The 144,179-nt window shown below is 43.8% G+C and overlaps 1 protein-coding gene and 1 pseudogene across 1 annotated transcript; one reads left to right on the top strand and one right to left on the bottom strand.

The window, feature by feature from the left end:
• The first annotated feature begins 52,147 nt into the window (after nucleotides 1-52,147).
• Nucleotides 52,148-52,265, top strand: LOC124727019 (annotated as a pseudogene).
• Nucleotides 52,266-52,601: 336 nt separating this feature from the next.
• Nucleotides 52,602-110,169, bottom strand: LOC124800254 (prostaglandin reductase 1-like). The gene is made up of 2 exons (XM_047262981.1): nucleotides 109,966-110,169; nucleotides 52,602-53,458 (listed from the first exon to the last, which is right to left on the bottom strand). The coding sequence occupies exons 1-2, from the start codon at nucleotides 110,167-110,169 to the stop codon at nucleotides 53,006-53,008; spliced, it is 657 nt and encodes a 218-aa protein (XP_047118937.1). The 3' UTR covers nucleotides 52,602-53,005.
• Nucleotides 110,170-144,179: the final 34,010 nt, after the last annotated feature.

Genomic DNA, 144,179 nt, shown 5'->3' with positions numbered 1-144,179 from the left:
TAGACTCATAGAGAACACACACGACACAGATCTGTAAGCCCACGGTATTGGTGATAAATTGAGAAAACCGTCCCGAAACACATGTGCTACAAAACGCCACTGTTTCCTGCGCATGTACCCCGACATCAATATGGGATATGATCATCATGTACACATACACAGGCCTCACAACGGGTTGGATCAGGTGGTCGAGCAGGTGCTGGGGTATAGCCTCCCATTCTTGCACCAGTGCCTTTCGGAGCTCCTGAAGTGTCCTAGGGCTATGAAGGAGTGCAGCTATACATCTACCGAGAGCATCCCAGACGTGCTCGATGGGGTTTAGGTCTGGAGAACAGGCAGGCCACTCCATTCGCCTGATATGTTCTGTCTCAAGGTACTCCTCCACGATGGCAGCTCGGTGGGGCCGTGCGTTATCATCCATCAGAAGGAAGGAGGAACCAACTGCACCCCTGAAAAGGTGGACATACTGGTACAAAACGATGCCCCGATACGTCTGACCTGTTACAGTTCCTCTGTCAAAGACATCCAGGGGTGTACGTGCACCAATCATAATCCCACCCCACTCCATCAAATCATGACCTCCATACAGGTCCCTTTCTAGGACATTAAGGAGTTGGTATCTGGTACCTGGTTCACGCCAGATGAAATCCCGGTGAGATTCACTGTTCAGACTATACCTGGACTCATCGGTGAACATAACCTGGGACCACTGTTCCAATGACAATGTGCTGTGTTCTTGACACCAGGCTTTACGGGCCCTCCTGTGACCAGGCGTCAGTGGAATGCACCTTCCAGGTCTCCGAGCGAATAAACCATGTCTGTTCAGTCGTCTGCAGACTGTGTGTCTGGAGACAACTGTGTCAGTTGCTGCGGTAAGGTGCCGAGCAAGGCCACCTGCAGTACTCCGTGGCCGTCTGCGGGCGCTGATGGTGAGATATCGGCCTTCTTGTGGTGTTGTACACTGTGGACGTCCCGTGCTCTAGCGCCTGGACACGTTTCCTGTCTGCTGGAATCGTTGCCATAATCTTGAGATCACACTTCGTGGCACACGGAGGGCCCATGCTACGACCTGCTGTGTTTGAGCAAACTCCAGTCGCCCTAGTTTTCTACCCCTCATAGCGTCGTCAATATGTGTTCTTTGAGCCATTTTCAACACAGAGTGACCATTAGCATGTCTGAAAACGTCTGGACGCTTACTCGCAGCACCGTACTCTGACATGCACCAACACACTTCTGCGTATGTGGACTGCTGCCAGCGCCACCGTGCGACGATCGCAGGTCAAATGCACCGCATGGTCATACCACGAGGTGATTTAAACCCGCAAACCGCCCATCAGAGCGTTGTTTCACCATGTTTCACCATTATCCTTAATTTATGGGCATGAGTGTATATACCGAGAACCTAATCATTAGTTTCTTGCAAGCACGGGAAAACTTTAGGCTACAGTTTTCCAGATGCTATGAATATTGGGACGTCCACGAATGCCTTGTTTTATGTACGCTACCAACTGCGAGAAGTGTCAGTTTTTCTCCCTTATGCGATAACGTGCACCGAATGCTTCGCCTTGCTGAAATCTTACTCGGAAATGCTTTCGTCCAACAAGGCTTAAAATCTTAATTAATTACTAATCCAGGTCGTTTGAGAAATTTATTTGCCAATTTTGTTATTACTATTCCTTGATGATTTACTCACCTCGTTAAACCTCCTATTCCCGCCAGTTACGAAGCAGAAAAAATAAAAATAAAAGCTGCAGAATGCAACTGGGAATCGAATACAGGTCCCCTGCTTCCAAGCCAGATGTCTTGGTTGGTACTCCGGCGGCACTTCCATTTAACAACGCAACCTCATAGGTACGTTGTTTCTAGTTTATTTTTAGTATTGAAGGAAAGTGATGTGAGCTTTATATTTTCATTACATGTGTCGTATTTCATATTTCTAAGCTAAACTTTTTGAAACAGAGGTCTTAGATGGTCGATATGTCAACGCCACAGAGGCTCAAAGTGCAAGCATTGTGAACTTTGGCTGATAGTAGTATTGTCGTTGCAGTAAACATTCTAAGAGCAGCTAGTGAGGGAGGCGTATGTTGACTATGCTACTGAGCGGCTGGGTATAGCTTCCGGAGCACGGAGATAAAGACACAGAGAAGGATGAACTGTAAATTGTAATTTGGTAAAGATTAATTCGACAAATCAAGATTACGAGGTAAAATTGTTGCTGCACTGCTTGCTTACGCGTAATTATGATGTGTTTGAATAACGGGAGGCTTTAGTGGATTTTTCTTTATTGGTACGAGTTAGTTTTATTGTTCAGACGTAAGGAAGTGAAGTTATGAGTTCACATGACTTGCACTCAGAGGTATACATTTTATCACTCCTTTACCTTTGGGTAATTAATAACTTGGTAGAGTAGTATTTGTTATAAAACACAATTTTAGTGAAGATAATTGTGATAGTCAGACAATGAATTTATTTTTTGCAGCACAACTTTTTAAAGGTCATTTAACAAGTTCAAATTGCAGCACCGTTTCCTCACGAAAGAATCATGTTTTCTGATTATGCGTGCGTCGCTGCACTGCACAGAGTGGAACACATTTTCTTAAAACGTGAAGCATGACCTATTTAGAACAAATGCATGTCCTTGCATGGCACTCAAGACTTTTGTTTGCTATGTAGCTAGCTTGCTGCTGCGGTGCATATTTTGTGTTTATGACTTCGAGCATTACAGAGTTTTTGTTGCCACAGGTAAGCCACATAAAAATTTGTTAGGCCAGTTACCTTACAGTCAAGACAGGAAGACCATTTACAGTTAGCTGTGCTTTTTAAAATTCATTATCAGAGTCAGTTCAGGTAAAGTTTATTTGAGATTCCATTTCACATCTAGACAGATATTCACACAGTACAGGGTTACATTTACGTGTGTATTATTCAGGGTTGCAGTTTTATTCAATCAGATTGTGTACGTACGTTGTCACTCACATTTATAGAAACATTTTGGTCATTTATTCCTTCAAAATTCGATTGGTAATTCTATGTAAGTTTTTCATTCTGCTAGCCTTGGATGTTAAAATTGCAAGTCATATTGTGACGTCACGCATTGTAGCACTGCTCACTCTTGCACAATATGTAATTTTACAGGATAGTTTACTTAGTTTACAGTTTTGAATATCTAATTACTTTAGCAAAGTTAAAAATACAGTTTTTATTTTCGCGAATCATTTTTTTATCATTATCTTTTCTGTTATTATACCACTTGTACTGTTCAGCATTACAACAAATATACACGAGTACAAAGAACAGCAGTTTAGATTACTGCTGTTCCTTCAGTTCACAAAATAATTTGAAAAGTTACAACATAAGTGGCAGTCAAAAAAATTTCTGTTCTCTATTTATAGGAAAATATGCTTTTGTGGACCCGATATGTTTCAATAAAAAACGCTCAGTTTTCAATTATATTTCGATTGCATCCATTCTGAGTCGACTGCACATCATGAAATTTGGGGAGTGTTGTGCCACAATATCTGTCTTCCGTTTTAGGTTGTACGGAAGCGACACTACAATTATGAGCCGAATCGGTTGGCCTTGTCTGAGGCCAATCCCTTGTATGATGATCTCCATCACTTTCATGGAATGGACTAACCGTCATATTGACATGACGGGGCCACGTCGTGGCTGACACTAGACACATTCTAGGGGGAAAGCGCACAGCTAGCAGTGCTGTGACCATCGCGTCTTGCTTCCCCATGGAACTCATATACGTCTACCTAAAAGGTTTACCTCGACTTTGGCTGCCAAGGATATTTTCACGAACATATGCTGCACTGGACTGAGATTTTCACTCTTGCAGCGGAGTATGCGCTGATGTGAAACTTCCTGGCAGATTAAAACTGCCCGCGGAAGGCAAAGATCCCGAGTTCGAGCCTCGGTCCGGCACACAGTATTAATCTGGCAGGAAGTTTCATACGCAGCACTGCTTCCGACATGGATTGCCCATCAAAGTGCTGTTGGGTGGTTCGCAGACGACTTTATGTGCAATCGCACCGGCCACTCGTCCTGGTTAAGCCGTCTTCACATGGACAGTGAGCACGGATACGGACTCATAACGTGACGAGTTAGTGACGTCATAACGTGGAATATAGACGCTGCGAAACGTTTCGGAGTGTGAACAGCAGCACCAACTAGGTGAAATCTTCTGAACGTGCAGTGAAACTGTAACAAGTGAGATGTCAGATCGCTTTGTGTCACACCCAGGACCGAGAAGACGCCAGTATGTTTTAGTTCGTTCTACAACGAAAGTGTAGAATTTGTCGAGTTTTGACGTATAAGTTATAAAAAGGTTTCAGAACGTCCTTGCATGAAAGATTTAACAAGAACGAATCTTTTTTTCCTACGACTTGTAGTAAGAAAATTTCGGAAAGGGGCATTTCAGTGGATAAAAGTGCTACCATATGGGCATCAGAAATCTTATCCATCCAGTGATGATAATCATGTAAAAGTCAACGTCACGTTTGCAAATAAACATTCGTGGCCGATTGTAACCCTGCCCCTTATTAATCGGTTAATGCGATAATATGACAGTGGTCGGACATGCCTAATGAACTTGATTTTGGTCAATATTATCATTTCCGAAGAAATTTTGACCTGTTAGCGGCGAGTCGTTTTAAAGAACAACCTTTTCTGGTCCAGCATTTTCTACGTACATGGATTTTGTTTAGTACATTAAACTGTGCCGTCACTCACATAAAATACGAAAGGAAAAAGGGGTACCACAGGATTCAGAGTCCACAATAGAGCTAATTGAAATCATACAGAAATTAATACGGTCGCCACCCCAGTTGGGCACTGTCTGCCCACCATCTGACCAATAACGCGCACAGCAGTGAATACGTAACCGTTTAGCTGTACGTGGGGCAACACAAGGCTGACACATGTTCCTGACAACACAATACGTTACGAAATAATAATGAATAAAGAAAGGTATTGTCCTCCCTCGTCAGTACTCAGGTATGCTGATTTGGAAAAAAATATTTAATTTCGTTATTGGAAAGTAAATGCTTACTGTAGGCAACTCTTTCGTTACACCAATAATTAACGTAACGTCAGATTAACGTTTGTTACATCCACTGTTTCTTGAATATGACAAGCTACGTACTTTGAATTGTAATTACTATGAAAATTTACTGGATCAAATAAGCAACCGCTGGCTTTCAACAGACTAACAACGCCAAAATAGCATTATTACAATAGACACACATATGAAATATGTGAAATTAATTTATTCTTTTATTTTATTTGAGATTGCCAGAATTACTTTAATTTTACTTCCTTTGCCTTCACTCAATTAGCAGGAATGACACTGCCTCTGAATATTACTGAACAACGCTGTTAAATTATTGAGGCTTCATCATTAATTACTTTCAGGTATATCTTAGCAAACAAACAAACAAAACTAGTAACGATAGTTTATTACTTTTCATTTAGCTATTTAAACAATGACATTCCGGTATTCAATAACTGGAAAGGGATGGAACCCTAACTAGGTGACAATGACTCAGGATAATGACAAGCTCAGGCACCTACAGTTTTATGTACAACACTTATTATTGAAATAAAATTCACTGAGAATGGAACCTGGTAACGCCACACAAAGTTTAAGACGTGAACGAGAATAAAACAACCTTAAAGATTGTTGCAGGTGTTAAGCTGTCGTCTTCGTTGTCATCTACGATGCTCCTATTACTTCATGTAGTATTGCGGACACACCTTGATTCGCATTGACCAATTATGGAGCAGTATAGTGATATTATGGGAGCCTCTTACATCTGCCTACACTCGTCAAGCTCTTGGTGCCTCGCTAGTAACACTTGCACTTTACATACACCCTACAGTAGGTGTACGCCACTTACGTCTCACAACCAAGTACGTCTCCTGTTCATTCTGCTCTGAAGTCACACTCGGGTACTGAGACAGCGCTCCTACACAAGTTTTTGCTCTCTGCCAACGATACTGCTTTTCCTATCTCACCCTATCGGCAATAACCTAGAATAAACACATCACAATGAAAAACAATTTATACACGTTACAGTGTACAGAAATTTATAATTAACGCGCAGTATCAAATGATTTACAGAATATAAGTAGTGCATCATATTTACAATAAAAATAATGGGCAAAAATTTTAGGTAGCACACCTGTATTGCAGTTTCACACACTGACATTTTTTGTTTCAAGGAGAAATGGGAATAGTGAAGGGTACTTGAAAAATTGATCCAATTTCACAAGACAATATCTTCTACGTGAATGAAGATAAAGAATAGGGCTAAATTCTAACTTAACGCATAGGACTACAAAGATATTTTAAAGAGAACCGTCCTATTTTACAAGAGTATGTCTTCCACAAGTATATAAGTAAAATTTTGGAACACATTTTACAGTTACGTTTATGATCAAAGTTTGTAAGATGTGTGTGTTTGTTAAAATGGTCTGGGCCGACCTGAAAAAGCACAATTGAATCATGCTCTGATAATAATACCCTGTTTTCTCCAAGTATGTTGTCCCATGAATAATTTTAGTGCTCAGTCTCACTTAAGGAACAATGGTAGAGCACTTGCCTGCGAAAGGCATAGGTCCCGAGTACGAGTCTCGGTCCGGCACACAGTTTTAACCTTCCAGGAAGTTTCATATCAGCGCACACTCCGCTGCAGAGTGAAAATCTCATTCTGGAAACATCCCCCAGGCTGTGGCTAAGCCATGTCTCCGCAATATCCTTTCTTTCAGGAGTGCTAGTTCTGCAAGGTTCGCAGGAGAATTTCTGTAAAGTTTGGAAGGTAGGAGACGAGGTACTGGCAGAAGTAAAGCTGTGAGGACGGGGCGTGCGTCGTGCTTGGGTAGCTCAGATGGTAGAGCACTTGCCTGCGGAAGGCAAAGGTCCCGAGTTAGAGTCTCGGTCCGGCACACAGTTTTAATCTGCCATGAAGTTTCACAGGCAGACTTCTTTAGCACAACAGTTAACAGCACATTAGAAATCATTTACAATTTAATACTTCACAAATTCTGTATCACATGAACTAATGCGTAATCCAGTGAATGTTTCTTACATTCCACCTCACGGGGGAAGCAAGTGCATGGAGCATGCCTGCCTCTTGCTTTTTGCAGTGACGTTCAGAAAACTAGCTTTCTACGCAAATTACATGGAACACGGCACCGACACTTCGGATCCGAAGTTTTCGCTATAAATTTGCCTTCTGGAACGTGTAATAAATATACAGGGTATTTCAAAATTAATATACGGGTTTTAAAGTCTTTGTGGTATTCATTACATTCAACTGACAATTGTAAATAATACATCAGATGAAAGAGAAATTGAAACAGTTTTATTTGTATACCTATGCACACAAGGAAGAGCATAAAACGAACAAAAGAGTGACTGAAGAACGTGCTGATCGAGTGAGAATTTCTCACGCGTAGCCCCCACAAAACACTTCGGAAGAGTAGGCGCGATTAACAGTTAGAGTAATTTCTGTGTGGAAACTTTTATGGAGATGCTTACAACGATGTCCTTATTGTTTTCAGTTGCCACAAGTTCTAAAGTGTACAGACTACGATTTACGTTCCAGGTTTGTAAACGAAATGTTGCTGCATGCCGATGAAGATTTTCTGGGTCGTGTTATCTTCAGAGATTAATCGAACTTTCACCTAAGTGGAAATTTGAACGCACATAATGTGCGCATCTGTGGATGGACAAACCCACAAGATATGATATAATTGCAATCAGACTCCCCTAAACTGATTACTTTTTGGGCCACACGCCGGCAGAACGTTGATGGGCCTTTCTTTTCCGGCAAAGCAGCTGTTACTGGTATTTCCTATCTTGATGCGACAGAACTATGGCTCTTTCCTCAACTGGAAGAAACTGAACCATAGAACTTCGTCAGCAAAATGGTGCACCGACTCACTGGCAAAACTCAGTATCCGATTGGTTAAACGACTTTGTTCTCGACCATTGGATTGGCCACAAGGGGCCAGATGACAGAGCCTGTTTTGCATGACCTCCATATTCACACATGATCTGAAGCCAAACGACTTTTATCTTTGCGGGTTTATAAAGGATCATGTTTATGCGCCTCCTCTGCCAGCTGATCTACCAGGCGTCAGAAACAGCATTGTTGCAACATTTACTCCAAACACACTGATTAACGTTTGGGAAGAAATCGCTTATCGACTCGAATGGTCAAATTGCACACTTGCAAGAACAGCTATTTCAGTTCTTTCATTTGCTGTATTATTTATAATTGTAAGCTGAATGAAATAAATGCTGCAAAGACTTAAAGCTCGTATATGCATTTTGAAACACTGTTGAAACACTAGAATATTGCAAGGAGTCTTTCGCTTTTGAGAAGTCTATGTAGTTTGAGCAACATTCTTGTGGAAAGGTTCGAGTCCTCCCGGAGGTTCGAGTCCTCCCTAGGGCACGGGTGTGTGCGTTGTTCTTAGCATAAGTTAGTTTAAGTAGTGTGTAAGTCTAGGGACCGATGACGTCAGCAGTTTGGTCCCTTAGGAACTCACACTCATTTTTCAGTTATCGTTACTGTAAGGTACAATCACTCCGATCATCATGTCGTTTAAAGACAAAGTTTAGAAAAATATACTTTCATACGTAATTTGTTCAGGGAATGACTTGTAAATAAATGGAAGAGATTTTGTAATAATGAGTATAGCCGTAAGGTACAAGCACGTCTACAGTCAACATCGTGGTTAATAACTCAAAAGCTAAACGGTATTCGTAGTCATGGTCAGAAAAGACTTCAGCCACAGAGTAGTTATGAAACCAACAAAATGCAAGAACCGTCTGATGAACGAAAAACTTGTTTGCTTAGCTCGATTACGATTTAAATACACCCCCCGCCCCCAACCCGTGTAAGTAGGACAGAAATTGCCCTATATTTGTCGTAAGCGTTTGACACTCTGCTATTCGTACTTCAGAAATCAAAAAGGATTCCTTTTCCAATACTCCCCGGGAAGTTCGTAATTATAAAAAAATATTACCTTGTCTTACAGAGCAGATGCATGGAGAAATAATGTGGGTAATTGTCAGCATAACCTCACGTATACAGACCCAAACTGCTTTCATACGTCAGTGTCCTTCCTTCTCAGTGCAATGTAAAGCAGCGACGCTTTTCACCACATGTGTCGCAAACAAGACAAATCACCATGGTTCGTCACAACAGAGTCGAACAGAATAGAACGAAGGAAGCCTCATTTCCTTTGAAAGTGCCAGCTGTGCGAATGGTAACTGCCCGTTCAGTTCTCACTGGCTGTGTCATCGCTCGCCTCAAAGGCCTTAGACAACCTAACCCAGCGCAGCAGTTGCAGAAACGGCTACACGGGTGTTTGAACAATGAGCGCAGATGGCTCACGAGAAGAAGATGCATAATGCACGGAACATGGATGTTGGCAAATCATAACAGACATGGCTTTGAAGTTCCATTTGCCTTTCAGAAATATTCATCGGAAGAACCGCATCCAAAGCTGTTGCAATGCAACGTCGCACTTCAGACAAAGTTATTGCAAGGGAAGGCACACCGGAGTCTGACACATACTGTGAGATCAGGCGACCTAATACATCAAAGATGCATTGCGAAATCTGTGCGGCCTTAAGGGTTGGTCCAACGTTGAGGGAGATCATTGCTAAGAAATGCTTTTACAAGCAGGTGCTAGTGCAGTGGTGCTCCCTCCTTCTGAAAAATGAATTCCCAGCATGTTCTCGAAAGCTGGATGCCTATCATATTCAGATATGATTCCTGTAACCCTTTTATGACAAAGTAGAATGGGTAGTGAATATCTGAAGGGGTGATTATGTGCCTGCCGTGTTACCCGTACCCTTATGTCACTTTTCCACTTGAAAGTAACACAGCTATATAACTGAACTCTAAGTTGAAAGGAGACTGTTATCACCCATCTCCACGCTCATATATAAATCAAAAAACTCTACATGTTGTTAAACGTCATGAAGCCCTTGAACAAACTGAATCCTGCATGGTTTGAAACACAAACGTCGCTCCGTTGCAAAACACACCAGACACAAGCATGGGGAATGATTAACTCTCATCTGGCATGACAAATAGTCTTCTGTTGGCTACATGAGAATTATGTTGAATGCACTGTGTGTCTTGAATGAGCACGCGGGGAAGACACCTGACTGCGTCCCGGAAGTGTTCCTTCGGGATCAGATCAGGCGAATTTGGTGACCAAGACATCAGTGTGAGTTCAATATCGTGCTCCTCAAATCACTGTAGTACGATTCTAGCCATGTGACGTGGACAGTTATTGTGCTAGAAAATTCCATCTCTGTCACGAAAGACATGAAGCGTGCAGGTATGCAAGTGAACCGCAGTAATGTTGACGTAATCCACAGCTATCATGGTGCCTTCAGTTACGACCACAGGTCCCATGGAAGTCCAGGCGAATGTCTGCCATAGCGTAATGCTGGCCCCATCAGCCAGCACCTATGCTTGTTGATGGCGTATCCAGACGCTAATGACATGGTGTACCAAGAAGCCTGAGTCACTCGACCAGGTGACACGTTCCCATTGATCCACAGCCCAATATCAATGATCCCTTGCCCACTGCAGTCGTAATTGATGTTGCTGTTGGGTCCACATGAGAATGTGTAGAGGTTGTCTACTGCAGAGCCCCATGTTCAACAATGTGCTCTGAAACACTTGTTCTTGACTCAGCATTGCATTTTGTCGTCAGTTTAGCCACAGATTGCCACCTATCCTGCTTTATAGAGCATGCCAAACCCCGACTTCCACGTTCTCTGATGAGCTGTGGTTGTCCTTCAACGCCGGCCGGGGTGGCCGAGCGGTTCTAGGCGCTTCAGTCCGGAACCACGGGGCTGCTACGGTCGTAGGTTCGAATCCTGCCTCGGGCATGGATGTGTGTGATGTCCTTAGGTTAGTTAGGTTTAAGTAGTTCTAAGTTCTAGGGGACTGATGAGCTCAGAAGTTAAGTTCCATAGTGTTCAGAGCCATTTGAACCATTTTTTGTCCCTCAACCAGTTTCCATAGAAGCTCACAACAGTTGCACGTGCACTGTCAACCATCTTCGCCGATCCCGAGACGCTCAGTCCCAGGCGCTGGGCCTTTGTAAAAGTCGCTTACGTTAGAGTATGTCCCCATTTGCAACCCGTATCATCGCAAGGGTGATTCATTATTCGTTTCTCCTACACTTGAAGAATGGCAAGCAATTTTGCATGGCTTTCGCATTGAGTTTGAGATTGGTTGTGTAATTTAGAGGACGATAACGGTGGGGGTAGAATTGAGTATGTCTTTTGTTTGAAGATCTTGGACCACAGTGACTGGTAGTACGGTGCTGTATATAGCTTCATTTCCCTTTTCTAATATGGTGATGGACTCGGTGCTTTCTGAATGCATTTTGCGTGCATGAGAATACAGTGCGTTGGAGTGAGACTGGGCGAACAGAGAATGCTACAGAAAACGACACTTAACTGGGAGCGGAATAGCATAGACTCAGGTGGACTTTGTGGAGCTGGGGCTGCCGAGGCGTCCTACGGGGTTGAAAGCCTTTGTCTAACTTTACATCCACGCCCAGCCTAGTGTCCGCTGGGGGTGGAGAGGCACCATGAACAGGAGCTGCTTCCTCAAATTTCGCGGACCGCCTTTGTAGATAGCCATCGGCCAACCTAGAAAACAAGGGTTGGAGAAAATAAAATTACGAGCTGGGAGGCTGCTCGGCGTGAGACGACGAACCCACCACAATCTAGCACGTCAAGGCGCCCAATGACCGACACCGAACATCCGGCGCGCGCCGAAAGACAAGGGCGGCGTGCACGGCGAGGCCCGTGCACCACGGTTAGGGACGCGTGTTTGTTTTCAACATAAGTTGGCTCGTTGAACGCCAACCGGAGACTCACTCGTCACTCGTTCACCCGGAAAACCGCCGGGGGAGCAGTCAAAGATAGCAGGACAGCCGAATATCGATATCAGCGATGCAAGTGGAGCACCCTAGCGCCAGCCGCCACAGCTCATCGCCTTCCCTACCAATCTATGACCTTTCCCTCACCGATTCTGTCTCTTTCATGGACTACCTGTGGAGCCAGCATCGCCTGGCGGAATCTGACCGGAAATATACCACTACTTTTGCAAGATTTCTGAAAGTTGCAATGGTTCATGGTTATCAAAAGGTGTTCCGGGTTGACTAAGACACCTCGTCCAGGAATTGCCTGAGTTTACCCCTGGATCTTTGTCACTCGGACTTTCAAACTTCCCTTGACTTGACTATACCCAAGATTTGACATTGGCCTTCCGGGCATCAGTAGAGTAGACTGTTCTCTGATACTGATAATATGGCAATTGGTAACATGGGAATTGTGTGAACCTTGTATGGAAAATTACTGAAAAAAAATATTGGAAAATTAGAAAACACGTAATCTATCTTAGAGGATTATTACTTCGTTAATTCTATGGGCGATGGGATTATCTCGCCAGTTTCGTTTTCATTTGTGTGTGCTGCCGTCCCTGTTTTTAATTTGCCTTCATTTCTGTCTTTATTTATTCCTTCCTTTTTAGTTCTAAACTCATCACTTGCTTTACACCTGCAGAGAGAGGTGTATTTCTGAGTAGTGTGTCGTCGCCCCCTGAGGCATAGCAGAGTATGCCTCCGCTTTTATTTTCGGTTTATGGGAATGAGGCTTGCTGCTAACAGCACCCTGCTTTACGTGCTGCGTCGACACTAGAGGATGGCGGCATTTTTGGAGAGGAAAAGGTAGGGCTATAGGGGAGGAAGGAGGCCCAAAAAAGAAAAGTTTGTCACCTGCTCGTTCCATCTCATATCGCTTTGCCACATTACGCCCAAATATTCAAACGTCTTGACAAATGTCAAGCAGGATACTATTATTACTACATCCGAACATCACAGATTTGATCTTCCTACTCATCCGCATTAACTTTCATTTTTCCATATTTAGACTACCTGCCATTCATCACACCAACTAGAAATTTTGTCTAAGTCGTCTTGTATCTCCTACAGTCACTCAGTTTCGACACCTTACCTTACACTGCGGCATCATCAGCAAATTGCTGCCCATCCTGTCCGCCAAATCATTTATGTAAACAGAGAACAAAAGCGGTCCTACCACACTTCTCTGAGGCACACTCCTGACGATACCCTTGTCTCTGATGAAAACTCGCCGTCGAGGACAACATACTTATGATCTTACCTTCAAACCTGTAGGAGCTAAGTGTTCAGTAAGGTCCGTAAAATATCGGATGTATCAAATAATACTTATCATACCAGCAGTTAATAGTGCGTGTATTCATTATAGAAACACATTAATTTTATTTGATGACTTCTTGGTTATCATACGAATGTATCAGGAATTTCGGACACATCGTTTGAAAGCAAAACGACAGATTTCTTATCGCTTCGTGGCGTTTAAATATTGTAATATTAACAAGTTGAAACTACAGATCTATTTCTGCAAAGTCCGAACTTACACTCATTACCACTTTCTACGAGGAAGTCATACAAGCTTTCAAAGAACGATGGTGTACAAAAGTCGCCAGGGCCTCATGCGTACATCAAAAGATCATAACACGCGAGGGCCTAAAGGTATAAGAAGGTGATACAGTGTAACAAAAATAGGACTGCTTTTTGATGTGTGTTATTGTATTAATCACATCATGCTATCGCATTTGTGACGTGTCTTCTCCGAGGCAGACATACTATTTGCATACTATTCGCAAGATTTAAATGTTTCTTTCACTTTTTATCTGCCAGGCAGAAAAGATAAGTTATAACACGTATGTAGAGACACTTGACTTGTTTGTTGTCTACAGAAATTTAGAAGTGTGCCAACAGGACAATCCTGAAGTTCGTAAATATATTGCGTATATCTACGGCCGGAGCTGTGGAACACAGAAAACACTATATTCAAAGACGGAAATCTGAAAAACGAGATTTCGCTGCTACAAGAGTAGTAGTAGAAGCTCTGCTGTAGTGAACCATAACTCTATTCTACACAGGTTCTTAAGACTTATAAGTTTCTTTGAAACTGCATCATAGGTACCGGTATAATCGTTTTGTTAATAAAAAACGCCTTTTTCTTGCTGCAATGTATTTTATTTGTTCCAAACGTGTTTCGTCTTTTACTTTAAGGCATCTTCAGTGAAATCTAGAATGATACAGTTTTGTTTAGATATTTGTAGATTTAAAACAGTTGACCGTCTTACTTTTCAAGTAAATAGCAATCACTTACAGTTGTTCGAGTTTTGGGCTGGCATATGCGTTATTCTCTCATCGGGTCACATGTTGGAGGTCGCACTATCACGACACTCACGAAGCATAACCACGTTTTCACGTTACTAGCTTTTTTCTTCACAATTTTCATATTCTTTGTGCTAATTTATGTGGACCACTATTGTTCTTCTGCCACTAACTGTAATTTTACCGAAGTCTGTGATTTAAAGTCGTAACTATTGTGTGTTCACTTTATTGTCTCTTCCTGTTTGGTTTGTTTATGTACATGTTGCCAACCTAACGAAGTATATGCTGAAAACTAACGTCTGTTCATTTTCGTTCTCTTTATATTTGTATGTGTGTCTGTGTGTTGGATCAGCGCGAGTTGTAGAAAGTCGAATGTGAAAGTAATAGCTGTCAGAGAACCGTTGCAAGTTTTGGTGTTCAGCCGATTTGAGTTTTCATAAATGTTTAGTTGAGAGGTTCATGAAAGAGTGAAGGGAAAGGGGATGGATGGTGTTATCATGATAAAAATCGTGTGTTGGAGTGGTATTCAACTATTTTATATATCAATGTAAACAGTGACTTGTTTGTCATATATAATTGATAAATCAACACAATTTTCACTTTTTCTTTGATTTCTTCTGTGTGGTAATTTTCTTCCTCGGCTTTATTGTTTACTCTGATTATTTTCACGTCTTCGTCTCCAGAGGTTGGCTTGTTGTTGCGTTCTGTAAGGTGTTCTGCAAATGTGGAATGATTTGTGCCATATTTCCAGGCTCTCATGTTTTCTTTGTACCTGACATCAAATGCTCTGCCAACTTCTCCTACGTATCTGCCATCACAAGTGTTACACTGTAATTTATATCTGCTCGCTCTCTGTATATATCCATGTCTTTTGCCAATTTTGGGGTCTATTTTTGAACACAATTGTCTCGTATGTATACTATGTTTATACCCTGTCTTTTGAAAATGTTGCTGCTTTTATGTGTGAGCTCGTGTTTGTATATCATTGTTACCATCTGCTGTTCAGACAAACATATTGCATCACGAGCGTTTCCACGTTCGCGGACAACAACTTTACAACTGTCATTCCTTTATTAGGATCTTTGTAAACATTACTTTTCACATCCAGTAACTCAGATAAAAGATTTATCGTATTTATGAAATTCGCAGTTCCCTCACTCTGCTACTGAAACACAATAAAATATTAACGGATAAATTTGATTGTCATTTGAAGCAACTTCAATGAATTTCTTGAGTTCTTCCACCAAAACGTTGCAAACACCTGAAACCAAGAAGCATGCTGATATGAAGTACACTTTAAATATGCACACAAACTTCTGTGCGTGGTGTCACCAGTAGCAAAAGAATGAAAGTGAGTGTTAATCTTACATACTGGTTTTCCTCTCACCAGTTCTCGGGCGAATTCTTTTTAAAGGATATATCCAATATCGTGTGGTTGCATACATTCCCTTTCTAGAATGCTCGACTACGATATTGAATACATCACGAGTTAAAGTTGAAAATTTTAAGCTTCAACATGTTAACTGAAATCTACGAGTGACTAAAGCTCTCACTAGTAATGTGAAAGCAAGTAATTTTTAATATTCCGATTACTGATTCTGATGTATGATAGCCTGACTACCCTCCTTGTAAATACGACCATAGCTATGCAGATTACTTTTGATGTGTGTGACATCAATTAAACTAAATTGTATCTGAAATGAATATGAAGAATGGTTATCAGTAGTACTGAGAATGGCTTTTTCATGAAACAATCACACACAATGGCTAACTGTTACGTATTAAAAATGTTCCCTGTTAGAAAAACTCATCTACAGACTGTATATAAAATTTTTGGCAATAAATACTGTTTCTAATTTTCTCTCAAACGGTTCGTTAGAACCCTACAATTGTTTTTTACCTGAGCGATGGGTAACTCGGCTCTGCCTTGCCTGCACAGTGCAACAATGTGCGTTCTGGACTGCATGTACCTGAAATAAATGACAGTGCGGCAAACTGCCTTATTTTATTTTCCTTTAGTGAATTAAACTTTTGTTCTCTTTACGGAAGTATGGTTCACAGCTCATGCAGTAGTGCTAGGCACGACAATGCAGGTTTTATCACATTCTCTTTCCATCGAACAGTGAGGATAACATTCATGAAATATTTTTAAATGACAAAAGGTAGTATTTTGAAATTACATTGAATCCTTTTAACGACACACAAATGACTTGTACTAACATAAACTATAATCCTTCCTTAGCACTGTCACACACCATAAAATTTACCTTTGTACACACTTTTACTTTCCCAGTGAAATATTTTAATTAATGGTGGAGTGAGGAAGCTAATTAGAATGCTGACAACATGACTGATATTTCACCTTGGATACCAACACGTAGATATTGTTAGGCACAAAGAAGTATTTACACTGCAGTAATTACTCGGCTAACGCTTGCAGCTAAATGAACTTAGTGCACATTACCTTTTTCCCAAATAAGCCGTCTCTGTATAAAAGGCTCTTAAATCACCCTCTATCTTCAACTGCACAGCAGGGAGCATCTCAGTCCTCTGTGAAGTGCGTCCACTATACCAGCTCCTCAGTGTACCATGACACGGCACCCCCTCTCTGCCTCTCTGGCCGACAACAACCAATCATTTCCATTGTTACGCATATCTTTAATAATCGTTTCTCCTAATATGTACACCTTTCAAAGTTTCGGAAGCAGTTGGCTTATTTAACAAGGGACGCATCCACAAAGCCCGATCCTCATTTCCTTGTTAACTTTTTTCTTAGTCGAACGCAAAAGCATGAGAGCCGCACTCACATTCGCTTTCGTCCATTTCGCGGCCATTGTGCGACCCGTGTAAACATTTCTGGCTCGCAAATGTGCTGCCGGAGACATTACTGGACAACAATGGGCACCAATGTTGCTAAACATGTGGCAGCAATTCGTGGGACCGCCGGCCGGAGTGGCCGAGCGGTTCTAAGCGCTACAGTCTGGAACCGTGCGACCGCTACGGTCGCAGGTTCGAATCCTGCCGTGGGCATGGATGTATGTGATGTCCTTAGATTAGTTAGGTTTAAGTAGTTCTAAGTTCTAGGGGACTGATGACCTCAGAAGTTAAGTCCCATAGTGCTCAGAGCCATTTGAACCATTTTTTTCTCCAGACTTGGCTCCCTCAGGCTACTATTTGTTCCCCAATTTGAAGAAATGGCTGGTGCGACAAAGATTTTATTCAAACGAGGAGGTGATTGCGGCTGTTTTGCAGACTTGGACAATTTCTATTATTCGGAAGGGATCAACAAATTAGAACAGCGTTGGACGAAGTGTATAAGTCTAAAAGGCTACTACGTCGAAAAATAAAAAAGTTGTACCCCAAACTCGAAAGTAGTTTTTGTTTTTGCACGGACTTTTCAAACGCCCCTTGTACCTGTTACAAATCGGTTACTTCAAGGACATCTCGGAGCTAGACGCCCCGTAACACCGAGAATGCAGATAAAATATCTTCCGCACCATCCAAAAATTTTCGCCGTTTAACATCCGTTGATAACTTGTAATGTACTACTAGTTCTGAACCTGAAAGATTTATTGCAGAAACTACATTTAATACGTAATGGATGTAATATTGTATTTATTTGTGAGTGTATATAACTGATTTTAATTATAATGTAAATATCGTAACTTGCTGGGTAATCGCCAAAGGAACTTTGTTTAAATGAATCGATAGTAACGACGAAGTGGCAGTAGCTGTGCCGTTGTTTATCTTTGCATGTGGAGAGTGTCTGTAGCGCTGCGAGCAGAGAGAAGGCAGAGCAGCTTGAGTCATGAAAGCGTGCGGAAGTGTTCGTTGGGCGCTCTCGCAGACGCGGTGTGCAGTTATGATCGCTCCAGTGTAGGCGCACTTACTTTATTAACCAGCGAGTACTGAGCGCGCGGTCGAAGTGGACAGGCGGAGGAAGCTGCAATTCCAACTGTCACCTGTCCCATAACTATCTATGGCTCTGGAGACGACTGGTGGTTCTCAACTAGCAGTGGCAGTTTAGCATTGTCGTCGACTACATTCTTCTCCGTCCGCACAGCTGCAACATTGTAAGACTGTTAACTGAGTATAACTAACATTCTATTGGCATTATCCAGTAGCATTTCTTTAACGAACTTTAATGACTAATTTTCCTGAATAATTACCTGCAATAGTTAAAACTTGCAGGAGACCTGTGTTGTCATTGTCCTCAGACATTATTACTAAGTACAGTCCCTTTCCTTTCCATACAATAACAGAATGTCGTAAAAATATGAAAACTGATTAACTATTTACTGCCAGTTTTGTTTGTTTGCTAATGACCAATTTCGGTCTAAATTTTGCTGCCTCAGTAACTGTTCATTCTTGCGCTGCATAACAGAGGCTTAACTAATTAGCATTTTGAGTATTAACTTCACTCACCTGAAGTAACGTAAAATTTCACTGGCAAAATGAATAACTAAAGATACAGCACAGATCAGGGTGCGCAATTTCATTTACTCTGTATTTAGTTTAACGTGTGACTTCTGTTGGCTTGGTACAGATTTTATTGTTCCTACGTTAAAAGTAAATCAGATGCTCATTTGCTAAACTAAATTGAATTAATTATTTCAATAATTAAAAGTGAATTGCAAAAACAGACATAATGTCTGATGGGATACAGCAATCACTGTTTATACAATGTTACTTATAATCCATCTTGATTGCAGAAATGTTTATTCACATGACCGGTTTCGGTTCCCCTAGAACCATCTTCAGATCTGCATTTTCGGTTACAGGATTAACCCGTCGACACATAGCAACTTTCACATGTAGCATGTGTGTGGACGGGTTATTCCTGTAACCGAAAATGCAGATCTGAAAATGGTTCTAGAGGAAACGAAATCGGTCATGTGAATAAACATTTCTGCAATCAAGACGGATTATAAGTAACATTGTAAAAGTGAATTGTCGCCTTTTTCCAAATTTTGCGTTATGTTACACTGAGGCTACTGAAAGTCATTTTCTATGTAGTAAAGTTTCAGTTAGTCAGTCCGTCATTTTATTTAACCACCAAATTCATTTAACTTTGCTTTCAAATTTTAGTATTTCATAATAAGTAACTGCAGACTCAGTGATTTCTGATTCATTTATTTCCTCGTGAACTGCTCGGTTGCGGAAAAGCGTGACAGCCTTCTGTTGCCATTCCAGTGATTATTTGCTTAATTTTTTTTTTGCCATTATCTTTCTTAGGATTTTGGATATTCATTGCCCTAGTGGGCTGGCGACAGTTTAATTATATCTTGTTTTTGCTAATCAGTATTCTTCTAGCAAATGTTACTCTGTACCCTCACCCCCCCCCCCCCCCCCCCTCCAGACCTCTGAGTGGTTCGTGAGTGACTGCACTATATTCCACCCAATCCAAAACTATTATCTGTCTTTAGATTAGGTGTAGAACAGATTCTTCCTTCAGAAATATCAGTCGTACACTTTCCTCCTACTGACCCGTATTATATTCCTTCGGTACCGATAGCCTTACTCGTTGTAAAATTTCACTAGGCACACGCCATCACGGTCATATGTATCGCATAGACTTGGCCACTGTTTCTATGTTTCGATACAGTGTATCGATACGTGGAACTGTTTCAGTGTTTCGGAACGGCTGTGGGTCACTGTTTCGAAACAGTGGTGTTTCATTCCGCCCCTGTCTCGGACAACCGAACCAGATTCGATCTCGAGCCAGACACAAACTGTATCGTTGTTTCAAAATAAGGCTGTTTCAGTCCACCTGTGCTTGGAACGGACTAATTGTATCGAAACAGTGATGTTTCATTCCGCTCTGTCGGACGAGATTCGGGCCGGCACAGGTACTGAAACACAACATACCACTTCATGAAACACTTTCAAGAGTGTCGAAATCTTTTTGACAGGCAACAGCATGAAGCTTAAGATATCCGAAAATAAAGCTTCGTTTCTAGCTGACTGTCCTATTCCGAAATGGCGTAACATCTGCTTTATAAATACTAACCAAACAATAAAACAACGCATACTATTCACATTCAAAATAATAAATATGTGAAAATCATTCAGTTAAATTACACTTTTTTTATAACATACGCTTCTCTGTTCATGTACAGTAATCATATTAAGAAACACAAGTAAGCCTACAACATTTTCAATAAAGAAGGCGTAGAGTGACAGTTATTAGACACATACATAAATTTGATGTGGGTATAATTGCAAGCAATCTGTTTGACATATCACTTAAAGTGTAATGGTGAACGGGAAGGGCTGGGGAGCATGGTGAATTTATAGTAACGGTTCGAAACACTTTGAAAGACAAAATTTTTTTCTGTTATATTTTGTTATTTATTCGAATTATCTGTGAGTCTATAGTCAATGTGCCTATTATCCACAATGATTCCCTTTGTGTGCATGGAAATTAGCAGGATGGGTATATTACCCGTACTAGCGGAGTGTGGGAATCCCAGTAGCACGTCCGTAGTTTCTGCAGTTTGCTCCCACCTCCAGTTCCGTTCGTGGTGGTTCTTCTGTCTAGCTATTTCTGTCCTCAGCCAATTGAAAAGTATGAAAGTCACACGACACGAAAGCAGTGCATTTGCTGCAGGAAATACGAAATGCCTATACGCCTAAGTGATAGTTTCATACTTTCTGCAATATGATTAGCGCTCTCGCTCCTCATTTGTGTTTATATGGACGTACTTATACACTACATTCAAGATGATAAAATGTGTAGGTTTATTAGATTACTAAACACAAACTGTTTCACTGTTTCGAAACAGCGTATCGAAACATTACATTGTACTGTTTCATTTGTTTCGGGGCCGGCCGAAGTGGCCGTGCGGTTAAAAGACGCTGCAGTCTGGAACCACAAGACCGCTACGGTCGCAGGTTCGAATCCTGCCTCGGGCATGGATGTGTGTGATGTCCTTAGGTTAGTTAGGTTTAACTAGTTCTAAGTTCTAGGGGGACTAATGACCTCAGCAGTTGAGTCCCATAGTGCTCAGAGCCATTTGAACCATTTGTTTCGAAACAGTTAAGTGTTTCAGTTTGCCCATCTCTAGTATCGCAGTCCAATAGGTCGATAAGGAAGGGGGAGGTTACACACTGACCCCAACCACCGCCATTTGCGACTTTAGTGGTATCATTGGAGGCAGGGTGGACGTCTGCTGTTATTTCTGCTGAAGGCTGGTTCTGCCTCGGTGCCAATGGTGGTCAAGTGTTAATTATGAGGGGCCAGTTGAGAGCCTGAAGTCAATCTGTGTGCATGCTAGACACACTGGACCTATATCTAGAGCTAATGGTCTGGGCTGCGATTTCATATGCCAGCAGGAGCACTCCCATGGTTACCCTGGGCATCCTGACTGCAAATTCGTACGTCAGTCGGGTGATTCAACTTCTTGTGCCGTCATTCATAAAAGAGAATTTTAAGGAGTGTTTTCCAAACTCCAGCGTCATCTACAACCTGCATTAGCCGTTCCTATATTGTCTGACCAAGTGTAACAGGCATGGAATTCCATCCTACAAACTGAAATCCGGCCTCTGTACAACACAATGGGTGCATGTTTGCATCCTTGCATTCAATAGTCTGGCGGTAACACCGGTTAACGTTCCAGCATTTCACCTTTGCACTGGCGTGTCCTGCGGTTGCTTTAACCTGGGATCTTGCAGTGTTAATCAATTAAATACTTTACCTAAACAAACGTATTTCTGAAATTTCATTACTCTACATTAATTATTTTTTAGTGTTACGATTTTTATCTGTCACTGTATAAATAACAGAACCTCTTTTCAGTATATTCTAATATAACATTAGGCCGCCGCAGTGGCCGAACAGTTCTGGCGCTTCAGTCTGGAACCGCGCTACCGTTACGGTTGCAGGTTCGAATCCTGCCTCGGGCATGGATGTGTGTGCTGTCCTTAGGTTAGTTAGGTTTAAGTAGTTCTTACTTCTAGGGGACTGATGACCTCAGATGTTAAGTCCCATAGTGCTCAGAGACATTTGAACCATTTTAATATAACATTAGCTTTTTCTATGTCCCTGTCATTATGGTTTATGTTCGGTAAAATAAACCATAAACAAAAAGAAAACATTCGATGTCGCTTGTAGACAGGGAAAATGACGGAACATTTTGATGGTTTCCAAATTGTTGTTTGCTATCCCTCACTTTACTCGGAAATTATCGTGGTAATGATTATGTCGTTATCCTCCAAAGATATGTGTTGCAGAAGTCCACATTTAGAATATAATAAATCTTCACAATTAGGTTTGTGTGTTCTGAAGTTGAAAGTGTGTCTTGAAGTAAAACTTACGAATTAAAAAAAAAATAGTTCAAATGGCTCTGAGCACTATGGGACTTAACATCTTAGGTCATCAGTTCCCTAGAACTTAGAACTACTTAAACCTAACTAACCGAAGGACATCACACACATCCATGCCCGAGGCAGGATTCGAACCTGCGACCGTAGCAGTCCCGCGGTTCCTGACTGCAGCGCCTAGAACCGCACGGCCACCACGGCCGGCTTACGAATTTCGATATAGTAAACGAATGGTCTTAAATTGTCTCTGATTACCAACAAAACAGTTAACACTGGTAAAGGTAGATCCTATTTCGTTAATTATTTTGCTAGTTTACTCGTTGGCAGTTAGAGAGGCAAACATAGAAACGAAATTATATCAGTAGACTTTGAAGTTGGAAGATCCTGTAATTTGTTTACTGATTTACATTACACAATCGTATGTTTGTGTGCTTATTATTTCTTGAGTTCATACTGTGTTATTCTGAGAGTTCTTAGGCAGCACAAACCCTGTAGCTACTAAGATTTTGATGACTTGGCTCTCTTGATAACTGAGAATAGGGGGAAAGCTGCTAGTCACGGTGACACGCTATCAGCGAGGACACTACGGGTCCTTGAAGCCGTTTGAGTATTTATGTAAACACTGGCCTCTGCAGACTGGTACCCGATGCTGTCTGCTCCTTGATGTCCAAAGCTGTTAGACCCATACTATTCGTAACGGCAGGGGACCAGGTGTCCAGTTGCAAGGAAGACATAATCGATTACTAGCTGCCATGTGGACTGTTGTATCTTAAGTCACATTTATGATACTGAAGATGAGTGTATTGTTCTGTGTATGACCGAGCAGTTCTCAACATGAGAGATCCTGCGATATAACTGTAGGATAAACTTAAGGACTGTTTCACACTCTACAGATTCTGCCAAATTGCAAATCGTCTTTTCCGTAGGCTACATAATGTATGTACAGGGTTTTCAACTGCTACACACACATTTCCACTGACACTACAGCTTTTGGACCTGTTTCTCCTGCGGCAGCTTACAGTACTTTTGGCTACAGATTTGGCAAGTGGTAGTTGTTTGCAAATTTACGAGGGTGAGTCAAATGAAAACCTTAAATTCGAAATAACAAATCGAAATTTCGTGCCGTTATCCTGTAAGTTGGTAAGCGTGCTACAAATAGCTTGCAGAATGGCCTGTAGGTGGCAGCATAGTGCAGATGCACACATACCATCGCAGTATCAGTATAAAGATGGCCGCCCCACTTGCGGCTTGCACCAGGGAAGAACAGCGTTCTGTTATTCGGTTTTTGCGTAGTGAAGGTGTGACACCTATTGAAATTCATTGACGAATGAAGGTTCAGTACGGTGATGCATGTTTGTCACAGTAGCAAGTCTACGAATGGAGTAGGAAGTTCGCAAATGGTGTGACTTCAGTGGAGGATGCTCCTCGTCCAGGTCAGGCACAACGAGATGTGACTACACAGAACATTGCATCAGTTGAAGCCGTAGTGAAGGAAAACCGCCGAGTGACACTGAATGACATTGCATCATGTTTACAGATTAGTCGTGGGTCAGCATACCACATTGTGCATGATGTGCTCCAGTTTCACAAAGTGTCTGCAAGATGGGTGCCACTGTAGCTGACTCCTGAAATGAGAGAAGGACATGTTAATGCTTGCGAAGAACTTCTTCGGTGCTTTGAACGAGAAGGTGATGGCTTCCTTGCAAGAATCGTTACTGGGGACGAAACCTGGGTCACTTCCACCAACCAGAAACGAAGAGAGCGAGCAAGGAATGGCGCCATTCCTCATCACCAAAACGAAAGAAGTTTCGAACAGAACCATCAGCAGGGAAGGTTATGCTGACTCTCTTTTGGGAGGAAAAACGCGTCATTTTGGAGCATTACATGCCTAGAGGGACCACTGTCACCAATGCATCATACACAAATCTCCTAAAAAATCATCTGCGGCCTGCAATCAAATCAAAGCGACTTGGATTGCTGTCAGCAGGTGTGCTTTTGCAACATGACAATGCAAGGCCCCAAGCTGCCCGGACAACAGTTGCAACAATCACAGACCTGCATTTTGAGTGTCTTCCTCATCCACAATACCCACCAGACCTTGCCCCAAGAGATTTCCATATGTTTGGACCACTCAAAGACGCAATGGGAGGAAAGAAGTTCCATTCTGATGAAGAGGTACGCCACGCAGTGCATGAGTGGCTGCACAGACTACCAAAAGAATTTTTTTCTCAAGGAATTTATGCACTCTGTAAGCGCTAGAGGACTTGCATTGAGCGTGTGGGAGATTATGTTGAAAAGTGATACAGCTTTGTACCACTTCTGCAGAATAAATAATATTTTAAAAAATATTTAAGGTTTTCATTTGACTCGTCCTCGTATAACTTCTAATTGAAAGTTAATATTCTCTCAATACTGCAACAACTTTATTCATATTATTACTCACCTTATTCTGATTCCGGCATTTCAGTAGGCTGAATGCATCTCGTTATCTTAGAATATTGTACTTGTAAATTCTTCCTCATTGGACGAGTCTATTTTTTCATTAAATGGATGAATTCAATGGTTTGTCGTCGATAATGCTGAAAACAATGCACAAAGCAAGTAGACACTTGTCATCTGTCTTCGCTGAACGGTCAGCCAGGACAGTCGCATCCACCGGAAAAATAGTACGCTGGTAGCGATCGCGAGTTTTGTGCGCAGTGACAATCTGCGTCGCTGACGTCACAGCCAACCGTGCGAGGCCTACGAGAAAGACAGGCGACGGCGCGTACGTCAGAGCACGTCACACTGCAGGTCTCGAGAGTGCCAGCAGCAGTCTCTGGCAGGGAGCGCGCAACTGTTTCAGCAGAGTTTAACACTTTGGAGACCAAGCCCGAACACAGCTCGGGCCGCGACTGTGTTGCAAAGACTGCGTCCGAGTACAGGTCGGGCCGCGATTTTATTGACGCGCGGGCCACCAGTCGCTTTAAAACTGGACTCATTTCATATAACAACAATTGGTCCCACCTTCTGCAGAGAACTATACACGGTTTGTGGGTGTCCTTACTGCAGCAGCAAAACGTAATACCCCTCGTGGCTATAGGAAAGAATACATCCCTTGTTGGAATCGAGAAGCTGAAATGCTTTATAACGAATTCCAAAGAACTAGATAACCTGACATGGGAAACCAAATACTAAACGCCATAAATGAAGGCAGAAGGGAAAGATGGGAACATACAACAAAAAACCTGGACTTCACCCGATCTAGCAGGAAGGCATGGTCTCTCTTACGCCAGTTGGGAACAGCAACAGCCCTAATCAATAACAACCCTAAAATATCTCCTACACAAGTAGCACTACAGATAAAACGACGGGCGGAAAATGTCCCAGTAGATGATATCGTCGAGAAAGAGATTAAAGCAGAGATTAAAACTATCGACAGCCAACTCGAAGAAAATACGGATTTCTCTATTCCGCTCACAGATTTGGAAATGAATAACGCGATAAAATATCTTAAACTGAGGAAAGCCGCCGGTCCAGACGGAATATTCCCTGAATTCATCAGACACCTGGGCCCCACAGAAGGCAACAAGCAGTTATCCGAGAATGGCAGAAAATTAATGATCCCTCTGTCTCTGAAGATATACCTATCCGAAAAATATTGGACCATCTACCAACTACGTGCCTAAAATCCAGGAAACCTATATGGGAAGACGAAGTCTTCAAATTCCCAGCAAGGTACGACATAGCAAGGGAATGGAGGCAATACTGATCGCTGAATAATCAGCATCCTCTCATCATTGATTTTGATCCTTCGATACCGGTGGAAGGAATGCAAATGCCCAGAAAAACTTGGCGCCGACTTAATCGTGTGAGGACTAACCACAGCAGGTGTAAGGCCATTCTCCACAAATAGAAACTCGCTGATGACCCACGATGCGACTGTGGTGCAGAAGAACAAACAATCCCTCACCTGATCTTCGAATGTCCTGCCAGGAGATTTGAAGGAAAATCGAGGGATACCATGAATGCTACTCCACGTGCTGTTCAGTGGGTGACCTCCTTAGATGTGGACTTGTAATAGCTGCAGTGGCTGCAGCATATTGTTGTTTGCAATCAATCATTTAATACCATTGTTGTAATACGTTTATTATATTATATTAATTAATAGTATGTGTGCAATTTTACTCTGTAGATGCCATACGCTGAATAAATAAATAAATAAATGTACAAAAGTCTCGCAACCGGCCTGTTGACTGGTGCTGCCTCGTTTTGTTCATTTCTAGAATTATTTAGAAAGAAACAGTGAACGTAATAGCTACTGTCGTTAATGTCTGAGCCAATATGATCACTGATGTGATGTTTTGTGTGTGCTCGATAGGTTCCGCAGTACTCTGTAGTTCTGCTACAAGTACGTCACGTTTGTTGAGTGAGCAAGTAATTTTAGAATCTCAAGAGGGAGAAATTTGCTCAGTAGCTCGCCTTGCATATTCTTTTTTTGTGTGTGTGTGGGGGGGGGGGGGGAGAATAATTATACTTTCTGTCATTATTTTAAAATTTGTCATCTATCGAAGAACTAAAGTAAATATGAAAAATAAATCTACTTTTTAGTATGTATTACTCTTTAAGACCCATCAATTACATGTGTGCCAGCAACGCTTTAAGTAGCGGCAGAAATGGTCGGTTTCCTAGGCCCAATTTTTCTCCAAGTGCATAGTCTCTGAAGAGTTAATAATTCTTGACTACTCGTTTAAATGCATGCAAATTCACGATACCACACGACAAAATTAAGACCTTGAGTGTGTATCTATTCAATTAAATATTGATTTCCACTGGGACCAGCACGGAGCTGAGCGTTCTGGAAGTGTCGCAGTCAGGCCTACTAGTGTGACGTCACAAGATCGTTGCAGGACCCGTATATCTCGTGGGCCCCGTAACCCTGCCACTGCTCAGCAGCCCACCTGTTGTGCTGTCATTGCGTTTTTGATTGAATACAATACTGCCGGCCGCGGTGGTCTAGCGGTTCCAGGCGCTCAGTCCGGAACCGCGCGACTGCTGTGGTCGCAGGTTCGAATCCTGCCTCGGGCATGGATGTGTGTAATGTCCTTAGGTTAGTTAGGTTTAATTAGTTATAAGTTATAGGGGACTAATGACCACAGATGTTTAGTCCCATAGTGCTCAGAGCCATTTGAACCATTTGAATACAATACTGTTCTGCAAATGTGTAACCACACAGTAATTAGTTTTCCTGCTCGTTTATGTGCAACTACTTACTTATGTTTATGTTGAGGGCAGTGGCAGCTTGCTCATATGTACTGTGGAACTGCATTTCCACTTGATATTATGGACAACATTTAATATAATGAGTCCTTTTTTTAAATTCTGTCTTTATACTTGCACAATACATAATCCTTAGCTTAATGTCAGTAGATTGGTTCAAATGGCTCTGAGCACTATGGGACTTAACATCTGTGGTCATCAGTCCCCTAGAACTTAGAACTACTTAAACCTAACTAACCTAAGGACATCACACATATCCATGCCCGAGGCGGGATTCGAACCTGCGACCGTAGCAGTCGCGCGGTTCCGGACTGAGCGCCTAGAAAATGTCAGTAGACATCCCTGCAAATATTTTTCGTGTAACTGTGAGCTTCACAGTTCCAGCGGCGTGTTTGGCTGTTGAGCACATGCGCACATAAAAAGCTATAGGCGAGGCTGTAAGGGGGAGAGAGCACTGTGACATGACCTTAGAGCCAGCGCGGCTCCAGAGACCCGGAAGTGACGTCAAAATGACGTATACGTGTCTAACGGTGCGTTTCGAGTAAGCTGAGCATGACACTGTCTCCAGCATGTTCCGTGAGTTAGTGGTCCCTCAAACATCGCAGAAACAACAGCCAAATATTTCACTCGCAGAAATTTGGTCTAACTGGGGACGTAAGCACAAAAAGTTTCCGTGATAGTAGGCTAGTGCGAACAAGTGTCTCTTATACTGATTAAAATTAAATACATACGAAACGCCTTAGCATTCTCGTAGCGTACGTTCATTCTGTCTGTAATTACATGGATGATGTACCACTGTTACGTTAAAAATATTTTATGATAAATAAAAATGGTTTACCTAGGCTCATACTATATGGTTTGTAACAAACCCACGCGTCAAAGTGTTGCATCACTCCGATTCCCAGAACTCCTGAAGATATATGTTGATTGTGGATATTGTATCACAGACACAGTCCCATAGACTGTTCAGACATGTCGCTAAACCCGCCCAAAGATGTAAACAACCAAGCATGAGCAGCGCCTGACCGGAGGGGATCCGACAGCTGATCAGTTACAATCATTCCACGAGGAAGGAGGTACACGGCTCGTGTTGTCTATAGTTCAGCCACGCCTAGAAGGTCAATACCGCGGTTCGATCGCGTCCGCATTGTTACTTTGTGCCAGGAAGGGCTCTCAACAAGTGTCTAGGCGTCTCGGAGTGAACCAAAGCGATGTTGTTTGGACATGGAGCAGATACAGAGACACAGTAACTGTCGATGACATGCCTCGCTCAGGCCGCCCAAGGGCTACTACTGCAGTGGATGACCGCTACCTACGGATTATGGCTCGGAGGAACCCTGACAGCAACGCCGCCATTTGAATAATGCTTTTCGTGCAGGCACAGGACGTCGTGTCTCAAACTGTTGGTAACTTCATTCCCGACGTCCATGGCGAGGTCCATCTTTGCAACCATGACACCATGACAGAGGGGCCCAACAACATGCCGAATGGACCGCTCCGGATTAGCATCACGTTCTCTTCACTGGTGGGTGTCGCATATGCATTCAACCAGACAATGGCCGGAGACCTGTTTAGAGGCAACCCGGTTCGGCTGAACGCCTTAGGCACACTGTCCAGCGAGTGTAGCAAGGTGGAGGTTCGGTGCTGTTTTAGGGTGGCATTATGTGGGGCCGACAACGTCGCTGGTAGTCATACAAGGCGCCGTAACGGCTGTACGATACGTGATTGCCATCCTCCGACCGAGAGTGCATCCATATCGGCAGCATGGACGACAATTCGCGCCCCCATCGTTCACATCGTGCACGTCGTGAATGACTGCCTTCAGGATAACGACATCGCTCGACTAGAGTTGGCAGCATGTTCTCCAGACGTGAACCCTATCGAACATGCCTGGGATAGACTGAAAAGGGCTGTTTATGGACGACGTTACCTACCAACCACTCTGAGGGATCTACGCCGAATCGCCGTTAAGAAGTGGGACAATCTGGACCGGCTGTGCCTTGGTGAACTTGTGGATAGTACGCCACGACGAATACAGGCATGCATCATTGCAAGAGGACGTGCTACTGGGTATTAGAGGTACCGGTGTGTAAAGCAATCTGGGCCACCACCTATGAAGGTCTCGCTGTATGGTACTACAATACACAATGTGTGGTTTTGATGAGCAATAAAAAGGGCGAAAATGATGTTTATGTTGATATCTACTCCAATTTCCTGTACAGGTTCCGGAACTCTTTGAACCAAGGTTATTCAAAACGTTTTTTGCTGTGCGTGTGCATATGAGATTTTATGAAGCTACCCGTGAAACAGATCGTATGTCTCTTTCACATTTCATTGATCATATTTTGGTGACATTATCTTCCTGACATATGTTACTTTATTAAAACCCTTGACTTACTTCGTATATGCCACCGCAGACATCAGAAAATACTTCATGTATAGCAGCTACCGAAATGCGAAAAAATCACTATCGTAGTTGTCTGCGGGTACTAATAAACTGTGTTAAGGCTAGTCTTTTTTCAAGTTACGTTGGTCGTCAGTAATTAATGTTCTACTTGTAAATTTTCTCCTCCGTTGTAATGAGAAGCCAGCAAAAGTGTCAACCTACACTGAAGTGCCAAAAAAACTGGTATAGGCATGCGTATTCAAATACAGAGGTATGTAAACAGGCAGAATACGGCGCTGCGGCCAGCAACGCCTATAGAAGACAACAAGTGTCTGGAGCAGTTGTTAGATAGGTTTTCGGCGCACGAGCGATGGGACACAGCATCTCCGAGGTAGCGATGAACTGTGAATATCAGAAATCAGGTAAAACAAAAGCCAGTAATCGCTGCTGCCATAAATGATCCTGCTAGAACGAGACCCACGATGACTGAAGAGAATCATTCAACGTGACAGAAGTGCAACCCTTCCGCAAATTGCTGCATATTTCAATGCTGGGCCATCAACAAGTGTCAGCGTGCGAACCAATCAACGAAACATCATCGATATGGCTTTTCGGAGTCGAAGGCCCATTCGTGTACCCTGCACGACACAAAACTTAAGCCTCGTCTGTGCCCTTCAACACCGACATTGGTTGTTAATGGCTGGAAACATGTTGCCTGGTTGGACGAGTCTCGTTGCAAATTGTTCCGTAGGTAGACCGGTCGCCTGGTGCAAGACGTTTTAGAGTAGAGAAATTCTCCGACCCGGCCGGGAGTCGAACCCGGTAACCCGGTCCCTTCACACGGCATTCTGCAGCGGTGACCTCTCAGCTATGGATGCGGAAATTTATTTAAATAATCAGTAAGTTAATAATAATAATAAGTATTATTATTATACATCATAACACGAAAAAACTTGATTGTATTAACAATTGTGTAAGAGTTCAAATTGTGTGCGACGTACCTTTTTATATTACTAACAAGTGACGATCTCCAAACCTGAACCCAATACCAGTTGCACGTTGCCCATCTAATGGCTTCCAGGGGCAATAAAAATTTTCTTTTCAATATTTCACATAATGATTGACCGAATTTAAAAATTTAAAAAGCTGCCACAATCTACTGATTAGGAGGTTAGATCTTACGTTAAAAGTTTAACACAATAAGACAAAGATAAAAGTCAGAAACTGTGTCAAGGCAATTGACGGCGCACAAGTATCCGGAGTTTTTTCATCCAGTATTTGAGAATAAGAGCACTTGGCGACTTCCAACAAACTTTACAGATGATTTCAAAATTTTACGAAGCAGACACCCCCCCACAAAACAATGAAAAAAAAAGTTCACTGCTTACTACATTTTTGCCGTTCATGCAGTAAAAGGGCCACTAAGACATGACATTTTATTGCTTTACTACCGACTCTGTTCGCAACTCAGTTTGCAGACAGTATCCGCTTATATCACTGAATGTAGCTGGAAAATTATATCATTGTCCGATGCACATTTCAGGAGATATGCCGTCATAGACATTGAGATGCGTGAAAAACTAGCATTTGCTTCAAATGGAGCGCAAATCATGCGGACTATATTCTCATGCAGAGAGCACTTAGCGACTTCCAACAAACTGTCATCCGAAACCTTTTTTGAAGTACTTCTCGCTTATATGCTTAATGTCAAATATTTAACACATTCTCTCTTGTGTGGTCAGCCGTTTCATGCATGGTAATTTGGTTCGTTAAAGAGATGGGGGTTTACTGGTAAGCTTCTATATGGTACGGTGGGGCGAGCAGGTCATCTCTTTTGCCAGCGCCCACAGTTGCGACTGCGCGAGGCGCCTGCCGCGTTATTACGGCAACTGTGGTCGTAACAAACATCCAACAGGTGTTCTCCAGCTGCCGCTACAGCGATCGGCCTGCGAAAGCGCGCATTGCTGATGTCTTTAGTTCACATCGGATTACTCACGGAGGCAGATAACGGCAGGCATCTAATACTGAAAGTTGTCTAAGATTTGCCAACTTCCAAAAATCATGCTTTATGTGTCGGCTACCTGCTGCTTCACTCGCGTTTGCGTAGTACGTACAACAGAAATAATTTTACAAACATATGAGGTTTATCGAAAATTTAGTGTAGTAAAAATCAGTTACTTTTTATATGCAATTCTGAGAAAGCCGATTTGTCATAAATACTGGTAGCTTTAATAATAACAGCAGCTGTTAACATCTGTTATTATAGGTTATGTCTTGATCTGACTATAATGTAAATAAAAAGAATTACACCAGACGAGTTTAGCTTTTATTTACCAAGCATCTTTTGTGGTATTGGTGTTTCCCCTCTTGTTAGCAGTGGTTGGTGTCGACAGGCTTCATTTCACATCTGCAGTTTTTGGCATTTTGCGTTATTTCCTGCACTGCACTATTTATAACTGACTTTTCTTAACTGTTTTTCATTCATCACTGGCCTCACGCAGTGATGAATGAAAAACAGTTAAGAAAGTCAATGCCAAAAACTGCAGATGTGAAATGAAGCCTGTCGACACCAACCACTGCTAGCAAAAGAGGAAACACCAATACCACAAAGATGCTTTGTAAATAAAAACGAAACGCGTCTGGTGTAATTCTTTTTAATTACATTGCAGTCAGCTCGAGACAGATAACCTACAATAACACACACTGCTAGCTTTCTTTGATGTAGTTCGCCAATTGTAACATCTTCTAAATTTTTCACGTCGATTAAGGCCATAGAAGATTGTACTCCTGACCAAAAGCGATTCTGGTGGCTGGAGCCCGAGGTTTTTGTCAATCCCGCCTTTTGAGTACTTGTGATACTTGCATGGAGACTTTCATCGTCTGACACACATTTCTTTATTTGTAATAGAGAAGTCAAATACCAATTCTTATAAATTTAGTTTTAAAAACATTGTAATGTAACAAAATATTGTCACCCCTATTTCCCTCCCACTGGGGTTTGAATTTCCAAGAACACTGAAACACGTATTTTTTTTTTTTTTGGTTGTAACAGAGAAGTCAAATACCAATTTACATAGAAGCATCTTTAAAAACGTTTTAGTAGTTCTTTAATATTGATTTATTTTAAAAAAATCGCAGACTGTATCACCACCTTATGGGTTGAATTTCCAGAAGTGCTGAAGCACGTGTTTTTTTCATTTCTGATCAGTAACTGAAATACCAATTTTCATAGACGTTAACTTCAAAAATAGTTTAGTAGTTCTGTAATAATTTATTTTCAAAAAAACTTTGAACCACTACTTCCCCCCTTAGGGCTGCATATCCTCATTTCCGCACTTGTAACTTTAAAATTGCTTTAATCACCAATTCCACCCCCTCAGAGATTGAATTTCCTAAAATACTGAAACACGAATTTATTTCAAAATACAAATTGTCATAAACATTACTTTAAAAATGCTTTTATAACGAATTTTTTTCATAATTCTTTTCAGCGGCTGTTTCACCTCCTAGGGGGTTGAACATTGAAAACCATTGAAACACGTATTTTTTTGTTTTCATAGACGTAGCCTTAAAAATACTTTAGCAGTTCTTTATTAATGGTTTATTTTTAAAGAAGCATGAACTGTCTATTTCTGCCCCTTATGAGTTGAATTTTTGAAAAAAATGCTGACACACGTATTTTTTTAATTTCTGGCTGGTAAACGAAATATCAGTTTTCGTAGTTCTAGCTCTAAAATTGCGTTAATAACTACAGATTTGAAGGAAAAAAACCTTTCATCCCCTATTTCAACCCCCACCGACAGTACGTCTACAGTATAAGATCAACACCCTCTTCAGACTTCAAGTTTCTGCCCTTAGCGGTTTGGGCTCGGCGGTCAATCAATCAGTCAATCAATCAGCCAGTCAATAAATATATATATAAGAGAGAAAGAGATTTCTTCTGCTAGTCTCGTTTGTCTTGGCTAAGATCCTTGAGGCAAGAGCGGGGTCAACAAATAAGGATTGATGGCGCTGCTAGGGGCAGCGAACCTTACCAGTTTGAAGTGGAACAAACCCCCCTTCTTCGGTGCTATTCTGTTCAGGAGTGAAGGTGTGCCTTTGCTCGTGTGCTGCATGGTGTGCTGATAACCGTGGATGCATCGAATTACCCTGGGTAAAATACGCAGCAATGTGTGAAAGCAGCCCGGGGTTTGTGTTCACGAAGCTACAGCCCGGGGTTTGTATTCACGAAGTTATACAGAGAACAGTGCACAAAATTTGGCTATTCAGTTACTCTGTAAGACAAGGTAATGTTTGTATATTTACGAATTCGGAAAGCCAATCAGAAAAGTAACATTCCATGGACACGAAAGCAAAACGAATAGCTTAGCGATACTCGTGGTTACGACTAATGTGGGGGCAGTGTCCAGTCTTGTTTCATGCTGTATTTGATTCGTATTAGAGCTTAGCTAGTCGGTATTTCATTCACAAAAGATTTCTTGCACTTGCTGTATTTCACGGCTACCCTGAAGAGCAGGGCATGTATATAGTTGATTTATGTAAGACTAATATAATTTTACTTTGTTACACAACTGTATTATTTGGGATTCAGTGATCACAACTCAAAAGAGAACCACATATCTTTCTTTACATTTCATTCCTGCATCATTTTTATTAAACAGAACATGCTTTTCATGATGGTGGCAGTGAATAACCATGAGGCATGGCACTATTGGTTGCCACAGGAATAACAAGAGAAATTATGCTGTGAATCAGTTCGATGAAAGTCACGTCTCCCGTCATAGGAGTTGTAGAGACAGAAAAAAGTTCTGTTAAGTTTTTCAATAGTTTTGAGGTTCCAGAAGCTTAATTTGATTCAAGAATATTTACCAGCAGCTGTTTCGCTATGTTGATACGTTGTTTTGTGGGAACGTTGTATTATTGGACACTAATAGTACATGGTTGTAACCCATAACTGAATCCACAATTCTGGAACTTGTCTTTCCTACTAGGCGTAACCTAGAGGATGTGTACGAAATCCAAGGATAGATTCAGTGGAAAAATTTGTTCAGTTACAAATAGTACATAATTTGAGAAGTCAAACAAGATCTGTTGTGTGTCTGTATCGAATCATACGTGAAGGGCTGTCAGATCGGGTAATGATAACTTTTACGGCTCGGTTCACTTACTGAAGAGAGCACCTTGCATCGGAGCAACTTTATGCGGGACTTAATCACCACTTGTATAAGTGGAAAATCATTTTGCAGGTGTCATACAATTACGAATTACAATTTACGAATCTTCAGTTACATTTTGTACGCTGTTATGTATAGACTAAAAAGCACTGAGCGCTAAGCCACACGCTGTCACACTTTTTGAATATATTTGTGAATCAAGCGCACGCTCTCAACTAATCGAGAGATTTTAAAGGCTTTCATTATGAATCTGCAATGTTTCCAAATGGCATTAAAAAAACACATATTTTTGGGAAATAATAATTTCACAATCGAGTGAGAAATTTGGCTTGAACAATCGTATGAAATAAAAGAATCTTTTTTTCCATCTGAAAAGTAATTGATTTTATTGAAAAGGAAGCTCTGCTAACAGATTTTATATACTCTAATATATGGAAATGAAGTCCCATGCTTCTTGACAGAGCGTAGGGGAACGATGCGGGAGACCCGCGCCTCCGTACTAGGGAAGATCCTAATGGAGGTGGTTTGCCGTTGCCTTCGTCTGATTGTGGTGGGGATGGATGATGATCATGAAGACGACACAACACCCAGCAGTCACCTCGGGGCAGGGGAAAATCGCTGACCCCGCCGGGAATCGAACCCGGGAAGCGCGAACGCTACCGCGAGACCACGAGCAGCGGACACTCTAATTTATCTGTGAATGATTTATGGCAACAAAATCGGATAAACCAGTTTCTAACTGCTAGATAAGGTACACATCCAGCATACGTGAAAAGTCAGCTGTGGACATGGTACAGCGTAATCCCCACACGACGAAATTCGTTGCGTTTGAAACAGGCCTAAGATGTTTCGAGGAGTAAAATATACTGAGGTGACAAAAGTCGTGGGATAGCTTCACGCACATATACAGATGGCGCTAGTACCGCGTACACAAGCTATAAAAGGGAAGTCCGTTGGCGGATATGTCATTTGTACAAAGGTGATACGTGTAGAAAGGTTTCCCACATGATTTTGGCAGCATGAAGGGAATTAACGGACATGCAACGCGGAGTAGTAGTTGGAGCTAGACACATCGGACATTCCATTTCCGAAATCGATAGGCAATTCAATATTCCGAGTCTGCAGTATCAAGAGAGTGCTGGGAATAGCAGGTTTCTGGTATTACCTTGTAAGAGGTCCATGACTAAGGAATTTATTGCTAGAGCACTCGAGCAGTCGTAGTTTCGATGGATTGCTCACGCGCTGCCTGCGATATGTATGCTACAATAGAATCGCAGACCAGACAGCAGTGTCGGCAGCAGTAGTAGTAGCAGGTCGCAGTCGGACGATTGGGTCAGATCGCTCTTAAAGAGCAGTTGTCTAGTTGTATAGCTCACAGAGAGCACTTGTGTCCTGTATGGAATTATCAAGGCCGGTTGTGGAGAACGATGGCGGTGCCTGAGCGATGTAGTATACGGTAAAAGCAAAAATTATTATTATTTATTGCCACGCGCGCATGTAATTTGCAACAACTCATTTTGTACTATTGTTATATCAAAGTCACATGTAAATAATTTTTCAATAATAATCTTTCTTATAAAGATAACTTTTGATAGTGATTCACCTGAATTTGAAGCTTTTTTACTAATTTCTCCTATTTATAGTCATGCCAATTATCGTAAATAAAATCAGTTGTTTTTCATATACAGGGTGTTCAAATGGTTCAAATGGCTCTGAGCACTATGGGACTCAACTTCTGAGGTCATTAGTCCCCTAGAACTTAGAACTAGTTAAACCTAACTAACCTAAGGACATCACACACATCCATGCCCGAGGCAGGATTCGAACCTGCGACCGTAGCGGTTCGCGGTTCCAAACTGCAGCGCCCAGAACCGCACGGCCACTTCGGCCGGCTATACAGGGTGTCCCAGCTATCTTGTCCACCCGAAATATCTCTGGAACAATAACAGCTATTGGGAAACGACTTTCACCGGTATCAATGTAGGGCTGGGGCCCATTAATGTACATATTTGGAAACATTCTAAAACGAAAGCGGTACACAGATATGTTACAGAACCGCATCACCTCTAGCCTATGGGATAAATACCTGCTGGAATGTACGACGTTAATGCAGGATGGCAGCAGACCGTATAATTCGTTTCGGACCTCTTGATAAGTATGGAAGTGTGATTACGCATGTCAATCACATCGCGATGACGGGCAGCATGGGGTTCACGTCTGAGCCTCAGGACGTGCGCTAGCAGCGCATGTCGGGTGTTTCAATCGTCAACTTCGCGTCTCAATATCTCGGGATGTAATGGGAATATTGCGATGCAATCAACGTCATTGTGTATGTGCTTTGTCATGCTATGGATTGCTGAAGAAAAAATATAGGAGGTCCATTTAAAAAAATAAGTTTGTGTTAAAAAACACATATGCTTTCGTTTTAGAATGTTTCCAAATATGTACATTAATGGGCCCCAGCCCTACATTGATATCGGTGAAAGTCGTTTTCCAATAGCTGTTATTGTTCCAGAGATATTTCGGGTGGACAAGATAGCTGGGACACCCTGTATAACAAGATCTAGTGGCCAGCGTTGCACTGGGCTGTGCCAGAAAAATTTATTATAGGAGCAGATATATACGTGTTATCCGGCGACTTCACTGAGGTAAGAATTTTCAATTTATTCAGAATGATCTTTCAGGGCCATGACGCAGCACTGCTGACGTCCAAAATTTACCAGTTTAAATTCACAGTCAGATAATTATTGAAAGGTTATATGTGAGCCACAATTTTATTGAGGTTAGTCACATTTTTATAGCGAGGTTACGGAAATAAACTGTTGGGAGGTTACAACCTCTCGGCACGGACAACGCAGTGGCCGATGGCTTTCACTTAACGACCGAGAGCATCGGCCTTTTCGTAGAGCTGTCATGCTAACAGACAAGCAACATTGCGTGAAACAACCGCAGAAACCAATGCGGGACGTACGTCAAACGTTTCCGTTTGGATCGTGCGGCGATATTGGGCTTTAATGGGCTACGGCAGCAGGCAACAGACGCGAGTGCAGTTGCAAACAGCACGACATCGCCTGCAGCGCCTCTCCTGCGCCCGTGACCGTACTGGTTGGACAACAGACGACTGGAAAATCGTGAGCTGGTCATATGAATCCAGATTTCAGTTAGACCTATATCTCTAACGTCGATCAGCTGTAGAATTTTGGAACACGTATTGCGTTCGAGTATAATGACTTTTCTGGAGACTAGAAATCTACTCTGTAGGAATCAGCATAGGTTTCGAAAAAGACGGTCATGTGAAACCCAGCTCGCGCTATTCGTCCACGAGACTCAGAGGGCCATAGACACGGGTTCACAGGTAGATGCCGTGTTTCTTGACTTCCGCATGGCGTTCGATACAGTTCCCCACAGTCGTTTAATGAACAAAGAGCATATGGACTATCAGACCAATTGTGTGATTGGATTGAGGAGTTCCTAGATAACAGGACGCAGCATGTCATTCTCAATGGAGAGAAGTCTTCCGAAGTAAGAGTGATTTCAGGTGTGCCGCAGGGGAGTGTCATAGGACCGTTGCTATTCACAATATACATAAATGACCTTGTGGATGACACCGGAAGTTCACTGAGGCTTTTTGCGGATGATGCTGTGGTGTATCGAGAGGTTGTAACAATGGAAAATTGTACTGAAATGCAGGAGGATCTGCAGCGAATTGACGCATGGTGCAGGGAATGGCAATTGAATCTCAATGTAGACAAGTGTAATGTGCTGCAAATACACAGAAAGATAGATCCTTTATCGTTTAGCTACAGAATAGCAGGTCAGCAACTGGAAGCAGTTAATACCATAAATTATCTGGGAGTACGCATTAGGAGTGATTTAAAATGGAATGATCATATAATGTTGATCGTCGGTAAAGCAGATGCCAGACTGAGATTCATTGGAAGAATCCTAAGGAAATGCAATCCGAAAACAAAGGAAGTAGGTTACAGTACGCTTGTTCGCCCACTGCTTGAATACTGCTCAGCAGTGTGGGATCCGTACCAGATAGGGTTGATAGAAGATATAGAGAAGATCCAACGGAGAGCAGCGCGCTTCGTTACAGGATCATTTAGTAATCGCGAAAGCGTTACGGAGATGATAGATAAACTCCAGTGGAAGACTCTGCAGGAGAGACGCTCAGTAGCTCGGTACGGGCTTGTGTCAAAGTTTCGAGAACATACCTTCACGGAAGAGTCAAGCAGTATATTGCTCCCTCCTACGTATATCTCGCGAAGAGACCATGAGGATAAAATCAGAGAGATTAGAGCCCACACAGAGGCATACCGACAATCCTTCTTTCCACGAACAATACGAGACTGGAATAGAAGGGAGAACCGATAGAGGTACTCAAGGTACCCTCCGCCACACACCGTCAGGTGGCTTGCGGAGTATGGATGTAGATGTAGATGTAGTAAGAGCTGATAGTAGGTTTAGAGAGTGGCGCAGAACGCGCGAAGCCATAGACGCAAGTTGTCAACAAGGCACTGAGCAAGTTGCTGGTGGCTCCATAATGGTGTGGGCTGTGTTTACGTAGAACGGACAGGATCCTCTGGTCCAACCGATCACTCGCTGGAAATGGTTACGTTCGGCTACTTGGAGACCGTTTGCCGCCATTCATGAATTACATTTTGTATGTGTTACCAGGCCACAATTGTTCGCGATAGGTTTGAAGACAGTTCTGGACAATTCGAGTGAACGATTTGGTCACCCAGATCGCCCGGCATTAATCCCATCGAAAATTTACGGGTCTTAATTGAGAGGTCAGTTCGTGCACAAAATCTTGCACCGGCAACTCTTTGACAGTTATTTACGGCTGTATAGGCAGCATGGCTGAGTGTTTCTGCAGGGGACTCGCAACGACTTGAGTCCATTCCACGTCGAGTTGCTATACTATGCACTGCAAAAGCAGATCCGACACGATATTAGCTGTCCCATGACTTTTGCCATCTCCCTGCAATTACACTGCCTGGAAAAAAAGTGAAGCACCCAGAAGACATGGTGTGATGTCAGTGTAACTTCGTATCGTACACACCATCGACGAGTGTGTAAATGATTAGAGATACTCTTCTCAATGCCAGGTACAACTGCACTAGTGTTCATGTTTAGTGTTGTTACCAGGTTTAGTAGGATATATCAGGGGCCTAAGCAGAGTCAGATATTGAGTGATCACTGTGAACGATTTGTAGATGCCGCATACTAATGTCTATATCTATATCTGCGTGATTACTCTGATATTAGCAATAAAGTGCCTGGCAGAGGGTTCAATGGACCACCTTCCGGCTGTCTCTCTACCGTTCCACTCTCGAACGGCACGCAGGAAAAAACAAGCACTTACATTTTTCTGTGCGAGCCCTGATTTCTCTCATTTTATCGTAATGATCATTTCTCCATATGTAGGTGGGTGCCAACAGAATGTTCTCGCAATCGGAGGAGAAAACTGGTGATTGAAAGTTCATGAGAAGATCCCGTCGCAACGAGAAACGCCTTTGTTTTAATGATTGCCACTCCAATTCACGTATGATGTCGTGCACTATCTCCCCTGTTTCTCGATAATACAAAACGAGCCACCCTTCTTTGAACTTTTTCGATGTCATTCGTCAGTCCCACCTGATGCGATCCCATACCGCACAGCAATACTCCAGAATAGGGTGGAAAAGTGTGGTGTAAGCAGTCTCTTCCGTAGATCTGTTGCACCTAAGTGTTCTGCCAATGAATCGGTCTTTTATTTTCTCTTCTCACAACGTTATCTATGTGATCGTTCCAATTTAGGTTGTTTGCAATTGTAATCCCTAAGTACTGATATTTAGTTGAATTTACAGCCTTCATATTTGTGTGAATTATCGCAGATGTGGAATCTGACCACAATCTATTAGTTATGAACTGTAGATTAAAACGGAAGAAACTGCAAAAAGGTGAGAATTTAAGGAGAAGGGACCTGGATAAACTGAAAGAACCAGAAGTTGTACAGAATTTCAGGGAGAGCATAAGGGAACAATTGACAGGAATGGGGGAAAGAAATACAGTAGAAGAAGAATGGGTAGCTTTGAGGGATGAAGTAGTGAAGGCAGCAGAAGATCAAGTACGTAAAAAGACGAGGGCTAGTAGAAATCCTTGGGCAACAGAAGAGATAATGAATTTAATTGATGAAAGGAGAAAATACAAAAATGCAGTAAATGAAGCAGGCAAAAAAGAATACAAACGTCTCAAAAATGAGATCGACAGGAAGTGCAAAATGGCTAAGCAGGGATGGCTAGAGGCTTATCTCACTAGGGGTAAAATAGATACTGCCTACAGGAAAATTAAAGAGACCTTTGGAGAAAAGAGAGCCACTTGTATGAATATCAAGAGCTCAGATGGAAACCCAGCTCTAAGCAAAGGAGGGAAAGCAAAAAGGTGGAAGGAGTATATAGAGGGTCTATATAAGGGCGATGTGCTTGAGGACAATATTATGGAAATGGAAGACGATGAAGATGAAATGGGAGATATGATACTGCGTGTAGAGTTTGACACAGCACTGAAAGACCTGAGTCGAAACAAGGCCCCATAAGTAGACAACATTCCATTAGAACTACTGACAGCCTTGGCAGAGCCAGTCCTGACGAAACTCTACCATCTGGTGAGCAAGATGTATGAGACAGGCGAAATACCCTCAGACTTCAAGAAGACTATAATAATTCCAATCCCAAAGAAAGCGGGTGTTAACAGATGTGAAAATTACCGAACTATCAGTTTAATAAGTCACAGCTGCAAAATACTAACTCGAATCCTTTACAGACGAATCGAAAAAAAACTGGTAGAAGCCGACCTCGGGGAAGATCAGTTTGGATTCCGTAGAAATGATGGAACACGTGAGGCAATGCTGACGCTACACCTTATCTTAGAAAATAGATTAAGGAAAGGCAAACCTACGTTTCTAGCATTTGTAGACTTTGAGAAAGCTTTTGACGATGTTGACTGGAATGCTCTTTCAAATTCTGAAGGTGGCAGGAGTAAAATAAAGGGAGCGAAAGGCTATTTATAATTTGTACAGAAACCAGATGGCAGCTGTAAGAGTCGAGTGGCACGAAAGGGAAGTACTAGTTGAGAAGGGAGTGAGACAGGGTTGTAGCCTCTCCCCGATGTTATTCAATCTGTATATTGAGCAAGCAGTAATGGAAACAAAAGAAAAGTTCGGAATAGGTATTAAAATCCATGGAGAAAAAATAAAAACTTTGAGGTTCGCCGATGAAATTGTAATTGTGTCAGAGACAGAAAAGGACATGTAAGAACAGTTGAACGGAATGGACATTGTTTGAATGGAGGGTATAAGATGAACATCAACAAAAGCAAAACGAGGGTAATGGAATGTAGTCGAATTAAGTCGGGTGATGCTGAGGGAATTAGATTAGGAAATGAGACACTTAAAGTAGTAAATGAGTTTTGCTATTTGGGGAGCAAAATAACTGATGATGGTCGAAGTAGAGAGGATATAAAATGTAGACTGGCAATGGCAAGGAAAGCGTTTCTGAAGAACAATTTAACATCGAGTATAAATTTAAATGTCAGGAAGTCGTTTCTGAAAGCGTTTGTATGGAATGTAGCCATGTATGGAAGTGAAACATGGACGATAAATAGTTTGGACAAGAACAGAATAGAAGCTTTCGAAATGTGGTGCTACAGAAGAATGCTGAAGATTAGATGGGTAGATCACATAACTAATGAGGAGGTATTGAATAGAATTGGGGAGAAGAGGAGTTTGTGGCACAACTTGACCAGAAGAAGGGATCGCTTGGTAGGACATGTTCTGAGGCATCGAGGGATCACCAATTTAGTAGGTTGGTTGGTTGGTTTGGGGAAGGAGACCAGACAGCGCGGTCATCGGTCTCATCGGATTAGGGAAGGATGGGGAAGGAAGTCGGCCGTGCCCTTTCAGAGGAACCATCCCGGCATTTGCCTGGACTGATTTAGGGAAATCACGGAAAACCTAAATCAGGATGGGCGGACGCGGGATTGAACCGTCGTCCTCCCGAATGCGAGTCCTGTGTCTAACCACTGCGCCACCTCGCTCGGTCACCAATTTAGTACTGGAAGGCAGAGTAGAGAGTAAAAATCGTAGAGGGAGACCAAGAGGTGAATACACTAAGCAGATTCAGAAGAATGTAGGCTGCAGTAGGTACTGGGAGATGAAGAAGCTTGCACAGGGTAGAGTAGCATGGAGAGCTGCATCAAACCAGTCTCAGGACTGAAGACCACAACAACATCGCGTAATCGAAATTTAGCGGATTTCTTTTAGTACTCATGTGAATAACTTCACGATTTTCGTTATTCATGGTCAACTGCCACTTTTCGCACCACACAGATATCTTATGTAAGTCATTTTGCAATTCCTTTTAAGCATCTGATGACTTTACAAGACGGTAAATGACAGCATCATCTGCAAACAATCTAAGACGGCTACTGAGATTGTCTCAAATGTCGTTAATATAGATCAGGAACAATAGAAGGCCTATAACACTTCCCTGGGAACGCCGGATATTATTTCTATTTTACTCGATGACTTTTCGTCTATTACTACGAACTGTGACCTTTCTGATAGGAAATCACGAATCCAGTCGCACAACTAAGGTGGTATTCCACAGGCAAGTAGTTTTTGTTAGAAGACGCTTGTGAGGAACGGTGTCGAGAGACTTCTGGAAATCTAAAAATATGGAATCAATTTGCCATCCTCTGTCGATAACAGTCATCATATCATGGGTATAAAGAGCTAGTTGTGTTTAACAAGAATGATGTTTTCGGAATCCGTGCTGACTACGTGTCAATAAATCGTTTTCTTCGAGGTACTTCATAATGTTCGAATACAGTATATGTTCCAAAACCCTACTGCAAATCGACGTTAGTGATATGGGCGTGCTATACAATGGATTACTCCTACTTCCCTTTTTGGGTATTGGTGTGACTTGAGCAGTTTTGCAGTCTTTAGGTACGGAGCTTTCTGCGAGCGAGCGGTTCTATATAGTTGCTAAATATGGAGCTATTTTAACAGCATACTTCGAGAGGGACTGATATACAATCTGGACCGGAAGCCTTGATTTTACACTACTGGCCATTAAAATTGCTACACCACGAAGATGACGTGCTACAGACGCGAAATTTAACCGATATGAAGAAGATGCTGTGATATGTAAATTATTAAATGATTAGCTTTTCAGAGCATTCACACAAGGTTGGCGCCGGTCGCGACACCTACAACGTGCTGACATGAGGAAAGTTTCCAACCGATTTCTCATACACAAACAGCAGTTGACCGGCGTTGCCTGGTGAAACGTTGTTGTGATGCCTCGTGTAAGGAGGAGAAATGCGTACCATCACGTTTCCGACTTGTCGGATTGTAGCCAATCGCGATTGCGGTTTATCGTATCGCGACATTGCTGCTCGCGTTGGTCGAGATCCGATGACTGTTAGCACAATATGGTATCGGTGGGTTCAGGAGGGTAATACGGAACGCCGTGCTGGAACCCAACGGCCTCGTATCACTAGCAGTCGAGATGACAGGCATCTTATTCGTATGGCTGTAACAGATCGTGGAGCCACGTCTCGATCCGTGAGTCAACAGATGGCGACGTTTGCAAGACAACAACCATCTGCACGAGCAGTTCGACAACGCTTGCAGCAGCATGGACTATCAGCTCGGAGACCATGGCTGCGGTTACCCTTGACGCTGAACCGCAGACAGGAGCACATGCGATAGTGTACTCAACGACGAACCTGGATGCACGAATGGCAAAACGTCATTTTTTTGATGAATCCAGGTTCTGTTTACAGCATCATGATGGTCTCATCCGTGTTTGGCGAGATCGCGGTGAACGCACATTGGCAGCGTGTATTCGTCATCGCCATACTGGCGTATCACCCGGCGTGATGATATGGGGCGCCATCGGTTACACGTCTCGGTCACCTCTTGTACGCACTGACGGCACTTTGAACAGTGGACGTTGCATTTCAGATGTGTTACGACCCGTGGCTCTACCCTTCATTCGATCCCTGCGAAACACTTCATTTCAGCAGGATAATGCACGACCGCATGTTGCAGGTCCTGTACGGGCCTTTCTGGATACAGAAAATGTTCGACTGCTGCCCTGGCCAGCACATTCTCCAGATCTCTTACCAATTGGAATCGTCTGGTCAATGGTGGCCGAGCAACTATCTCGTTACAATACGACAGTGACTACTCTCGATGAACTGTGGTATCGTGTTGAAGCTGCATGTGCAGCTGTACCTGTACACGCCATCCAAGCTTTGTTTGACTCAATGCCCAGTCGTATCAAGGCCGTTATTACGGCCAGAGGTGATTGTTCTGGGTACTGAGTTCTCAGGATCTATGCACCCAAATTGAGTGAAAAGGTAATCACATGTCAGTTTTAGTATAATATATATGTCCAATGAATACCCGTTTATCTTCTGCATTTCTTCTTGGTGTAGCAAATTTAATGGCCAGTAGTGTATTTTAGTAATGTCAGACAGCGTTGTCAACCTCTGACAGAGTTTGAGACGGGTGTCACCATGAGTTGTTGCAGTAATTTCCGGGGATTTGTTTTGAGTGATGTAGGGAAACGGTGATGGCTGGAGAGAGGTCTTGTATCCAGTCACTCAGAATGTAAGCTAGGCGTCTTAATCAGTGCTTCATCTCGCTCCGTCAGTAGAACCTAGTAGAAGACAACACGCTACCACAGTCGGACGGCCTCGTGGTACACATAGGCACATGCAACTACATGGATGCGCCGAAAAGTAATGCCTTCAATTTTTGTGTGTGTAAATTCTGAAAGCTTTTTAAATAAAACAGGCTTTATTCCATTATACATCCTTTTTTTCAGGTCTGCTTATTTGTTTCTCGAAGTTGTAACCTGTTACGAACACATTTGTTCCAACGAGAGAGGCGACTTTGCTGATACCGACACTGTGGAATGTACGACTTTGTTCGCGGAGCCGCAACCCCACTCTGGGTGCACCGCTTCACCACTATAAAGTGAAGTCGCCAAAGGTGTTGTTTATGTTTCGGAAACATATGAGAATCGCGTGGGGCCAAGTCGGGATAGTACGAAGGATGATCGATGACGCAGAATCCAAGGCGTCAGAGTGTTGTGGATGTCGCAGCACTCTTCTCTGGTGTGGCACTGTGATGCTGAAGGGAGGGTGCTCCGTGAGTGGACAAACTCTTCCAATTCGACACTCGATTACAACACGCTGAATCTCTCACACTGACACAGTCAACTGATGTTGAGAACAGAATAACGAGACCGGAGGCATTACTTTTCAGCACACTTTCGTATTTTTGTTGTTGGTTTTAAGGGTACTTAAAAATAAAAGTATTCATCATATTCTAAAACGAAAATAACTGCTATTTACTGTGCAGAAGTATACAGATTTCTGTGATGTTCTACACTATTACATAAACTATGACAAACTGTGTGATAAATACAACAAAGTACAATGAAAAGAAAATTCTTATTTCAGCTGGAAAATTATGGTGCAAACTGAAATGTTTTTAAATCTCAGTTTACCATATGTAAAGGCAAATATTAACTGCGACAGCGAGAAGTGATGATAGTCTCATTAACAAATGGAACAGTGCGAAGAAGCTTCAGAGACTGCAGTGGTAATAGTCTTTTAAATACAACTAAAGTTATCATAAATAAAGCAGTTCGACCCCTCATCCTATCGCAGTCATCCAGTTCCGTGACGCCCATGGGGCAAGGAGGAAGAAGAACACGCTGACGGAAATGCGAAATATTTCACCATGAAAACAGTAACAGGACAGTAAAGGACTGATACTTCAGTATTTCAATTTCAGTGGGATAAGTCGATTAAACTTTCATTCTTATGCGAAATTATTTTTCAGTACGGAAAAAAGCCATTCCTACAGATGAAGTATGGTGTGAGCTCATGATGGCTACTGAAAGTGTCCGGCGTTGCTGGGAGTTTGCAGGCAGGGATCGCCACGCAGCAAGTGCAGAGAACGTGCATGTGCAGCTCACCGACATCTTTCGGATTTTGAAAACGGTCGAATCATCAATTGGTGACGAACTACCGTTGGGAGAGCAGAATGGTTAGAAGATAAGGCATTATCCATTATAGAAGAACTACACCACAAGAAGATCGTATGTTTGTTCGGCTCGCTATGGCGAACAGGCAGAGGACAATAGCTGAAACATGTAAAGAGCGCCGTGCGGGATTAGCCGAACGGTCTAAGGCGCTGCAGTCATGGACAGTGCGGCTGGTACCGGCGGAGGTTCGAGTCCTCCCTCGGGACAGGTTTGTCCTTAGGATAATTTAGGTTAAGTAGTGTTTAAGCTTACGGACTGATGACCTTAGCAGTTAAGTCCCATAAGATTTCACACACATTTGAACATGGAAAGAGGTTATGAGGGACCTAGATTGACATGTTAGGTTCTCATGTGACGTTTAGTATTTGACACCGTAACACAGATAATAGAGCATTATAGAGCCAGAGTCAAACTGAGTGGCATTCTACGCTGTACAGCTATGAGCCTCGCTGCTGCCTGTGCCAATCAGATTGATGCTAACAATTATGTGGGTGACGTGGTGAAAGATCATAGGAGGCGGCGATTCTCGAGACCCAGATCTTTCCAACTACTGAAATAACGGTGTGGGGAGCCACTGGATATGACAAGACTTCCGATAATTTCTGAAGTGAGGCTGAATGCTCGCCAGTATGTGGCAAGGAAGGTAAATGCTGTTGTCATCCCATTCGTGCCCAGGTACCAAATGGCATATTCCACCAGATAATGCAACAGCCTGCACTGCAGTTTACACCAAAAATGTCTTGAATGTGTGGGACTTTGGCTGGCCTTGCGAATCCGCTGATTTGGCACTGCTGAGGATTTCTGGGGTGTGGTGGGCAGACGTATATACGAACCTCTAAACAGCACTCTTCATGAACAATGACAGCATTTGACCCATTCCAGGAACATCTCTGCCTGTCGTTGTCAGAGAGCTTTGCTCTGAGTGCAGTGTGACTGGTGTTCTCTGTGGCTATGGAGGAAGCCTGAGCGCTTTCGGCAGCTATGGAGTCTCGCCGAGCCCGCATCTCGTGGTCGTGCGTTCTCGCTTCCCACGCCCGGGTTCCCGGGTTCGATTCCCGGCGGCGTCAGGGATTTTCTCTGCCTCGTGATGGCTGGGTGTTGTGTGATGTTCTTAGGTTAGTTAGGTGTAAGTAGTTCTAAGTTCTAGGGGACTGATGACCATAGATGTTAAGTCCCATAGTGCTCAGAGCCATTTGAACCAATTTGAGTCTCGCCGAGTCTGCTTGAGGACGAGGAAATGGACGCACTGTCGGCCGTAGTGCGTTGGGGAGCAACCAGTCTGTAATGAAATGAAATGAAATGATATGGCATTGTTGGCCGGGAGGCCCCATGCGGGGAAGTTCGGCCGCCGTATTGCAAGTCCTTTTTAGTTGACGCCACTTCGGCGACTTGCGAGTCAATGATGATGAATGACACACAACACCCAGTCATCACGAGGCAGAGAAAATCCCTGACCCCGCCGGGAATCGAACCCGGGAACCCGTTCTCGGGAAGCGAGAACGCTACCGCAAGACCACGAGCTGCGGACAACCAGTCTCTGTATTGATGTCATGGAGGTGCGATCGCTGGGCGACAACGGTTGTAGCGAGTTGCAGGCAAAGCGTGCAGAATCTGTGTTTCACATTTTGCTGTCGTGTATGGAATACATCACCTGAGTCGAAGCCGTGCAGTTACAGGCGACGAGTGGAGGCTGTTTGACTGCCATCTTCTTGCTGCCATGTATGGAGTACGACGCCCGGAGAGATGATATGCCTGTCGCATTCCGGTGAATGTGGACATGAAAGTGACAGGGCCATGTCAGCATGCTGTTCACCTATGATTGCTAGGGGATAGATAGCCACCAAGCCATAATCGCTGGAGTGTCGTTGTTGTCTGCTTGTTGTGGATCATCGTGCATTCTGTTGGGTTGGGGTTGTTTGGGGGAAGAGACCAAACAGCGAGGTCATCGGTCTCATCGAATTAGGGAAGGACGGGGAAGGTAGTCGGCCGTGCCCTTTCAAAGGAACCATCCCGGCATTTGCCTGGAGCGATTTAGGGGAATCACGGAAAACCTAAATCTGGATGGCCGGACGCGGGATTGAACCGTCGTGCTCCCGAATGCGAGTCCAGTGTGCTAACCACTGCGCCACCTCGCTCGGTGGCATTCTGTTCTGATAAGTTCTATTTAGTCTGTTTTCCTCTTTATTGCTGTGTGCTACTACAGCAGTGTGACGTGGACATAGTGTTGATCGTTAGTGTTTGCTTTGCAGTGACTGTTGTTGATTAGTTTCTGAGTGACACTGTTTGGCAGACAGTACGGCTGATCGGCGTATGAGCGACATGGATTTGTTGTTGTGATTTATTATGGCGACTTCCTTTTTGTTGCGGCTTTTGCGCCATGTTAGTATCATGCGTTGCGTCACTTTAGTGTTGCCTGCTAGCATGAGCCTGTGTCTTATTAAACTGCATATGTTAGTTTATTTGTCGCTAGCACAAATGAGGGCTTTGTTTTGGTTGCCAAGATTGTTCCTCATTCTTCCCTTTGTAAGATTAGTATTAAGTTTGGCTTGTAGTTGTTACATATATTGTACCTGTGTGTCTGTTAAGTAATTGAAAGCACTCTCATGTTCCATTGAAAGTTTAGTTTATGAAGGGTGCCACCATTTGGTTGCTCTTAAATATTTACTGCGCTGTTAGCTCCGGGACTGAGCGACAGGTGATCAAATGTATGAGAGCTATCAATGCGAGGTTGTCACCATTTAACTGTGTTAAACTTTAGTGCGCTAGTGACGCTAAGGTTGCATGAGGGTTTTAATACATGTGAAGTCAATTGATATGTTTGTTACGTATGTTTATAAAGTTGTGTGTCGAAGAGTGGGTTTAAAATAAATCAAGGTCTAACTTGTAAATTTTTTTACTGTCTTGCAAGACGAAAGATTTTTTTCTTTTATAACAAATATTATGAAGTCCAAGCTGACATTAACCATCGTTATAATCAACAGTTGTGTAACTGTTCTTATCGTGATGTATAATATGCTGACTGCCTGTTCATCAATAAACAATGACTTGAATTGCTCGTTTTTGCTTCCACATCATAACAATTACGTCTCAGGACTGAAGACCACAACAACAACAACGAGGGAGTATTCGTCACCATGGGGACGAAACCTCGTACTGACACTGGTGCTGGCTGTCTGTTCCAGGCTGAATGAAAATTTAATCATTTAACACCTGTTGTTTCAAGACCATATTCTCAATGTTTAATAGATAACGGACTAGTGTTTCACGAGGTAACACTTTCCACTTCAGTCACGTTATGAGGGGCGTTCAATTAGTAATGCAGCACTTTTTTGTCCGCCAATTTTGGATGAATAAATGCGGAATTTGTTGTGGGACATCATGGAATATTTCTGCCGCAGCCCCTGCAGTCTCGTAAAGTTCCAGCATGTGGCAGCGTTATGGTTCAAATGGCTCTGAGCACTATGGGACTTAACATCTGAGGTCATCAGTCCACTAGAACTTAGAACTACTTAAACCTAATTAACCTAAGGACATCACAATCGTTCATGCCCGAGGCAAGATTCGAACCTGCGACCGTAGAGGTCGCGCGATTCCAGACTGAAACGCCTAGAACCGCTCGTCCACAGCGGCCGGCTCAGCGTTATGGTTCAAAAATGGTTCAAATGGCTCTGAGCACTATGGGACTCAACTGCTGTGGTCATAAGTCCCCTAGAACTTAGAACTACTTAAACCTAACTAACCTAAGGACAGCACACAACACCCAGCCATCACGAGGCAGAGAAAATCCCTGACCCCGCCGGGAATCGAACCCGGGAACCCGGGCGTGGGAAGCGAGAACGCTACCGCACGACCTCAGCGTTATGTGTAGCCCTCAAAACGGCGTCTGTAACGGAGGTGCATTGCAAGCAGACAGCTGTCACTGAGTTTCTCTTGGTGGAAAGCCAGATCATCGCAGATATTCACAGGTGTTTGCGCAATGTCTACGGACACCTGGCAGTTACCAAAAGCACAGCGAGTCATTCGGCGAGGCAACTGTCATCGTCGACACAAGATCGCAGAAACTCGTCTGATCTTCCACGTGTCAGCTGGCCGCGCACGCAGCTGCGACTCCTGCAATGTTGAAACGTGCGGACACTCTCATTAGAGGTGATCTACGGATCCCAATGAAACACCTCGCTGCTCAGCTGTACATCTCTGTTGGTAGTGCTGACGTACTCGTGCACCAGTTGGGGTACTTCTGTGTGCCTACTGGATTCTTCGCCATCTTGCAGAGGACCATAAAGGGCAATGAAAGGCCAATTGTGCGTAACTGGTTGCCCGTTACGAGACTGATGGTGACAATTTTCTGTGGATCACGGTCACAGGTGATGAACATAGGCTCATCACTGCGAAACGGATCTCGCACCTTCTGACTTCCATCTGTTTGGGCCAGTGAAGGATGCACTCCACGGGAAACAGTACATGGTTGAGAGGAGGATACTGATGGTGAAGGGTATTGGTTGCGACGTAGAGTGGTACCGTGCCCTCCGAGTGATGTGGCGTAGGCCGTCGCATTGAACTGAGATTGTGTTGAAAAACAGATTTCTGTAGCCAAAAGAGTGGGGAATGGCAACGGCCTTGCCGCAGTGGATACACCGGTTCCCGTGAGATCACCGAAGTTGAGCGCTGTCGGGCGTGGTCGGCACTTGGATGGGTGACCATCCGGGCCGCCATGCGCTGTTGCCATTTTTCGGGGTCGACTCAGCCTCGTGATGCCAATTGAGGAGCTACTCGACCGAACAGTAGCGACTTCGGTCAAGAATACCATCTTAGGACCGAGAGAGCGGTGTGCTGACACAACGGCCCACCTATCCGCATCCTCCGCCGACGATGACACGGCGGTTGGATGGTCCCGGAAGGCCACTCGTGGCCTGAAGACGGAGTGCTTTTTAAAAGAGTGGGGAATAATATCGTGTACTGGTTCAGATGGCTCTGAGCACTGTGGGACTTAACTTCTGAGGTCATCAGTTCGCTAGAACTTAGAACTACTTAAACCTAACGAACCTAAGGACATCACACACATCCATGCCCGAGGCAGGATTCCAAACTGTGACCATAGCAGCCGCGCGGTTCCGGAATGTGGCGCCTAGAACCGCTCGGCCACCCCGGCCGGCCTCGTGTACTGGAACCTGAATGAAGCCAACTATCAGAAAAAAATGTGTTGCGTTAGTTAGCGAACGCCCCTCATATACACCGGTGTACTGCCATTAGATCATCACTTTGCAGTTAATCCTTGAAGGCCACCTGCAGTACCCCCATGTTCGAGTACATTCCTTATGCACGACGCCACTCTCTCAGATCGAGATGCCTATGGCTGCGATAGTCTACGCTCAAGTCACTTTCACATTCGGGAATCTGTTCGGTGGGAAAAGTGAGAGGTCCACAGTCAGTCAGCCGCGTGTACATTCGAGCACTGGAGTTTGTGGTCAGACTTTGACGAGAGCCTTGCCGATGGCGTCGCCCCTGAGCATGGCGGCGAACGCGCGCGGCGTGTTGAGGAAGCCGTCGGTGATGGTCTCCCGCCACTTGAGCCGGCCCTGCCTGATCCAGAGCGCCATCCGCTCGTCGGCCTCCGGCCAGCGGTCGCGCCACTGGGTGAACATGAAGCCGTCCATGCGCAGCCTCTTGCGGACGACGGCGGGCGGGATGAGCAGCATCTTGGGCGGGCGCGGGTCGCGGTACGTGGACACGCAGCCGCACACGGCGATGCGGCCCCTCTCGCGCATGCAGTCGGCCACCGCGGAGCTCAGGTCGCCGCCCACCGTGTCGTAGTAGACGTCGACCCCGCCGGGCGCCACCCGCCGCAGCGCCGCGCCCACGTCGCTCGTCTGGTAGTTGAAGGCGTGCTCGAAGCCCAGCTCTTCCGTCAGCCACCTCACCTGCACAGGCGCGGGAGCACAAATGGCGTATATTGAGGCAAGCTATCTACATCTACATTCATACTCCGCAAGCCACCCGACGGTGTGTGGCGGAGGGCACTTTACGTGCCACAGTCATTACCTCCTTTTCCTGTCCCAGTCGCGTATGGTTCGCGGGAAGAACAACTGCCGGAAAGCCTCCGTGCGCGCTCGAATCTCTCTAATTTTACATTCGTAATCTCCTCGGGAGATATAAGTAGGGGGAAGCAATATATTCGATACCTCATCCAGGAACGCACCCTCTAGAAACCTGGACAGCAAGCTACACCGCGATGCAGAGCGTCTCTCTTGCAGAGTCTGCCACTTGAGTTTGCTTAACATGTCCGTAACGCTATCACGCTTACCAAATAACCCTGTGACGCAACGGGCCGCTCTTCTTTGGATCTTCTCTATCTCCTCTGTCAACCCGACCTGGTACGGATCCCTCAAGGATAGGTCGAACAAGTGTTTTGTAAGCCACCTCCTTTGATGGACTACATTTTCTAAGGACTCTCCCAATGAATGTCATCCTGGCACCCGCCTTACCAACAATTAATTTTATATGCTCATTCCACTTCAACTCGTTCCGTACGCATACTCCCAAATATTCTACAGAAGTAAGGGCTACCAGTGTTTGTTCCGCTATCATATAATCATACAATAAAGGATCCTTCTTTCTATGTATTCGCAATACATTACATTTGTCTCTGTTAAGTATCAGAAGTGTTAGAAGAAAGATTAAGGAAAGGCAAACCTACGTTTCTAGCATTTCTAGACTTAGAGAAAGCTTTTGACAATGTTGACTGGAATATTCTCTTTCAAATTCTAAAGGTGGCAGGGGTGAAATACAGGAAGCGAAAGGCTATTTACAATTTGTACAGAAACCAGATGGCAGTTATAAGAGTCGAGGGGTATGAAAGGGAAGCAGTTGTTGGGAAGGGAGTAAGACAGGGTTGTAGCCTCTCCCCGATGTTATTAAATCTGTATATTGAGCAAGCAATAAAGGAAACAAAAGAAAAGTTCGGAGTAGGTATTAAAATCCATGGAGAAGAAATAAAAACTTTGAGATTCACCAATGACATTGTAATTCTGTCAGAGACAGCAAAGGACTTGGAAGAGCAGTTGAAGGGAATGTACATTGTCTTGAAAGGAGGATATAAGATGAACATCAACAGAAACAAAACGAGGATAATGGAATGTAGTCGAATTAAATCGGGTGATGCTGAGGGAATTAGATTAGGAAATGAGGCACTTAAAGTAGTAAAGGAGTTTTGCTATTTGGAGAGCAAAATAAATGATGATGGTCGAAGTAGAGAAGATATAAAATGTAGACTGGCAATGGCAAGGAAAGCGTTTCTGAAGAAGAAAAATTTGTTAACATCGAATATAGATTTAAGTGTCATGAAGTCTTTCATGAAAGTATTTGTATCGTGTGTAGCCATTTATGGAAGTGAAACATGGACGATAAATAGTTTGGACAAGAAGAGAATAGAAGCTTTCGAAATGTGGTGCTACAGAAGAATGCTGAAGATAAGGTGGGTAGATCACGTAACTAATGAGGTGTTGAATAGGATTGGGGAGAAGAGGAGTTTGTGGCACAACTTGACACAAAGAAGGGACCGGTTAGTAGGACATGTTCTGGGGCATCAAGGGATCACAAATTTAGCATTGGAGGGCAGCGTGGAGGGTAAAAATCGTAGAGGGAGACCAAGAGATGAATACACTAAGCAGATTCAGAAGGATGTAGGTTGCAGGAAGTACTGGGAGATGAAGAAGCTTGCACAGGATAGGGTAGCATGGAGAGCTCAGGACTGAAGACCACAACAACAACAAGTGCCTATCCGCTGCATGTCTTCCAGCATTTCGCTACAGTTTTCTAATGCTGCAACTTCTCTGTATACTACTGCATCATCCGCGAAAAGCCGCATGGAACTTTCGACACTATCTACTAGGTCATTTATATATATTGTGGACTTTGGAGATTTGGCGGTTCTCATACATACAGAGGTGACAAGTCGTGGATAGCGATATGCACATGTATAGATGGCGGTAGCATCGCGTACACGAGGTTTACAAGGGCACTGCATAGCTGGAGCTGTCATTTGAACTCAGGATTCCGACATCATTATGGCCGCACGACGGGAATTAACAGACGTTGAACGCGGAATGGTAGATGATGCTAAACGCATTGGATATTCGATTTCGGAAATTGTTAGTGAATTATACAGGGTGGTCCATTGATCGTGACCGGACCAAATATCTCACGGAATGAGCATCAAACGAAAAAACTACAAAGAACGAAACTCGTCTACCTTAAAGGGGCAAACCAGCCATGGTTGGCCCGCTAGATGGCGCTGCCATAGATCAAACGGATTTGAACTGCGTTCTTTGAAATATGAACCCCCATTTTTTATTACATATTCGTGTAGTGCGCAAAGAAATATGAATGTTTTAGTTGGACCACTTTTTTCGCTTTGTGTTAGATGGCGCTGTAATAGTCACAAACATATGGCTCACATTTTAGACGAACAGTTGGTAACAGGTAGGTTTTTTAAATTAAAATACAGAACGTAGGTACGTTTGAACACTTTATTTCGGTTCTTCCAATCTGATACACGTACCTTTGTAAACTTGTCATTTTCGCATGCTGTTACAGGATGGATTACCTGTAAATACCACAGTAATGGAATAAATGCTCAAAATGATGTCCGTCAACCTCAATGCATTTGGCAATACGTGTAACGACATTCCTCTCAACAGCGAGTAATTCGCCTTCCGTAATGTTCACACATCCATTGACAATGCGCTGACGCATGTTGTTAGGCGTTGTCGGTGGATCACGATAGCAAATATCCTTCATCTTTCCCCACAGAAAGAAATCCGGAGACGTCACATCCGGTGAACGTGCGGGCCATGGTATGGTGCTTCGAAGACCAATCCACCTGTCATGAAATATGCTATTCACTACCGCTCCAACTGCACCCGAACTATGTGCCGGACATCCATCATGTTGGAAGTACATCGCCATTCTGTCATGTAGTGAAACATCTTTTAGTAACATCAGTATAACATTACGAAATAAATCAGCATACGTTGCACCATTTAGACTGCCATCGATAAAATGGGGGCCAACTATCCTTCCTCCCATACTGCCGCACCATACATTAACCTAGCAAGGTCGCTAATGTCCCAGTTGTCGCAGCCATCGTGGATTTTCCATTGCCCAATAGTCCATATTATGCCGCTTTACGTTACCGTTCTTGGTGAATGACGCTTCGTCGCTAAACAGAACGCGTGCAAAAAATCTGTCATCGTCCCGTAATTTCTCTTGTGCCCAGTGGCAGAACTGTACACCACGTTCAAAGTCGGCGCCATGCAATTCTTGGTGCATAGAAATATGGTACGGCTGCAATCGATTTTTATGTAGCATTCTCAACACCGACGTTTTTGAGATTCCCGATTCTCGACCAGTTTCTCTGCTACTGATGTGCGGATTAGCCGCGACAGCAGCTAAAACACCTACTTGGGCATCATTTGTTGTAGGTCGTGGTTGACGTTTCACATGTGGCTGAACGCTTCCTGTTTCCTTAAATAACGTAACTATCCGGCGAACTCTCCGGACACTTGGATGATGTCGTCCAGCAGCATACATAACACACGCCCGTGGGGCATTTTGATCACAATAGCCATACATCAACACGATATCGAACTTTCCCGCAATTGGTAAACGGTCCATTTTAACACGGGTAATGTATCACGAAGCAAATACCGTCCGTACTGGCGGAATGTTACGCGCTACCTACGTTCTGTAGTTTAATTTAAAAAACCTACCTGTTACCAACTGTTCCTCTAAAATTGTGAGCCATATGTTTATGCTTTAACAGCACCATCCATCACAAAGCGAAAAAAGTGATCAAACTAAAACATTCATATTTATTTACGTACTACACGAATATGTAATAAAAACGGGGATCCTCAACTACCCAGTTGATATCCGTTTGACCCATGGAAGCGCCATCCAGCGGGCCAACCATAGCGCCGTCTGGTTTCCCCCTTCGAGCTAGACGAGTTTCGTTCTCTGTAGTTTTTTCGTTTGCTGCTTATTTCGTGAGATATTTGGCCCGGTCACTATCAATGGACCACCCTGTATAATCCGAGATACAGTGTCAAGAGTGTGCTCAGAATACCAAATGTCAGGCATTACCTCTTACCATGTACAAAGCAGTGGCTAACAGCCTTCACTTAACGACCGAGAGCAGCGTTGTTTGCGTAGAGTTGTCAGTGCAAACAGACAAACAGCACTGCAATGTGAGACGTACAACGAACGTATCAGTTAGGACAGTGAACCAAAAAATGGCGTTAATGGGCTATGGCAGAAGACGACTGACGCGTGTCCCTTTCCTAACGGTACGGTATCCTCTGGAGCGGCTATCCAGGGATCGTGACCATCTCGGCTGGACCCTACACGATTGGAAAAGTGTGACCTGGTGGGTTAAGTCCAGATTCCATTTGTTAAGATCTGACGAAAGAACTCGACTCTGGCGCAGACCCCACAATATCATGGGCCCAAGTTGTCCACAAGGCACTGTGGAAGCTGGTGGTGGCTCCATAATAGTGTGGGCTGTGTTTACTTGTGACGGACTGTGGCCTCTGTTCCAACTGAACCGGTCACTGACAGCAAATGGTTATGTTCGGCTACTTGGAGACCATTTGTAGTCATTCATGGACGTGTATAGGAACAACGATGGAACTTTTACGGGTGGCAATGCACTATGACCGGGCCACAATTGTTTTTGCGGTTGGCTTGAAGAATATTCTATACAAGATTTGGCCACCCAGATCGCCCGACACGAATCCCATCGAACATTTTCTTCTTTTTCCCATTTTTTTGGGTCATCAGTCTTCAGACTGGTTTCATGCGGCCCGCCACAAATTCCACTCATGTGCCAACTTCTTTATCTCAGAATAGCACTTGCAACCTATGTTCTCAGTTATTTGCTGGATGTACTCGGATCTCTGTCTTCCTCTATAGATTTTGTCCTCTACAACTCTCTCTAGTACCACGGAAGTCATCCCCTGATGTCTTAACATATGTCCTATCATCCTATCCCATCTCCTTCTCAGTGTTTTCCACATATTCCTTTCCTCTCAGATTCTGTGCAGCACCTCCTCATTCCTTGCGCTATGAGTCCACGTAATTTTCAACATTCACCTGTAGCACCAAATCTCAAATGCTTCTATTCTCTCCTTTTCCGGTTTCCCACAGTCTATGTTTCACTATCATACAATGCTGTGCTCCAGACGTACATTCTCAGAAATTTCTTCCTCAAATTAAGGCCTATGTTTGATACTAGTAGACTTCTCTGGGCTAGGAATGCCCTTCCTGTCAGTGCTAGTTTTCTTTTGATGTACTCCTTTCTCCGTCCATCATTGGTTATTTTACTGCTTATGTAGCACAATTCCTTAACTTCATCTACTTCGTGACCATCAATCCTGATGTTAATTTCCTCGCTGTTCTCATTTCTGCCACTTACTCATTAGATAGTTCATTGCATTCAGCATATCATGTAGTTCTTCTTCACTTTCACTCAGAATCGCGATGTCATCAGCGAATCGTACTACTTATATCCTTTCACCTTGAATTTTGATTCCACTCCTGAACCTTTCTTTTATTTCCATCATTGCTTCTTCGATGTGCAGATTGAACAATAGGGGGGAAAGACGACGTCCCTATCTTACATCCTTTTTAATCTGAGCATTTCGTCCTTGGCCGTCCACTCTTATTATCCCGTCTTGGCTCTTGTAGATATTGTATTACTACCCGTCTCTCCCTATAGCTTCCAAGGCGGGTGTAAAAATGAATTTGCGCAACGGATAATAATAAACGCTAAAATAATGATTTGGCCTGTCTGACTAACCCCTGAACCAGATCTTAGGATCTCTTAATGCTCTTTTTCTGCATATAAACTACAATCTAAACATAAATGAATGATGATGGCAACTAATACTACTAAGTGATAAACGTTGATGTTCAATATGGATTATAGATTAAAATCAACGCTTCAAGTAAAAATGTCTATATTTCCTAACTAAAATTATTAATCAATTGGCCAACTCTACCCCTTAATATGACTGCGCGGTCTAATATCAATACCGCGAAATGACTGACATCTGCGTACCAAACACTAGAAGACACTACTTTCAAAGATGATCTACAGTGATGTGCAACGTCAGTGGAAACAAAAGTTACGTGATCACAGCTGTTTAGCTTTATAGTCATAATAAGCCGAAGCAATTTGCGATATCACCGTCTGTACTGCGTCCGGTGTGTCGAAGTGATGGTTCTCGTACTCGTCTGCGACGATGGAAGAACTCCAGCCACAAATAAACTGTTTCAAACACTAGGACGGCAGAAGGCGGTCCTCTGACGGAGTTCAGATAACGTCTCAACGTAAGTATAGGCAGAAGAAGTGCTCTCAATTACTGAACGCTGCGGACTCAACGACGACTTCCAACCCAGAGGTGAAGTCCAGAAACGTATAGGTTCGCAACAGTACAGTGCCTAACTGGTCTAACTATAAACTCTCCTGAGAGCAAAGATAGCAAGTCCCATCTATACCAACAAAGCTGATACCGAACGACCGTCACCACGGAAGACCTCGTCTCCCCACTTTTGTCTTGCCAGCAAGGCTCGGCCCCCCACCCTCGTAATTCCGAAAACGAATCATACTCTCGAAACCACGGACTATTCTCCCTCTCTACAGATTGTTCCGAACGCCGACCAACCATATTTTAGTCTTTTGTCGTCCAGCGCGGAAAGTTTGCGAGGAAAAGCCTATACTCGTACAATCCTTGGAAATAACCCGGCCTGCGTGGTTTCCGAGGTGCCGCTTCTTCGTTCTTCTCACCTGCATCCAAGATTTGCAGAGTTCCCGCTTATCCTTCCAGTCCTGCTACAATAGCGGCCGGCCGTCACCTTATTGTGCTCCAGAGCTCAGGTGCCACGACGTCCGTCTACCTACTTCCTGTTTTTAAGCAGGAGCAACACATGTGTGTGGACCTTCTACCCAGAGCATTACTTCTGCCTGCCGTTTCACCTCCACTGGCGTTCCAACCTCAACTAGTATAGGCAATAATTCATTACGCCGTTCTGTTAATAAAGACACTCCGTCTCCTTTCATGTGATAAGCTTTAACAATTATTTACAAGGCGTACGTGACAATGTCAGTCTTCTTTAAATATTCATATATACGATGTACAACCTATGAAATGATACCTAATTGTGGTTGTAGGTCACGGCAAAGTATGTGGATGAGTTCTTATAAGGTGCGAAATTATAGCCACCTTACAAGCTTACCCCTGTTTTTCTCAGAATTTTGAACATCTTGCACCGTTTCACATTGCCGAACGCTTTATTTATGAGACATGATCTAGAGGTCAGCAACGGAAACAATTTCGCAATTATGGATGGCTATAGAGGTATCACGGATCAATATTTCTGCAGGAGACTTCCAATGATATTTCGAGTCCATTCTACGTCGGGTTGCCGCATTACACCACTGTTAGTGCACTAATGCTCATAATAACCTGACTAAACCTGAAGGGATATGACTGCTCCGTGTCAGTGACCAGTAACTTGAGTGCTTCGTGCCTTACAGGTAACGCTATCTGGTCAAAAGTACCCAGAAACCGGTTAGTGAACGTTAATATGGGACATTTCCACCCTTGACCTTTGTAAAGGCTTTAACACTCCTGATGAAATTGACAGTGAGGTGACAATGTCTGTGGACAAATGGCAGCCCATTCTTGCTCAAGAGCCTAAAGGAGGGGAGGTACTGATGCTGGACGCTGAGGTCTGGAACGAAGTCGCGATTCCCCAAAATTGCTCCTTTTAAAGGGCACGACCGACTTCCTTCCACATCTTTGAAACAATGTGAGATTGTGCTACTCAATTAACGATATCGACGTCGATGGGTTCTTAAACCCTAATCTTCATTCCATTTTTGGAGCGAAGTTTTGATTCTTCCCAAAACTGTTACATCGGGTTTAGCTTCGGAGCTATAACGGATCTTTTACGTTGGGATAAATTTATTTTATTTTTTGTTAGATGTTTTCGTTAAATAGCTGAATAAATTGTAATTAGGAATAATTTAATTAAGCAGAGTAGAAAAGATAAAGTCAAAGATGTTCATTGGGCGAACATTGTCGTAATGTAACGTCATTGCATTGTTCGGTTGTTAAAACAAGTCGTTTGTGTTCCGTTATGCTGTTCAGTCGTGCGCGTATCTGACAGGAATTAATTCGAGGACTATAAAAAACTTTCACATAATAGTTACGATTCGATGTTCCGACAAAAGGGGTTAACGTCAGTGTTAATTTGAATTGTGACCGACAGGATTAGTTTTGACAGATACGTGAAAACGGGCGTAACGTAAGTTGTTCGCATATCATCCTTGAACGTGACTTTTTATTTAATTAACGATTGCGGGCTCATTAAAAGCTATTATCTCATGATTAGGATGAATCCCTCTTTCCTCCTAGATAGTGATCATTCATTAACATTTACGTCATAATAAAAAGGATTATTAATAAAAATGATATTCAGTGACAATTACGTGTTATTCCGTTAGTGTGGAACCGACGTAATATCTCTGAAATGACATTAATATATAATTTGTGGCCGGCCGCGGTGGTCTCGCGGTTCTAGGCGCGCAGTCCGGAACCGTGCGACTGCTACGGTCGCAGGTTCGAATCCTGCCTCGGGCATGGATGTGTGTGATGTCCTTAGGTTAGTTAGGTTTAAGTAGTTCTAAGTTCTAGGGGACTAATGACCACAGCAGTTGAGTCCCATAGTGCTCAGAGCCATTTGAACCATTTTTATAATTTGTGTTAAATACTGAACTGAGATAGGAAGTAAATTGAAATTAGTGAACATTTGATACTGAGACTATAGAAGCAGAAGCGCTTAAGGTTTCTCTTCTCTAAAATAGCAAAATAGGTACGAACTTTAACTCAATAGTCGACATTATATATTGCAAAGACATTAGCATATCATACTTATTTTGACGACGCGCTGTTAAGGGAACGTTGAGTCTCTGTACGAGTAATAAAATTAAATCTAAAAACATAATTAATAACGGCAAACTCCGCTTTAACAAACTGTATTGCGTGTCGTCATCGGGCAATAACTGCCCAGTCCTGGAGACTTGTGTGGTGAAATCAGAAGTTGGGCATATAAAACAAACTTAAAAATCCATACAAGCTACAGTGGAGTTGGCACAACACGACGTGGGCAGTTATAGAGCGGAACACTAGGCAGGCCAGTCCATTTCGAGAAATATATCCAAAAATCATTGCCTCACAGTTATTGCTTTATGCTGATGCAAACAATCATTTAGCGTTTTCTTAAGAGAAATAAGGGAATAGCCGTGAAAAAGCACCCCTATGCTGTAACACCACCTTCTTCATGCCGCTCTGCTGGCAGAACAGATGATGGCAGGTAACGTTCTCCAGGTATTCCTTCCATTGAATTACAATTACGAACAATTTAAATTGGAAGGAACACACAGAAAATGTTGTGGGGAAGGCTAACCATAGACTGCGCTTCATTGGCGGGACACTTAGAAAATGGAACAGACCTACTAAGAAGACTGCCTACACTACGCTTGTCCGTCCTCTTTTAGAATACTGTTGAGCGGTGTGGGACCTTACCAGATAGGACTGATTGAGTACATCGAAAAAGTTCAAAGAAATGCAGCACGTTTTGTATTATCGCGACATATGGGAGAGAGTGTCACAGAAATGATACAGGATTTGGGATGGACATCATTAAAAGAAAGGCGTTTTCGTTGCGACAGAATCTTCTCACTAAATTCCAATCACCAACTTTCTCGTCCGCATGCGAAAATATTTTGTTGACTCCGACCTACATAGGGAGGAACGATCACCACGATAAAACAAGGGAAATCAGAGCTCGTACGGAAAGATATAGGTGTTCATTCTTCCCGCGCGCTATACGAGATTGGAATAATAGAGAATTTTGAAGGTGGTTCGATGAACCCTCTACCAGGCACTTAAATGTGATTTGCAGAGTATCCATGTAGATGTAGATGTCCGCAGTGCTGTGGCGTCGCTTTTCCACCACCTAAACCGCTGCTTAGCATTGATTACAGAAATGTGTGACTAAGCCGACAGAGTCGATGATTCAAGGGAGGGTGAGTGTTTTGAAGGGTCGTGATCTTCCTCACCAAAAAAAAAAAACATTTTCAGTAAAAGCGTTCGTATTTTTAAGTACATCAGTTTCCAGATTTCTCAGTTAACTTTCAGAGACTGAAGTAGCATGGAACCTGAGTCTCGGAAATGGGAAGGAATTCTAAAAATTACAAGCTGCAGTTAAGACATGTATGAGCTTGCAGCCTGACGGGTGACATTCCAGCCAAATAAAGATGTCCATTCACAGTCTGACGGTAGCTGCTGCCAACAATACGGTTGCTGAGTCCACATCCTGGACCGGAAAACCACGGGAAGCAGAAAGGGAGAAGGCATCTCTACTAATACAAAATATCAGATAAACAATTCCTCGAATGTAGGCGGAAACAACCGTATTCGCCTCATTTGGACGCTGTTCAGAATCTTTGTACTAAGTGAAATAGTAATAATAGTGGGTACACATTCGATTTTGTGTCGTGTAAATTACGGCATAGACAAAGTTAAGATACCATAATGAAATTTTCACTCTGCAGCGGGGTGTGCGCTGATATGAAACTTCCTGGCAGATTAAAACTGTGTGCCGGGCCGAGACTGTGAGAAAGGCCGTGAGTCGTGCTTCGGTAGCTCAGGTGGTAGAGAATTTGTCCGCGAAAGGCAAAGGTCCCGAGTTCGAGTCTCGGCCCGGCACACAGTTTTAATCTGCCAGGAAGTTTCAAAGTTATAATATTTTGTTGGAATTACCCTTTTTAAATCAGTTGCATGTCACACGTACTTCTCAAATTTTCGGACAAATGTTTTTCAAACGTTGTCTCTCTGAAAGTCAATTTTTTAAAACTTAAGCTAAAGCTGTGTACTAAGCACCGATGTGAACGTATAATAATTATCATATTAGAACTAGTGTAATTACATATTTTTATTACTATTATTGAAATCGTAGACACCTGTGGCACATTAGAAGTGGTGTACGCCAAGTTATATTTAGGAATGTTGGGGATGGGGGTGCAGGGACGGAGAGCAAGTAACAAACTGAGAACCCTCTTTACCCTCCCCTACCCCACCGAACCAAATACTGGATTTGTGCTTAATAAGAAAACAGTCCCGAAAGCTAACCGTGGGTACATTATAGGGGAGGCCGGGGCGAAATGGCCTGTTAACGTTTGGTGAAAATTCTGGAGGTCTCTGTGATGAAAAAAATGTAGAAAAATTAGGAACCGTTTATTCAGACATTTCTAATTTAGTTTGTTATATCAATCAACTAAACTATTTAAGTCCGTTCCGCCTCGTGCACGGAGCAGCATGGACTCCGTTTTTTAAAAATTCTTCTTCTTTCTTTCTTCGATGTCACATCTTGCAAGTAAGCTTGGCTTCATCACACGAGTTGTGAGCCCACTGCTTCCTGAAACTTAAGTCGGGATGGCGAGCCAGAAATCCGAGGTCCCAATTTCCCCAGTCTTTTAGTTTAGTTGAAGAATGCATGCGGGCATCCGTTTCGTTCCGCGAATTGATACACCAGTTCCGCAGTTGTTCCATAGTCATACAATAACATCGGTTTTGCGGATCCTTAAAATATTAGACTGGTTCTAATTCTTGCTCCTCATTGAAAACACGCTGATCTTTTCCGGAGATTTCGTCAGTTGTTGAACGAGGACTGTCCTTATTCATTTTTACGTATTGTTTTGAAGTAGTCAAGGCACGATGGACAGTTTAGATGCTTTTTCGTGGGTCATCATTTTATCAATTACCGATCCAACGGCTTGTTCCATATTTCACGTAGACCAATTGTGTCTCTCAGTTTTCCGTACATAATGACGTACAAACTGCAAATGAGAAAGGGAAACAATGCACTACAATTCGTCAAATGAAAAATAAAAGGCGGCTCGGGAGAAACAGAGTATACCAGTTGACCATTCCGCCCTAAATGCAAAATGGCTCTCAGCACTTTGGGACTTAACATCTGAGGTCATCAGTCCCCTAGAACTTATAACTACTTAAACCTAACTAACCTAAGGACATCACACACATCCATGCTCGAGGCAGGATTCGAACCTGCGACCGTAGCGGTCGCGCGGTTCCAGACTGTAGAGCCTAGAACCGCTCGGTCAAACCGGCCGGCCCCTAAATGCATATCGGTGTCTGTTGAAAAAGTATTCAGTCATTACCGTAAACAATTTTTTTTTCATCTGCATTATATGCAAAGACAGCAGACGACTGGCATATTTTGGTAGACTATACGTCGATTGTGAAGAAAAACCACCTGAGAATAAAAAGTAACAGCACTCTGAGGACATTTGCTGACCCCCTAATAGCCCAGAACCACAACCCAACTACAATAGCAAAAAATTTAAAAATACAAAAATCCAACCACAGCCCACACCACAAACTGTGAAGAAGAGAACTTTCACATACAGAAGGCAACAGAAGAAGGCAAACAAATTTTAAATGAAAACACTACACTCCTACACTCTGTAAAGGCATTTTATTTAACCTATTGAAGGAAGTTTACAAAAAGGGCGACACAAACAGCTAAAGGAACGAGAGAGAGAGAGAGAGAGAGAGAGAGAGAGAGAGAGAGAGAGAGAGAGAGAGAGAGGGAGAGAGAAGGGTAAAAGCATATGGGGCCTGATGACGGCAAAATTTATTGCCGAAACTGGTTGCTTTCAGAATAAAATAAAATATCTTAAAGTATACGGCTATTGTGAAGTTTATTTACGTTGAAAAATTCATTTTTTGTCGATTTTGAGGTGGGCACACGGTCGTATAGATTTTTTCAGCGCCTACATGATAGAATATGTCTCATATTGGAAAACCGGCTATAAACCGTCGAAAATAGCTGTCGAAAATCGTGTTCGGTTTCAAAAGCAGCTAACTGCATGCTAAGCCCGCTAGATGCCCAATAGGCATGGCTGTAGCCCTGCCATGTCCGGACGGAAAGCACGTGCGTAGACATCAGATTTACCAATCTGGACATTCAAAGCTACATTTCAATCTGTTACGAGTAGAATAGATATTTTTTTTTACTGAGCTTTAGGTTGGCTGCGCTGTAACAAATTCGTACGCAACAATAACATTCTCGCTGCAATTGCATTGTCGTTTGTATGGGACGAGTGTTTCGTGATTATCTCAGTGTCACTTACCATGCAGTTAGTGGGCTTTGCATCTATGCTACTCAACTTTCAATATACCGCATAACATAAAACGTCTAACATTACCTCCATCATTATCCTCTTGTTCAAAATTATCGCCAGGATATGATATTCATAAAAGTGTAAATTGTTGATTGTTAAAAATCGTTAATCTGCGAAAGTTCTTGGCCAACTGCTTTGAAATTTTGATGCAACGTTGCATTCTGATAACGGCGTGATTTTACGTTGCTATTCCTTTAATGTGTGATACACAACATACAGGGCGAACATTAACAAAACTGCAGCGACGGATTCCTGGCTGGAAATGGAGCAAAAAAAGTCCTATGAACATGTGACCGGAAATGGACAGCGTGCTTGCAACAACAACAAATCGTCGTGGAACTCAGTACAGAGCTGCATCGCATCGACGTGACAGCAGGTCTTAAGGTGGCCTCCAAGAGATGCAGTGATCGCGTTCACTCGTCGCATCGTTGATTGTCGCTCGTTTTTACACGTTCCGGTCTCTCTTCGAATAGACGTCACAGGCGTCGTCAACACGCTGTTGACGTCAGGAACTGGTTCAGCATACACAACGCTTTTCAGATGCCTCCAGAGGTAAAAATCCAGGACATTTAAGTCTCGTGATCCAGCAGGTCATGCTACAGGGCCTCCGCGTCATGTCCAGTGTCCGTGAAGTTCTTGAGGCGTCGGCGAACTGTAGTGTGGAAGTGGGGTGGTGCTCACTCATGCAGAAATTACGTACCCTGTCGTACTGCTAACGGCAAGCAGCTCCGGAAGAGCATTCCGCGTAAGTCCAGGAAAGTTCCTTTGATGAGGCGTTGTGGAATAATAACCGGTGCAAGTATGTGGTCGTTAAGAATCACTGACCACACACTGACTTTGAACCGATGCTGATGAAACGCCTCAACCATTCCCCGAGGATTGTCTGTATCCCACAGATGACGATCATCCAGACTGATGATGCCAGTTCTGGTGAAGGGTTCTTCGGCAGTAAAGAGGACTGATCGCAGAAATCTCATAATTATGATGGTCTGGTGCAAAAATCGACAAAATCCTACCGTAGAGAGAATCCTTCCACTCGTTGCAGGTGATCGGAATGGTAACGTTGCCATTCAGGATACACATCGTAAGCGTATTGTCATATCGCTGGCTTAGTTGTGGAGTATCTTTGCGGGCAGCCGCGTCTGTAGTGAGTCGAGCGCGGGACACGGAACTGTTACGTTGTGTAGTGTGTAGCTCTGCATGTAAGAAGCATTGTTAGTATTCATGTTGAAGTGTTGCTACAAGTGCTATTATAGTAAAATGATGACATATGGAAATGGTTCAGAGGAAAGTGGTCAAGAAGTAATTGAAAATGAGCAGTGGCGTTAATAACGTATTTATGTATCCTCTCGTTGTGTGTCGCATAGCATCGATCATCCGCGCTGTGTTCGGTCTCCAAGAATGAACAAATGTGAATCAGTAATACTATTTACCACAAAAGAGTGCAATCAAGTGCCAGTGATTTGTAGCGAGCGTGAGAACGTGCGTTCCATCATCGCGTTCCGCATTATCAACAATCAGCCGCGCCGCGACGGTTACCCGCACGCTCGTACAAGTGAGAACTGAGAACTGAAAAATTAACTTTACGAACAGTGTTATATCATTACTAGTGACAAGGAGGACTCTTACCAGATATCTGTATGTATGACGGACGTAAGAACTTTCGTTCGCTTCCGCATCATCAATAGTCACCCGCGTCGTGTCGGTTACGCGTACGCTCGTCTGAATTATATTTTGGACTGTTAATCATCAAGATTGTTAATTGGGATAAACATTTACGATTTAGAGTGTAAACAGTGCAACCTGTGGTTTCCACATCGTCTCAGAATAAAGAGGGGTTGGGTTGTTTCGGGGAGGAGACCAGACAGCGAGGTCATCGGTCTCATCGGATTAGGGAAGGACAGGGAAGGAAGTCGGCCGTGCCCTTTCAAAGGAACCATCCCGGCATTTGCCTGGAGCGATTTAGGGAAATCACGGAAAACCTAAATCAGGATGGTCGGACGCGGGACAGAATATACACTCCTGGAAATGGAAAAAAGAACACATTGACACCGGTGTGTCAGACCCACCATACTTGCTCCGGACACTGCGAGAGGGCTGTACAAGCAATGATCACACGCACGGCACAGCGGACACACCAGGAACCGCGGTGTTGGCCGTCGAATGGCGCTAGCTGCGCAGCATTTGTGCACCGCCGCCGTCAGTGTCAGCCAGCTTGCCGTGGCATACGGAGCTCCATCGCAGTCTTTAACACTGGTAGCATGCCGCGACAGCGTGGACGTGAACCGTATGTGCAGTTGACGGACTTTGAGCGAGGGCGTATAGTGGGCATGCGGGAGGCCGGGTGGACGTACCGCCGAATTGCTCAACACGTGGGGCGTGAGGTCTCCACAGTACATCGATGTTGTCGCCAGTGGTCGGCGGAAGGTGCACGTGCCCGTCGACCTGGGACCGGACCGCAGCGACGCACGGATGCACGCCAAGACCGTAGGATCCTACGCAGTGCCGTAGGGGACCGCACCGCCACTTACCAGCAAATTAGGGACACTGTTGCTCCTGGGGTATCGGCGAGGACCATTCGCAACCGTCTCCATGAAGCTGGGCTACGGTCCCGCACACCGTTAGGCCGTCTTCCGCTCACGCCCCAACATCGTGCAGCCCGCCTCCAGTGGTGTCGCGACAGGCGTGAATGGAGGGACGAATGGAGACGTGTCGTCTTCAGCGATGAGAGTCGCTTCTGCCTTGGTGCCAATGATGGTCGTATGCGTGTTTGGCGCCGTGCAGGTGAGCGCCACAATCAGGACTGCATACGACCGAGGCACACAGGGCCAACACCCGGCATCATGGTGTGGGGAGCGATCTCCTACACTGGCCGTACACCACTGGTGATCGTCGAGGGGACACTGAATAGTGCACGGTACATCCAAACCGTCATCGAACCCATCGTTCTACCATTCCTAGACCGGCAAGGGAACTTGCTGTTCCAACAGGACAATGCACGTCCGCATGTATCCCGTGCCACCCAACGTGCTCTAGAAGGTGTAAGTCAACTACCCTGGCCAGCAAGATCTCCGGATCTGTCCCCCATTGAGCATGTTTGGGACTGGATGAAGCGTCGTCTCACGCGGTCTGCACGTCCAGCACGAACGCTGGTCCAACTGAGGCGCCAGGTGGAAATGGCATGGCAAGCCGTTCCACAGGACTACATCCAGCATCTCTACGATCGTCTCCATGGGAGAATAGCAGCCTGCATTGCTGCGAAAGGTGGATATACACTGTACTAGTGCCGACATTGTACATGCTCTGTTGCCTGTGTCTATGTGCCTGTGGTTCTGTCAGTGTGATCATGTGATGTATCTGACCCCAGGAATGTGTCAATAAAGTTTCCCCTTCCTGGGACAATGAATTCACGGTGTTCTTATTTCAATTTCCAGGAGTGTAGATGTTCATACCAGACGTAGGACAGTGTTGTGTTTAAACGTTGAGTGGCTCCCCTAAACCCGCTTGCGTTTTTTCGATAGATAATTTCAGGCAAGCCAACAGCCAGCTGTGGAGCAGAACAATACGACCGCCGCGGGATTACCAGGTACGTGGTGTGGACAGGGCGCACGGTCACGAAACGAGAAGTCAGTATAAGGTACCCCCCCCCCCCCCCATTCGTACTCCCGGGCGTGTTACAACATGACCGTACTTTGACGTACACCATGTCGGCGGGCCACTTGCCTGGAGCTTGTACTACTATTCGTCTCAATATCGTATAGAGTCTGGTCCTCCAGTCCGCCACCTCCCTGCACAGTACTCGTAGACTGTCTGGAATATGCCCCAGAATACATTGTTGCACGTAACTTAGCTGAAGAGACGTCATAAACACTAATATACGTGAGAAAATGTCGCATCATCCATGAAGTTTTAATACGTTTATTCTTTACTATTAAGACACTCCTCCAAGCGAGTGAAGTTAAGGAAACCCTGACACTTGGCAGAACTTTCGACAGCTTTCAGCTGCGATGCGAAAACGTCTGTAGGCGAAAACAATAGTCTTTTATAGAGCTATGAAAAGGCGTTACCATAGAGACGTTTACAAAATAGCCGTGTAGATGCGGGAAACACCTGCGCCCAGCCTACAAAAAGTGTGCGGGATCTTGTGTCTTAATCTGGATACCATACTTATACATTTGCACTTTATGCATGTTTCTCTGTACGACTGTTCCATAATTTCAAAGCTGTTTTCAGGAATACATGGAAATGAAATTTTTTCCACACTTCGCTACAAACAAAATATATTTTTTCACCAGCTGCGACATAGTCGCGTATATGAACAGTGATCCAATACTGTCAAATGTTTTCTATTCCAGTCTTTGATCACAATATCAATTCTTTTGACGATGACCGGTTTCAGTCAGATCATTGCTCTGTCTTTTCTTGAGCTGTCATATAGACATTTTATCTTTCATAGGTAATTTATAGGTTGCTACAGGCAGTTTATTGCGTATATTATCTTTTGACCGTAAATTCACCATAAGTGTCAGACCTATTATCTTTATTTATTTCCTTTTAACAATTTTATATGGGTAACTGTACTCGTCTTTTACTATATCACAATTGGTTTCTATAATAGATATCAATATTTAAAAGTCTGCTGCATGTCTTTGACCTAATGTGTTTTTATCAGATTATGTTTCTTACGTAATTGATGACTACATCCAAGCCCACAGTAGCGACATCTATGTAGGATGTAGGCAAACATATTCCTGGTAGCTACCGTTCTTCAATAGCCAGTTGCAAAAATGGCTGTGTGGACGATGTGGCCTATTCTATGTGACGATGCTGTGCTCAGTATATTTATACGTTTTAACGATGTCATTATGGCCTTATCACTTCAGGACATGGTGTAGAAAAGGTACGTCTTACCGTAATTTATCTGTACATTTCCGTGGTTGTATGATAGTATATTGTGATACATAATGCTGTATTGTGTTGAAAGACACACTGCTCACTAGGTGTATATATTTTTATATTGTAGATCTGAGGATGGTCATTACTGATTGAAACTGGTCATCGTCAAAAGAATTGATATTGTGATCAAAGACTGGAATAAAAACATTTGTATATTTTTTCGTTTTTGTCTTTAATAGAACAGTGGCGAAATGAATACGAGCAATGCTCGGCATATCAGCTTGTTGTTTTATATTTTGATACTACGATTGTACGTCTCCTTAATTTTTGGAAGCTAGTATAATGTTTCAGAATTAAAAGCGAGTATCTGAGTGCTTCTGCTTGGTAGTAGATAAGAGTAATCAAGAAAAAACAAACGGTATCTAACGAAGATGAGTGCCTACAGCTGTTGCGTCGCTTGATAAGGCTAACCGCTAGCAAAAACAACCTTCACCTGCTCTGGTGCGAGCCTACGGTTGTGAATTGCTGACAACGGCCACCAGATAAGGCTGACGTCTAGACGGAGCAGCGACGCATGCTGTCGTGAGCCACTGTTCAGAATGTTCGCTGATTGGTATCAGATTGTGGTGTCGCTTCCTGGCGTAGAAAGTACATTTCACACTCTGCGGAGAATCAATACTTTTTTCCAATTCAAGAAAATGCTTTTTTCCAGGCACTCCTTCATACTTCCTTTAACAACACGTTGCATCAAAAAGTAGGTACATTAACAAATTTCATAATTTTGGTTCTATTGCCTCGTTTGGATTGTCCTTTTCCGATGACGCCAGATATCAGCAGTTTGCTCCCATAGGAACTATGCACAAATTTCCAATTTTTCTCAACCTATCGACACACTAGAGATGTAGTGTTCCTTTGACCACTATTGCCATTATTCGCGGCATTTCCCTGGTTTCTGTAAGAGTTCGAGCGTGGCGTACATCGGTACTGAAGTGATCTATTGGTCGTTCTCGCCTTAATTATACCTGTTTTATGCTTTTGTGCTAGTTTATTCATTTTCATTTTTCTCAGACTCCGTCGGAACCAGAGAGCTGAAGCTACTCATACATGGACTGGGTGTGTATAATTATTAGAATCCTGAAAAATTTCTGTAATTCTATTTTTATTAAGCTACGTGTTTCACTAACAAGTATTATAACCTGACCCTAACTCGAAGCCACTTCGCGCTGGTGTGGGGGGGGGGGGGGGGGGGGGCGGGGGGCAACCAGCCTACCACCTGTGTTCTGCACTTCAGCGATAGTAGATGTGAAGCATGTTGGTAGTAATTGCCGAATCCAATGAAAACATATCTTACTACTTAGTGCGTAACAGTTGTCAGAAAAAATATGGAATTGTAGATAAACAGAATGTTTGATGGAAGATCAATGTAATTAAATGTGCACAACGTTTACATACTGGATGGAGAAGGTTGACAATTTATATTAGTCACTTCGGCCGTGTTACGTTAAGATTCGTTATCAGCTGTGTCCGTGCGAGATGAGTCGTCACTAGAGACATTAGCACGTATTATAATATCGTTGGTTGCTATTTCCATGGCGCCACCGCGCCTCCAATGACCATGTTCCACTTGTTGCTGAGGTTTTTGCAGTACTCTTCCCTGTCGCCTCGAGTGACAGAATTGAAGACACTGTCTGTCAGTTTCTTGGGATTTGCTGCAGACATGTCGCCTGGGACGTTGTGCTTCCTTGCATAACGTTTCCTTTTCGCCCATGCAAGTTCAGTTGCGTTCAGGTCGCAATTCTAAGGGTGCAGGCGAGCCACGGTGTGTCCTACACTCATAGCGAGTTGTTCTACTACATACGTCTTTTCATTTGGCTTATTTTCCAGAAGTAGAAAATACAGCTCTGCATTGGTCATGCTGTTATTGCATTTAACGTTCGTCTTTCGCAACCGTTCTATCATCCCCGCCTTTGGGTAGTATACTGCTGGTGTTTTGTCCACCTGCCTACAGTGATGAGCGGAAGATTTGAGAGTACCACCTCAGAAAACCAAATTTCAAAATTTTCAGAGTTCATTTGGCCATGACAAACTGCTTGCGTCGATTTCGCGCAGAACTTTAGTTCTACCTGCTTCGTTTTTCGAGCCAACACGTACCACTGTCATTCTTCTGGAGGCACATCTTGTGGTCTCTGCCGGAATTTTCCGCGTCTTAGGTTCTGTCATTGCACGAATCGTCAAGATAATTGTTTTGTTCAGCTTCCGTAATGGTCCTCGTGTGCTGCAAGGATACGTGGCCACCAAGAAACAATGACACCACGTTCTAACGAGAATGTCTTTCGTTCAGTACGGATTTCCACATGAATCCCATGTGCTTGGGTAAAGTTTTTAATGAGATAATGCCCCACCTCCAGTTTATCTTCTCACGCAGAACTGGAAGCAGTTTTGCCACGCTAGGAACTACTTTCTGTTGTGTGTAGAACTCTCAGCCGGCCGCGGTGGCCGAGCGGTTTAGGCGCTTCAGTCGGGAACTGCGCGACTGCTACGGTCGCAGGTTCTAATCCCGCCTCGGGCATGGATGCGTGTAATGTTCTTATGTTAGTTAGATTTAAGTTGTTCTAAGTTCTGGGGGACTGGTGACCTCAGATATTAAGTCCCATAGTGCTCAGAGCCATTTGAGCCTTAACTCTCAAATGTAATTAATTTTCCGAAGTCGTCGACTTCTTAAATATCACTGCGTCTCTTCAGAAGTGAAACAAATTAAAAATAAAGTAATTCCAACCTAACAGCAGCGTAGTTGGAAGCATTGTCGAATATGAACCTTACACGTGTACAGTACAAATTACAACTAAAATTGATCTTTCCTTTCTGAGAGTGCCAGGCGATTTGCCTGGATGAGAGGTTGCAAACTTTCTAATCCTGTCAAGAGTTCGCACACTTTTGCTGGTGTAAGTGGCGCCCCTCTTATAGGTCAGGGTAACGGGATGTAGCGGGTTTTTGTGTCCCTTTGACACCTCGATGCCCTCCAGCACATTATGCACCATTTTACTTGCGAAAATCCCTTTTCTTTTAAGGGTCACAGGTGTTTAATTTGAACCCCTTGATGGAACTGGAATTCCGTCTTGTCATTTCAAAATTCAGTATGAGACTCGAGCACCAAGTTCTGCGCAACACAACACGGAGCAAAATAAAGCGGAGAATACACTGGACATTCGGTGATGGTTGGCAGTACTGCAAAAGTGGTGGCACAGGCGCGATCTGCATCGTTAACTTCAATATCCGTCGATCAGACCTCTCCCCGCCCCCCTTAAACTGCCACCTTATTGTACCCAAGAAAGTTTGGAAAAGTAGAGTATCTAAGATATCCCTTATTTGCAGATAGGAGCGCATGTTACATTATTTCCAGTTTTACTATTTCACATACGTGATGTGAATGTATTAGTGTTGCAGTACGTGTGGATTAAGGAGCAGGCTGTAGGCTCCCAGGCTGGCTAACAGAGACGGTTGGCCATCTGGTGCTTTCAGAGCCAGTGGGATGAGGCGCCGATCCAGAAATCGCTCTTACGTCAGCAAAGATATACGAAGCGCAAGTATATTCATTCTGGCGCGAATCAAGGAATTGTTATTAGTAAATAGTTGCCAACAAAAGTTGCCTTTTGCCACTCAAACGTTAGGAGGAGTCTGCGAGGTCGTAAATACTATCTATATGTCTGTTGGACCTACTTGGGATGATAGTAGAGAAATTACTGGCTGACAGACTGGCTGCACACCAACTGTTGTGCGGGATGAGCAACAGGCAGTTCGGCTTTAGGCCTGGGCGATGGGCATCTGATACAATCCCCCTGGCGGCTGATGTCTGTGGCTCTACCCCGCACAAGTACGTAGTTGGCATCATGGTGGATATCAGTGGCGCCTTCGACAAACTGTGGTGGCCTTCGCTCTTCTCCTGCTTGCGGGAGAAAGAGTGTCCATGGCCGCTATATGGTTGCCTGAGGAGCTATTGCGAGGATCGGGAGGTCTGGCTATCATCCCCTAGCGGGAGAGTGGGAAAATCGATAACAAAGGGATGCCCCCATGGTTCCGTCTTAGGTGCCCTGTTCTGGAATATACACATGGAGCTGTTACTTGATAACTTACAACAAAGTGAAGAAATGCTAGAGGTGATAGCCTACGCAGATGACCTCCTCCTGTTGGCTGGCGGCCATAGCCGTGAGGACATAGTCCAAAATAGAAAGGGCTAAACTGAAACTATGGTGGAAAAACACAAAGATGAAAATATCACCAAGTAAATCAACACACCTTATGCTAAAACAACAGCTGGTGAGAAATCCAAATGTGAGAATTGTGGGCTCACCAGTTCTTCGGCGACGTGAGACGCGGTACCTGGGAATCATCATTGACGAAAGGTGGAACTTTAGGAAACGCATTGACATCGTAACCCAGAGAGCCCTCCAAGCACTAAACAATCTCATCTCCATTGGACATAAGATTTCATCTTCTCCCTCACCTCATAAAATTATATCCTAATAGTATCCAGACATCAATAGTGGGTTACGGCTCGGGAGTCTTGGCGTACAGGCTCACGAGGGTAGTGCCTGCCATGACAGTGAGAAGAGTTCAGAGAAATATGATATTGAGATCTGTGGGGTCCTACAGGAGATCTCCAGGGGGAGCCCTATTAGTCATAATGGGGCTCTGCCCCCTGGACATCAAAATCAGAGAATAGGCTACGTGGTTCCGGGCCAAAAAAGGGAATACCGCGAAAATAGAGGAGATATTGGGCATTAGGGTTGAGGATAAGGGTGAGATAAGGCGACGGGGCGAGCAGATGTGGCAGGAATCGTGGGAAGCAAAAGAAACAGGTCGTAGAACATTTGAATTTCTACCGATTGTTAGGGAACGACTGGGTATGAAGTACTTTGAACCAACTCGGGGATTGTTCCACTTTCTCACTGGTCATGCGCCCTACCCGACATATCTATGTCGGTTTGGGAAGAGGGCTACGCCCGTGTGTGAAAGTGGCGTATCAGAGGGTACTCCCGACCGTGTGGTTTACGAGTGACCCCTTTTCAATGATGTAGCACCTACATTACGTGACCAACTACCCGACCATGACACCAACCACTTATTTAGACGAGAAGACACTTTCCAAACTCTGAATAAATTGGCTAACGAGGTGTCACGAAAAGTGTTGAAAGAATACCTGAGGGACATTGATTAATTAACAACCTCACACAAATCTAATACCAGCTGATTCCAGTGCCCGATTCCCACACCGCCTGTGTGTGGACAGGCCGACTTTCTTCACAGTCTGGAATCCGCCACGCAGAGGACTAGGGGGGAGTGGGGTACATCACCACCGATATAGGACAAGCACCGGATATGACATAAAATAGAATTAGTTAGTAGGACTTTGAATTAGGAAATTTAGTTAGGAAACTGCAGCGATTAACATCCTTGGCCTGCCCAGTATCAGGGGCACACTCATCGGGATTAGCTCGATGAGCAAGGCTCCATAAGTAGGTTTGTATACTGCTGACACACCTGTGACGCTGCAGGCAGTAGAGATTAGTTATGCGTAGGTGTTACAAAGAAAATATTAATAATAAAGTCAGTTGCCCATTGTTAATTTAGTTCTGGCTGTAGCTCAGTTAATAAAATTGTAATTAGCTACAATCAATGTTTTGTATAAAATTTAGGACCCTCTACTGACATAAGGAAGTGGGTTAAGATTGTATAATTATAAAGTTGTGAATAAAGATTTTTTTAAAAGATTACTATCTTTCAGTAATTTTACAATTCCAGGAAACGTTGATACTAATGAATAAATAAATAAGAACTTTACCGATTGTACGGCAGTCGTCGATAGGATGCCTTTCGATCTAGTGATGTGATAGACCATTTTCTTGTACAGCTAATAGTTGGCTTGTAATCAGCATGAACGAGTTCATTTTGCGGTGTTTCTTAAATAAACATCTACATCTTCATCCACGTCTACATAGATACTCTGCAAACTACCGAACGGTGCATGGCGGAGGGTACCCTGTACCACTACTTGTCATTTATTTTCCTGTTCCAATCGCAAATGGAGCGAGAGACAAACGACTGTATGTATGTCTCCGTATGAGCCCTAATTTCTCGTGTCTTATCTTAGAGGTCCTTAAGTGCATTGTGTGTTGGCGGCAGTAGAATCGTTCGGCAGTCAGCTTCAAATATATTCTCTAAATTTTCGCGACAGTCTTTCTCGAAAAGAACGTCACGTTCCCTCCACGGATTCCCATTTGAGTTACTAAAGTATCTCTGTAACACGTATTATTCAAATGTACCGGTAACAAATCTAGCAAACCGGCCTACGAAGTCTTCCTTCAGGCCGAAGTGGTGCGAATCCGCAAGGTAGTGTCATAGGCCCTCTGTTGTTCCCGGTTTACATAAATGATCTAGGTGATAATCTGAGCAGCCCCCTTAGATTGTTTGCAGATGACGCTATAATTTTCCGTCTAGTAAAATCATCAGGCGATCAGTTCCAATTACAAAATTATCTAGAGAGAATTTCTGTATGGTGCGAAAAGTGGCAATTGGCACTAAACAAAGAAAAGTGCGAGGACATCCACATGGGTACTAAAAGAAATACGATAAATTTTGGGTCTACGATAAATCGCACAAATCTAAGGGTTGTCAATTCGACTAAATACCTAGGAATTACAATTACTAGCAACTTAAATTGGAAAGGCCACATAGATAATATTGTGGGTACGGCGAAACAAAGGCTGCGCTTTGTTGGCAGAACACTTAGAAGACGCAACAAACCCACTAAAGAGATAGCCTACATTACACTTGTCCGTCCTCTGCTGGAATTTTGCTGCGCGGTGTGGGATCCTTACCAGGTAGGATTGACGGAGGACAACACAAAAGTTGCAAAGAAGGGCAGCTCGTTTCCCGTTATCGCGCACTAGGGGTGAGAGTGTCACTGATATGATACGTGAGTTGGGGTGGCAGTCACTGAAACAAAGGCGGTTTTTTTGCGGCGACATCTATTTACGAAATTTCAGTCACCAACTTTCTCTTCCGAATGCGAAAATATTTTGTTGACACACCACCTACTTAGGGAGAAATGATCATCATAATAAAATAAGAGAAACCAGAGCTCGAAGGGAAAGATTTAGGTGTTCCTTTTTTCCCATGCGCCATTCGAGAGGGGAATGGTAGAATAGTAGTATGAAAAGGGTTCGATGAACCCTCTGCCAGGCACTTAAGTGTGAATTGCAGAGCAACCATGTGGATGTACATGTCGAGCAGTACTGAGTAGGTGGCAGCAGCGTCCTACATGCGGTTTCCTTTACAAGTGAACCACTCTTTCGTAAAATTCTTCCAATAAACCGAAGTCGGCTATTCGTCTTCCCTACCACAGAACTCACATACTCGTTCTACCTCATATCGCTTTGCAAAGTTACGCCCAAGTATTTAAATGACTTGACTGTGTCAACCAGCACATAACTAACGCTTATCCGAACATTATAGATTCGTTTTTCCTAGTCTTCCGCGTTAAGTTACATTTTTCCACATTTAGGACTAGCTTCCATTCATCACACCAACAAAAATTTTTTTCTAAGTCGTCTTGTATCTTCCTACAGCCACTCAACTTCTACACCTCATTGTAAAGCACGGCATCATCAGCAAGCAACCGTAGGTTGCTGCCCACCCTGTCCGCCAAATCAGTTATGTATATAGAGAACAATGGTGGTCCCGTCACACTTCCCTGGGGCACTCCTGATGATACCCTAGTCCCTGATGAACACTCGCCGTCGAGGGCAACATACTAGGTTCCACTACTTAAGAAGTCTTCGAGTGGCTCACTTACCTGTGACCTTATTCCATATGCTCGTACCTTCGTTAACAGTCTGCAATTGGGCACCAATGTCAATTGCTTTCCGCAAATCTAAAAATGCACCGTAATGGCATCTCGTGTAAAAATTATTTGCACAAAAATACTTCTTCCCACTTCATTACGTAAAACATAATAGAATAGCACTTTCAGAATACGGCGGCACTGTTACTGCTCTGGAAGTGGTCATAATACTAGAACGCATCGCCACATAACAGGAAGGAAGAATTCCTACTCGTCGGCACACTGTCAGTTCAAGGACGGAATGACCTAACTATCGCAAAACTGGGGTGGGAAAGCGCGGCCAGTTTTACTGTGCGCCCCTTATACGGCCATCTACATCTACATTTATACTCCGCAAGCCACCCAACGCTGTGTGGCGGAGGGCACTTTACGTGCCACTGTCATTACCTCAGTTTCCTCTTCCAGTCGCGTATGGCTCGCGGGAAGAACGACTGCCGGAAAGCCTCCGTGCGCGCTCGAATCTCTCTAATTTTACATTCGTGATCTCCTCGGGAGGTATAAGTAGGGGGAAGCAATATATTCGATACTTCATCCAGAAACGCACCCTCTCGAAACCTGGACAGCAAGCTACACCGCGATGCAGAGCCCTCTCTTGCAGAGTCTGCCACTTGAGTTTGCTAAACATCTCCGTAACGCTATCACGCTTACCAAATAACCCTGTGACGAAACGCGACGCTCTTCTTTGGATCTTCTCTATCTCCTCCGTCAAGCCGACCTGGTACGGATCCCACACTGATGAGCAATACTCAAGTATAGGTCGAAAGAGCGTTTTGTAAGCCACTTCCTTTGCTGATGGACTACATTTTCTAAGGACTCTCCCAATGAATCTCAACCTGGCACCCGCCTTACCAACAATTAATTTTATATGATCATTCCACTTCAAATCGTTCCGCACGCATACTCCCAGATATTTTACGGAAGAAACTGCTACCAGTGTTTGTTCCACTATCATATAATCATACAATAAAGGATCCTTCTTTATATGTATTCGCAATACATTGTCGCGTCCCAAGCGTGGGTATTGCGAGGGATTGAGCGACACGGTTCGTGAAAGGGATTTAGCCGGTTGACCTAATTGAGAGGGAGACTTTTTGATCTGGCTAAGATGTAGAAATCCCCGGTGTGAAGGTACAAGGCTAGGAAGCGGGTAGAATTAAAGTCTTGCTAACTTTAATAATTGCAGTTTATTTAGAATAATTACAGCTCACCCTAACTGCGTGGTGATTGCATTCACAGGAAGGCCAAGTCTAACACGGAGACGGTGACTTACTCCATCGTTCCGATTGCCTACTAGAAGCTCTGCAATATTTCCTAGCACCCTACGTTAGTCCTGCGGCTACGCCCTAACGCTCTGCAGCGACCATCTCCGGCTGCCTGCCTACAGCCCGTTCCTCAGCCCAAGTCGGCTGCTGTTATCACGCTAACTACTCGACAACCTCCCGACAAGACCCAGAGCAGCGTGCCCTCGAGTTTTGTTAGCGTTCCCCCTTCGACCCCGCCAGCGCTTGGCATGACGTAGCGTCGAGGGCAACTTGTCCTTATTTGGTATCGTTAAGGCATTGTTGTTGCTATTGTTCTTCAGAGGCTGAGTGGAGGGGCAGAGGCGCCTCTCCCTATATGGTCACGCACTGCGTCCTGAGCCCTTCATTGGCTCCTCATGACGTAGCGCTGTCCCCACCAAGGACCCTCTTTCTTTCTCTCTCCACTCCCAGACCTCTCTCTAGCCAGTAATGCTTTCTGTTGATACTCTTAATTGATTGCTTATCATGAGTCCCTACACAGAGCTTCGTTTGTATCTGCTGGCTGTTTGCTTTCTTATCAAGCGCCGATGCCCAACCGTTTGACTTCCCCCTCGGCTGACCCTTCGGCCACGCCAGGCGTCCAGCACTACAATTTTAACTTCTTCCTACGTACTGTTCTCGGCGTACTGCCTGGAACGATTGTAATTAGACTTGGCTTGTTCCTGCGGTTACAACAACATTACATTTGTCTATGTTAAGGGTCAGTTGCCACTCCCTGCACCAAGTGCCTATCCGCTGCAGATCTTCCTGCATTTCGCTGCAATTTTCTAATGCTGCAACTTCTCTGTATACTACAGCATCATCCGCGAAAAGCCGCATGGAACTTCCGACACTATCTACTAAGTCATTTATATGTATTGTGAAAAGCAATGGTCCCATAACACTCCCCTGTGGCACGCCAGAGGTTACTTTAACGTCTGTATACGTATCTCCATTGAGAACAACATGCTGCGTTATGTTTGCTAAAAACTCTTCAATCCAGCCTCAGAGCTGGTCTGATATTCCGTAGGCTCTTACTTTGTTTATCAGGCGACGGTGCGGAACTGTACCGAACGCCTTCCGGAAGTCAAGGAAAATGGCATCTTCCTGGGAGGCTGTATCTAATATTTTCTGGGTCTCATGAACAAATTATTCAAATGGCTCTGAGCACTATGGGACTTAACATCTTAGGTCATCAGTACCCTAGAACTTAGAAGTACTTAAACCTAACTAACCTAAGGACATCACAGACATCCATGCCGAGGCAGGATTCGAACCGGCGACCGTAGCAGTCCTGTGGTTCCGGACTGCAGCGCCTAGAACCGCACGGCCACCGCGGTCGGCTCATGAACAAATAAAGCGAGTTGGGCCTCACACGATCGCTGTTTGCGGAATCCATGTTGATTCGTACAGAGTAGATTCTGGGTTTCCAGAAATGACACGATACGCGAGCAAAAGACATGTTCTAAAATTCTACAAGAGATAGCGATATAGGCATATAGTTTTGCACATCTGCTCGACGACCCTTCTTGAAAACTGGGACTACCTGTCCTCTTTTGCAATGATTTGGAACCTTCCGTTCCTCTAGAGACTTGGTACAGGGCTGTTAGAAGGGGGGCAAGTTCTTTCGCGTACTCTGTGTAGAATCGAATTGGTATCCTGTCAGGTCGAGTGGACCATGTTGAGTGATTTCACTTGCTTTTCTATTCCTTGGACACTTATTTCGATGTCCACCTGCTTACCGGCAAAACCGAGACATTTCTGGAGGTTTAGTACCAGTGGGGGAGTTGTTGCAAGTAGCAGTAATCTCAGACACGACACGGGGCCAGGAGCCGTCGCTCACTCAGTGGCTCGCCACACGAGTCGCGCACGGCCCCCGCCGGCGCCTCACCTTCTCGTCGGAGCGGACGAGCCCGACGGCGGTGCAGCCGTGGATGCGGGCGATCTGTCCGGCGAGCGACCCCACGGCCCCGCCGGCGCCGCTGACGACGACCACGTCGCCCGGCTGGGGGTCGCACACGTCGAGCAGCCCGAAGTAGGCGGCGTAGCCGGGCATGCCGAGCGCGCCCAGCGCCAGCGACGGCGGCAGCCCGCCCAGGTCGCGCGGCAGCAGCGCGGGCGGCCACAGCGGGTGGTGCGCCCGCGGGCCCACGTCCGCCACGGTGCGGTCGCGCCAGCCGAAGCAGCCCACCACCAGCCGGCCCGCCGGGAAGGCCGCCGACCGGCTCTCCACGATGCGCGCCAGCTGCGGGAAGGCCAGAGCCGTTCCAGCTGCACTGCCTTCGTTTTTTATCCTTTATTGTTATTTAAACACCATACATAAGGTGGGATGGCAGCAGCGTACTACGCTGCTCTTCAGCCACAATTTGACAAAGAAAATACAATGGAGACACAGAAGATACAGAACGAAGTGGGGGTCAAAAAACAGTAGACACAGAAACAAATAACACGAAGCCGTTCACACTCGACGAAAAAACACTAAAAACTGTCCGCACTGCGCACAAACACTGACGACTGAGACGGTACTGGTGAACAAAGGAGCGTGACGGCGAGAAACACTAAACCACAAACACGATGGCACACACACGAAAAACTGATGGGGATGATCTCCGGCGCGCGAATGTCCACTTAACGTGTGTGAGTCCGGGGACCTGCCGAGAGAGGAAGAAGGGGGTGGGGGAGGGAGAGGGGAGTGCAAAGATGCCAATGGCAGAGGAGATGGTAGGAGGAATGAAAGTATGGGGGAAGGGGAAGACCGGGGGAGGAGTGGGAAGAAAGGGAGGAGGGAGGGAAGGGGGAGAGAAGGGAGAGAGGGTGCCCTTAGGAACAAACACAGGAAAGGGGAGGGAGGATCAAAGTTGGTAGGAGGGGTAGATGGAGGGGAGGAAGGCATCATCAGGGAGGGGGAGCTGGCGGAAGCCACCTTGCGAGAGGGTATGGAGAGTGGAGAGATGGAGAGCAGGTGGGATGTGGAAGTACAGGTGCGGCAGTGGACAGGGGCAGATGATGGGAGAGACGAGCGGGTGAGGTGGATCGAGTTTACAGGAGGTGTAGAGGATTCGTATCCGTTCGAGGAAAAGGAGGAGGTGGGCGAACGGAATAAGGTCGTACAGGATCCGCGTGGGGGAGGGGAGACAGATGCGATAGGCGCGGCGAAGAGCATGGCGTTCTAGGTTCTGAAGGCATTTGTAAAAGGTAGGGGGAGCGGAGATCCAGGCAGGGTGGACGTAGCAAAGGATAGGGCGAATAAGGGATTTATAGGTATGGAGGATGGTGAAGGGGTCCAGACCCCATGTACGGCCAGAAAGGAGCTTGAGGAGACAGGTATTTAGGGGTTGGGGTGAGGGCGGTAGGACGGCCATAGACAGTGACATAGAAATCGAGGAGGCGGAAGGAAGGGGTGGTTTTGCCTACTATGATCGCCTGGGTTTTGGAAGGATTGACCTTAAGCAACCACTGGTTGCACCAAGTGGTGAATCAGTCACGATGGGACTGGAGAAGGTGTTGGGAGCACTGCAGGGTGGGGGCGAGGGCAAGGAAGGTGGGGACATCGGCGTACTGGAGAAGGTGGATTGGGGGGGGGGGGTGAAGGCGGCCGCATGTCCGCCGTATACAAAAGATACATAAGAGGGGAAAGGACGGAACCTTGGGGCACACCGGCGGAGGGGAAGAAGGTGTAGGAATCCGTGTTATGGATGGTGACATAGGAAGGACGTTGGGAAAGGAAGGACCCGATCAGACGGATGTAGTTAATAGGAAGGGCGAAGGTTTGGAGCGTGAAGAGGAGACCGGAATGCCACACATACTTCCTTCGTCATAGAATACGTATTTTACGCTTTTGGAAGTAGGTCCAACTTAGCTATTAGGTATCTTATTACTACATTGTATTCAAATACAGAAATATGTAAACAGGCAGAATACGGCGCTGCAGTTGGGAACGCCTATACAGGGTGGTCCATTGATCGTGACTGGGACAAATATCTCACGAAATAAGCGTCAAACGAAAAAACTACAAAGAACGAAGCTTGAATGGGGAAACCAGATGGCGCTGTGGTTAGCCCGCTAGGTGGCGCTGCCATAGGTCAACTCGCCAAGGCGTGGTATGTCGCCCAGCTGTTGACTGCCCCGAAACTTCTGGGTGATTCGATTATGAAAGCAGTGTACTGGATGCTGTGGACACTCCATCTTCAAAGTGTGAAACACCACCTGCGTCCTTGATAGATCACTTGGAGGACTGAGATTGATCGACTTCCGACGGAAGTGCACAGCACTCCTCATCCACCGAACAGCAAAGGTACAAACCGACGATCCGAATGGGACAACAGCAGCCATATTGGATCGATACCAGCCTCAGTCACAGCGCACTCCAATTTCAATAGCGGGCATCCCTTTTAAGATATCCTACGTCAGGGAATTTTTACCTCGCACGCAGGCTACAGACCGAAATACGTCGGTTCGACGGATCTATGAAGCTCTCCTAGGCTGTCCACCAGCGTACAAACTGGAAATACAGATACCAACGGTCGCCTGGAAGCAGGTATGGGCTAATATCAACAACCCATTCCTGCCATCGGACATCATTTTGCTGTGGTACAGAGTAGTCAATGACTCCTTTCCGACTAAGCAGCGACTAGCAGACATTCACTTTTGTCAGACGAACGAATGCACCCAGTGTGGAGATGCTGACACCAGAGACCACCGTATAGTGTCGCTACGTGTGGAGAGTATGGGAGTTATGCCGATTGATGGTGGGGCTTATCAACCAAACTGCACCTTCCAGTGTGACACGAACGTGGATTCTCTTTCCTGACTTTAAACTGCACCCAAGAACGAAGAGCAACGCTGTGGCCTGGCCACTGGGACACACTGTCTACACTATTTTTGAGAGTGACGCCGTGCAGTACATGGCCTACCTATGGGAAGGGTCATCAACGGCTGAACCGTTCACCGAAGTACAACGAACATTTTGTAAATGGAATGAAATTTTCACTCTACAGCGGAGTGTGCGCTGATATGAAACTTCCTGGCAGATTAAAACTGTGTGCCGGACCGAGACTGGAACTCGGGACCTATGCCGAGTTCGAGTCTCGGTCCGGCACATAGTTTTAATCTGCCAGGAAGTTTCATTTCGTAAATAGTTTATCAGTTGCGTTATTGTATGGTTATCATAGGATGTTTCAGTAGTTACAGTGATATCTTTGCTAGAAGTATCCAGTTATTTCCTATTTTTCATTAAAATTTTCCATTTTCTTTTACCTAATTACATGATACAATTATTTCAGTTTGTTTAAATTTCACAACTCACACATTTGTATTACTATTGTTACCAAAAGCACTCTGTGAAAAACTTGTAACACATTTCAATTGTTCTTGTTTTCACTCTGTTTTCTTTAAAAGATTTCGATTCTGTATAATATTGACCTGCTACTCATAATTAAATTTCTGTTCATGTATTGTTCTAAAGATGTTACGTTATAATGATGTAATGTTAATAAATAAATAAATTACAAAAAACGCATATCAACTAAAATAGGAACCCCATTTTTACTACATATTCGTGTAGTACCTATAGAAATACGAATGTTTTAGTTGGACTACTTTTTTCGCTTTGTGATAGTGGCGCTGTAATAGTCACAAACATATGGCATACAATTTAGACGAACAGTTGGTAACAGGTAGGTTTTTTAAAATAAAAATGCAGAACGTAGGTACGTTTGAACATTTTATTTCGGTTGTTCCAATGTGATACATGTATCTTTCTGAACTTATCATTTCTCAGAACGCATGCTGTTACAGCGTGATTACCTGTAAATACCACATTAATGCAATAAATACTCAAAATGATGTCCATCAACCTCAATGCATTTGGCAGTCGTGTAACGACATTCCTCTCAACAGCGAGTAATTCGCCTTCCGTAATGTTCGCACATGCATTGACAATGCGCTGGCGCATGTTGTCAGGCGTTGACGGTGGATCACGATAGCAAATATCCTTCATCTTTCCCCACAGAAAGAAATCCGGAGACGTCAGATCCGGTGAACGTGCGGGCCATGGTATGGTGCTTCGAAGACCAATCCACCTGTCATGAAATATGCTATTCAATACCGCTTCAACCACACGCGAGCTATGTGCCGGACATCCATCATGTTGGAAGTACATCGCCATTCTGTCATGTAGTGAAACATCTTTTAGTAACAGCGGTAGAACATTACGTAGGAAATCAGCACACATTGCACCATTTAGATTGCCATCGATAAAATGGGGGCCAATTATCCTTCCTCCCATAATGCCGCACCATACATTAACCCGCCAAAGTCGCTGATGTTCCACTTGTCGCAGCCATCGTGGATTTATCGTTGCCCAATAGTCCATATTATGCCGGTTTACGTTACCGCTGTTGGTGGATGACGCTTCGTCGCTAAATAGAACGCGTGCAAAAAATCTGTCATCGTCCCGTAATTTCTCTTGTGCCCAGTGGCAGTACTGTACACGACGTTCAAGGTCGTCGCCATGCAATTCCTGGTGCATAGAAATATGGTACGGGTGCAATCGATGTTGATATAGCATTCTCAACACCGAAGTTTTTGAGATTCCCGATTCTCGCGCAATTTGTCTGCTACTGATGTGCGGATTAGCCACGACAGCAACTAAAACACTTACTTGGGCATCATCATTTGTTGCAGGTCGTGATTGACGTTTCACATGTGGCTGAACACTTCCTGTTCCCTTAAATAACGTAACTATCCGGCGAACGGTCCGGGCACTTGGATGTTGTCCAGGATACCGAGCAGCATACATAGCACACGCCCATTGGACATTTGGATCACAATAGCCATACATCAACACGATGTCGACCTTTTCCGCAATTGGTAAACGGTCCATTTTAACTCGGGTGATGTATCACGAAGCAAATACCGTCCGCACTGGCGGAATGTTACCTGATACTACGTACTTACACGTTTGTGACTATTACAGCGCCATCTACCACAAAGCGAAAAAGTGGCCCAGGTAAAACGTTCATATTTCTTTACGTATTACACGAATATGTAATAAAAAATAGGGGGTTCCTATTTAGAAAAACGCAGTCGACATCCGTTTGACCTATGGCAGCGCCATCTAGCGGGTCAACCATAGCGCCATCTGGTTTCCCCCTTCAAGCTAGACGAGTTTCGTTGTTTGTAGTTTTTGCGTTTGATGCTTATTTCGTGAGATATTTGGCCCGGTCACTATCAATGGACCACCCTGTATAAGACAACATTTGTCTGGCGCAGTTACTAGGTCAGTTACTGCTGCTACAATGGCAGGTTATCAAGATTCAAGTGAGTTTGAATGCAGTCTAATAGTCGGCGCACGAGCGATGGGACACAGCATCTCCGAGGTAGCGATGAAGTGGGATTTTCCCGTATGACCGTTTCACGAGAGTACCGTGAGTATCAGGAATCCAGTAAAACACCAAATCTCCGACGTCGTTGCGGTCGGAAGAAGAGCGTGCAAGAATGGGACCAACGACGACTGAAGATAATCGTTCAACCAGACAGAAGTTCAGCCCTTCCGCATATTGCTGCAGATTTCATTGCTGGGCCATCAACAACTGTCAGCGTGCGAACCACTCAACGAAACATCTGTATGGGCTTTGAGAGCCGAAGGCCCACTCCTGTACCCTTGACTGCATTGCACAAAGCTTTACGCCTCGACTGGGCCCGTCAACACCGATATTGGACTGCTGACTGGAAACATGTTGCCTAGGCGGACGAGTCTCGTTTTAAAATAGAATCGAGCGGATGGACGTGTACGGGTATGGAGACAATCTCACGAATCCATAGACCATTCATGTCAGCAGGGGATTGTTCAAGCTGTTGGACCCTCTGTAATGTTGTGGGGCCTGTGTAGTTGGAGGGATGTGGGACCTCTGATACGTCTAAATACAATTCTGACAGATGACACGTACGCAAGCATCTCTCTGATCACCTGCATCCATTCATGTGCGTTTTGCATTCCCACGGACTTGGGCAGTTTCAGCAGGACAGTACGGCACCCCATATATCCAGAACTGCAAGAAAGTGGCTTCAGGAATACTCTTCTGAATAAACACTTCCACTGGCCGTCAAACCCCCAGTGATGAAATTATTGAGCATATCTGTGATGTCTTGCGACGTGCTGTTCAGAAGAGATCTCCACTCCCTTGTACTCATTCAGATTTATGGACAGCACTGCGGGATTCATGGTGTAAATTCTCTCCAGCACTACTCGAGACATCAGCCGAGTCCATGCCACGTCATGTTGCGGCACTTCTGCATGCCCGCGGGGACCGTACACGATATTAACCAGGTGTACCAGTTCATTTGGCTCTTCAGTGTATAGTACTGTAAATGGAATTTAGATGAGAGGGGGCGTTCAGTAAGTAGCGCAACAAATTTTTTCTCGCCAAATTTCGACTGAAAAAATGCGGAATTTGTTGCGGGACATCTTGGAATATTTCCTCTTGCGCTCCTGTAGTTTCAGGAAGTTCAGAAGTTCAGTGCTAAACGTGATCTTCAAAACGGTGCCTGTAATGCAAAGCGTTGCAAGCAGCGAGCTGTCATTCAGTATTTTTTGCCGGAAAATCAGAGCATCGCAGATATTAATTGGCGCTTGCATGATGTCCATGGAGATCTGGCAGTGAACAAAAGCACGGCGAGTCGTTGGGTGGGGGGGGGGGGGGGTCTGCATCATCGCAACAAGGTCACGTAAACATGTCCGATTTCTCTCGTGCCGACCGGCCCCACGCAGCTGTGACTCCTGCAATGTTGGAACATGCGGACACTATTATTCGCGATGATCGACGGATCGCAAACAAACACCTCATTTCTCACCTCGACATCTCTGTTAGTAGTACTGACACACTCGTCCACCAGTAGTGAGTGCCCGCTGGGTTTTTTTCCGCCCAATAGAAGACCATACAGAACAATGAGGGACCATGTGTGCGGAATTGCTTGCGCGTTAAAATTGGAAATTGGTGGTAAGAGCCTTTTTGACCATACTGCTGAGGTCATCGGTCCCTAAGCTTACACCCAAATTAATCTACCTTACGCTAAAGACAACACACAGACCCATGCCCGAGGGAGAACTCGAACCTCAGACGGGGGCAGTCGCACAATCCGTAACAAGGCGCCTGAGGCCGCACGGCTACGCCTTGCGGCTCTTGCGCGCTACGAAGGTGATCGTAACAATCTTTTTGTCGTACATCATCACGGGCGATGACACATGGATTCATCACTTCGACCCGGAAACAAAACGGAAATCCATGCTGTGGCGCCACTTCACCTCTCCTTTGCAGAAAAGGTTCAAAGCCGCTCCCTCAGCCGGTAACGTCATGACGACGGTCTTCTGGTAATCTGAACGGGTTGTTCTGTTTTGTGTCCTCCCTCGTGGTGCAACGATTAGCTCTGAAGGGTGTCGTGCTACTCTCAGGACACTTAAGAAACAACTTCAGCGTCTTCGTCGTCACAGAAATGCAAAGGAACTTCTCCAAGACATCGCAAGGCCTCGCACAAGTCTGCACTCCCGAGAGGAGCTCGGAAAACTTCATTGGATTATTTTCATCACGAGCCTCAAAGCGCGGATCTCGCACCTTCCGACTTCCATCTGTTTGGGCCAGTGTACGATTCGTTCCGTCAGAAGCATTACGTGGATGATAGGGAGGTTATTGATGGAGGAAGACTTTGGCTCCGACGTCGACCAGTAGAGCTGTACCATGCGGGCCTACAGCCCCTCCCAGTAAGGTGGCGTAAGGCTGTCGCATTGAACAGAGAGAATTTGAAAAATAGTGTTTTGTAGCCAAAAGAGTGGGGGAATAATATCGTGTATTGGAATCCTGAGTAATACTAATCTGTTTTTGGGGAAAAAAGTGTTTTATTACTTACTGAATGCCCCTCGTATACTAATGTATTAAGAGCCATCAAAGTTTTTGTTAATCATAGTTTAGCTACATAGTTTTTATTTAAAAATCGTGTGCGATGGTAGCCTGTGCAAAGACTAGTTGTGCTGTGTTTGTCGCGATGTTGAGACGTAAAGTGAAAATGCCTGACGCTGCTTTCTGCTTCGTAGTGAAACATGCGCGCGGGACACAGTTAGAAAGGGGCGAGAAACGGGTCGTTCTTTATTTTTTCCGCAAGATTACAGAGAAAATTGGGTTTAAAGGTTTTCGAGAAACTGTGTTTACTAAATATAAGGCTTCTGCATATGCGTGGGTTAATCTGGACATCGGAGTCCGGTAATCGTGAATTATGTGGGTCGCTGTTTCGAATGCTGCTATGACCTTTATCGTTCACTTCGAAAACCTACATCATTTAAATATGAAATTCAGCAACTGTATGATAAATAACACATACTTGATTATAATTATTTTATGAAAATTCCCTGTCTTTTTGTTTCTAATTACAGACCTCACGAAAATTTCGGTTTTCATTGCAAATATTAATTGTTAAATATGAGTGGTTTATGAAAGAATGTTAACAGAGATTGTTTAAGTTAAGAAAACATTACACAAATTTTTGGACTGAATATAGGAAATAAAATACTTTTTATTTGTGCTATTATTTTATACCATATATGTGGTCTCACACGAGCCACAGTTATAAGCGTCGTGGAAACATGACAAACAATTTTCACAGCATCGAACAAACTGCACATTGCACTGCATTTCAGCAATTGCCGCCGTACCACTGCAATCTGAACCGATTAGAACTGATCTGGAGCCAAGTTAAGGGATTTGTCGCGACAAATAACAAATCATTTAAGGTTCCAGAAGTACCGGAACTGATACGCGAAGCTCTGTCACACGTCACTGCCGAACATTGGCGAAATGCGGACCCAATAGCACGTCTTGAAAGAAGAAGAGAAAACGCGGTCTTTTGGGTAGCTTGCTGCATTCTGTTGTTGATCGCCACGTTATCAACGTAGCAATGACAATTCCAGTATTGAAATGTATTCCTCGGATGCGGATGTGGAAGGATTTCAGAGACTACGAGACGACTGATTGTAAATAGTACCTTCAGTGGTTTCAGTATTCAGCTATATGGTGAAGTCCCTGCTGTTCACTTTTACGTCACTCACAGCTCACGCAGAAAAATTGCTCTTTGTTTAAGCTAGGAATTTTTATCACTCTTGTTTCTATAATACTATTTTAGCTAAGAACGATAGTGTTTTACGTTTTCCGTCTGGTCACCTAAGAAACGTATTGCCAGAGTTTTGCCGTATCTTATTTCATTGTGTTCAAAAATATCGTATCACTGCAGGGTAGCTGGACTAGCTGGCTGGCCAGTGCTGTCCAAATTTAATGCTCCGGTAAAGCTCTTGCCCCTTATCATCGCTGAGTCGTAGTGCGCGTAACGCACAGCGTAAACAATATTCTTTATTATCGTACTTGACTTATGTAACAGAGACAGCTTGGCCTCTGCCACACTGAAACGATATCCAATGAGGTTTCAGCACGCGTGGAAGAATACGTGCCGGCTGGTGTGGCCGTGCGGTTCTAGGCGCTTCAGTCTGGAACCGCGTGACCGCTACGGTCGCAGGTTCGAATCCTGCCTCGGGCATGGATGTGTGTGATGTTCTTAGGTTAGTTAGGTTTAACTAGTTCCAAGTTCTGGGGGACTGATGACCTCATAAGTTAAGTCCCATAGTGCTCAGAGCCATTTGAACCATTTTTTGAAGAATACGTAGTATAATATAATAAGTAGAAAATAACTGAGACGAAGGTAAGGGATTGGAGAACACAAAAATGGAAGGGATTGGAGATGTTTAAAAGGAAAAGTTGAGGAGACTGGTGCTGGACTATCTTGGACAACAATTCCATAAGACCTGCCCGTCCGTGCTACAGATCCGATTGTCCCTCATGAGTTGTCGTCTTGATTAGTTATTCGGTAAGACATTAGGATTTCCAGAACACGTTTCTTTGAAACTTGAAAGGACTCCTCGGCAGCTCTTGAACGCCTTGTCCCACGATCACCAGCTGCACTGGGTGTGGCTGTACCGATGCGCTGTCCAGTCACATTAAAGTGATCACCTGCCAAACTGCCAAAAGGATGGATTATCACCTTTTACAGCGTAGACCACTGCGAGACGCGCAGAAATAGTACCGACAGGGATGGGAGTCATGCCGGCCCCCGCGTGGCCGCTACGGTCGCAGGTTCGAATCCTGCCTCGGGCATGGATGTGTTTGATGTCTTTAGGTTAGTTAGGTTTAAGTAGTTCTAAGTTCTAGGGGACTGATGACCTCAGCCGTTAAGTCCCATAGTGCTCAGAGCCATTTGAACCATTCATGCCGGCCCCAAAGCCGTGGCCAGATGCGCTAGGTTTCTCGGTTGAGGATCATCCATGGCCGGCCTTGGTGGCCGAGCGGTTCTAGGCGCTACAGTCTCGAACCGTGCGACCGCTACGGTTGCAGGTTCGAATCTTGCCTCGGGCATGGGTGTGTGTGATGTCGTTAGGTTAGTTAGGTTTGAGTAGTTCTAAGTTCTAGGGGACTGATGACCTCAGATGTTAAGTCGCATAGCGCTCAGAGCCATTTGAACAATTTGATCATCCATGGCGCGAACAGCGCGATAGAGGTCGTCCCACAAATTCTCGGTTGGGTATAAGTCTGGGGAATTTGGTGGCCAGGGGAGTACGGTGACCTGGTCCTGATGTCTTTGAACCACACACAAACAGTGCAAGCTGTGTGACACGTTGGATTATCCCGCTGGTAGATGCCCTCGTGCCGAGGAAAAACAAACTGCGTACAGGGGTGGACATGGCCGCATACTTGTGTTGATCCATTGTGCCTTCGTGAGGATATCAGTCAAGTAGTGCCAGGAAAACATTCCCCATCGCACAACACTCCCTCCTCCGGCCTGGACCCTTCCGACGATTGTGGCAGTGTGTTTGCTTTCAGACGTTTCACGCTGTACTCGCCAACAGCCATCTGTCCGGTGGAGCATAAAACGTGATTCTTCTCAGAAGACCACCTATCGCCAGTTGCGGTACTGGCGTGCAATTCCCAGCCTTCGTCGCCACCGAACAGCAATCACCATGGGTGCATGAACTGGAGACCCAGTGCAGAAACGTTCGCTGAACGGTGGTTGAGGAGATACTGTTGATAGCCCTTGGTTCATCTGGGCGGTCAGATGTTCAGAAGTTGCATGTCTATTCTCCCGTACACATCTTCGCAGCCGTCGTTGACCCCTTTAATCTATCGCCCGTTGTGCACCACAGTTGCTTCGGTGCCGGTTTTGGATAGCGCCCTTTTGCCACGCACGGTATGCTTTAACCACGACGGCACTCCCATAGTTTGTATGGTGGCAATAATTTCGCACCTTACAAGCACTCATCCAAATACTTTGCAGTGAGCCACAACCAAATTAGATATCATTTGATAAGTTGTACATCGTATATATGAATATTTAAAGGAGACTCAAATTGTCACGTACGCCTTGTAAATAATTGTTAACGCTTATTGCATGAAGGGTGACGGAGTGTCGTCCGCAGCTCGTGGTCGTGCGGTAGCGTTCTCGCTTCCCACGCCCGGGTTCCCGGGTTCGATTCCCGGCGGGGTCAGGGATTTTCTCTGCCTCGTGATGACTGGGTGTTGTGTGCTGTACTTAGGTTAGTTAGGTTTAAGTACTTCTAAGTTCTAGGGGACTGATGACCATAGATGTTAAGTCCCATAGTGCTCAGAGCCATTTGAACAATTTGACGGAGTGTCTTTATTAACAGAACGGCGTAATGAATGATTGCCTGTACTAGTAGAGGTTGGAACGCCAGTGGAGGTGAAACGGCAGGCAGAACTCAAGCTCTGGGTGGAAGGCCCGCACAGGTGTTGGTCCTGCTTAAACACAGGAAGTGCGCTAGACGGACGTCGTGGCATCTGAGCTCAGGAGCACATTAGGGTGACGGGCAACCGCTATTGTAGTAGGGGCCAGAAGGATAACTAGATAATACTTCCGAACTTTGCAAATCTTGACGCAGATGACAGGAACGAAGAAGCGGCACCTCGGAAACCACGCAGGCTGGGTTATTTCCAAGAATTTTTACTCAGAAGCGCACCATTGTACGAGTATAGTTTTTTACTCGCAAACACTCCGCGCTGGACAACAAAAGACTAAAATGTGGTTGGTCGGCGTTCGGAAGAATCTGTGGAGGGGAGAATACGATTCGCCTTCTGAGTTACGAGGGAGGGGAGCTGAGCTTTGCTGGGAAGCCAACGGTGGAGAGGTCTTCCGTTTTGAGAGCCCGTGTGTGACGGTCGGTTGATATCAGCTTTGTTGATACAAACGGACTTGCTGTCTTTGATCTCAGGAGAGTTTATAGTTAGTACAGTTAGGTACTGTACTGTTGCGAACCTATTCGATTCTGGACCTCACCTCTGGGTTGGGAGTCGTCGTTGAGTACGTAGCGTTCACTAATTGAGAGCACTTCCTCTGCCTATACTTCTTTGAGACGTTATGTGAACTCCGTCCTTGTGGCTAGGAGTTCGCTTTTCTCGTCTGTAGAACACAGAGAGGAGAAGATAGTATTAGAGTACAGGGTGATTCAAAAAGAATACCACAACTTTAAGAATTTAAAACTCTGCAACGACAAAAGGCAGAGCTAAGCACTATCTGTCGGCGAATTAAGGGAGCTATAAAGTTTCATTTAGTTGTACATTTGTTCGCTTGAGGCGCTGTTGACTAGGCGTCAGCGTCAGATGATGCTAAGATGGCGACCGCTCAACAGAAAGCTTTTGTGTTATTGAGTACGGCAGAAGTGAATCGACGACAGTTGTTCAGCGTGCATTTCGAACGAAGTATGGTGTTAAACCTCCTGATAGGTGGTGTATTAAACGTTGGTATAAACAGTTTACAGAGAATGGGTGTTTGTGCAAAGGGAAAAGTTCTGGACGGCCGAGAACGAGTGATGAAAATGTAGCACGCATCCAGCAAGCATTTGGTCGCAGCCCAGGAAAATCGACTCGCAGAGCTAGCAGAGAGCTGCAAATTCCACAATCAACTGTATGGAGAGTCCACATTGGCACTTATCTGTCCGTAACTACCTGAACGTCAACTACCCGAGGCGATGGATCGGCCGCCAGGCAGCCCGTGACAGAGCACTTCATCACTGGCCTCCAAGAAGCCCTGATCTTACCCCCTGCGATTTTTTCTTATGGGGGTATGTTAAGGATATGGTGTTTCGGCCACCTCTCCCAGCCACCATTGATGATTTGAGAAGAGAAATAACAGCTGCTATCCAATCTGTTACGCCTGATATGCTACAGAGAGTGTGGAACGAGTTGGAGTATCGGGTTGATACTGCTCGAATGTCTGGAGGGGGCCATAATGAACATCTCTGAACTTGTTTTTGAGTGAAAAAAAACTTTTTTAAATAGTCTTTGTAATGATGTATAACAGAAGGTTATATTATGTTTCTTTCATTAAATACACATTTTTAAAGTTGTGGTATTCTTTTTGAATCACCCTGTATATTAGTCAGAGGACCGCCTTCTGCCGTCCTAGTGTTTGAAAGAGTTTATTTGTGGATGGAGTTCTTCCATCGTCGCAGACGAGTAGGAGAACCATGGATGCACCGGACGCAGTACATACGCTGATATCGCAAATTGCTTCGGCTTATTAGGGCTGTAGAAGCTAAACAGCTGTGATCACCTTAGTTTATTTTTAATGAGGTCCCACACCACTGTAGATCATCTTTGAAAGCAGTGTCTTCTAGTGTTCGGTACGTAGATGATGTCAGTCATTTCGCGTTATTGAAATTAGATCGTCCAATCAAAATAAGAGGCAGAATTGGGCAATTGATTAGTAATTTTACCTAGGAAATGTAAACTTTGTAATATAATTTTTTTTAAATCTACAATAAATATATAAGCAGGAACAACGTTTATCATTTAGTAGTATTAGTTGCCTTAATCATTCATTTATGTTTAGGTTATAATTCATATGTTAAAGTCCATTAAGAGATCCTAAGATCTGCTTCAGGGGGTAGCCAGACAGGGCCAAATCTTCATTTTAGCGTTTATTATTTTCTGTTGCGCACATGTATTTTACACCCGCCTGGAGTACCATCTTGGAAGTTTACAAACTTAGCCGTTTCGGAAATGCTTCCACCCTTGTGCCGAAAGCCGACGATCACGCCCTTTGGACGCTCCGTGTCCGCATTACTACAGCGACTGCACCTTTCTCCGCGCCCCTCTGACACGCTTTGTATACCGGGTGATCAAAAAGTCAGTATGAATTTGAAAACTGAATAAATCACGGAATAATGTAGATAGAGAGGTACAAATTGACGCACATGCTTCGAATGACATGGAGTTTTATTAGAGCCAAAAAAATACAAAAGTTCAAAAAATGTCCGATAGATGGCGCCTCATCTGATCAGAACAGCAATAATTAGCATAAAAAAGTAAGCCAAACCAAAGATGATGTTCTTTACAGGAAATGCTCAATATGTCCACAATCATTCCTCAACAACAGCTGTAGTCGAGGAATAATGTTGTGAACAGCACTGTAAAGCATGTCCGGAGTTGGTGAGGCATTGGCGTCGGATGTTGTCTTTCAGCATCCCTAGAGATGTCGGTCGATCACGATACACTTGCGACTTCAGGTAACCCCAAAGCCAATAATCGCACGGACTGAGGTCTGGGGGACCTGGGGGGCCAAGCGTGACGAAAGTGGCGGCTGGGCACACGATCATCACCAAACGACGCGCGCAAGAGATCTTTCACCTGTCTAGCAATATGGGGTGGAGCGCCATCCTGAATAAACATCGTACGTTCCAGCAGGTGTCTATTAGCCAGGCTGGGGATGATGAGATTCTGTAACATATCGGCGTACCCCTCACCCGTCACGGTAGCAGTTACAAAACCAGAATCACGCATTTCCTCGAAGAAAAAAGGCCCGATAACGGTAGATGTGGTAAATCCAACCCATAACGTGACTTTCTCGTCGTGCAATGGAGTTTCTACGACAGTTCTAGGATTTTCGGTAGCCCAAATTCTGCAGTTGTGGGCGTTGACAGACCCTCGGAGCGTGAAATGAGCTTCGTCGGTCCACAACACGTTACTCAACCAATCGTCATCTTCCGCCATCTTTTGAAACGCCCACACCGCAAATGCCCTCCGTTTCACTAAATCACCAGGTAACAGTTCATGATGCCGATGGATTTTGTACGGATAGCATCGGAAAGTACGCCTAAGTGCCAACCAAACAGTAGCGTATGGAATGCCGGTGCGACGTGCGACTGCACGAGCGCTGACTTCCCCGTGCATAGACGAAACCGCTACAGTCTCCATTTCTTCCTGAACTGTCTCAGCAACATTACGCCCTGTGCTCGGTCGGCCACTACGGGGTCTATCGCCTAAACAAACCGTGGCTTGGAACTTCGAAATCATTCTCACCACAGCTGCATTTGTCAACGGACCTTTACCCGTTCGAATCCCCTTCCTATGGCAAATAAGATCGTAACGCTGAACTAGCACATTCCCCATTCTGATAACACAGCTTCACTAAAAGCGCCTTTCAGGTGACGTCAACATGCTGCGACTGCTGGCGCATCTGATTCTCTCTCAATACAGCTCCTTTTATACACGATTGTCATGCGCAGTCACTGACGTTTTGCTGTCCAGCGCCATCTGCCAAACATTTTGTGAACTGTTTTTTTCGGTTCTAATAATGAGGGGGGTGCGATGGGGAGGTTCCCTTGTTAGTAAAACACGGTGTTCTTCCTATAAACACACGGATTGATGACTGCATTACTTAAATGGCAACAACAGGAAAAAATTTCCAGTTCTTATGGAAACACCAGACTGTGGATGGTTTGGCCGTTTAAACCTAATGTGTATCATTAATGGAATGACATGCCTACAAAATTTTGTTGTACACGTGAGTGTTACGTTTTGCTTTGTTTGCAGAGCTACGTGTTCCAAACATGTGATAAAGAATTGCTAGCAAGAGAATTAAAAATGCGAAATTCTGACTTTACATCTGAAACAGAAGTTGGAAAGACAACGACGCCGTGATTAATATGCAAGACTGCTGCCTGTGCGATAAGATTGTGTGGAAACAGTAGGCGGACCTCTTATCTGCGAGTACTGAGAGGAGATAACTCAAGAGATCCTGAGTGGACTTCGTGATGACATTTGTAATTATAGACGACTAGTGCTACAGAATCTTAATGTTTCTTGTGTGTCATCACAGCGCAGGGGAATTTAATTTCTATTTTTCTGTTTGCTTGGCAGAGCTTGCGAGAGAGACGTTGGTGTTAGTAGCTAAAGAACAATGAGAACGGAAATGACAAAGCGTGTTAGCCGGAGAAGGCCGTGATTTCGAAGTACGCTTGCCTGAAGTTTCAGAGAATTTCTTCCCTCCCTGTGGATATCCGTAGAGAGCGCACTAGTGTGTAGAACGGCCAGAATCACGCGATTTGGTGATCACGATTATCGATGTAGGGGTTATTTTATGAGGTCTGTAATTTTAACAAACAATAAACATTCTTCCGTGAAACTGTGGGTCTGTATTTTTGTCGCCTCGCCATGGCGTTACAGCAGTTGGGTCAGGAGAGGCAAATTAACTGTTCAGTATTGCTGACATTATATAAGTGGAAAGTTTAAAGAAAACCGAACATATGATATATTCACGGGTACTAATTTAACAATCGTATAACATCAATTGGAGGGAAGACCTTTTTTTTACAAATTACAGCAAAAGATGTTTAAGAACAGGATGGGATTATGTGACAATTTACGCACCATATTTTGTTTTTCGTTGTCAAATGCTACATGGGTCTTAATATGGACCGCTGTTATTGTTTCGGTCACCGACTCTAACAAGGCAGGATTGATGCAGTTGTCAAGTTGTGGAATTAGGCAGCTACCCTCATCATTCCTGCATAACAGCCGCATCGTTAGCATCATCTACGATCCACATAATCCGCAATCCACCCAATTCTTTACCACTCTGTTTCCCCTTTCCTATTCCAGTCGCAAGTGGTTCACGGACAGAACGATTGTTTTGTAAGCATTCGTGTGGGATCGAAGCACTCTACATCACACAGACAGAGAGCTGTATCATGCCATTCTTCGGACTGCATACTAAAACATCAACGTGGTGTCGCTAATTCCAGAGAACAAAATGTTATATCGACAGTGGACGCTGAAAATGTTGTCTATTCCACTGTGCTTTTCTGATTTGTATTGGTGGGTCGTCAGCTGCAGTGAGCTTTCGACGCTAACTAGTTTCGTTCTTAGTTTCTCCATGTTGTTGCAAACTTCCATTTATTTTGGATTGTGTAGTTGCAGTGAGCCCAAATAATGCCTCCTCATCATCTCTCTCAAGCGGTGGCCAGCGATAACAGAAAGCAATAGGTTTGTTTATAAATAAATAAACCTTCTGCTACCAGTCACGATTTTCTTTATTTTACTATTCGCACGACGCGTTTCGAGAAATAATTCCCATTTTCAAGTGCGTTTTTTATGTGTGTTAAGCCATTTCTTTTGATGTTGTCAGTGTGTGTGTGTGTGTGTGTGTGTGTGTGTGTGTGTGTCTGCTTCATTTTGTTGACTTTTACTGTAATACATAAGAAACGCGGTTTTTTGTTGGGTATCAATTCTTTCTGTGAGGTTAGTGGCTAAAGTTTCAGAACAATTTGTACTTACAGTTTTCTAATGGTCCATTTGTGTAGAGAGTCACACACACTTAACATCACACACAACTTGTACATTTTACACATCGAAAATATCTTATATAAACAAAACAGTTACAAAGATTTTCTTATAGGTAGTTCACAGAGATAACATTATAGGTCTTCCACAGATTATGATACGTTTTTGTACAGAGGTTAATTTATCTTTACAATTTGGCTCATGGATTACTTATACTGATTTTACAATTGTGCTTATTTCTATGTTTTACTATTTTTATTTAAGTATATTATCGAAACATCTGAAGAAATTCACTGATTCACTTTCAAGTTTTTCATTTAATATTTTATCTTCATATTTTCTGTAATGTGAATATATCTCCAGTTCTTCAAGCAAATCCATTTTATGTCCTTTATTTAGTCGGTGGAGTACTTTGACATTTTGCTCTATTTTTCCAAATGGGTGTCCTGTATTATGTATGTGTGTTGCTATTGCTGATGTAGTGTGTTTGTTGTGTGTGTATACTCTAATGTGCTCTGTGTACCTGGTGTTGATATTTCGGACTGTTTGTCCTATGTAGAACATGGAGCATTCCTGGCATGTTACCTTGTATATTCCAGAGTCTGAATATGGATCATGATTACATTTTATATTATGTATTAGTTTTCGGTGTAGTTTATTGGATGTAGAAAATCCAATTTTTACTCTGTGATTTTTGAAAATATTTGCAATCTTCTGTGATATATTGCCTATGTATGGAATGCTAGATATATATTTGTTTTTCTCTTTTTCTTCTGTGATGCAGTTTGTACCTGGGTTTCTCTTCACTTTGTCTAAGATTGTGTCAACCATGGAAGCATTGTAACCATTGGCAACTGCAATCTTCTTCACTGTGTTTTTCTTGTTGCATATTTTCTTGGTTCAATGGTATTTTTGTTGCCCTATGCAGCATTGACCTGTAAGCTGCCTGTTTATGAATATTTGGGTGACATGAGGTTGCAGGGATTGTGGTGTCAGTCATTGTGTTTTTCTTATAAATTTTGAATGTGCATGTGTTGTTGTGTCTTGTAATATTTAGGTCCAGAAAGTTGACACTTTTATTTTGCTCATGTTCCACTGTAAATTTGATTTTCTCATTTAGATTATTGAAATGATTAAGAATGTCTGTGATGTCTTTGGTATCTCCTTTCACTAACAGTAGTGTGTCATCTACATATCTCCTATAAAATTCTATTTTCCTTACGCAAGGTTCTTGGCTGTCAAACAATTTTTGTTCTAAGTGATTGATGTATATGTCAGCTATGGTACCAGATATACATGATCCCATTGCTAGGCCATCTGGTTGCTTATAAATGTTGTCATTAAAGGTAAAGTAGTTGTAACTTAGGGTTAGCTGAAGGAGTTCCATAAATTCGACAATCTCTGTGTATGAAAGTTTCTTGTGTTGCATAAGGTTCTTTTGTATTACTGTTAGAGCTTCTTGTATGGGTATGTTTGAATAAAGGTTGGTGATGTCAAGTGATATAAATACGTCCCGAGGTCAACTCTATAAACAGCCCAGCATACAAACTGTCTCAAAAACTGAATAACATACTGGTGAAAAATTATACATATGAAAGAACATATTCCATAAAAAACAGCATGATTCTAGCCAAAGAACTAAGAACCAGAAAGCTCCCCCAAGATGCACAGTTTCGAAACGCGTCGTGCGAATAGTAAAATAAAGAAAATCGTGACTGGTAGCAGAAGATTTATTTATTTATAAACAAACCTGTTGTATCTACAGTCGCAGGCTTTCAAAAACCATTTTTAATGGATCAAATCAGATAACAGAAAGCGTTGGTTTGTTTTTGGTTACAAATTAATTTTTAAACCGGGATTTTAGGTGCCCATTCGACAGAGCGCTCGCAAATTAGCCAGCCTGATGTTAGTTTTATCAATATGTATTAACGGGGACAGTGAAAACACTATCGAGGGGACCTCCCCATCGTACCCCCCTCAGATTTAATTGTAAGTTGGCACAGTGGATAGGCCTTGAAAAACTGAACACAGATCAATCGAGAAAACAGGAAGAAGTTGTGTGGAACTATGAAAAAAATAAGCAAAATATATAAACTGAGTAGTCCATGCGCAAGATAGGCAACATCAAGGATATCTGACCTCAACAAATGAATGCAACAGTTTCACAGTCGCACAGTTTTCCCTGTGCTCTGCCAAAACGTATGTTTTTAACGTTTTCAAATTTTTCCATTTGTAGACCGTCAAATCCTGCATATGTCCAAGCAAATCTGAACATGTCCTGGAATTTTGGAGAGCGAAGTTGATTATGTGTGAGTGCCTGAACTTTAATAATTGTTTGAAAATAAAAAATTAAACTTTCCACTCGACGGAAGACTTGAAGCAAGGACCTCTCGTTCCACAGCTGCTCACGCTAACCACGGCGCTCCTGAGCTCACCCTCTCCTTGATGTTGTCTATCTTTCGCATGGACTACTCAGTTTGTATATTTTGCTTATTTTTTTACAGAATTCCACACAACTTCTTCCTGTTTTATCGATCTATCTATGTTCAGTTTTTCAAGGCCTATCCACTGTGCCAACTTATAACTAAATTTGAGGGGGGGGGGGGGTGCGATGGGGAGGTTCCCTTTGTAAGAATAAACAGTGTATTGTGTGTGTATTCTGTAGTGAAACCAGGGACCTAGAAACGATGGAGAAGCTTCGTCCTGCTGTAGCCCTCAGTGGTTTACAACCCCACAACAGGCAAAGCAGTCCATCCAGCTCACCGCCGCCCCACACCGAACTTAGGCTTATTGTGTGGTTCGGCCCCCAGTGGATACACCCACCCACCCACCCCTCCCTCCCTCCCTTCCTTCGGGAACGCCTCATACCAGACGACTGTAACCCCAAATATTTCCGTGGTAGAGTATGTGGAGACAGCAATTGCCGACATAGTGTAACTGAGGTGGAATAAGGGGAACCAGCCCGCATTCTCCGAGGCAGATGGAAAACCACCTTAAAAACCATCCACAGGCTGTCCAGCACACCGGACCTCGACACAAATCCGCTGAGCAGATTCGTGCCAGGGACCGGCACGCCTTCCTATTCGGGAAGCAGCGCGTTAGACCGCGCGGCTAGCCGGGCGGGCTTAAGAATAAACAGTACTCCAGCAGCGATTCAGTAACGCTGCATGGCTGGCAGCTGTGAGCGCGGGCCGGGGCGGTGCATTCGCTCTGGAGTTCTGGTTATTCTTCGACTTTTATTGTCCTATGAATACATGTCGATAAAATGAATATCGCACTAGACTAATCTGGGACCGCTCTATCGAGTGCGCAAGCAAAATTCCGCTTTAAAAATCATTTTATTTGCAACGGGAGACAAACTCACGCTTTCCGTAGAGACTGGGTGAAACATCGAAGACCTAATGAGCAGTATTTGGGTTGACTCCAGCTACGCAACGCAAAGGAGAAATTGGAGGTATCTGCTGAAACACCAGAGAAAAAGCGCCAGGCGACTCTTTAAGAGAGACAAGCCATATAGAGAGTAAGAGCGGTCCTGTCACCGATCCCCAGCGCGTTCCTGACGACACCGTTGTCCCCGCACACTCCACCGAGGACAGCATACTGGATTCTAAGGACAACGGGGTGGGTTCCTTCATCCCTCATCATACTCGGCTGGTTGGTTTGGGGGAGGGCACCAAATAGCAGAAGTCCGCAGCTCGTGGTCGTGTGGTAGCGTTCTCGCTTCCCGCGCCCGGGTTCCCGGGTTCGATTCCCGTCGGAGTCAGGGGTATTCTCTGCCTCGTGATGACTGGGTGTTGTGTGCTGTCCTTAGGTTAGTTAGGTTTAAGTAGTTCTACGTTCTAGGGGACTGATGACCATAGGTGTTAAGTCCCATAGTGCTCAGAGCCATTTGAACCATTTTTGAACCAAATAGCGAGGCCACTGGTCCAATTGGATTAGGGAAGGATGAGGAAAGAAATCTGCCGTGCCCTTTCAAAGGGACCATCCCAGTATTTGCCTGAAGCGATTTAGGGAAATCACGGGAACCTAAATCAGGTTTTGAAACGTTTGGAAGTAGGCTGTTTAGGTTTCTATGTTGGTAACGTCATGTAGCGCTCGGTATGAAAATCACTGACTGTGCTGTGTGCAGTCTGTGGCTGGTTTGCATTTTTGGAATTTGCTATTGTAGAGTTCGGCAGTTGGCTGTTAACAGCGCGTAGAGCACTTCCTTCCCCAAGATATTAATAGTATCTGACTCGCAAAGCGTTCTTAAAAACATTCAGTACAGTCGATGGAACAAAACAACCAACAATTATATCTTGCATGTGATATCTGAATATATTCGCTGTACACCCACGGGCCGGACGATCCATTTGTTGTGGGTACCTTCCCACCCTGGTATCCTCTATCATGGTGAAGTTGATGCATTAGCCAAACAAGCGGCAACCTTAGGCACCGTCCCGGATCTGCACCTTCCTTATACAGACTACTTACGTGAAGTCAAGGATCACGCAAGACAACAACGGCAGGAAATGTGGAACGTTTCTCAACAGACAAAAGGCGGTTATTACGCAGTGCTTCAACCTCGGATTCCTTCACAGCCGTGGTTCATGAGGACACATCTGGACCGATCTACGATTTCTACCATCATAAGACTCCGCTTCAATCATGCCTCTTTCCCACAACATCTACATCGGATCAACGTTTACAGTTCGCCAGCATGTGAGTGTGATCCTGAGTCGGAAGCTGATGTCAACCACATCTTATTTATGTGCCCCAAATTTGACCGTGAACGGATGGTCTTTCTGAAGACATTGCTGAGTATGGGCTACCATCTTCCTCAATCAGCTTCTTCTCTTTTGTGTACTACAGACGTTCGTCTATATAATGTGATAGTTAACTTCATCATGAGTACTGGTTACAATCTGTAGGGTTTGATGGTGTACATCAATTATAAATATGTCTTCCTGATGAAGATATTTCAGAATTGGCGTGAATTGTAAGCCAAGACACTTTTAATTATTTTCCAATTCAATTCAATTCAATTTTTAAAACATTATGTACAAAACTGTAACAGTTAAGCTTTTTATTCTTGTAAATATGCATTTCTGTATTTGTTTATTCAATTATGTGTACATTGTCACTATGTGTTGTCGATGGCTAAATTGAGTACACACTCAAAGGCAAAGTAAAATAAAAGAAAAAAAAAACAGCGCGTAGCGTTGCGCAGTTGGAGGTGAGCCGCCAGCAGTGGTGGATGTGAGGAGAGAGATGGCGGAGTTTTGAGAGCGGATGATCTGGACGTGTGTCCATCAGAAAGAGTAAATTTGTAAGACTGGATGTCATGAACTGATACATATATTATGAATTTTGAACACTATTAAGGTAAATACATTGTTTGTTCTCTATCAAAATCTTTCATTTGCTAACTATGCCAATCAGTAGTTAGTGCCTTCAGTAGTTAGAATCTTTTATTTAGCCGGCAGTATTGGCGCTCGCTGTATTCCAGTAGTTCGAGAAACTAAGATTTTTGTGAGCTAAGTGATTCATGAAAGGCATAGGTTATTGTTAGTCAGGGCCATTCTTTTGTAGGGATTTTTGAAAGTCAGATTGCGTTGCGCTAAAAGTATTGTGTGTCAGTTTAGTGTTGATCAGAATAAGTAAAGATAGAAATGTCTGAGTACGTTCAGTTCTGCTCGGCTGTTTGAAAATCAAATAACGTAAGAGGTTTATCAGCACCATCATTCATGAATTTTTCTAAGGTGACGTTTCACGTTGTCCTCCCGAATGTGAGCCCAGTGTGCTAACCACTGCTTCACCTCATCCCTCATCATACTCGGTTGGTTGGTGTGGGGGAGAGGGCGTCAAACAGCGAGGTCGCTGGTCCCATTGGGTTAGGGAAGGATGGGAAAGGAAATCGGCCGTGCCATTCCACAGGAACCATCCCACTGCTGTTTCTTATTTATGTAAATGATATGCCTTCTAGTATTACAGATGTTCCAAAAATACTTCTGTTTGCTGATGGCACCAGCTTGTTAGTGAAGGATCTTGTGTGTAATATTGAAACAGTATCAAATAATGTAGTTCATGAAATAAGTTCGTGGCTAGTGGAAAATAATTTGATGCTAAATCACAGTAAGACTTAGTTTTTACATTTTCTAACTCACAATTCAACAAGAACCGATATTTTGATCAGACAGAATGGGCGTATTATAGTCTGGGAGACGAGTCTTTGGTATTGACAGCTCGGTAGCGTCTTTCCGTTGCCTAGCGACCGCAGGCAGGCAGCCAATGACGGCCTGACTTTGAGCGGGTAGCAAGGGCCACGTTGCCGCTCTGAAACCCGGTCGCGCGCGCTTATGAAACTTACCAGTGTCTCGCGTGCAGGCGGTGCGGTCGTTCGTCGTTTGTCTGAAGTTGAATTCGCAGTTTATTTCGTTTTTGTTGTTTTTAGTGTTTCTTTGTTTGTTTCGTTGTAAACAATGTCTAGTGCGGCGGGTAGTACCAGCCCAACACAAGAAGTGAAACGGAGGAAGAAAAGTGTGCTACACACCCAGGCCCGTGAATTCGTGTGCTCTGTGAGGGATTACTTTGAGAAAGAAAAGGACAAAGGTGGGCCCTTAATTCCTGTTGTTCAGGTTGTGAAGAGAACTGCAGCAGCATAGAAAATAAGTAAGAACACTGTTGTAAAGATAGGGAAAGAACAGTATAGTGTAGATTGTGACGAGAGTGGCACAACAAAGCTGCACACACCAGGAAAGAAGCGACCGAGAAATAAGCAGGTGACAGCTTTGGACGATTTTCAGAAAGACGCTATTCGTCGTCATATATACAGCTATTATAAGAGAAGGGAACATCCCACTCTATCCAAATTACAGGTGTCGCTTCAGAAAGACGATCTTTTTAAAGGGAGCAAAGTTTCATTGCGTACAGTGTTGAAAGACATAGGCTTCAGCTATTCACTGTTTAACGGACGCAAAATATTAATGGAAAGGACAGATGTAGTTGCATGGCGGTGCAGATTTCTGCGCAGGATCATGGGTGTGGAATTCGAAAGTATAGTGTGGTTAGATGAAACTTGGGTCAATGCCAGCCATTCTTTACGTAGAGGCTGGAATGATGGAACGCCCGAGGGGACAATGGCAGTGCCTGTTGGCAAAGGAGGGCGTATTATTGTCTTACATGCAGGAACATAGAAAGGTTTTGTGCCAAACTGCTTGAAAATGTTTCGGTCAAAAAAGACGGGAGATTACCATGAAGAAATGAACAGTGTAGTATTTCAAGAATGGTTCGAGACATCGCTTATGACGAATCTGACAAGTCCATCAGTGATTGTTATGGACAATGCGCCTTATCATTCCGTTGTTCACGATAAGGCACCAACCTTGGCAACAAAAAAAGACGATATCATTCAGTGGTTGAAACGGCGAAAAGTAGATTTCAGAGAAGATTTAAGGAAGGCGGAACTGCTCGAAATTGTGGCACAAAAGAAACCCCCAATTTCCAACATATGTAATTGACGAGATTGCTAAAAGGCACGGGCATGAAATCGTTCGGCTTCCTCCATACTACTGTCACTTCAATGCAATTGAAGGAGTGTGGGCGCAGATAAAAAATTACATTGCTGCAAACAACAAAAATTCACGATCTCTGAAGTGGAAACTCTCCTTCCGGCAGCTATCAATAAAGTGACAAGCGAGACGTGGGCTAAAATTGTAAACAGTACTGCAAGTGCCATCAGAGAGGCGGGCAAAACCGAGGGGGTTGTGGAAGAATGCATCGAAAATTTAATTATACATCTGGCAGAGAGCAGTGATAGGTCGAGTTGTGCTGAGGAAGACAATGTCAAATCAGATTCTGACAGTGATGTGAGTGGTGTTTTTCCATTGCAGTAACTACAACGTATTCAGGAATGTAAGGAGGGAGTTTGCTATCGATCTACAACCAGATCATCATATTGTATGTACTTTCTTCAGATTATAACTCTTAATACACTGACCAATTATTCTGTAGACTGTAGTAGAACAAATTAATAATGCTAATACTTAACAATGGAAACCAAAACTGCTAATGTTCAACAACTTGCGAAAATAATTTTCATTTGAGTTGTGAAGTTTAACAAATAACTTTATTATGTTTCAGCATCTTAGATACTTGCACTAAATAGCTCTTATCAGTTTTCGAGTTAATATATTTCAAGCATCAACTTTAAATAAATTCACGCGTACCAATACGACTTGTATTTTGTCTCGCTTTTATTTCTGCTGCTAGAGAATGCGTGTAGCAGACAGGGCGCCGCGTGCTGTGAGCCACGTTCGGCAACAGCGCCGTCTGCCCGCCGGAACTGTCAGTACCAATCACTAGTCTCACGGACTATATAAGCGAGACCGAACAGTTCAAGTTCCTAGGCGTTCGGATTGATAGTAAGCTGTTGTGGAAAGCCCATGTCCAGGATCTTGTTCAGAAACTAAACGCTGCTTTATTTACCATTAGAACAGTATCTGAAATAAGTGACACTTCAACACGAAAAGTAGTCTACTTCGCATATTTTCATACGCTTATGTCGTATGGTACTATTTTTTGGGGTAATTCTTCTGATTCAAAAAGGGTATTTTTGGCTCAAAAACGGGCTGTTCGAGCTATATGTGGTGTAAGTTCGAGAACCTCTTGTCGACCCCTATTCAGTAGTCTGGGAATTCTGACATTGTCCTCACAGTATATATTTTCTTTAATGTCGTTTGTTGTTAGCAATATTAGCCTATTCCCAAGAGTTAGCAGCTTTCACTCAGTTAATACTAGACAGAAATCCAATCTGCATGTGGAATGCACTTCCTTGACTCTTGTGCAGAAGGGAGTGCAGTATTCTGCTGCATCCATTTTCAATAAGCTACCACAAGGACTCAAAAATCTTAGCAGTAGCCCAAACTCCTTTAAACCTAAACTGGAGTTTCCTCATGGCTCACTCCTTCTATTCTGTCGAGGAGCTCCTGGAAGAGCTAAAAAATTAAGCAAATTCCAGTGTTACATTGTTGATTTTCTTTATTTAAACTTACGACTTGTCACCTGAATATGTTTTTTATATTTCATTTTATCTGTTTCTAATATCGTGTTATGATTTCATGTATTGATCGTTCCATGACCATGGAGACTTCTGCTTAATTTGGTCCCACGGAACAATAAATAAACAAATAAATAAATAACCTCACTCGGTCCTCGTCATACTTCAAATTAATGTAATGCACATGTAACTTCAATACCTCTGACGATGGCGGCATACTGCCGAAACGCGTTAGTAAATATTACTAAAATATTTATTATTTCGTAAGTTGACTGTTTTTGCTTCGGAAGCGAACGGCCGAATCGAGTGCTGTACCTGCGAGCCGATCATGGTGGCGCCGACCTTGTGCAGGTGCTTGAAGGCCCACTCGAACGGGTCGAGGCTGATGTAGAGCGCCTCGACCAGGATTTGCCCGTCGCGCAGCGGCGGCAGCTCCCGCTCCTCCTGCAGGCAGAAGTCTTCGGGCAGCGGCTCGGCGCCGAATGGGCGCGCGATCACCAGCTTGCGCGCTCCCGCCATCGCGGCCCGCGGCTGACTGAGCACTGCCAGCTGCCAGCTGCCAGCTCCTGCCGTGTATCGCTCTGCCCGTTACGTCAGCGAGAGGCGCCGACGCGGGCACGCCACAGCGTCTGCGACGCGCGCCGCTATTCACGTGTCGCGCGTCGCCGTGATCCAGATGAACGAATCTGTACTGGCGTTGTCATCTCCAGCCTCACCGTTCCTTAGTGTCTAACGCCGGAAATGCATATCCTACTATTTCCAGGAAATGAAGACAACAGAAGAGATTTTAGCCAATGACCTGTCTGCATTCGACAATTACTTCAAAATCTGGAGACTCCAACCCAGTGTGAGTAAAACAGAAGTGTGTTGCTTCCACCTAAATAACCAGTTGGCGAACGTAAAACTGGAGGTAAGTTTCAGAGGCAGAATTCTTCGTCACAACTGGAACCCAAAATATCTTGGTGTCATCCTGGATCGTACACTATGCTTCAAACAACACCTTCTTAACTTAGCTCAAAAGCTGAGGACTCGAAACAACATCCTCCATAAGCTATGCGGAACTACCTGGGGATCTTCAGCAACCACCCTGCGAACTTCAGCTCTGGGCTTGGTATACTCAAGTGCTGAGTATTGTGCACCTGTTTGGATGAATAGTCATCATACAAGGCTTGTTGATACCCAGCTGAATACGACAATGCGCATAATATCTGGCACAATCAGATCTACTCCAGTTTATTGGCTTCCACTGTTAACCGGTATAATGCCTCCTGATCTACGCAGATGTACTGCCCTTATGAGAGAATTCCACAAGATCTCCAGGAATTCTAACCCACCCGTGCATAGCGACCTGCCACTTTTAAATCGCAAGAGACTGAAATCACGTCATCCAACTCTGTGCGATGCTGCTGACATGGTTGCTAAGAATTTCAAACCTCTTCAAGAATGGAAACGTCGGTGGGAAGCAGTGACAGATGTGCACCTGCATAACATCTTCTCAGGTGCTAAACTTCCAAGTGGATTCGACTTACCACGCAAGACGTGGTCTACTCTCAACAGAATCCGTACCAGCCATGGCTGATGCAGGGATGCTCTCTTTAAGTGGAAGAAGCTGCCTGATCCAGCCTGTGACTGCGGGGCTCCATACCAGACTGTTCACCACATTGTCAGTGAATGCAGGATTCGAGCCTATCACGGCGCCAAAGAGGACTTCCTGCTAGCAACTCCAGATGCAGTGCGCTGGATTGAAGGACTGGATATTCAGCTGTAAAGGCAAACTTAAGTTTCTTGTGTGTCAATATGTATATATGTATATGTAATTTCATGATATGTCTGTATTAGCCATACGCTAAATAAATAAAATAAACTATTTCCATCTATTGTACTATACATTTTTTTCCTTATTTTGTTACCTGAAGACATGACATTTCTGTGTCTTTATATATTGTAATTGTTCTACTGTGTGTGTGTATATATTTATGCATTTATGTCGATGCATAATTGGTTTGTTTTGTAAATATTATTTGTATTTTTACGCTGAGTCTGGCCTAGGCAAAACTATTCTATCGAACGCTTACATCGACAGGTCGTGTGGAGAACCAAAGTGTTTAGGATCTTTGGTAGTGTTAAGTCTGTCGCGTGGAGCGCGGGCGGAGGGGAGTCTGGCTGGAGTAGTGCAGTGGAGCAGGTGTGTTGTGTGACGCTCCCGCGAGTTGCCGCGCTTTCGGGGTTTGGCAGCATGTAATTGCGCTCGACTTGCTATGATAGTTTGACACGGTGTCGCGGACGGGAAGCATTAGCTGGGGCACATCGAGAGCCCGTTTCACCTGATGACCATGTCGAGAAGAAGGCCCGCCAACGTCCAGCTTCGGCAACAGCGACGGCCGACAAATGAGTGACTGTCGCCACCTCCCCGATCGACGATTGCAAACCTTCAATCAACCAACAAGGAAGACTGGAAGCACGTAAAGTTTTAGAACTGTATGGCAGACCTCAGCTTTTCAAATTGTTGCATCACCAAATTACAGCAATTTAGCATGAACCTTTGTTGCTTATTGTCCCAATTGCATTACCAAGCAGGGTCCCTTCCTTTTCCGGAATGAACCCGAGTGTCGTTGAAATTCAAGCGCCAGCACTAAAGTAATATCATTCCATTTCACTGCTTTAATTTCAAAGTTCAGTTAAAGTATTCATAGCTGGCTACAATATTTAGATTACACAAGCACAAATTAAGACTGCGAGTTTTGTTACCATATTTGAGCTTACCAGTGACTGCAGCTCAGCTTGGTACGTACTAAATTTTACTATTGTTAATTGTTCAGAATCATTTAATTCAAGTTCAAAGTCAAATCTCTTATTTCTAAATTGCGTACATTCAAGTAGCTTTTGAAATGATTGTTGAAGTAGCCCAAGACTAACCTTATTTTTTTGAATTTCGTAGTGCTCCAGAAACAAAGTTCACTATTAATTTCAGTCACTGAATTAACTTTCAATTTTCCGGTTTTATTAATTCTTTTGCTAAATTAAGTCAGAGTGTAGCGAAATTTATTAGTTCTGACAAACATTCAGTTTTCACACAGCACGTGTCAACCTTCAGTTGCCACGTTTTTAGTGCTAATTATATGTGCATTAAACTTTTATTTTCAGTTATTATAGTAGTTGTCCGTAGGACTGGCGACCCAAATCTCAAATATCTAATTAACGCCAGTTAATTGTTAACGTAACGACCGCACATTTACTTTATTTATTAACTTTACCCCTTCTCAGAATTAATTTCCACCAGTTTCATTTGCATTTTTCCTTTCATTTAGATGTAACCCTTTCCTCTCTCTTCACCGACAGATTAACTTCGGTGACGATTGCTTTTCCCAAATTTCCATTAGGTACACGCGGTTTATGGCTCTGAGCACTATGGGACTTAACATCTATGGTCATCAGTCCCCCAGAACTTAGAACTACTTAAACCTAACTAACCTAAGGACATCACACAACACCCAGTCATCACGAGGCAGAGAAACTCCCTGACCCCGCCGGGAATCGAACCCGGGAACCCGGGCGCGGGAAGCGAGAACGCTACCGCACGACCACGAGCTGCGGACCACGCGGTTTAATTTTTTACTGTCATTAAGGTCGATAAGAGAGGGGGAGGTTACAAGTGGCTTGCTTCAGGCTGTCCTGCCGAGTAACTGTTTCCGTTTTTAGGCTGCTGTCGCAGTGGCACCGATAACAGTTGCCAGACGCCGTCGCCAGAGGTCGTCCGGTAGCACCGGCCGACAGCGTGGTCACAGTACGTCCCATCCCCTTTGTCAGTTTTTCTTTTGGTGGGTCACGGAGGTTAGGTTAGCGAAATGCAGGAAAATCTGCAGCGGATAGGCACTTGGTGCTGGGAGTGGCAACTGACCCTTAACATAGACAAATGTAATGTATTGCGAATACATAGAAAGAAGGATCCTTTATCGTATGATTATATGATAGTGGAGGCAATGGCAAGGATGGCGTTTCTGAAGAAGAGAAATTTGTTAACATCGAGTATTGATTTCAGTGTCAGGAAGTCGTTTCTGAAAGTATTTGTATGGAGTGTAGCCATGTATGGAAGTGAAACACGAACGATAAATAGTTTAGACAAGAAGAGAATAGAAGCTTTAGAAATGTGGTGCTATAGAAGAATGCTGAAGATTAGATGGGTAGATCACATAACTAATGAGGAGGTATTGAATAGAAATGGGGAGAAGAGGAGTTTGTGGCACAACTTGATTAGTAGAAGGGATCGGTTGGTAGGGCATATTCTGAGGCATCAAGGGATCACAAATTTAGTACTGGAGGGCAGCGTGGAGGGTAAAAAGCGTAGATTGAGACCAAGAGATGAATACACTAACCGCCGGCCGGAGTGGCCGGGCGGTTCCGGGCGCTACAGTCTGGAGCCGAGCGACCGCTACGGTCGCAGGTTCGAATCCTGCCTCGGGCATGGATGTGTGTGCTGTCCTTAGGTTAGTTAGGTTTAATTAGTTCTAAGCTCTAGGCGACCGATGACCTCAGAAGTTAAGTCGCATAGTGCTCAGAGCCATTTGAACCAATACACTAACCAGATTCAGAAGGATGTAGGCTGCAGCAGGTACTGGGAGATTTAAAAGCTTGCACAGGATAGAGTAGCATGGAGAGCTGCTTCAAACCAGTCTCAGGACTGAAGACAACAACAACAACAACAACAACAACAACAACAACAACAAGATAGCGGAACAAACACTGGGAGCAGTTACTTCTGTAAAATATCTGGGAGTATGCGTACGGAACGATTTGAAGTGGAATGATCATATAAAATTGATTGTTGGTAAGGCCGGTGCCAGGTTGAGATTCATTGGGAGAGTCCTTAGAAAATGTAGTCCATCAACAAAGGAGGTGGCTTGCAAAACACTCGTTCGACCTATACTTGAGTATTGCTCATCAGTGTGGGATCCGTACCAGGTCGGGTTGACAGAGCAGATAGAGAAAATCCATTGAAGACCGGCGCGTTTCGTCACAGAGTTATTAGGCAAGCGTGATAGCGTTACGGAGATGTTTAACAAAGTGGCAGACTCTGCAAGAGAGGCGCTCTGCATCGCGGTGTAGCTTGCTGTCCACGTTTCGAGAGGGTGCATTTCTGGATGAGGTATCGAATATATTGCTTCCTCCTACTTATACCTCGCGAGGAGATCACGAATGTAAAATTAGAGAGAGGAGGCTTTGCTACAGTCGTTCTTCCCGCGAACCATACGCGACTGGAACAGGAAAGGAAGGTAATGACAGTGGCACGTAAAGTGCCCTCTACCACACACCGTTCGGTGGCTTGCGGAGTATAAATGTAGATGTAGATGTAGAATAGAATCTGTTCTGTGTGTGAATTAGGTTGGATTTTAAGCTGCTAGGATGGGATGGACACCACGACGTCTCTGTGCTTGGAGACGAGTGCTGCACTGCGGCTTTTGCTATAAAAGACGCCGAACCCATCTGAAGGAACTATAGCTGCCTCGAAAATAACGCAGGAGGCACTGTACTCAGTTACCGCAATAACCAGAAAAGTTTTTTCGAATGTATGAAATTGAGGGAGAAACGTCCTGTTACACACTCGAGATGATTCATGAACAACAAGATAACAAACACACTATTCTGCTGTATTTATTTGAAGTTCCGAAGACACACACGTCAACTGACCCTCAATGACTGCCATTCAGCAACGTTTGTAAAAACAAATATGAAGCCTAGAGTAAGGCAAGCTGAACACCCAAGGCAGTGATAAGTGGAAACACAAACACCACATGTGCAAACCACTTCATACAACAGTCAGCACCATACTGGCACAGAAACGCCAGAAAGTAGCAGTAATAATCTGTAGACTGCTACTACCCGCCTCCCAAAAACCAGTGGGAAGCCAGAAGGTGCTTAAAACATCAATGTAGGCCTGTGCTGCGATAGTGCCACGCAAAACAACAAGGGGTGCAAGCCCCCTGCATGAAATACACGACCACACCATAACACCACAGCCTCCGAATTTTACTGTGGGCACTACACACGCCGGCAGATGAGGTTCACCGGGCATTCGCCATACCCACATCCTGCCGTCCGATCGCCACATGGTGTACCGTGATTCGTCACTCCACGCAACGTTCTTCCACTGTTCAATCGTCCAATGTAACGCTCCTTACACCAAGCGAGGCGTCGTTTGGCATTTACCGGCGTGATGTGTGGCTTATGAGCACCCACTCGACCATGAAATCCAAGTTTTCTCACCTCCCGCCTAACTGTCATAGTACTTTCAGTGGATCCTGATGCAGTTTGGAATTCCTGCGTGATGGTCTGGATAGATGTCTGCCTGTTACACATTGCGACCCTCTTCAACTGTCAGCAGTCTCTGTCAGTCAACAGACGAGGTCGGCCTGTACGCTTTTGTGCTTCACGTGTCCCTTCACGTTTCCACTTTACTATCACATCGGAAACCGTGGACCTAGGGATGTTTAGGAATACAGACGTATGATTCGAGTGACACCTGACCACTTTCGAAGTCCGTGAGTTCCGCGGAGCGCCCCATTCTGCTTTTTCACAATGTCTAACGACTACTGAGGTCGCTGATATGGAGTACCTGGCAGTAGGTGGCAGCACAATGTACCTAATATGAAAAAGTATGCTTTTGGGGGTGTCCGGATACTTTTGATCACATAGTGTACGTCATCGTTTGGTATGAAGATGCTACGAGGTACAACATGCAGACTGAGAGCCAGCCCTCCAACCAGAGGGCGTTCCACAAGATTGGAACGTATTACAGACGGCAGAAGAAGAAATGCCAGATCAAGTGACGAAGAACGATAACTTCGAATATGGCAAGATACAGAAGCTCAGCGCAGTCGCCGACAAGACTGATACAATGCTTTCAAAGAAAAATGCTGCTATTTTAATTAGAATTCTTGACGCTAATCATGGATTAATTAATGGTTCAATATTAGAGGTAGCTTACTTAGGCCATTGCTAAATTAATTGTTTCCGATAAAACTGCTCGCATTAATCTTGCCCTTCCCGATCCAACATGCCTTTCCAAGTGCTAATGAAACAGTTACCAACAAAAGTAGCCGCCACTATGTCCATTAACAAAGCAGAATGTCAGACGCTGCATAGGGCAGGACTGTATATACCAGATCGTGTTTTTTTCACATGGTCATTTATAAGTGGTTTTTTCGACAAGCTCGCAAATTCAGTGATATTTAAGTTTGCGCTGAAGACACATGTAGCCGAAAAGTAAACGATAATCACATCATAAATGCTAACAAGCTTCCGAAGAAGTTTTATAAAATAAAGAAATTTTAAAAAATAAAATTAATCTGAGAAAGATATCTGCTTTTTATGTGTTTTGCAGTTAACATTTGTATACAATGATATCTATTTTTTACGAGGAGACTAATATTTGTTATTGCTGTTCGCAATATAACACCTTTTATTTATAAATACTTACATTTACTTATTTCTCCATTACTGTATCACCTATCGGTGACTGGTCAGGATATAATGCATGTTATTCACGCAGGTCAACTAGGCATTCACGAAGTGCTTATGTTTTGCAAGAGTGTCTGTAAGGTGTGTGTCACCACAACTATCTCCAGAACTGGAAGAGCGACGCTGCCACATCTGTGAAGAACTTTCGCGGCGCTTTGAAGCTGGTGGTGATGGGATTTTCGCGAGAATCGTTGCAGGAGATGGAACACGTCTACACTGCCACCAACCCGAAAGAAAGAGAGCAAGCAAGGAATGGCGCCACTCCTTACCAACCAAACCCAAGAAATTCCGGACGCAGCCACCTGCAGGGAAAGTTTGCAGACACGCTTTTGATATGAACGAGGCATTGACTTTGAACACTACAAGACTAGGAGAAACACCGTCCCCAGTGAGTTATATTCCAATAGGTTAAAAAATCAGCTTCGGCCTGCAGTAATATCAAAGCGACGTGGACTTCTGACTGCAGGTGTCATTTTGCAACACGACAATGCTCGACCGTGCAACTCTTGCAACCATCGATGACGTGCAACTTGATACTCTTTCACATCCACCGTAATCATCAGACCTCGCACCCAGTTATTACCACATCTTTGGAACACTTAAAAAGGCGATGGGACGAAAGAAGTTTCATTCCATTAAAGAGATGCAGTGGGCGGTGCACGAGCGGCTGGAATACGCGCATTTCCCACGCACAGGAACAAATGTGTTGAACTATAGGGAGAGTAATCGAAAAATGATACACTTGTATTCTACTTGTCTTCAATAAAAAAATTAAACATATTTTTAAGGTTTTAATTTTACGGGCCGGCTGATGTGGCCAGCGGGTCTAGGCGCTTCAGTCTGGAACCGAGCGACCGCTACGGTCGCAGGTTCGAATCTTGCCTCAGGCGTGGATGTGTGTGATGTCCTTAGGTTAGTTAGGTTTAAGTAGTCATAAGTTCTAGGGGACTGATGACCTCAGAAGTTAAGCCCCATAGCGCTCAGAGCCATTTGAACCATTTGAACCTCTAGTACTAAGCTAGTGCTTCCTTGATGAATGAGAATGTGCCCTACCAACCGATCCCTTCTTCTAGTCAGATTATGCCACAAATTTATCTTCTCCCCGGTTCTCTTCAGTACCTCCTCATTAGTTACGTGATCTACCCATCTAATATTCAGCATTCTTCTGTAGCACCACATTTCAGAAGCTTCTGTTCTCTTCTCCTCAAAGCTGTTTACCATCCACTTTTCACTTCCATACATGGCTAGATCCAGCTACATCCATACAAACACTTTCATAAAAGAGTTCCTGACGCTGAAATCGATAATGGTTGTTAAGAAATTTCTGTTCTTCAGAAAAGCTTTCTTGCCATTGCCAGTCTACATTATATATCCTCTCTACTTCGCTCATCATCAGTTATTTTGCTTACCTAAAAATAAGACTCATCTGCTGCTTTAAGTGTCTCATTTCCTAATCTAATTCCCTCAGCATCACCCGATTTAATTCGACTACAGTCTTTTTGCTTTTGTTGATGTTCATCTTATATCCTCCTTTCAAGGCATTGCCCATTCCGTTCAACTGCTCTTCCAGGTCCTTTGCTGTCTCTGACATAATTACGATGTCATCGGCAAAACTCAAACTTTTTATTTACTATCCTTGGACTTAAATTAATACTACAAATTTTTCTTTTGTTTCCTTTTCTGCCTGCTCAAAATACAGATTCGATAACATCGGGGATAGGCTACAACCCTGTCCCACTTCCTTCTCAACCACCCCTTCTCTTTCATGGCCTTCGACTCTCATAACTGGCCTCGTTTCTGTAAAATTTGTGGACACCCTTTCGCTCCCCGTATTTTAAACCTGCTATCTTCACAATTTCAGAGTAAGAATTCCAGTCAACATTGTCAAAAGCTTTCTCTAAGTCTACAAATGCTCTATACGCAGGTTTGCCTTTCCTTAACCTATGTTCTAAACATAAATCGTAGCGGCAATATTGCCTCGGGTGTTCCTTCAGTTTTCCGAAATCCAAATCATCTTCCCCAAGAACTGATTCTATTAGTTTTTCCATTCTTATTCTGTAAATAATATGTATTAATAATTACTAACCGTGAATTATCAAATTGATAGTTCGGTATTTCCACACCTGTCAGCACCTGCTTTCTTAGGAACTGGAATTACTACACTATTCTTGAAGCCTGAGGGTATTTCTCCTGTCTCATCCATCTTGCTTACCATATGGAAGAGTTTTGTCATGGCTGGCTCTCCCAAGGCTATCAGTAGTTCTAACGGAATGTTGCTCTAACCTGTATAAATTATTTTGAATTGTGATGTATTTGTTCTGGGTTAATACCGTTAGGGAAAGTTAGGTAAAGCAAAATCGTTGGGAGTGATTAAAGACTTGTTTAGGACGCTTGCTCTGAACGGGAGTGTGACGTCAGAGCAGACCTCGCAGAAAACTTCCTTGGTTGTGAGGCGCAGGTGTCAGTAGCGATGCACCAGGAGCGTGACGAGTGTGGGCAGATGTAAGAGGCTCCAATAACTTCAAGATCCTGCCCCGTAGCTGGTCTATGCGAATAAAGGTGTGCCCGCAATACTGCATGGAGTAATGAAAGCATTTTAGACGACAACGAAGACGAAGATTTAAAATCTGCAACGAACTGTAAGGTTTTATTTTCGTTCGCGTCAAAAACTATATGAGGTATTACCCAGTGAATTTCATTGCAATAATTAGTGTTGTACTCACAAATTATAGGTACCTAATCTTGTCATTATCCTCAGTCATTGTGATTTACTTAGTTATTGAATACCCAAGTGTTGTTCTTTAACAAGTTAAAACGATCGTAATAAAATACTATTATTGCTAGTTCTCTTTATTTGCTGGCAATGGCCTTGCCGCAGTTCCCCTCAGACCACCGAAGTTAAGTGCTGTCGGTGTGGCCGGCACTTGGATAGGTGACCATCCGGGCCGCCATGCGCTGTTGCCATTTTTCGTGGTGCACTCAGCCTCTTGATGCCAACTGAGGAGCTACTCGACCAAATAGTAGCGGCTCCGGTCACAGAAAACCATCGTTAACGACCGAGAGTGCGGTGTGCTGACCACACGCCCCTCCTATCCGCATCCTCGTCTGAGGATGACACGGCGGTCGGATGGTCCCGATGGGCCACTTGTTGCCTGATGACGGAGTGCTTCTTTATTTGCTAAAAAGATAACTGAAAGAATTTAATAATGAAGCGTCATTGTGTTAATAATGTTGTTCCATAATATTCAGCGGCAATGTCATTCTTGCTAATTCATTTAACACAAAGTAATGTAAAAAGACTTAAACTAAATCTCGAAATTTCGATTCAAAGAAAAGAATAAATAAATTTCACGTACTTCATATATGTGTCTATTATAATAATGTTGTTTTGTACGTCTTGTGGTGTCAGAAACGTCAGACCTTCTGTTGCTACACGTACAGCCGAACGGGTACGTGTATTGCCGTCCGCATTATTGATCAGACGATATTGGACAGACAGTGCCCAGCTGTGCTGGCGACCGTATTTATTATTTTCGTGTATTATTTCCATTAGATTTGTTCTGGACGCTTTCAGTCTTGTGATATCCCTTTTCGTTCCGTATTTTATGTGAATGATGGCACTGTTTTAAATATTCAGGCAAATCTATATAAGTAGGAAGTGCTGTAACAGAACAATCTCTCAGAATAATTTGTTATACACCTCTCTCTAGTAACCGGTCCAAAATTTCTTCGGAGAAATTCAAATTATTAGGCATACGGGATCACAATCGGATTATCGCAATAATCGATTAATTTGAGGGGCGGTTACAAATGGAAAAAAGTGTACTGGACACCATTACATAATAAAGGATTGAAAAAAGTTTGCAACAACTATAGCACCATTAAGATTATCACATAAGTGTGTGTGTGTGTGTGTGTGTGTGTGTGTGTGTGTGTGTGTGTGTGTGTGTGTGTGTGTATGAGGTATATGTATATAGTCTGTAGAATAGGAGAACAGAGTGGCTTTCCTGCAGGCTGGCTTTACCACAAGATTATCCTACATTTACTACAAAAGAGGCAGTTGAAAAGAGAAGGGATAGGGGAAGAGACGCAGATATCATTGTCATAGTTTTACAGAAAACACCGTCCCACTAAAAATCTGTGTCTCGACGAGAGCACAATAAATAAAATGTATGATGCGGCAGTTAAAAAAGTTTACGGGGAGGGGGGTTAGAGACAAGAATTAAAATAGGAAGTAATACGACAAACCAAAGGCTTGAAACGAGGGTGCTGCATAATACCTACTCTGGTTAAGTTTTATCTGAACGAAGTTCTTAAAGAATGGTATTACGTATCGAGTTTACTATTCCCCGATGGTCATTATAATGGCTGCAGATGACTGTGATACAGAGTACATAACGAATAAAATAGTAGAAATAAAAAGGTCAAACTAGCAATAAACACATTCTAAAACAAAATACCTCTCTATAGGAAGAAAAAAATCATACCACTATTGAGAGAAATACTATGGAGACCTTTCAAAAGTACAAATACCTGGGCGTTATAATGTCAGATCAGGGTTCGAGCAAATAAGAAATAAGGCATAGGGCAACACTAGCCAAACAAACAAGCAATCAATAACCTTGATTCCATCCTTTGGTCAGACAAAATTAAGAAAAGACAAGAGAAAGATTGTATGAATCAGCACTACAAAGCATTTGTTTATAATTATGGAACGTAATACTGGGAAATGATAGAACGAAATAGAGTACTTGAAGCCGTGCCAATAGATTTTTTTTGAGAAGTTGTAGAGTTTCAAAGCGAGAGCAGAAGAAAGGGAATCAGGAAGCGTATGAAAACTCCCAAGTGCACACCGAACAGGTGGAAAAATGGATTTAAAAGGGCGGTGACATATGACGAGATTAGGGAATGAGCTATGGCCGAAAAAAGTACTTTTTGTCAGCCTCCATATTGCAGGAGGAGCACACTGTGCAGGATGGAAAAATTAAGTAGAGTATGAAATACAATGAAGAAATGTGAAAGAACACTTACACAAGGGTAGAGAGACCTGGCTGGATACGACTTTGAGAGAAACAGGCATAACAGCTCTAAACAACTCGCATGTATACAGCATATGTACACATACGGTGTCCCAGGAGGAATGGTTCAATATTCAGGGATATGACAGGAACGATCATTCGAAGCAGAGAAGCCCAGTAAACATGGACTCTAAAATGCATATCTGAAGACCTAGGAACCTTCGTTTAGTAGCGAATACGAACAACTCCGCATAGTTCCTAAGGTATGGACCTTAGAGCCCAAGTTTACTGGACTTTCTTTCTTGTTTTGTCCATATTAGCACCTTTCTAAATACGGAAAGCAAAGAGCTTGCAGCAGAATAGATTTGTTTCACAGTATCGAAGGTGATGTTTGATGTCTGGTTTGTGGGGCGCTCAACCAGGCGGTTATCAGCCCCCGTACAAATTCCCAATCTTTACACAGTCCAATCTCGCCACCTTCACGAATGATGATAAAATGATAACACAAACACCCGGTCCTCGGGCGGAGAAAATCCCCAAACCGGCCGCGAATCGAACCGGGGGCCCCGTGATCCAGAGGCAGCAACGTTGGCCGCTAGACCACAAGCTGCGGACAGTATCGAAGGTGAAGTAGTACTCACAGCTCTTCAGACGTGCATTTTATAACGCATGTTTACTAGACTTTATGGCTTCGAATGATTGTTCATATCAATATCTAAATACTTATCACTCCTGCGACAGTCTTACGTATATACAGTGTGATTAGAAACATTGTGGTAAGCTTGTAAGCCTGTTGCAGGGTAGTTTGTGCTGAGAAATAATTGTTAAGAAAAAAAATTAGAGACGTTGCGCCGATTCCGAGTTAACCCGGATTGAATCAGGGCGCTGTGTGAGCAAATTCAAACGGCCCGCCAGAGATGGTGTCGCCAAATGTATTCTTCGTTTGGTTTCCTGAAACCGAAAAAGAGAGCGATACAAAAATTGAACATGTGACGATAGTATATTGAACCAGAGTTAAAAAAGGCTGAGCTGTCTCCTGCGGTATCAGCTACGCTTTGGAACTACTGGCACTAATTGTATCTGACGAGCCGCTTGAATTTGTGCTCAGATTGGTTAAGTACAACGAGAATTAACTCGAAAACAGCATAACTTACCGAATTTTTTCTTAACAAGTATTTCATAGCACAACCAATCCTGCAATACCCATACAGGCTTTTTAAGCTGTTTCTGCCCACCCTGTTTATTCTTCCTACTATAATGCACGCGCACAATAAGGAAAATTCCATTGTTTACTACCCTTGCTGGTGTGAAAATTTAGTTAGTTAGTTATATGTTCCATAGATCGTTTCGACGATTCTTTTATCGAAATGACGTGGATGAGTCAGTTTACAGGATATGTACACATAATTAGTGTTAAATTGAAGGAGTTGTCCAGAGGAAATGATTTTAAATTAGATTTAAAACTTGCTTCGCTACCTGTCAGACATTTTATGATGATCGGCAAATGATCAAAAATTTTTGTTGCTCCATACTGAACTCCTGTGCTGTGACAGCTTTAACAATGGGTATAAAGGTCATTTTTGGCTCTAGTGTTGTAGGTATATAGAAGTATATTCTTCTCATATTGTGACGGTTTAATTAAGACGAACTTCAATAGCTGCACTTAAAATGCCTAGCTCCTTACTGCTCGTTTTTGTACAATGAGTACTTTCTTTCTAAGTGACGATTTACCCCAGAAAATTATTCTGTACGACATTATCAAGACTAAGTATGCAAAATACGTCAGGAGAGTTATAGGTTTATTTCAATGATTAGCAATGATAGCTACAACAAAAATAACTGAACTTATTTGTCTGAGAAGCTCAGTAATATGTTTCATCTAGTTCAAATTTTCATCATTATGTACACCCATAAATTTGGAGCATTGTACTCTACTTACTGACTTCTGCTCATGTGCTACTCAGTTGTTGGTAAGACACTATTTATCCTACTTCATACCTGAATATAGTGTGTTTTTTCAAAATTTAAAAAGAGTCCATCTTCAGAGAACCCTTCATAATTATTTGGAGAATATTGTTTACTAACTCTTCTGCTGCTTTTGTCTAACGTGATTTATTATAACCCTAATATCGTCTGCTCCCCATGAACCATGGACCTTGCCGTTGGTATAGCGGCTTGCGTGCCTCAGCGATACAGATGGCCGTACCGTAGGTGCAACCACAACGGAAGTGTATCTGTTGAGAGGCCAGACAAACGTGTGGTTCCTGTAGAGGGAGAGCAGCCTTTTCAGAAATTGCAGAGGCAACAGTTTGGATGGTTGACTGATCTGGTCTTGTAACATCAACCAAAACGGCCTTTCTGTGTTCGTACTGCGAACAGCTGAAAGCAAGGGAAACTAGAGCCGAATTCCCGAGGGCATGCAGCTGTACTGTATGGTTAAATGATGACGCCATCCTCTTGGGTAAAATATTCCGGTGGTAAAACAGTTCCCCCTTCGGATTTCCGGGCTGGGACTACTCAGGAGGAAGTCGTTACAGAAGAAAGAAAACTGGCGTTCTACGGATTTGAGCATGGAATGTCAGATCCATTAATCGCGCAGGTAGGTTATAAACTTTAAAAAGAGAAATGGATAGGTTATAGTTGGATATAGTCGGAATTAGTGAAGTTCGGTGGCAGGAGGAGCAGGACTTGTGGCCAGGCGAATACAGTGTCATAAAAACAATATCAAATATGGGTAATGCAGGAGTAGGTTCAATAATGAATAAAAAAATAGAAGCGCGGGTAAGATACTGCGAACAGCACAGTGAACGCATTATTGCAGCCAACGTAGACACGAAGCCCACGCCTACCACAGCAGTTCAAGTTTATATGACAATTAGCTCCGCAGATGTCGAAGAGCTCGAAGAAATGTATAATGATGTAAAAGAAATTATTCAGTAGTGAAGGGAGACAAAAATTTAATAGTCATGGGGGACTGCCGGCCGCGGTGGTCTCGCGGTTCTAGGCGCGCAGTCCGGAACCGTGCGACTGCTACGGTCGCAGGTTCGAATCCTGCCTCGGGCATGGATGTGTGTGATGTCCTTCGGTTAGTTAGGTTTAAGTAGTTCTAAGTTCTAGGGGACTGATAACCACAGCAGTTGAGTCCCATAGTGCTCAGAGCCATTTTTGTCATGGGGGACTGGAATTCGATAGTAGGAAAAGGAAGAGACGGAAAAGTAGTAGGTGAATATGCATAGGAGTACGGAATGAAACAGGAAGTCGCCTGGCAGAATTTTGCTTAGAAGATAACTTAATCATTACTAACACTTTGTTTAAGAATCGTGAAAGAAGGTTGTATACGTGGAAGAGGCATGGAGACACTGGAAGGTTTCTGATAGATTATTATCGTAAGACAGAGATTTAGGAACCAGGTTTTAAATTGTAAGACACTTCCAGGGGTAGATTTGGACTCTGATCACAATCTGTTGGTTATGAACTGTAGATTAAAACTGAAGAAACTGCAAAAGGGTGGGAATTTAAGGAGATGGGACCTGGATGAACTGAAAGAACCAGAGGTTGTAGAGAGTTTCAGGGAGAGCATAGGGGAACAATTGACAGGAATGAGGGAAACAAATGCAGTAGAAGAAGAATGGGTAGCTTTGAGGAATGAAATAGTGAAGGCAGCAGAGGATCAAATACGTAAAAAGTCGAGGGCTAGTAGAAACCCTTGGGTAACAGAAGAAATATTGAATTTAATTGATGAAAGGAGAAAATATAAAAATGCAGAAAATGAAGTCGGCAAAAAGGAATACAAATGTCTCAAAAATGAGATCGACAGGAAGTGCAAAATGGCTAAGCAGGGATGGCTAGAGGACAAATGTAAGAAAGTAGAGGCAGGTATCAGTAGGGGTAAGATAGATACTGCGTACAGAAAAATGAAAGAGACCTTTGGAGAAAAGAGGACCACCTGTATATACATGAAGAGCTCAGATGAAAACCCAGTTCTAAGCAAAGAAGGGAAGGCAGAAAGGTGGAAGGAGTATACAGAGGGTCTATACAAGGGCGATGTACTTGAGGGCAATATTATGGAAATGGAAGGGGACGTAGATGAAGCTGATATGGGAGATATGATACTGCGTGAAGAGTTTGACAGAGCACTGAAAGACCTAAGTCAAATAAGGCCCGGGAGTAGACAACATTCCATTAGAAATACTGGTAGCCTTGGGAGAGCCTTCCCTGACAAAACTCTACCATCTGGTGAGCAAGATGTGTGAGACACGCTAAATATCTTCAGACTTCAAAAGAATATAATAATTCCGATCCCAAAGAAAGCAGGTGTTGACAAGTGTGGAAATTACCGAACTATCAGTTTAATAAGTCACGGATGCAAAATACTAACACGAATTCTTTACAGACGAATGGAAAAACAGTAGAAGCCTACCTCGCGGAAGATCAGTTTGGATTCCGTAGAAATGTTGGAACATGTGAGGCAATTCTGACCCTACGACTCATCTTAGAAGACAAATTAAGAAAAGGTAAACCTACGTTTCTAGCATTTGTAGACTTAGAGAAAGCTTTTGACAATGTTGACTGGAATACTCTCTTTCAATCCTGAAGGTGGCAGGGGTCAAATACAGTGAGCGAAAGGCTATTTACAATTTGTACAGAAACCATATGGAAGTTACACAGGTAAGAGTCGAGGGGTATGAAAGGTAGGGTTGTAGCTTATCCCCGATGTTATTCAATCTGTACACTGAGCAAACAGTAAAGCAAACAAAAGAAAAATTCGGAGTAAGAATTAAAATCCATGGAGAAGAAATAAAAACTTCGAGGTTTGCTGATAACTTTGTAATTCTGTCATAGACAGCAGAGGACCTTTAAGAGCAGTTGAACGGAGTGGACAGTATCTTGAAAGGAGGATATAAGATGAACATCAACAAAAGCAAAACGAGGATAATGGAATGTAGTCGAATTAAATCGGTTGATGCTGCGGGAATTAGATTAGGAAATGAGACGCTTAAAGAAGGAGATGAGTTTGATATTTGGGGAGGAAAATAACTGATGATGGTCGAAGTAGAGAGGATATAAAATGCAGACTGGCAATGTCAAGGAAAGCGTTTTTGAAGAAGAGAAATTTGTTAACACTGAGTGTAGATTTAAGTGTGAGGAAGTCTTTCTGAAAGTATGTGTATAGAGTGTAGCTATGTATGGAAGTGAAACATGGACGATAAATAGTTTAGACAAGAAGAGAATAGAAGCTTTCGGAATGTGGTGCTACAGAAGAATGCTGAAGATTAGATGGGTAGATCACGTAACTATTGATGAGGTACTGAATAGAATTGGGGAGTAGAGGAGTTTGTGGCACAACTTGACAAGAAGAAGTGATCGGTTGGTAGGACATGTTCTGAGGCATCAAGGGATCACAAATTTAGTATTGAAGGGCAGCGTGGAGGGTAAAAATCGTAGAGGGAGACCAAGAGATGAATACACTAATCAGATTCAGAAGGTTGTATGTTGCAGTATGTACTTGGAGATGAAGATGCTTGCACTGGGTAGAGTAGCATGGAGAGCTGCATCAAACCAGTCTCTGGACTGAATAGCACAGCAAAAACAACAAATTTTGTGACCGAGGGCTGTAATTGCTTTTACTTTAACAACAATATCGTCTGCAAAAAGTACCAACTTTGGAAGGTCATTCACATATGTAAGGAATAGGAGTGGACCCACAATTGAACGCTGTGGGACTCCCTTTGTATTCTTCTTCACTCACTATAATTTTATACATTTCCGACACTTCCTGAATTATTAAGCACAACCTTTTGCATTGTGTTTGTCACGTATGATTCAAATCAGCTGTGTATGAGACCATCAGTTGAGTTTTTCTAAGAGATTATCATGAGCTACACAATCAAGGGCCTTGGAAACATCACAAAAATACCAAGTGATGACATACTATGATGTAAGGCTTGTACTGTTTGATGAGTGAATGTGTAGAAACCATCGTCAGTTTGGATTCCCGAAGGGTTGCTCGACTGTTTCCACTTAAGTGCATGACTACTCGTAATTTACTTTTTCGAATATTTTGGAAAAGGATATCAGTAAGAAAATTGAACAATAGTTGTTAAAGTCTGTCTGGTCACCTTTATTATGAAGTGGTTTAATAATGATTGCATATTTTAACTTGTCTGGAAAAATTCCCTGTGCCAGTGATGCATTGCATATATCACTAAGGACATTACTTATTAAGCTGGAAAAGATTTTCAGAATTGTGACTGAAATTCTATCAACTCCACAAGAGCTTTTTTTTTGTAGAATTTTTGTAATTGTGTTAATTCCAGTGGAGGACGTTGCTGCTACTTACAGTTGTTTAAAGGTTTGTGGAGTCACATTTTTAATATACACTGAAGAGCCGAAGAAACTGGTTCGCCTGCCTAATATCGTGTGGGACCCCCGCGAGCACGCGGTAGTGCCACGCCGCAACACGACGTGGCATGGACTCGACTAATGTCTGAAATAGTGTTGGAGGGAACTGACACCATGAATCCTGCAGGGCTGTCCATAAATCCGTAAGAGTAAGAGGGGTGGAGATCTTTTCTGAACAACACATTGCAAGGCGTCCCTGATACGCCAAATGATGTTCTTGTCTGGAGAGCATGGTGGCCAGCGGAAGTGTTCGAACTCAGAAGTGTGTTCCGGGAGCCACTCTTTAGCAATTCTGGACGTGCGGGGTGTCGCATTGACCTGCTGGAATTGACCAAGTCCGTCGGAATGCACAATGTACATAAATGGATGCAGGTGATCAACTTGAACAATCCCCTGCTGACATGCAGGGTCTATGGATTCATGAGTTTGTCTCCATACCCTTACACGTCCATGCGCTCAATAGAATTTGAAACGAGATTCGTCCGACCAGGCAATATGTTTCCAGTCATCAAGAGTCTAATGTCTGTGTTGAAGGTCCCAAGCGACGCGTTAAGTTTTGTGTCGTGCAGTCATCAAGGGTACACGAGGTGGTCTTCAACTCTAAAAGCCCATATCGATGATGTACCGTTGAATGGTTCGCAAGTTGATACTTGTTGATTGCCCAGCATTGAAATCTGCAGCAGTTTGCGGAAGGGTTGCACCTGTGTCACGATGAACGATTCTCTTCAGTCGTCTTGGTACTTTTCTTGCAGGACCTTCTTCCGGCCGCATCAATGTTGGAGATTTGATGTTTTATCGGATTGCTGATATTCACGTACACTCGGCAAACGGTCGTACGAGAAAATCGCCAATTCGTCGCTGCTTCGTCGATGCTGTGTCCCATCGCTCGTGCAGTGACTATAACACCACGTTCAAACTCACTTGAATCTTGATAACCTGTCATTGTAGCAGCAGTAACCGATCTAACAACTGTGCCAGCACTTGTTGTCTTGTGAGACCTTAACTATTCCCGGCTAATTGAATGTTCAAATAACTTACGGGTTTGCTGCCGGATAACGTCGTCGACCACCGGCGATATTTCGACAGGGGGACACCCTGCCATTCTCAAGGCACAACTGCAAGGAGGAAGCAATGTGCAAGGGAATTTAATAACTCTGTTCACAGAGGAGAAACAAGGACGATACCACACACAGAACAACTAACAGTAGAGTCAACACACAACCAAAGATAACCAACATAAGAAATATCGATAGTGACTTTTAATCAACAGGTGAGGTAGCACTAATTCTGTCCCTCTGTTTTTTGATAAGAGACAGAGCCGGATTACAATCAGCATTTGAACAAAATCAACCATCTCTATTTACAAGGTTGCTTGATAGTTTGATTTCAACAGCTTCCTTAATAACACTAGTTCAATAGCTTGACGTGCAAGCCAGAATCTCCGTGTTGTTGTATTCCATGGGATGACCGGTGTCAAGGCAATGTTCTGCAATAGCGGATTTGCTCGGCTGTTCTAAGAGTGTGTGACGCTTACGTTCAATACACCGGTCTTCCACAGTCCTGATTGTCTGACCAATATATGACATGCCACAACTGCAAAGACTACGATAGACACCAGCCTTACGCAAACGAAGATCATCTTTTACGGACGCCGACCTGGCCTTAATCTAGAAGGTGGTCGAAAAACACATTTCACATCATATTTCTCAAAATACAGCCAATCCTGTTGAAAATGCTTCCTGCGTAAGGCAAAAAGGCCGTAGACTTATGTGCCACTTCGTTGCCTACGTCACTCACCCGTTGTACAGAAGGCTGATAGCGCAACGCACGTTTCATCTTCCTCTCACTATAACCATTCTGACGAAAGGTGACTTCGAGATGTGATAGCTCAGCTGCCAAACTTTCAGGGTCTGAGATAATGTGGGCCCTGTGAACCAAGGTACGAAGTACTCCTTCACGCTGAGCTGGACGGTGACAACTATCAGCTCGCAGATACAAGTCAGTGTGAGCAGGCTAACTATAAGCAGAATGTCCCAACGTAGCATCAGTCTTCCTTCTGCCCAGTACATCAAGGAATGGAAGGCATCCATTCTTTTCCACCTCCATGGTGAACTGAATATTCGGTGGATTGAATTCAGATGTTCCAAAAACCGGTTTAAATTCTCACTGCCATGAGGCCAAACAACAATAATATCGTCTACATATCTGGAAAAAACAGGCAGGTTTCAAGGTCGCTGACTCCAATGCACGTTCCTCAAAGTCCTCCATAAACAAATTGGCACCTAAATCTACGGCCTTTTTGCCTTACGCAGGAAGCTGGTGTCTATCGTAGTCTTTGTAGTTGTGGCATGTCATATATTGGTCAGACAATCAGGATTGTGGAAGAAAAAATGGTTCAAATGGCTCTGAGCACTATGGGACTCAACTTCTAAGGTCATCAGTCCCCTAGAACTTAGAACTACTTAAACATAACTAACCTAACGACGTCACACACATCCATGCCCGAGGCAGGATTCGAACCTGCGACCGTAGCGGTCGCGCGGTTGCAGACTGTAGCGCCTAGAACCGCTTGGCCACCCCGGCCGGCAACTGTGGAAGACCGGTGTATTGAACAAAAGCGTCACACACGCTTACAACAACCGAACAAGTCCAAGGAAGCTGTTGAAATCAAACTGTCAAGCAACCTTATAAACAGAGATGGTGGATTTTGTTTAAATGCTGCTTGGAATCCGGCTTTGTTTCTTATAAAAAAAACAGAGGGACAGAATTAGTGCTACCTCACCTGTTGATTAATAGTCACTATCGATATTTCTTATGTTGGCTATCTTTGGTTGTGTGTTGACTCTACAGTTACTTGTTCTGTGTGTGGTATCTTCCTTGTTTCTCCTCTGTGAACAGAGGTATTAAATTCCCTTGCACACTGCTTCCTCCTTGCAGTTGTGCCTTGAGAATGGCAGGGTGTGCTCCTGTCGAAGTATCGCCTGTGGTCGACGACGTTACCCGGCAGCAAACCCGTAACTTATTTGAACACTTGTTGTCTTATATCGGCGTTGCCGTCCGAGCTCTATATTCTGCCTGTTTACATATCTCTGCATTTGAATACTTATACCTATAGCAGTTTCTTTGGCGTTTCACTGTATATTTTATTGCTTCTTCAAATGAACTCCTTTACCCTATACTTGCTGCTATGTTTAGAAAGCCATTGTTAAGTACTTGCGATTTGTGAATTATCAGCAGTGTACATGCATGGTGCTCTCATCCCCAGTTCTAGTGTTCACTTCGCGATGTCACGAGATTTTAGAGCCACTGTGTGTGTTTCGCATCTTTCGAGTTGCCCTCTGTACGAGCACCAGCGCTTTGCCGGGTCAGCGCCGCCGGGAGTTGTGGCGGAACCTTTTACTCCTCTCCGGCTTCGCCTGCCTGGCCTGGGCGCGGCTTAGCTCGGCTCCCCGCCGCCCTGACCCGGAACGCTGAGGAGTTGCGGCGTCCCTGAGTGCCGCTGGGATCCGGCCCGTCCCTGCCGTGTCTCCGCTAGGAAATTTAATCCCGCAGCCGCGGAATTACTTTAACAAGTCGGCCGCACTCGCCAGTAACATTGTTAATAATCTCTGCCGCGCAAACTCGAAACAAGTTTAGCTCCTTACAAAGGGCCGCAGGCCTTTTTCTTTCTCTGAAAAACAAACACCGCACCAAATTTTAATATACGCTTTATTTTAAGCTGTGAAGAGACATAACAAGAAAATCTGCAAAGGCTCAGCGTACCCGACACTTCCACAGAGAAAGAGTGAGTTGTCACTTAGACTACCTCTTAGAGCATTTTATGCTTGTTAGAGGTGAACGGGGCTTTTATTGTTGAACAAATATCAGTGCCCTGTAGTCAAGTTGTGGCATTCATCTTGCACAATAATTGCGCAATCAGAGCAGGAATCGAATGAACTGGTACAGCCATAAAACGCTGGCTTTGTGTAAGTGTGGATCGGTTCTCATATTCCTGTCCGGATATCTTGCTTTAAGTATGTTACACTACTGGCCATTAAAATTGCCACACCAAGAAGAAATGCAGATGATAAACGGGCATTCATTGGACAAATATATTATACTACAACTGACATGTGATTACATTTTCACGCAATTTGGGTGCATAGATCCTGAGAAATCAGTACCCACAGCAACCACCTCTGCACGTCATAACGTCCTTGATACGCCTGGGCATTGAGTCAAACAGAGCTTGGATGGCGTGTACAGGTAGAGCTGTCCATGCAGCTTCAACACGATACCACAGTTCATCAAGAGTAGTGACTGGCGTATTGTGACGAGCCAGTTGCTCGGCCTCCATTGACCAGACGTTTTCATTTGGTGAGAGATCTGGAGAATGTGCTGGCCAGGGCAGCAGTCGAACATTTTCTGTATCCAGAAAGGCCCGTACAAGACCTGCAACATGCGGTCGTGCATTATCCTGCTGAAATGTAGGGTTTCGCAAGGATCGAATTAAGGGTAGAGCCACGGGTCGTAACACATCTGAAATGTAACGTCTACTGTTCAAAGTGCCGTCAATGCGAACAAGAGGTGACCGAGACGTGTAACCAATGGCACCCTAAACCATCACACCAGGTGATAATCCAGTATGGCGATGACGAATACACGCTTCCAATGTGCGGTCCCTTCTGCTGCAAACGTCGTCGAACTGTTCGTGCAGATGGTTGTTGTCTTGCAAACGTCCCCATCTGTTGACTCCGGGACCGAGACGTGGCTGCACGAGCCGTTACAGCCATGCGGATAAGATGCCTGTCATCTCGACTGCTAGTGATACGAGGCCGTTGGGATCCAGCACGGCGTTCCGTATTACCCTCCTGAACCCACCGATTCCATATTCTGCTTACAATCATTGGATCTCGACCAACGCGAGCAGCAATGTCGCGATACGATAAACCGCAATCGCGATAGGCTACAATCCGACCTTTATGAAAGTCGGAAACGTGATGGTACGCATTTCTCTTCCTTACACGAGGCATCACAACAACGTTTCACAAGGCAACGCCGGTCAACTGCTGTTTGTGTATGAGTAATCAGTTGGAAACTTTTCCCATGTCAGCACGTTGTAGGTGTCGCCACCGACGCCAACCTTGTGTGAATGCTCTGAAAAGCTAATCATTTGCATATCACAGCAACTTCTTCCTGTCGGTTAAATTTCGCGTCTGTAGCATGTCATCTTCGTGGTGCAGCAATTTTAATGGCCAGTAGTGCACATATGCCTGGACATTTGAAAATCGACATTGAGGCGCTGCAGAAAGATATAATAGGCGAATTCAAAATCTTCTTAAAGCTTTTTCCAACCACCATTTTCTCCAGCCAGCACTGAGGCAAGACAAGGCGCTGTGTATCAGAATGACAAACAGGCAGAGGACAGAGGCTACAAATAATATGGCACAGTGCGGAAGTTATTGCTGTACCTTGATCGAGCGAGAAGTCTGAATCGTTAATTCTACAACAAGACCTCACAGAGGGAGAATTATAAGGTCGTTCTGACAGCGGAGTATGATGCCGCAAGATCGAGTACATAATCCACAAGAACACTGACGTGGTGGAAAAGCACCAAGCTCACCACGGCAAACCACCGTTGAGACTCCGAAGTGTGGCAAAGAACAATGACCAACCTCAAAATCAAGGATTCAGGGCACGTGCAGTCATCCTCACTGCCTCACACTTGCCCCAATAAATACACAGGCTTCCAAGCCCATCTCATTCAGTTAGAGAGAGTCAGCTACAGTGCTGACCCTGTGATATACTAGCGTCCATTCGCCAGATGGCTTCTATTTTGAGAATTCTGCATTCCTGATTACCAGATGTGGTCACTGTACAATGCCGTACAGTGATGTGAAGTTTTCAGGACTTTACTTCTGGCTTGCTGAGAGGTGAATTGATGGTGTTTGGGGCAGAGATAATGATTTTGTTGTATCGCTGAACTTGAATAAATCTGTCTTCCTAATGCTGTTTCATGAGCGCACAGAGCGCCAACTGGCCTTCAACACTATACACTATATTTCGCTATCTTGAATCATTGGGCTGTTATAATATCGATCACTGAACAAGGCTTCAGTATCGTCCACTGCACAAGACTTCTTCAGCAGAAGTGTCCTAAATTCTAACAGGAGGTAGTATTGGTAAAAACTAGACAGGTAAGTCCTCTAAACATATACAAATGGCCAACAGCGTGATGACTACTGCCCAACATGGGCTAAATGCCACCTCAGTGCCTTGCAAGCACTTGACGTGATAAGGAAAATTTGTAAGAGGAGCAGAGACGAATGGGTAATTATTCCAGTGGCAATACGAGCCACAAATGGAGAAATTCACCTGACATAAGCGACTTTGGCAAATGAAATGAGGATCTGTCGCAGATTTGACAACAGCTTACATTGCTTTTGTAGGCACACGTGTTATGGAACACACCATTCAGAGCATGTTGTTGAACATGAGCGTCTGCTCAGACGACCTCAGTGATTCTATGTTGACCCAACGATGTCGTCAGTTACTACTACCGTGGGCATGGGATTTTCAAGATTGGACTGTGGTTCAACTGAGACGTATCGCATGGTGGGATGAATCCGACATTTTCTTCTTTGTGTTTGATCGTGCTGTCATCCTGGCGAACGACTTCCAGAAACATGAACTGCGCCAGTGATGCAGGCCTGTGGGGGCAGTATTATGCCATATAAGTTGTATGCGAGAAGTAACGAGACTGACAATACTGAAGTCGATCTGGCAACGTTGTGCTGTATTTCTTGTATGGACCGGTGTTTTCTTCCCTTCCAGATGCTCAGTGCAAGTTTCAGCTCAATGATCTCAGCTCATATTGTGTCCATTATAATTATCCGGGCTGTTATGCCGTGGTCGGTTGATGAATTCTTTGGTGATTCCCAACGTTTCGTCTCCGACTGCGGGAGACATCTTCAAGGGGGTCCGTAGCTTGATGGAAGTTCCAACACACACACTGGCTCGCTACTGACAGTGTGTGTGTTGGACCTTCCATCATGCTACGGACCCCCTTGAAGATGTCTCCCGCAGTCGGAGACGAAACGTTGGGAATCACCACAGAATTCATCAACCGACCACGGCATAACAGCCCGGATAATTATAATGGACATGATATTTCCGGCCGTGAAAGTTTACATTTTAGCTCATATTGTGTCGCGTTGTATATATTGTGTTAGTTCGTGACTGTTAATTACGAAAATATGTACTGTGAAAGCATTCAAAACTTTAATTTTGGAAGTAACTTCCACCTTCTCTAAAAGTAATTATCATCGAGAATGGGCAAAGTTTTATTATTAAAAAGAAATGATAATCAATTTTTAAAATAATTTAGCGAATTGAGATGTTTCAATGGACAGAAATTAATTCAAAGTTTAAACTGTGAAAACTTTAATTATTTTTGATCGCTACATTACGCAGCCCAGCGCAGCGATCGTCTATTTTTCAATAAAATCGAAGGAAAAATTAAAAAAGGTATAGGATCTTTGACTGCCAGCATTAATGGTCAATGAATTTATACTAAATCGCAATAATGATTTTCCACGCGAATTTAACTTACTTGCAAGAGTCTAAAATTAATTTGGACAGCGCTTGCTTAAAGATTATTGTCTTTGTTCATTGGTTAATCCATCAAAGTAAAAGAGAAAAGATACTACGAAATATCCATTTCTACTACGAGTCCTGTTTTACCACATATTTTAAAGACATTAATTTGTGGCGTCTTTTCGCAAAGAAAATTAACAATACCACTCCCTGAGATCAGAAAGAATACAACATTAAGGAAGACTAACCACTACGAAATAGTCAAGGAATATCAAGATCTCGAGAGCCGTGACTTGCTGTAATCGAGCTTCTGAAAGCACGAGATTGAAGAGTTCGTCCACGCGTGAAGCATGTTTCAGCATGAGTTGGTTTTATTTAAAAGTTTTGAGAGTTTTCACATAAGAAATTCCGAGTCATTACTTTTTAACACGCCCTCGTATAATACAGTACTATTTCACGTCTCTGCGATTTTTCATATCACTGTAATGTGACTTGCCTTACATGTAAAGCCTTTTAGCGTATGCGATTAAGTCAAATAACTACGGTAATTAGTAATACGAGATATTTACAATTTCTACAATGCGTAGTGCGCAAAATGTACAAGACATGCTTAATTCTTCCTTCGAAGATACATACATTGTGTTTAATTCTTGTAACGCAACTAAAATGCAGTTGTATCAGTAATATTTGTGAAAATTTCAACAACATGGTGGAGGTATATGATTACTATGGAATTTATTCCACATATTAGCCACACGACAATGTATACATGATTAGAATTACAGAACTGTGCTTACACTCTGACCGTGAGTATAAAGCACTGTGGGAGGCCGCCACGTGGTACACTCAGCGCCTCTGGACATCGTGGTTTGGAATCAAGGACGACCCGCCAGAACGAACTAGCTGGCGACCGACCATATCCACATGTTTGTTGGGCGACATTTAGAAGGACGTCCTAGGCATGAAAGGAGTGGCACTCGTCGTTTGTCGAAGCAGATTTGCACATTCCTGGTCATATGTGACCACGCATTGTCCTGCTGAAATATGGCACGTGGGGCTGCCTACATAGGGGGAAGTTCCTTTGAGTCTATAACATCTGCCGGCCGAAGTGGCCGCGCGGTTCTGGGCGCTGCAGTTTGGAACCGCGAGACCGCTACGGTCGCAGGTTCGAATCCTGCCTCGGCCATGGATGTGTGTGATGTCCTTAGGTTAGTTAGGTTTAAGTAGTTCTAAGTTCTAGGGGACTAATGACCTCAGAAGTTGAGTCCCATAGTGCTCAGAGCCATTTGAACCATCTATAACATCTCTGATGTACCGATTACTGTTCAGATGGCCCTCAACGTGCAGGAAGCAAGATCGCATATTACAACCAACGGCGCCCCCAAAACATCGCGCTTGCCGTCTGTCTTGCTTTTATTTTGCACTCCTAGTTCCGTATGATCAAATTGAAGAGCGAATCTCATGGAACGTGTCAGTACATCAAATTACAACAGAAAAGTAATAACAGATAAAATAAAATGTTTCTGAATCCTAAAAAGAAGTCAAGCTATAAGTTTATGTAAACGCAATCAACAATATAAGACAGAAATCGATTTAATTTTTCAAGGAAATCCTCGACAGAATAGGAGTAGCGACTCGTGAGGAAAGTCTTCAGTTTATATTTGAAAGCGCTTGGATTACTGCTACGATGTTTGAATTCTTGTGGTAGCTTAATGAAAATGGATGTAACAGAATACTGTACGCCTTTCTGCACAAGCCTCTAGAGAGTGCGATCCCAATGCAGACTGGATTTCTGTCTAGTATCAACTGAGTGAAAGCTGTTAATTCTTGGGAATAAACTGATGTTGCTAACAAGAAACCAAGAAACGACAGGAGAGAGAGAGAGAGAGAGAAAAGAGAGAGAGGCCAACGTCAGAATAGCCAGACTAAAAAAAAAAAAGGTTTGCGAACTTACACCATTATTGACTGAACCGCCCATTTCTGAGCCAAAAATACCGTTTGAGAATGGGAAGAGTTACCCCAAAGTATAATACCATACGTCATAAGCGAATGAAAATAAGCAACGTAGAAAACTTTTCGTGTCCAACTATCATTTACTTCAGACACAGTTCTAATAGCAAACAAGGCAGCATTAAGTCTTTGAACAAGATCCTAAACATCGGCTTTCCACAATAGTTTCCTATCTACCTGAACACGCAGAAATTTGAACGGTTCACTCTCACTCTCACTAATCTTATACCCATCCTGTGTAATTATTACGTCAGGTTTTGTTGAAGTGTGTTGTTAGAAAGTTTAAAAACCGAGTCGTATTATGATTTAGTGTTATTTTATTTTCTACACGTCATAAACTTATGTCTTGAACTGCACTATTTGAAACAGTGCTAACGTTGCAGACAACATCCTTTACTACCAAGCTAGTGTCATCAGCAAACAGAAATATTTTAGAATCATCTGTAATACTAGAAGCCATATCATTTATATAAATAAGGAAAAGGAGTGGCCACAGCACTGATCCCTGAGGCACCTCCAGTTCGACTGTACCCCACTCAGACCCCACATCGTAGCGATTCTCAATATTGTGGGGGATGATCTTTTGATGTCTTTCCTTACAGAAAGAGGTGAACCAATTGTGAGCTCCACATATTCAATAATTTGATGACCTGCAGCTGTCTAGAACGAAATTAGAATTATATTAATACATTCAGCTGCTGACGGGCGTTGATATACATCGACGGGGACAGGTGAAAATGTGTGCCCCGACAGGGACTCGAACCCGGGATCTCCTGCTTACATGGCAGACGCTCTATCCATCTGAGCCACCGAGTGCACAGAGGATAGTGCGACTGCAGGGACTTTCTCGCGCACGCCTCCCGCGAGACTCATATTCACACCTCGTATGTCCACACACTACATTCGTAGTGTCCCACCCCAACACATTCATTACTTGTGGAAGATATTCTTACCAAGTCCTGTAAGAACCATATCGATACAAGTATATAGTTCTCAGATGGATAGAGCGTCTGCCATGTAAGCAGGAGATCCCGGGTACGAGTCCCGGTCGGGGCACACATTTTCACCTGTCCCCAATGATGTGTATCAGCGCCCGTCAGCAGCTGAAGGTATTAATATAATTCTAATCTATTCAATAATTGTCCAACTTCTGGAGCAATATTTTGTGATCAACATAATCAAACGCCTTAGTTAAATCAAAAAAGATGTCTGGCGTTAGAAACCTTTTGTTTAATCCATCCAGTATCTCACAGAGAAAAGAGAATGTAGCATCCTTAGTTTTTAAACCACTGTGTCACTCAACAGTACAGTCTGCCGAATGCATTCACCACAGTAGCGTGTAACACGCATGCGGCTATCACTGTAGGACAAGCTGAAGGGGGACTCGTCCTAAAACACTACATTTTGCCACTCAGCACGCTGGTGGGCACGTTCACGTGCACATTCACTGCAGTATTTCTGATCCGTCGAAGCCGGCGAAAAGGCAGGCGTGTAACCTGTCCAGCACTCAGCAGACGTCGTCGAATCGTCGACGCAGAAATGTCTACAACCGTTCCAGTGCTCAAACGGCGAACCAACGCTATGGACAAAGCTGTTCTGTCGGTTACGGCTGAGTGCACAAGACGGCGGCTATGCAAGGCTGTCATGACAGCCCGTGGTCTAGGACCCGCCATTCGTGGGTACGACCCTCGTTCTGTCCACTGGTTCCACTCTCGCATCGCTATCGTAGCAGCGTGCCCCGTACGAGCTGAGCTGCTTTGTGAAGGTACGACAAACCCGTGTCCCGGAAACCAATCATTCTGCCCCGTTAAAACTGAATTACATGCTAACAGGGCGGTGTTTGACGTCGGCGAGACACACCGGCAGTCGCTTGCACGTTTGTGCTTTGTTTCACTGCCCTGCACCGACTGAGCGTGATGTAACACTGGACTATCGCGTCACACGGAAGAAGGCTCTACGTACGTGCACACCATCTCTCTGAATATTAATCACTTCTTACGGTTGCGTTGTTCTACACACGCACCGATTTTGGGGTGATTCACGCCATTCCTTCTGCCAGCTGCAATTTCCACGAACAGCAGCGCATGTCGTAAACAGCAGCAGCCCTATTCAAACGCCACTACCCTGAGGTACGCCATATGCTACCATCGCTTCTGACGCTGCATTCCCGTTAAGGTGGGCATACTGATTTCTAGTAAGTCTTCTGCCGAGTCGCACACCTGCTGTGATATGCCGGAAACACGATTTTTCTTTTTTAGGCTTCCGTCTAAAACTCAACTGAATGCTTTCTGGAAATCAACGAACACGGCATCGTACTAAGCTTCTGTACTGTCTTCAAACAGTCACACCAGTGTTTTTTTTGTTTTTTTTGTTTTTGTTTTATACCATATGAACAAGTACACAGGGTGGATAAAAATAGGGAACCATCAAAAACACGACACATTATCATGCCTAATACGGCGTAGGTAACCTGTTGGCATTCAAAGCAGCTTCCAGTCATCTCGTTATGCAAGGAAACGGGTAATATATAACTTGTACAAGAGCCAAGAGGAAATATGAGTGGAAGACCAAGAACGAGGTGCACTAATTAAACAGGGTGTAAGACAGGGATGCAGGCTTCTGTCCCTACTATTCAATCAATACATGGAAGAAGCAATGATGGAAATAAAAGAAAGGTTCAAGAGTGATATTAAAATTCAAGGTGGAAGAGTATAAGTGATAACATTCGCTGATGATATCGTTGTCCTGAAGAAAGTGAAGAAGAATTACAGGATCTGTTGAATACAATGAACAGTCTAATGAGTTCGGAAAATGGATTGAGTGTAAATAGAAGAAAGACGTAAATAATGAGAAGTAGCAGAAATGAGAGCTTAATACCAGGATTGATGGTCACGAAGTAGATGAGGTTAAGGAATACCGCTACCTAGGCAGCAAAATATCCATTGACGGACGGAGGAAGGAGGACATAAGAAGCAGACTAGCACTGGCAAAAAGGGAATTCCTGGACAAGAGTACTAGTATCAAACATTGGCCTTAATTTGAGGAAGAAATTTCTGAGAATGTGCGTCTGAACTACAGCACTGTATGTTAGTGAAACTAGGACTGTGGGAAAACCGGAACAGAAGAGAATGGAAGGATGTGAGATGTGGTGTTACAGACGAATGTTGAAAATTAGTTGGACTGGTAAGCTAAGGAATGAGGGGATTGTGCGCAGAGTCGGAGAGAAAGGGAATTTGTGGAAAATACTGACAAGAAGGGACAGGATGATAGAACGTCTGTTACCAAACCAATCGCAAGACTGATGACTCAGAATAAGTATCATTCCTGTTCGTCTCATAGCTTATTTCTTTTAGTTACCTTCTGTAGCGTAGCAGCTCTTGCTATGTAAGGTCCAGGTTTCATCGATGTATGTTGCTTAGCGGCGACACATCATGCGAAAGTTACTTCCGCCCATACGTTTTGCACATCAGTGTATAATTGTTGACCGTATAAAAAGGATTACAATGCTGTCATCGTCTGCTCATTAACAGGTATAACCTTACGTTAAACGTAGTATAGAAGACAGTCATTGTTTATTGTAGCTTTTTGATTAATCTTAGGGTGAATAACCCGAAACTAATAGAACCAACATAAGTGTTTTGCATCTGTAGCGTACATGTTTTACATGCTTAACATCACATGTTTAATACATCAACTCATTTGTAACGTAATCAGACATTTGAATAGTTTTTTTACGATAACACGCAGAACAAAGTTCACACAATTTGCAGACAGACGGCACACTTGACTTCCCTTCCTTAGGTCAACTGATAATAGCGTCCACAGGATGGACACCCATTAAGAAGATTTTGACTTGCTCAAAACAAAGTAATTTATCAAATCACGAAAATAAAATAGCGAACTTCGCACGACGGGAAAAACACAAGGAAAGGAAGAGAGAGAGAGAGAGAGAGAGAGAGAGAGAGAGAGAGAGAGAGAGAGGAAAGTGTTTTTACTTTGAGTTCTTTCTGAAGATGAAAGTCGAATTCTGGAAACCATTATTCGCAATAGCGTTCATGTGTTAGCGCCGGATCTATTGTCCTTTGTTCGATGGTTCTAAGCACTATGGGACTTAACATCTGAGTCCCCAAGACTTAGAACTACTTAAACCTAACTAACCTAATGACATCACACACATCCATACCCGAGGCAGGATTCGAACCTGCTACCGTAGCAGCCGCTTGATTCCTGACTGAAGCGCTTAGAACCGCTCGGCCACAGCGGACGGCCCTTATTCGATCAAGGAGCGGTTTTCCTATCGTCGTTTTAGATAAATGGTGTCTGCAAATTATCTGTCTCAGTTATTTCAACGCAATAAAGCATATTAGTTGTGCTGTCACCGCCAGACACCACACTTGCTAGGTTGTAGCCTTTAAATCGGCCCCGGTCCGTTAGTATACGTCGGACCCGCGTGTCGCCACTATCAGTGATTGCAGACCGAGCGCCGCCACACGGCAGGCCTAGAGAGACTGCCTAGCACTCTCCCCAGTTGTACAGCCGACTTTGCTAGCGATGGTTCACTGACAAAATACGCTCTCATTTGCCGAGAGGATAGTTAGCATAGCCTTCAGCTACGTCATTTGCTACGACCTAGCAAGGCGCCATTACCAGTTACTATTGATATTGTAAATAATGTACCGTCAAGAGCGACGTTCACCATTAATGGATTAAAGTTAAGTATTCCACCAGCTACGTCCGTTTTTTCTAAAGTCTAATTTCCTTGTCCTGTTCCAGACCTCACGCCAGCCTGCGTGAGCTAAAACGCGTGCCTTTCGGCTTCCTCTATGAACACTGTGTTAGCTCTCCTGCCAACCCACAACATTAGTAATTCTTTTAATAAGGAGCTGATACGATTTCGTTGTGGATCTCAGTGAACTCGAAAGGAAGTGCAGGGAGATGGTAGAAGAAGAGATGTTCAGAAATTTTATCCACGCTTTCAGTGTGGTCGGAAGAGTCTGAAGTACGAAGAACGACGTGTGCAGACAATCTCTCTGCGAAGAACCGGGAATCTGAATAACGGTGGAGGCCCTGGGGCTGGAAGTATCTCACTCGGAGCGACCAGTGGCGGCTCGTTCAAAATTATACCAATGTGCTACCATGTGGTGGCGCATAGCCTCTTTATTTACAGCGGTAATAATCGTAAATAAATAGAATATATTAATTTTACGCGTATAATATCAATTGTTAATTTTAAATTTTATAATTAATAGTTTGACATGATGAGGAATAAAACAAAATTGTTCAAATGGCTCTGAGCACTATGCGACTTAACTTCAGAGGTCATCAGTCGCCCAGAACTTAGAACTAATTAAACCTAACTAACCTAAGGATAGCACACACATCCATGCCCGAGGCAGGATTCGAACCTGCGACCGTAGCGGTCGCTAGGCTCCAGACTACAAAATAAAATGCAAAAAAGTTGGCATCAGCAGGAGTAGAACCCAGGTGTGTGAATTATTTGTCTGTGCTGTTGACCACTCAAGCATAATGCCGTTGCAGCAACTGTTCTTTGAAACAATTCCTCATACTTTCCGACTGCACGACACAACACAGGCAGTCTCAAAGAAAAATACTGACTTGGTGCTATGAGCTACGTAGCTTTCGTTGCGTCGGAAGGGATGACGTCACACCAGAGCGTGCATGGTGGAAAACAGACAGCTGCGTCGTTTCTCTGAGTTGTTCGTAGCACTGCTGCATGTAGAAAGAAATTAAAGGTTTAGTCGACGATGGAAGAGCAAAAAATTGCAATGATCGACAGACGATATGAACAGAGTTTATTGTTTCGTACATCAACAGGCGCGGGAATGGAGCATGTGATGAATTTAGTGGTACGAATAGCAAATTTCCGGATTTATACGCATTATTATACCGTCAGTTGCAACAATTTTTGATGGAACTGAGTGAAGAGTATGGAGACATTATACATTACTGCTTAGTACATTGGTTAAGTCAAGGATTTTGCCTGGAACG

This window comes from Schistocerca piceifrons, chromosome 1 (assembly GCF_021461385.2).
Source record: "Schistocerca piceifrons isolate TAMUIC-IGC-003096 chromosome 1, iqSchPice1.1, whole genome shotgun sequence".
Classification (NCBI taxonomy): Eukaryota; Metazoa; Arthropoda; class Insecta; order Orthoptera; family Acrididae; genus Schistocerca; species Schistocerca piceifrons.
Note: the sequence above shows the minus strand (reverse complement) of the source record. Positions and strands in the feature narration are given on the sequence as shown.

What these genes read in the sequence shown, in the direction of transcription:
- LOC124800254 (XM_047262981.1), bottom strand. Translation starts at nt 110,169, where the DNA reads ATGGCGGGAGCGCGCAAGCTGGTGATCGCGCGCCCATTCGGCGCCGAG. An exon ending in CCACCATGATCGGCTCGCAG is followed by an intron (nt 53,459 to 109,965) that starts GTACAGCACTCG and finishes GCGCCTGTGCAG; the next exon opens with GTGAGGTGGCTGACGGAAGA.